This window comes from Anolis carolinensis, chromosome 4 (genome assembly GCF_035594765.1).
Source record: "Anolis carolinensis isolate JA03-04 chromosome 4, rAnoCar3.1.pri, whole genome shotgun sequence".
Classification (NCBI taxonomy): Eukaryota; Metazoa; Chordata; class Lepidosauria; order Squamata; family Dactyloidae; genus Anolis; species Anolis carolinensis.
Window position 1 is genome coordinate 26,984,349 of NC_085844.1, and position 119,673 is coordinate 27,104,021.

At 38.9% G+C, this 119,673-nt stretch overlaps 2 protein-coding genes across 7 annotated transcripts; one reads left to right on the forward strand and one right to left on the reverse strand.

Moving 5' to 3' along the window:
- Window positions 1-9,311: 9,311 nt before the first annotated feature.
- Window positions 9,312-18,613, reverse strand: odf1 (outer dense fiber of sperm tails 1). The gene is made up of 2 exons (XM_003219454.3): window positions 18,197-18,613; window positions 9,312-9,770 (listed from the first exon to the last, which is right to left on the reverse strand). Exons 1-2 carry the CDS (start codon window positions 18,490-18,492, stop codon window positions 9,449-9,451), a joined length of 618 nt encoding a protein of 205 aa, XP_003219502.1. The 5' UTR covers window positions 18,493-18,613; the 3' UTR covers window positions 9,312-9,448.
- Window positions 18,614-25,036: 6,423 nt separating this feature from the next.
- Window positions 25,037-116,711, forward strand: ubr5 (ubiquitin protein ligase E3 component n-recognin 5). 6 transcript variants are annotated; one of them, XM_062980121.1, is made up of 59 exons: window positions 25,037-25,371; window positions 46,648-46,692; window positions 47,478-47,559; window positions 47,719-47,795; window positions 48,548-48,667; window positions 49,591-49,780; window positions 50,754-50,913; window positions 55,851-56,000; window positions 58,302-58,513; window positions 61,165-61,281; window positions 61,791-61,901; window positions 62,937-63,091; window positions 64,196-64,313; window positions 65,522-65,706; window positions 66,709-66,818; window positions 67,485-67,597; window positions 68,567-68,710; window positions 69,648-69,759; window positions 69,910-70,064; window positions 70,948-71,145; window positions 71,814-72,024; window positions 72,668-72,794; window positions 73,454-73,605; window positions 74,961-75,056; window positions 76,019-76,142; window positions 76,867-76,964; window positions 77,744-77,892; window positions 78,622-78,713; window positions 79,226-79,372; window positions 79,481-79,599; window positions 79,693-79,819; window positions 79,934-80,063; window positions 80,257-80,417; window positions 81,445-81,684; window positions 82,776-82,899; window positions 83,744-83,855; window positions 86,563-86,694; window positions 87,150-87,407; window positions 87,800-88,068; window positions 89,397-89,608; window positions 89,844-90,074; window positions 90,559-90,632; window positions 91,467-91,639; window positions 92,005-92,118; window positions 93,036-93,253; window positions 94,370-94,490; window positions 94,570-94,668; window positions 95,905-96,148; window positions 96,892-97,006; window positions 97,547-97,691; window positions 98,148-98,278; window positions 98,612-98,672; window positions 100,101-100,276; window positions 103,186-103,270; window positions 104,357-104,512; window positions 104,687-104,800; window positions 112,660-112,804; window positions 113,360-113,445; window positions 114,126-116,711. In XM_062980121.1, the coding sequence occupies exons 1-59, from the start codon at window positions 25,310-25,312 to the stop codon at window positions 114,336-114,338; spliced, it is 8,397 nt and encodes a 2,798-aa protein (XP_062836191.1). In that variant the 5' UTR covers window positions 25,037-25,309; the 3' UTR covers window positions 114,339-116,711. The 6 variants fall into 6 exon arrangements, with proteins under 6 accessions (XP_062836191.1, XP_062836194.1, XP_062836193.1 ...); XM_062980124.1 differs by having other exon boundaries at window positions 97,556-97,691; XM_062980123.1 differs by having other exon boundaries at window positions 79,940-80,063.
- The last annotated feature ends 2,962 nt before the right edge of the window (window positions 116,712-119,673 follow it).

Consider the following 119,673-nt stretch of genomic DNA (forward strand, 5'->3'; position numbering starts at 1 on the left):
AGCCTACCATCATTTTCTGGATCTTTGCCCACTCATCTGTACACTACGATATTAGATATGATTTATAGACTTTCCCTGAAAGGGAGCAGGGACAAGAACAAGAAAAGATATCTGAGTAGTCTGCCACCTAATTTACACCTCTAAATGGAAGGCAATGTTCCCCAGTATGGTTTATCCAACTTTCTAGGATTTAGAGTTGGATGTCTGGTGGCTTCAAAGGGGTCTGTGAATAGGACAGAGGAAACTCCAGCTGTGTTTCTGTAGTGGTCCATTTTCCTTTATTCCTACAGTTGGTAAATAATGGAAGGAGAAATTATTTAAAATAACATTTCTACTTCAGATACATAGTGCATTCCAATTTCTCAGTTACTGCAGCAGAGTAGGGATAGAGTGACTATGACATTTCCTTATGGGGATAAATCCTGAAGGTATAAAGGCATAATGAATACAGTTTGCAAGCAGGCATCTAGTTGAACCAGGGATCATCATGGGGGAATCCCCGGGATGTTTTATATTTCCAGAAACTATGATGACATCAGCAGATGCATGCAAACATACACGTACACCCTCCACCCCTCCTGAGATTTACACAACAGTCATGAATTGCTATGGGCTATTTTTCTGAGCTTTATGAAAAGTTTGTTCTTAGTAAAGATGAACAGGACTAGAAAAAGTTTAAGATCAACCAGCCATATGCCCTTTTTTTAACTATAGAGATTGTCCTAAAGAGAGCCTGCTCTTCAAAATGTACTGTTCCACCATGCTTGGAAGTACAGTGGAGTCTCACTTATCCAACACTCGCTTATCCAGCGTTCTGGATTATCCAACGCATTTTTGTAGTCAATGTTTTCAAATACATCGTGATATTTTGGTGCTAAATTAGTAAATACAGTAATTACTACATAGCATTATTGCATATTGAACTACTTTTTCTGTCAAATTTGTTGTATAACATGATGTTTTGACGCTTAATTTGTAATGATAAAAGGTAAAGGTTTTCCCCTGACGTTAAGTCCAGTCATGTCTGACTCTGGGAGTTGGTGCTCATCTCCATTTCTAAGCCGAAGAGCCGGCGTTGTCCGTAGACACCTCCAAGGTTATGTGGCTGGCATGACTGCATGGAGCGCCGTTACCTTCCTGCCAGAGCGGTACCTATTGATCTACTCACATTTGCATGTTTTCGAACTGCTAGGTTGGCAGGAGCTGGAGCTAACAGCGGGTGCTCAAGCTGCTCCCGGGATTTGAACCTGGGATCTTTCGGTCTGCAAGTTCAACAGCTCAGTGCTTTAACGCACTTCACCACCGGGGCTCCTTTTGTAAAACATAACCTAATTTAATGTTTAATAGGCTTTTCCTTAATCCCTCCTTATTATCCAACATATTCGCTTATCCAACTTTCTGCCGGCCTGTTTATGTTAGATAAGTGAGACTCTACTGTAACTATAAATAATTGGGTTGCTGTGAGTTTCCTGGCTGTATGGCCATGTTCCAGAAGCATTCTCTCCTGATGTTTCACCCACATCTATGGCAGGCATCCTCAGAGGTTGTGAGGTCTGTTGGAAACTGGGCAAGTGGCGTTTATATATCTGGAATGTCCAGGGTGGGAGAAAGAACTCTTGTCTGCTTTAGACAAGTGTGAATGTTGAAGTGAAGAGCCAGATGGCACCCCCTATTTCATGTGCAAAAGCCAACTTGACCAACAGTTGAATCATGAGAGTTGTAGTTTAATGAGGCACCAGCACTATTTGGCAAAGAAGGTTAAGACCTTGTAAAACTACAACTTCTATAATTCCATTGCATTGAGCCTTAGCAGTTAAAGTGGTGTCAAACTGCACCAGTTCTACCCTTACTTCCATACCAGTCATGGGAGACCATTCTTGGCCTTGTTGTAAGACAGCAGTCTACTTTCTGAGGTGTGGGGCAAGCTGTCTGACATGTAGCAACATCCTCCAACGTCTCACTGTTGTCTCCCAGATTCTGCGGCCTGAGGGCAACTGCCTCACTTTGTCCAATGTTAGAGCCAGTTCTCCTTCCTGAGTGTCAGGCTAACCTTTCTTGCTCGGTTCATTTGATTGCACATAAACAGAGAAACGTGTCTGTCAGATACTCTGCATGGGATTTAACCCACCTTCACAAGACCCTTCAGGTCTCTAAACTATGCAAAACAGTTATAAGAGAAACATCTACACATCAAATTGTCTGCAATGTCATCCCAATAAAGGCATGGCAATCAGTGGAAATTCCTTAGCAGACAGACTCATAAATGAAACTGGAGACTAGCTGAAAGTGTATCCTTAAATGACCTCAGTCACAAGTTCTTCAGGCTTTATTTATAAGTGCCTCAGTATGCTTCAAGCATTCTCCTGTTGAGCATATTGCAATTTACTTATTAACATAGAGATAATTCATACTTTCCCCCACTGATTCCCCTCATCCTTCAGGCTTCTTCTACACTGCCATATAAAATCCAGATTATCTGCTTTGAACTGGATTATATGGCACTGTAGACTCATATAATCTAGTTCAAAACAGATAATGTGGATTATCTGATAATCTGGATTATATGACAGTGTAGAAGGGGCCTCAGACTAGTATCAGTGACAGTTTCATGTACAGTGTTGGCAGATTTTCAAAATAGCACTAAAGAACTGAGATGCAGGAAGTAATAATCAGGAAGTAACTTAATACATTCACGGTCTACTTAAATACTTAGAAGTATTATTTCAGTTAACCTATCCATGTATTTCTCTGTAAAATGAATACATTGTCCATATGTCTAGAATCACAGAGTTGGAAGAGACCACAAGGGCCATCCTGTCAAAGCCCCTGCCATGAAGGAACACTCAATCAAAGCACCACCAATAGATGGCCATCCAGTCTCTGTTTAAAAGCCTCCAGAGAAGGAGACTGCCATATTCCAAGGGAGAATATTTCACAGTTGGACATCTCTAACCGTCAGGAAGTTCTTTCTAAATAACCGGTATGTAATGCACATATGGGGTCCCCAGTGGCACAGTGTGTTAAAGCGCTGAGCTGCTGAACTTGCGGACCAAAAGGTTGCAGGTTCGAATCCGGGGAATGGAATGAGCGCCCGGTATTAGCCCCAGCTTCTGCCAACCTAGCAGTTTGAAAACATGCAAATGTGAGTAGATCAATAGGTACCGCTCTGGCGGGAAGGTAACGGTGGTCCATGCAGTCATGCCAGCCACATGATCTTGGGGGTGTCTACTGACAAAACTGGCTCTTCGGTTTAGAAATGGAGATGAGCACCAACCCCCAGAGTCGGATACAACTGGACTTAACGTCAGGGGAAACCTTTACCTTAATGCACATATGCGAAGGGATGAGCTGGGCAAAACTGGTTGCTGCCAAAGAATCACAGCCCAAGGAATGTCAAGGCAAGGGTTAAGAAAACTGAGTCTTGCTGGACAGAAAAGAGATACGGGAAAGATGACATAGAGATAGGGAAATGCTGTGATAGAGACAGGACAGTCAGCCAAGGGAAGAACTGAATAGGGTTTGGTGTGCTGTAAATTATTAAATAGTTCAGGGATTAATGTTTGATGTACAGACAGTCCCCAAGTTACAAACAAGTTTGGTCACAGATATATAAACTCTACTTGCCTAGTATCAAACAGACTTCACAACTTCTGAGGATACCTGCCATAGATGTGGATGAAAAACATCAGGACAGAATTTGTATGAAAGTTGGAATAGGTATATTTTAAAATGTAACTCCAGACCTATCTATCTATCTATCTATCTATCTATCTATCTATCTATCTATCTATCTATCTATCTATCTATCTATCTATCTAGTCTAGGGAAGGGTTAACACCCCTGTGGTGTTTGTTTTGCTGTTTATACCCCGTTAGGAAGATTTCACCTCATTTCTCTCTTTGTGATAATTGGATTTTGAAAAAATGTGGCTTATTGTGGAAACAAGTATTGGTGATAGAGCTTCAGTGGAGACACCTTTTCCCTATGATAACTCTTCCAGGAGTGGATTTCCCTTTCAAGAAGTAGATTTCTTTCACTTCCTGTTGTCTCACCCCTGTTCTTAACTGTGTGTCATTTGTAAGTCAGATGTTTATAACTCAGGACTGCCTATATTAATAGACTTCTGTTGTGTTTACAACTGTGTCTGTTCCTGTTAAGCTTTGACAGCGGTTTTGGCTACTTTTACCGCAGTGAAGCTACTGGACAATGTACCTGATGGTCCATACAAGCAGGGCTGTAGCCGGGGGGGGGGGGGGGGTGTTAGGGGTTCAATCCCCCCCTGAAAATGTTCAGGTTTTTTTTAACTGGTTTACTCATGAATTTTAACTGGTTAACCAAATCCCCACTAGTATCCACTGAAGTTTATCTGTCTTGAGTGTCCACTGAAGTTTATCGATGAAGACCGATTTCTAAATTATTTTATGTTATCGAATTACTCTTCATTATTCAATAAAAAATGTTTCACCCCCCCCCCCAAATTTTTCTGGCTATGGCCCTGTATACAAGGGTTTCCTATATGGAGAGTTTTTGAGGGGAAACGGGGGCAAAGTGACACTTATCGGCCCTAAAAGTGCTGAAAATAACAACAAAAACAAGTTTTCTGGCTTTGAAATAAAGGGCATCCCTTATAATAAGAGAGAAGAGACCATTTATTTTCCTATGTGTGGCTAGGAAAAATAAAATGTAATTGTGTGTGTATATATACGTGTGTGTGCAAATATATATGTGAAAATAATTTTATTATTCTTGTTGTAAATTCAACATTAGAATATATAGAAAATTGCACACAGTTATTTTTACTGGGCTTATTTTCAGAAGGGTCACCTAGGGAAAATCAATATCTAGTGCCAACCTTAGCCTAATACGGGAAGGGAGCAAAGATTAATTCAGGACATGCTTATGGCAGCCTGTGAAATTTCACCTGCCAGTAGATATAAATAGATACACAGTAGGTTGAATTCGATACAAAGATATGCCACCTAGTGGTAAAAACAATGCTTATTCCAATCTACCTTTTCCTTTAGTGAAGCCTTTCTTTTCCTTTAGTGAAGCCTGGAAAGAGCCTGCAGAGTAGAGGAACAACAGGAGTTCAATAGACTCTGCACTCATGTTCCCACTTGTTAGAAGGCTGCTAAACCTACCGACCTTGTGAGAGATTTGGCCCCAGTATTATGATATATTACCTGCAAATGATTCTTAAGCAAAGTCACAGATATAGAAAAGAATCAGTTGCTGTTGTTGTTTATTTGTTCAGTCACTTCCGACTCTTTGTGACCTCATGGACCAGCCCACGCCAGAGCTTCCTGTTGGCTGTCGCCACCCCCGTTTCTTCAAGGTCAAGCCAATCACTTCAAGGATACCATCTGTCCATTGTGCCCTTGGCCGGCCCCTCTTCCTTTTTCCTTCCATTTTCCCCAGCATCATGATCTTTTCCAAGCTTTCCTGTCTTCTCATTATGTGGCCAAAGTACTTCATCTTTGCCTCTAATATCCTTCCCTCCAGAGAGCAGTTGGGCATTATTTCCTGGAGGATGGACTGGTTGGATCTTCTTGCACCATGTGAAAGTATGTGGAAATGTATCAGGCCACACAGATACAATGCCCAGAAATACAACTCTGGTTAGCCAAGATTAAATAAAATTCCTTTAGTGGGCATAGGCGTGAGTCTCAGGCCCCATCTACACTGCCATATAGCACAGTTTGAAACTGCATGATATGGTCACTGTAGACTCATATAATGCAGTTCAGTGCAGTTCAATTGCATTATCTGAGTCTAAACTGATCATATAAATTGGTAAAGACCTACGATGCGTGATGTGAAGGTTCTGTCTTGGCTGGATGTGGACTGGAGAATCTGCTCAACCGAGACTATGGTTCAGGAAGGCCACCAATGTTTTCTCGCTTAGTCTGCTTGATCTGTAATCGGTGAATTTCTGTCTAAATTTGGGCCATTCTTCGTTCAGGTTGGATAAGCAACTGAAGCAGTTATGCTTCTTACTTTTGGCTTTGCTTTGGTTCTAAACATATGAGAATCTTTGGCCATTTTGTTTCTTCTCTACAAAGTGGGCACTGGCTGCAAGCCATCTCTCCCAAATAGAAAATGTAGGAGTCTCCCTGTATCCCAGAAAAATTCAATGGGATCCCAAGTAACATGTCTTTCAGGCCCTATTCTACCTGCTGGAAGTCATATCTGCACACATGGTAGCTTACATATTTTACATAATTTTCTATTTGAGTGTGTAGGCACTCTCAAGAGATTTTCATTTCTATTTCAAAGCCTGTCTTCTTGGAAGCCTTCAGTGCAGCCTTTCCATGGAAATTCAGTGCCACATTTCTCCAGTTCCTACTATATGACCCTGTATTTAAACTGGAGGTGCCAAAACGTATTTTTACAACTCTTAGCTACAGATTATTATGATTATAATTATTATGATTATTTATACCCCTCTTTTTCTCTTTACAAGAAGACACAGTTTACCCGCAAATGCTTAGCTAAAAACAAATTAGTAGTATTTCCTCTACTAATGGAAGTAGTTACAAACGATTTCATATTAATTTATTTTTTCCAGATACGAAGATAAACTATATACACATGTATGTCTAGAAAATTTAGTAAAAAATTGTCCCCCCCACACCCTAAACTTATGCATACCTAATGTAAGTCCTGTACTTTAACTCTTATCAAAAAAGGAAGAAACATCTCTGAGTCGAGTGGCAAAAGCCAAGAGCTTCATCTGATGCAGGAGAACCCCAAATAAACACTTACTTCTTGTACTTTTCCCACCACAATGCCAGTTCTTGTCTTTTTAGGAAAATAGTGGTAGTGGCCTTTTCCACCTCCACAGAATGACCCTCGACTTATCTGTGGGTTGCAGCAAAATCCACAATTTTGCTTCCCAACTAAATACATGACTAATTCATGAGGTTAATTTATACATCCGTATACAGGCAGTCCCTGAGTTACAAACATCTGACTTAGAAATGACTCATCGTTAAGAATGGGGCTGAGACAATAGAAAGTGAGCTCAATCTACTCCTCGGAAGGGAAATTCACTCCTGAAAGAGTTATTACAGGGGAAAAGGTATCTCCACTGAAGCTTTCTCACCATTCCTTGTTTCCACAACAAGCCATATTCTTCCAAATCCAATTATCACAGGGACAGAAAGGGAGGTGAAATCTTTTGAACAGGGTGTTGTATCCCAGCCTGCACCTGAGCTGTCAGGTGAGCCTGAGGTTGGGCCTGTTCAGCCTGTGATTGTGCCTGCACCTGACCAGTCAGATGAATCTGGGTTGGGGCCTAGGATTCCCATGCAGCCAGAGTTGGATGAAGCTGCTGTTCCTGGACAGTCAGAGTTTGTTCCTGAGGATTCTGGGAGCAAGAATACAATGGTTTCAAGCAGGCAGCTTGAACCAAATTCCTTGAGTGAGTCAAGGTCGAACTATCCCTTGGCAGATGGGCATTCCAGTTGTGATAAGAATAATGAGGTTGACGGAAGCAGAGCAATATGTTAGCAGAGACAAGAAAGGGAGGGTCTGAGAAGGAACAGACGGTTGCTAATAAGAATAGGTTTTGAGTAAACTTCCCACGGAAAGAAGCCTTGATTTCAGCTTTATGAGGAACTGCTTCTGAGAGAGATTTTCAGAGGTGGTAACTTTGCTAATCGAGAGTGTTGTTCCTGTTCATGGACTCATGTTTCATACTTCACAGAATCCTGTTTCATGTTCCTGTGGACTTTCATGCCAAGTTCATGTAGCCTTGTATCTTTAGTTTTGTTCCAGTTCTTGTCCTTGCTTTTGGGGAATTTTGGATTATCCAGTCATTGTTCCTGAAAGTTTTGCAGTTTGGATCCCTTGTTCCAGTCAAAGATCCTGTTATTGGTTCCAGGTTTGTTCCTGTTCCTTGGACTAATTTTGATACCTCGTTGAAGTTTATTCTTGTATTTGATTGTCATGGACCCTTGCTTCAAGACTCTCAAGTATCTTGTACCTGGTGGACTAAAACCTTGTTTTATTGACTTTGAAATTTGCTTTGCTTTTGCTTACATATTCTTCAATAAACAACTTGCTTTGCTTATAGTCTGGGGCTACAGCATGCTCTTGGGGTGTCTCTGCAGTCTAGGGGTGTAACACAGGGGCACAGACAGAAAAACAAACACCACAGGGGTGTTAACCCTTCCCTATGCTATCGAAAGCACACACACACACGGCTGCAATTATACTGAAAAATGCACCTGTTCCAACATATAACTACAACTTAAGAACAAACCTACATAACCTATTTTGCTTGTAACTTGGGGACTGCCTATATATAGTTTTTATGTTATGATTAACAATGAGTGCAAATATCATTCCTTTTTCAGCTTAACAGTAAGTTTTTTTGTTTCCTTGGTAATCAAATGTAGCTTCTTTGACTGGAAGAGGAAGAATAACAGATGGTTCAAGCCTTAGTTTATTCTGCTGCCTTGTGCTTTGTTGCAAGTGTTGAGGCACCAACAAGGTGAGACTTTTGTTTTTATCACCAGTGACTTGGTGCTGGGTTTCCTTTGGAAATATTATCAGGATTGGCATGTTTTGGGAAGAGACTCATCACAGGGGCAGCTCAGTTAGTCCAGCCCCAGCTGTTTGCACTCAACCATCAGCCTCCCTAGATAAGGCAGACAGCAACTGGTCTACAGCTGCTAGAAACAACTCACTTGGTGTGAGACATCAAAACCAGCTCAGAGAGGGTTCTGTTCTTGTATCAAGACTACTCTTCGCGCACACACACACTCCATTGGTTTTTATTTTCCAGGTCCTGACTGATACCCTGGGTCTTGATCTTTGGACTGCTAATCAATCACATGGCTTCTCAGTTGTATGATACTTGTAGCATTTGTATATTTTCTTTTAAAAGTAACTATCTCGGTTAGTTTTTGAGAAATTGTAAACTTAAACAATATTTTAGAATTGCAATTAGTACAATGGTTACCTACTTCTTTTGTGACCTCAGAATGATAACAGTATATCAATATATTTCAAAGCAAAAGTGAGCAAGTGTTGGGGTGAGAAGGTTGCATTGGGATGTTGAAGTAGGCTGTACCCCTCCAGACACCCCAACCCAGAAAACATAAATCCCACAGGATTTTTGCTCCAACATCCTCCTTTTGGGGGCGTTGGAAGGGCCTCAAAGAGCACAAAATGGGTTTCTCACTCTCTCCTGTTTTAAATAGCTCTAGCAGCAGCTACAAGCTGTAAGTTATCTTTAAAAGAAACTAGCTAAATAAATAGATACAACTAAAAATAAATACATAAATTGCAGACAAACCAGCAGATATGCAGCACTGTCATTGTTGGAAGAAGGTTAACACGGTTGCTAACACATGTCTAAAGGGCAGTGTTGAAAGAAGTGCCACAGGGGCCTTGGGAACACACCGATGGTGGCCTCCATCGTCTGAACAGCTACCAAAGCTTAACAATCCAGCAGACTCTGGAGGCAAGGAGGCATGGAGCCAGGAGTTTCTATCCTCACAAGGCTCCTGGGCCCAATGGTGTACGAGATTTCGTTCTCAGTCACCCCTGGTGGCAAGCAGATCTCCTTGGTGATCGTGGAGTAGTTGTATTCCTTCCCTCGCGGGGTCTTAAATTCTTCTTCATGTTCCGCTGAAACTTTAACCTTCCCATCTTGCACTTTCACTGTGATATCATCCGGATCAAACCCCTTAACATCCATTAAAGCTAAAAGCTTTGGGCGATTACATGTTGACAGCATCTTAGTTACCCTTCTTCGAATCCTGCAATGTTTAGAAAAGAAAAGAGGATACCAGTATAAGGTTTCAGTCCGAATCTCACCTACGGGATGCATAGCGATAGTCAAGTCAGATGATTAAGGACCTCATCACATTAAGGTCAGTAAGCCATGCGATACCAGGGGGATTAATCATGGATTGTGGCAAATCCAGGGGGGTTGGGTGAGGTGTGGGGAACCTGTCATTCTGCATTGCTGGCATCGTTTCTTACCTCATCTGTGTTCCCAGTGCTGCCTCTTACAAAAATTCAACCTCAGTCCAGGCACAAAGCCCTGTCAGATGTAGATCTACATCATGTGATGGGATTCAGCGGTCTTTGTGCCTGAAGTTAGGTTGAATTTTCATAGGACATGGGCAATTTTGCAAGTGTGAAGAGGTTGTAAATGGAATGATGTTATGCTGAACTGTGAAGGCAAATTGCTTTTATTCAGTCATTCATCCTATTTAATTTCCACCCAGCATAACTAGAAGGGTGGCCAGTAAGTGACAAAGGCCCCCTCTATATTGCCGTATAATATGGTTTCTGAATCCAAATTATCTGCTTTGAACTAGATTATATCGCCATGTAGGCTCATATAATCCAGTCCAAAGCAGATAATCTGGATTCCGAAACTGGATTATATGGCAGTGTAGATCCAGTCAAAGTAGGTATAGCAGTGATTCTCAATTTCTTGCATTCCAGATGTTTTGGATTTCAACTCCCAGAAACCTCAGTTGCCTTGGCCAATGCTCAGGGATTCTGGGAGCTCAAGTTCACATCCCTTGGAAGACCAGTGTTTGGGAAACACCAAGCTATTGCTACCCTCAACAGAACAATAATGCGGAAAAACTGTGTTCTGAATTGGTTGTGGGACTGCCTGCACTAATGAAAGCACCTGCCTTTGAGGTTCTTAAACTATTTTAATTAAAAGTATTTGCCAAGGCACCTAACAACAAAGTGCATATAAAATAGCAATAATTAATGCATTGAAACACATAAAATAGAACACAGCAACTGAAATTATTGGATTCACTTTAAATCCACTTTAGGGAGGGGCCTTTAAATAGCTCAGCCAGACAGGTCCTGGGGTTCACCAAACTACAAACCCCATTATTCTGTAGGAGGCAGAAACCGGATTTAAAGTGGATTCATGCTCTAGTGTGATGAGGCATTATATGTTTGAGGGGGAAGTAGAATGCAAAGTACCTTTTCCCAAACAAAAGGTAATATTACTCTGAGACCTTGAGGAGGGGAACAATATGTATGTATGTGTGTATGCATGCATGTGTGTGACATTTTGTTTGCTATGTTGTCATACATATAGACACACATTGTTATTCTAGCCTCATCCAAACATTTTGCTCTATAGCAGGTGGATGCTGCTTTGGATGAGCATTATGTGCAAAGAACAGAAGAGAGGGAGGGAGAAGCAGGAAAAGGAAACCTGCAGTTTGCAGCCTTGTGATGCAGAGGTATCGTTTTTGAAAGGAAGCTGCAGAGTGAGAGAGAAAAAAAAGCAGACACACACAGAGTCAGAGAGACCAAAGATGGGACACAGAGGCACACAGAGATGGAATCACACCAGACTAGAGACACATGGAAGAACAAAGAGAGCACAAGGAAGAGGAAAAAGACAAAAAGAAGCAGAGAAACAAAAGAGTGTCATAACTGGAGAGTGGAAAGTGACTTACTGCACTACTTTAACATAGTTAGAAGGTGTCTTTGGCAGCCTAAAACAGGAGCCCCACATCTGTTGAAAAGGATAGCCTAAATATTGCTTGCAAACTGGTTTGAGATGAGTTTGAAATGATGTTGTGGAACTGGGAGTGTTTCCATTTGTTGTTAGGAAACTTCTAATGTGCACCTCAACCCTCATGTGATGATGTCCAATGTGAATGGGGATGGACTAGATAGCCCTTGCGGAACCCTCCACATTTATGATTCTGGTGTTGCATGGATGCTGTGTGTTTGTTTATTAATTTCTACCATGCCTTTCTCTCAGCATGAGATCCAAAGCAGCTTACAAGATGCAAAAGAAAACTTTAATCGGAGCTGTTTTTTACAAATTTCAAAAACGCACACAATTAAATCTCAATTTTGTTAAAAAGGGACATTATTTAAAATGGTTTAAATACATTTGAAACATAACTGTATGGAAATGAACCTCACAGGATTTTCTTAGCAAGATCTGTTCAGAGGAGATTTGTCTTTTCCTCTAAGGCTGGGAAAGAGTTTAACATAATATCAGCTAGTGGAGTTTCCATGAACGAGCACGGATTCAAACCCTAAGTGAACTTAAGTTATTTCTACAAGGGGTAGAATTTCTCTGCAATATTAATGATTCCAAACAGGATGCCCCTGCACATCATGAGAACCATTACAGACAACAAAACAAACACCACAGGGACATTAACCCTTCCCTATACTAGCCAAAGCTAATATATATGTATATTTGGCTGGAGTTACACTTACAACCTTATCACATGGACCTTGAGAAGCACGGGGGATTGTCTGTCTAGAGAGGGGAGTTGTCCCTTTCGATCCCCAATAGTGCTGTTTCAAGTTCTGCCTTCCCATCACACTTGTTTTCCTCTTCAATTTTTCCCGTTTTCCCCTCATTGTTGCCCGCATTCGAACCATCACATAGAGACTCCTCAGGGAAAACTTCAGTATACTACAGACCTCATCCCATTTGAGGGAGAAAGCAGAGGAATTTCAAACCCTTTTGCCATGATAAGTCTTCCTTCTCTTCATTGGACCAGTGTAATTTAAAACCCTTTGCAATCATCCCATCTTGCAAGGCTGTGCTTCCCTTCATTAGACCAATGTAATTATAAACCACTTTGGCGGGATCCCCTCCTGCTAGGTTTTCCTTCCCTCCATTAAACCAGTGTTATATTAAAAAGCTAGCAAGAGCACAATTTTGAGCCTAGATTGCTATTAAGGAGAAAATGTAGTGAAAGTAAAGTGGTGAGGAACGCCCATTCCTCCATGTCACTGAAACTATTCAACATGGGCAAATTTGTCAGATCTCATCACATGTGTTTTATGGCGTTAGCTATGATTTTAGCATATGCCAGGGGTTCAGAACATGATTGCTTGCCTGTGTTCTGAACTCCCTCCTTTCAGCACACTTCACCTCCATTTCAAGGATGAAGGAAAATGTAGTCTTGGGCCTTTTGAGTCAGAGTTTGGTACTTGCACAATTAAATTTGTGTGCCAGATCTGGCCATAGTAGTACATGCTTTAGTGACATCTCAACTGGACTACTGCAATGCGCTCTACTGGGTTTGCCTTTAAAGAATGCTTGGAAGCTTCAACTGGCCCAGAGGTCAGCAGCCAGGTTACTAATGGGAGCACCGTAAAGGGAGAAAACAAACCCCATATTATGGCAACTCCACTGGCTTCCAGTTTGCTACCAGAAAAATTTAAAGTGCTGGCTGTTACCTTTAAAGCTCTAAACGGTTTGGGTCCAGACTAACTGACCAATCACCTCTCCTCATATGAGCCTGCTCAGACAGATTGAAAAGTAGCATTACAATCTACGGTGGTATGTATTTGAAGATTCAAAACAAAATCAGGGCAGAATACTGAATTTGATGCACCCAAGTACTTACATGGACTCCTGTCAGCCATGCCTAAAAAGTAAATATGATCCCGCTCCTTGAAAGTGTGCTGTCATGTTCTCAGAGCACAGATATGAACTCACATGCATCCTGAATCTACGTGTCTGTATGGAATCCTTTGACCGTGATAGTCGTGTCTAAAAACAAATTGGGGTCCACCTATACATTTACCACCCCATCACACTGGGGCACATTGTCCCATTGCAGAACTTTGGGGATAGCGTTTGCTAAGCGCCATCGCATGACACTTGGCAGGCCTCGTCCCATTGATGCTCAAAGTGCAGAGGAAGCATCACAAGACACTTCCTAAGCCACAATGAAAGGTAAGGTGTGTTTTGGGTAGCTCCAATAGAGCTACCCACATTTTTTTGCTATTGTGCGTTGCTGCTCTTTCCTGCATCTGTGCCTTGTCTCATTGTCCCCACCTGATGGGGAAGGAGGGAGGGCACGTGAGGCGCCACGAGGGGGGTGGGGTGTCTGATGAGGTCCTTAAACTGCATCTGTGAAATGGTTGAGCATTGGATTACAACTCTGGAGACCAGGGTTTGAATTCTTATTGAGTCTCGCAAACCCAGTTGGTGACCTTGGATAAGCCATATACTCTCAGCCTCAGAGGAAGGCAAAGGCTTCTAAACAAATATTGCTAAGAAAACCCCATGATATATTCGCTTCGGAATTGCCATTAGCCAGAAAGGCACATAAAAACAACATATCATGGTAGAGCTTCATAAATGACAAACAATACATATAAAACAACAACAATTAGCTAATAGAGTGCAGGTATTTCAAGATGGAGGAATGATGAGCAAACTTGCAAAGCTGAAAAAGTCTGGGAATGAGAAATTCAAGGTTCAGAAATTGCAAAGAAGAGAATGAGGGAAATGTTATGTTTTAACGCTTTTTTCCAATGCTGTTTTCAACTTGTGTTTTAAATTTTTTGCTTTAATTGCATTTTTATTAGTGCATTAACCATTTTAAAAATGTATTATGCTTTTAAATTGTTGTACATTGGCTTGGATCCCATGTTGGGAGAAAAGTGAGATATAAAATAAATAGACAAATATTTTGAAATTAGGGGTAGTGTAGTACTTACCTGAAGCTATATGCATATATATATATATATACACACACAGCAAGAGGGGACTGTCAACATGTGGAGAAAATACTCCCCCCAAAAAACCTATTTTGTGGTGGGGTGTGGGGGAATTACCTCTTTTATGTCCCATTAAAGTTCCCTTGAGATAATTGTACTTGTGGTTGGAGCAGCGTGCAAAATGAAGACAGGCAAAAAAGTGAGCTCTGAACCACAGAAAGAGAATACGTTTGATGGGGTTCTCTTAATAGGACATCAGATTTTGGAGGAGGCGTAAGGGAGGGTGACTTTGGCAGAGTTCTAGGTTTCAGTGATTTTTTGCTTGAAAGGCGTAAGGCAAATGCAGTGATTCAGAAGCAAGAAGCAGGCATTTTCTCAGGTCTTTGCAAAAGATGGAAGCTTCCAGAAAGATCCTTGATACAGAATGCATATTGATGTAAGCTACAATATTCAAGCATTCCCTTCTTCCAGTATGCCTTTCCTTGAATGTAGGTTCTCTCTTTATATGGTTTCAAGTGGGGAGAAGATACTGCAGGGATTTCCCCTCAAAAACAAACCTCTAAACTAAAGCATGTCCATGTGGTTTAAACAGGTGCTGGAACACGAGAGAAGCCTCCCACAAGGATGGTAAAACATCAAACATTTGGGCAACGTCCTTGCAGATGACCAATTCTCTCACACCAGAAGTGTCTTGCAGTTTCTCAAGTTGCTCCTGACACACACACAGACACACACACACAAAAACAAAAAAAGGTGCTTATTCCACAAGATTCAGGAAACCAAAGGAGAATTTGGAAATGCTCTACAACCAGCAAGGGAGCACATTACATGACCAGGCATACATAAAATGACAATGGGAAGAATACACAAAAGAACCATATAAAAGAGATGAAGAGGTGACAGTTTCGTTCAAGAAACAGCTGTATGAAGATTAACTCCAGTTTAATAAAATGAAGTAGAACCTTTCTCTCTCAGCTTGATCTACCTCAAAGGTTGTTGTGAGGATTAAGAACAGAGGAGAAAGATTATACATATTGTCTTGAACCCAGTGAAGAAAAAATTAGATATAAATGTAACAAAAAGTTAATTTGGCATCCTTGGCAATCCATTATTTGGATTATCTCCACCTTTAAGCAAGGCATACAGGCTCTTTGTTAGAAAGAGAACAGAAGGAAAGAGAAACATGGTAGTTTTTATGTTAATTTTACATGGTGCATTACTTAAAAAACAAAAAAATTGTAGCATTACATAGTGATTAGAAGTAGTGTGTCTTCAAAGAAGAAATTCCAAAAGCTCTTACCTATCATAATGTCTTTCAAATGTTCCTTTTCTTTCCTCAGTGCTTATTTTTACTGAGCACATTTGGACAGAAACAAATATGTGTCAAAACAGCTTTGACAACTGTTCAGCCGTAGCATAGACTGCCTTGGAAAAAAACTCCTTTGGAGGCCTTTAAGCAGAGGTTAGATTTTCAGCTCTAGTGAATGTTTTTTTTCTTTTTCTTTTTTTAAATGCAATCATCGTTATAGCTCTTGGGAATGTTTTAACTATGAGTTTCTGTACTGGTAAAGGATTGGACTAGGCAGCCCTTGAGATCTCTTCCAACTTTTACGATTCTGTTATCATACCTCCCCATCAGAAAAGCAAAAATGCAGCTATACCTTTATTCCCCTATTTCTTAGTCACTCATTTAAATAAATAAATTTAAATAAATAAATTGGAAAGCTGCACCATATGTTAACATTATTATATCTTTTCTCCCCTGAATTATATGGCTAAAATCCTGCATTGAGAGATGTACCTCTGACACGTAGCTTACTCTTGGCCATCTCCCCTCAAAACACTCCTTTTAATTGACGCAGTCTCCCTGCAAAATAGACATTTCCATGTAGTTGGGAAAGGATGGGACCAGCAGAGATGCATCCAAGTAATTGAATGTGTTGAAACAGATATACACAGGGACCTCCTGGGGAGGTCCTGTCAGATTGTCTTTGCAGTATGCCTAGCTACAGGAAAACTGTTGAATGCCTTTCTGCAGATCTCTCTGCTCTCCAACAACAGAGACACAGCTATGTTGAGGTGCCATGTTACTTAAATGGTGGGTTTGGGGCAGGGAAAGGATTTGGGTCATTCATTGCATGGCTGGTAAAGAATTCCAACCTCTGCAATGACAAAAGTGGGTTATAGTAGTGTATGCTGGATGTATGTTATCATAACTCACTAACAGGATGACACCCAATATTGGAAAATTGGGTGTGTAGGCTTAAATCCATTTTTGTCCAGATTAGAGTAAACTGATTGAATTGACAGGTTGATAGTTTGCTTATGTTTCCATTAGTTCAAAACCACTTTTGGTTGAATGTTAGGGAAAAGGTGGGATAGAAAAAAATCCAATTTTCTAGGTGTTGCAGGGTGTTTTCTAGAGGAAAGGACTGCCAAAACTACATCTGGATGTTTCTTTCCAAAGGAACCCCTATGAAATGCATGGGGTTGGTATAAGTCAGCAAGTGACTTGAAGGCACATGCCCACAAACAGTGAAGGGCCAAAAAATTGTCAGAAACAGACACTCAAAAGAATGGAATGTGTAGTTATGGAAATGACAACTGGCAAAGACAAGGAACTATATCATGAGAACATGTGCTTCGTTAAACCAACCTGGAAGAGTCCTCAACATCATCAAGGTGGGTGCCTGGTGGACTTTCACAGAGAGTCTTCTAAAACCAAGGTGCCACCAAGGAGGTCTTTTTCTATAGCTACTCACTGGATCTCAGATGGCAAAGCAAAGGCTGCTAACTGAAAAGGTGGAAACGTTATTTCCAGCTCTTTTCTCCCTGCAGAACATCTTAAAAGTTGTATTGGAACAGAAGAATGCAAGAAAGATGAAATGGAATGCCAGGAAAAAATAAACTTGTCCACTTAATAGTAAATGAAACGGCAACATTTCCTAAGCTAAGCACAGAATGTAAGCAATCAAAGGGTGTTAGCAAAGCACCCTCAAGAAGTTTAGTGACTGACACACTCTACATAGGAATTTTGTAAAATTGAATTTTCTACCACCTACTCTGTGTGTGAAAGTATGATGTGGGACTGATTGTTGCTCATCATCTTTTTAAAAAAACAAATTGTGGCATATAATATTATTTCTCATATCCCACCAGTAGTAAACATTGCAGGAACTGAAATCCTATTGTATCTTAGAGCTGTGTCAAAGACAGGAAAAAATAATCAAAATTTCCTCGTGTTGTTCTTTTAGAGCAGTGGCAATGGGAGTCCAGCTCCCACAATCTGCAGTCAGAATTATTGGAATTGTGATCCAACAGTAACTAGCATGCTATGGGTTTGCTACCATAGTCTTAGTGTACAAGGACAAGCACGGTCTTTGAATAAGGAGAAAAAAAACCCACATAACAATGAGAGGGAAAATAAACTCCACATTAGCTCATCCACAACTACATTTGTTTTAGGAATAGTATACTGGTCAGTTTGAAATGGGCCTGGAGACCAAGAAGAAATAGAGATTTTTTGAGTCTTCTTCACTACTGTGGGACTTCAGAAAAGAACATTTCCTGCCATAATAGCTTTTGTCAATTAAGATAAATTATATTTGCTGTATCAAGGAGGAAAAGCATCCTTTGCTATCATGCTCCTTTTACTGGCTTAATGATATAACCCAATTAATGATGCAAGTGACAAACAGGCTCTCATGCTTACCTGGCTAGTTCTTGCTCAGCTTCTATTTTAGCCCTAATTGCCTTGCGCTCCAAAGAAGTGAGGCACACGGGTCGGCAGGGCCGACAGCATAGTATGTCACAAAGGCAGAACGGGTATGGATGGAGAAGACAGCAACATTGTGGATGGAGATTTATATCACAGAGGCAGCTGCACTGTGTATCACAGCATCGATGGCAGCAGTGCATGTCTATCAGTTTTATGCGCCTCTTTATTTCTCTATCTGTTCGCCTTAAATCTCGCCTCACAGCTTCCAAAGCGTGACAAAGGGTAGCCATCAGGAAGCACTAAACCATATTAGCGTACGAGTACAGCCTTTGAAAAAAGGGCACTCGTCAGGAAAAAAATTGCTCTGGCAAGCCCTGGCCAGAAGTTTGCATGACTGAGAAAGCTCCTGGTGTTATTACCTCTTTTATGGCATGCTGTTTTATGACATCATGACTTTGTAGCTCTGTCACAATCTGGCAATTTCCACGGAAACAGTAAGCAGAGGCTAAATAGGAGAGTCACTAAGGAGAACAGGCACATTATTTCATACACAAAGAAAACTGAAAGTTCTAAGTTGTTGATCTCTGTTAAAAGTCATGACTAGTTAACATAGTCATAACACAGTTGACATTAAACATCTTAATGGATAGTTCATACTGTGTCCTCTTAGAAAGGAATAAATACAAAGTGGGTTTTTTGAAGGTATTTTTGTAGGAATCAAAGATTGATTTCGGTGAAATAGTATAAAGTAGCTGTACAAGTGCACTACTGTTTGGTAGGATTAATATATCAGCTCTATGCCAAGTGAGACACAGAGATGAAATGAGCCCTAACACTGAGCATGATGGCAAACAGACTGCAAACAATAACTTTCGCCAAAGACTCCCCAAGTCCCATCATTATTTTCAGCCCAACCTACTCACAGACTGATTGAGATGGATACAAGTTTATTCTAAGCACCAGCATGTTATAGAACTTCAGAGTTACACAGACAGCAATGAAGTGTGCATGAGCAATAACTAATACTTAAGTATTAGATCTCAGCCGAGGTCTATGTGACCAGTACAAAACGTATTTGTTTGTCGCTTAAGAGGATGTTCTCGGGGTATCCTTAACCTCTGGTTGTTGGCCTTGAGCACGTAATACTGCAGTTGCAGCTTTTCTAGCATAACAGAAATGACAGAACACATTACATAATAGACTATGAGGAGATGTCAGCCTTTGTCAAGATAGTGTCTCTCAGGCTCATTAAAACATATCTTGTTTTATCACACACTATTTATCGCACGCTATTTAAACACAGACACAAAAACATTTAAGCCAAGAAGGAAAGCTGGTACTGATATCTTAAGAAGCCAAGTTGAATCAAATATGTTTTTATTAAATCATAAAAGTCAGGTCAGGAACCATTTTATACTAAGGACATGAATTTCCTTATGTTTATTTCTGGATAATGCATTTCCTTGGTAGAGAGTAGAAATAACTCTTTAAACATTTTTTGAAACTGTGCTAATTCAACATATCACATTACAATTTTTTTTTTGCAACCACTGGCTTCTAATGCCTGTAATTTTCCAGATATTTTCGGTTGGACTCCATGGAACTAACTTATCTGTACATTTTTGTTTGAATAAAAAGGTCTTTGCTGGTGGAAGTTCAACAATCAATTAAAACTCATTAAAATGTACATGTTAAAGTGGCAACATACTTTCCTGTAAGAAACACAAGAACAGTCATTGACCTGTAAATCACTGATTAGGTGATCTTGTATGCTAAGATTGCCAGCGTCAGTTAGTATTGAATAGGAGGCTGTCAATGAATACCAGCCAGGTGTTTTTGGCTATATTTCAGAGGAAGGAACTGGCAAAATCACCTGAATATTCATTGTCTATGGAAACCCTATAAAATTCATAGGGTTGCTAAAAGCCACCAGGCAACTTGAAGGCACTTAGACATACAAGTGATAGTTATCTCTGAGAGGGCATACATTAAACTGCCACCACAAGGCAATTATCTAGCGTAACAACAATTCAGTCAATTGAAATCTCTTTGAAGATTTTTCTCACCAAGAAAAGAAACTAGGCCAGATTCTCTAGGCAAGCACATTCATCTTGAAAACAACCTTCCTTAGGCTGGTGACCTCAAGAAATATTGGACTACAATTTCCATTAACCTCAACAGCCACCATGCTCATCAGGCTTTGTATCTTCAAGAGAAACAGCCTCAACAAAAAAGGTGTGAGGAGGGAAAAACATACTGAAGTAGTGCCTGAAAACTGGTCATTCTTTCAGATCTTTTAAGACTGATGGAATAAGTTAGTTTTCTGCTGATCCAGAGATTAGAATGTGAACCAGTGGGTTGTAATAACCATTCAACGGTGGAATAGACCGTCTCAGAGGGTGGTGGACTCTCCTCTTTTGGAGGTTTATAAACAGAGGTTGGGTGGGCATCTTTCAGGATGCATTAGCTGTTTAGTTTGACAGAGATGCACTAGGCCACCCTTGTAAAACCTTCTAATTTAACGATTCTATGACTGATGTTTTATAGACTCAATGAGTCCTACTGAACTCCTGCTTTTTATTTATTAATTTCTACCATGCCTTTCTCCCAGAACGGTATCCAAAGCAACTTACAAAATACACAAGGAACCTTTAGTTAAAAATGTGTTTCACAAAAATAAAAAGGTGCTGTGGGTGAGATTGGGGGGGAATATGAGTTTTAAATGCCATTTTAGTATATCTGCTGTATTTTAATTTTGTTTTTACCACACTGCTATTTTACTGCTTTTAATTTTTGTATTGCACCTTTGAAACTTGCCTAGTGTGGAGTGTTAGCTGTCTTGAGTCCCCATGGGGAGAAAGGCAGGGTATAAATAAAGTTAACAACAATTAAATCAGTTCTATTAAAAAGGGCCATAATACAGATTTAAACTCATTTAACTAAATGGATTGTTGTTGTATGCCTTCAAGTTGTTTCTGAGTTACGACGACCTAAAGGTGGACCTGTCATGGGATTTTCTTACCAAGATTTGTTCAGAGGTTTGTCTTGGCCTTCTTCTGTGGCTGAGAGTGTGTGACCTACTCAAGATCACCCAGTGGGGTTTCCATGGTCCAATGCTTAAAGCTATTATACCATGCTGGCTTTTTAATTGAAAAGATACAAATAAAAACACAGTACGCCACTTTCCAACATATACTGCTTTATAGTTGGAAGTCAGAGGGCTAACTAAATAGACATATCTCAATCCTGCTAGTGAAAAGAGGGGAGGGAAGTGACTAGCTGGACCTCTTATGAAAGGGAGTTTCAAGTCCCTGAAAAGGCTTTCTCTTGCGTACACTTGTGATCAAGGTAGACTTGTGATGGTGATGGCTAGCACATGATGGTAATGTATTTTCAGATAGTCTCTGCTGATTCCTTACTGTGGATGGGTAAGTAGGTATGTCTTACCACTCAGCCCTTATGGAGAATATTTCTATTTTTAAAAAAGAAGGCTCATTATTCTTTTATTAGCCGGTAGGTGGTAGCAGAGGGCAGCAAGAAGTAATATGAGACCTGGTATCTGAAGGAATGCAACAACAACTTAGGCGGGAGACCTTCAATGAATACCAGCAACTGTAGGCTATATTTCAGAGGGAAGATCAGGGCAAAACCACTTCGGAGTATTCCTTTTCCAAGAAATCTTATGAAATTAATGGATGTCACCATAAGTTGAAAGGTAACTTGAAACCCACCCCCAAACACATAGAAGCATAGGGGGAACACCACATAATTGAGACATCCTTGTTACCCTATCATCAATAGCCCTGATCATGTATTGCTGACTCAGGTTTGGGGTTTCCCTGTTTGAAGCTATCCAACTAAAATGTGGACTTTTCTCATTTTCTACTGCCTTCTATCTTAGCATTATTGAATTTTCTAATGAGTCATGACTTTTTACGATATGACATACAACAGCCTCCATTTAGCCATCCTGGCTTCTAAGGATAGTTAAGGCCTGATTTGCATTACGACCCATTTATTTGTCTTTTTAGAAATCCAAGGTATCTGTAGACCTCTTCTCTAGCACCAAATGAGTTTATTTTCTCCCTATCTGTTTTCTTCACTAACCGGTTTTCACGACGATATATAGAAATGGAAAATGTGATGGCATGGGCTGATTTTCTAACTACCTCTCAAAGTCTATTGTATTCAGGAAAATCTTGAACTATCTCAATGCCTTCATCATCTACTTTAAAGTTATGTAAATAATTGTGGTCATTATCTTTGTTTTCTTAATGCTCAATTGTAAACCTGCCTTTGCATTTTCCTCTTGGCTTTCTTCAGAAATAGTTCCAAGTCTTTACTATATTCTAACAGTAGTATGGTGTCATCTGCATATCTGAAATTGTTGATGTCCCTTCCTCCAATTTTCATATCTTCTTCCTTAAGAGTCTTAATTCTGCTTTATATATGATATGCTCAGAATATAAGTTAACCAGACAGGATGATAATATGCAGCATTGACTGAAGCCCTTGCCAATTGGAAACCATTCTAATTCATTATGGGCAATATGATTTAGAAGATGAGGTTCATAATAAGGCTTTTGTGATTTGCTTTGGCACTATCACTTTCTATGCTCCATGTGCCACTCTTCAGGATTCCATTATTGACCATGGAGTAGTGATATGGGTGCTGTACTGGGACTAGAGGAAAACAAGGTCCACATAACTGCCCAGCCATAAAATCTGGGTGATCTTGGGCAAGTCATGCTCTCTCAGCCTCAGAAAAGACAATGACAACCCCTCTGAACAAATCTTGCAGAGAAAACCCTATGATAGATTAACCTTGAGGTCACCATACATTAAACATGACTTGAAGGCACATAACCTAGAAGTGCAAAGGAAATTTGCCTTTAGGCACTGAGAGCAAGTATTGTATAATGGTTTCAGCAGTGGACTACTAGAATCATAGAATTAGAAGAGACCATATGGGCTATTTAATCTAACCCACTGCCATGCAGGAAAATCAAAGCACTCCCCAACAGATGGCCATCCAGCCTCTGTTTAAGTCTATAAGGAAGTAGCTTCCACCACACTCCGAGGCAGAGTTCCACTGCTGCACAGCTTAGTCAGGAAGTTCTTCCTGACCCATTGCTCCAAGTCCTAGTTTCCAGGGCAGCAGAAACAAGCCTGCTCCCTCTTCCTTATGACATCCTTTCACATATTTATACATGGCTATCATATTTCCTCTCAATATTCTCTTCTGTAGGCTAAACATACCCAGCCTTTTCTGCCACTCCTCATAAGGCTTGGACTCCAGACCTTTGACCATTTTAGTTGTCCTCCTCTGGACATCTTCCAGCCTGTCAATCTCTCTCAAATTGTGGTGCCCAGATTTGGATACAGTATTCCAGGCGTGGTCTGACCAAAGCAGAATAGAGAGGCGCCATGACTTTGATCATTCTAGACATTACACTTCTTTTAATGCAGCCCAAAATCCCTTTGGCTATTATTGCCTGATGATCAGCTTGTTGTCTACTAAGACACATACTCTGTTGAGGTAGGTGTCACACATCCTGTATCAGTGGATTTCAGTTTTTCTGCCTAAGTGTAATATCCTACATATTTTTCTGTAATAATAAATCTTTATTTGCATCCCGTTTTTCTCCCAAAAAAGGGACTCAAAGTGGCCATAAAGCAGTTCAAATAGCTGAGTCCCCTCGGGGAGATAGGACGGGTTATAAAGTTGTTATTATTATTTATTGGCCATAGGAATCTCCTGGGTGACCTTGTGCAAGTCACTCAGCCGAAGACAAAACGCTTGTGAGAAAATCTTGTGAGGAAGTCTTGTGATAAGATTGCCTTTCAATTACCATAGGCTGGAAAGGCCTTGAAAACAAACAATAGGCATTGAGAAAAAAAATGGGAGGAAAAATCCACACACACACACATCCCTTGGATTTAACTGAAACAGTGGTACAAGGCAGTGGTTATCATCCTGGGGTCCCCTAATGTTTTTGGCCTACAACTCCCAGAAATCCCAGCCAGTTTACCAGCTGTTAGGATTTCTGGGAGTTGAAGGCCAAAAACATCTGGGGACCCCAGGCTGAGAACCACTGCATTAAGGACTTAGGCCCACTGAACAGGGACGATGGCACCTTTCATATGCTTCACAACACAAACGCGCACATACATGGAACTGTTCTCTGTTAAAATTCAAAGACACCATAAAAAAACAGTCATCCAGAATCCAGTCGTAGTCTAGAATGAACAATACTACTTCGGGCTGCAAACGGAATAAATAATAATAGAGGGGCTGGGGGAAGCAAAAAATTCAAATATTCAGAAAATAGGGTACGAAAGAAGCAGTCGCCTCACAGAAGGCCTCAAAAACGTTGGAAAATGGCGTCCTTCACTCTGCTCAGTCAAAGGCAAACTGCAGAGCGTCGAAACCTCATCTGAAAGGCCGGCTCTTATCCTCATTTCTGCTTCTATTTCCCAACGTGTTTCTCTTTCGTCCTAGCAACGCAGAGGGCGAAGGCATAAAAGGAGGCGCCTCCCCAGAGTGGGCGGCCTCTCAAACAAACGGAGGGAAGGAAAGCCAGAAGGAAAGACGCCCGCCCCCCCCTCCGTCGCCTCTCTCCCTCCCTCCCTCTGTCGCCTCCCGCGCCCCACACTTAGGCGGCGCGCGCACCTCCGACGGAAAACATTCCCCTGGCTGACGCCATCGCGCCGAGTCCGACCAATCCCGGCCGGGTTCACATCGCAGGGGCCGCCTCGCCAGTGAGAACCGAGGCGCCATTGGCTGCCGCGCGCGCGAGCTCGCGAGGGAGACGTAACCCCGCCCATTCCTCTTTCCCCGGCGCAAGGAGGGAAGTTAAGATGGCGGCGCTTGTGAGAGTCGGGTGCTGAGCAGCGGCCCTTTCCCCCCGCTGCTCTCTCTCTCTCGTGTGTTTCTCTCTCCTCGAGTGCGAGCGAGGCCCCGAGGGAGGCTCTGAAGGAGCCACCAAGCCCCCTCTCTCTCGCCCACCCGCCCACATTCCCCAACAGAACCCATTTCCTCCTCCTTGTGCGCCCGGCCCGCCTCCCTCGAGTCAAGGAGGAGGAGCGAGAGAGACGGAGAGGAACATGACCTCGATCCACTTCGTGGTGCACCCGCTCCCGGGCACCGAGGACCAGCTGAATGACCGGTGAGGAAACAGAGGCCTGTTCGCCTCCCCGCTTATAACCTCGCGAAGGGGGGGGGGGAGGAAGGGGAGGGGCCTCGCCGTGCGCTTGGGCGGAGGGAGGAAGCCCCCCTCCTCGCTATGTAAAACAGGCATGGGCCAATTTGAGCCCTCGAGGTGTTTTGGACTTCAACTCTCACCATTCCTAACAGCCTCGGGCCCTTTCGCTTAAGCGGCTGAGGGGCAAAAGGAAAGGGCCCGAGGCTGTTAGGATTGGTCGGAGTTGAAGTCCAAAACACCTCGAGGGCCGAAGTTGGCCCATGCCTGCTATATAAGGTGCGACAGGGAAGTAATCGACTTGCTCCCCCCCCAAAAAAACAAACAAACAAACAAACAAACAAAAAACTGGGAACTTGCATCAGGGTAGTTGCGCGCCTGTAAAATGCTACACCTGCTTAATTGTACTTATATACACATTCCCTTCAGGCAGGAAGCAGTCAGGCTTTGAAGCTGCAAGGCCATTCAGTGCTAATCAAGGTGGCTAATTGCAACATTCAAATTTGCCTCCAACAGACGAGAGTTCTTTCTCGCACCCTGGACATTATTCCACAGATATATTAACCCCACCTGCTTAGTTTCCAACAGACCTCACAGCCCCTTGAGGATGCCTGCCATAGATGTGAGCGAAACATTGGAACATTGTTATCTAGCCTGTAAAACTCACAGCAATCCTATATACTCATACATACAGACAAACTCATTAAATGTTCAATTAGCTGGAACTCTCAAGCAACCGGTAAAGAAATCCTACCAGTTTTCTTTATATGTAAGTCCTCAATCGTACTGAGGACCTACATATAAAGCAGGTCCTCAGTTAATTGAAACACTCATACATAAAACGTTCAGTGAACCGGAACTCTCAAGCAACCGGTAAAGAAATCCTATAAAATAATACCCACACACATCAATGTTTGATGTTTGATGTTTTGTTTTATGTCTGATATAACAGGTTGCATTTTTAATTTAATTTTAGTTGTTAAGTCATAATTTTGTTTTTATATGTTGGGTTGTTAATTTTTGTTATTATGGGTGTATTGTTGTGTTCAGGCATTGAATGTTTGCCTTTTATCTTTGGAATCATCCCTGAGTCCCTCTGGGGCGATAGGGCGGAATATAAATAAAGGTTTATTATATTGTTGTTATTATTATTATTATTATTATTATACATAGGTATAAAGTAGGTACATTAAATGCTCAGTTAACTAGAACTCTCAAGCAACTGGTACAGAAATCCTACAAAATAATACCCTTACACGTATAAAGTAGGCTCTCACTTAAACTGAAACTATTAAGGAACTGGTAAAGAAATCCTACAAAATAATAATAATAATAATAATAATAATAATAATAATAATAATAATAAAACTTTATAACCCGCTGCCATCTCCCAGAGCGACTCAGGATGGCTTACAAAGCACTCAATGGTGTAACACACAAAATACAAAAATTGCAGGAACAATAACATAAAACAATAACCGCCAACATAAATATCTCAATTCACAAAACCCCCTGGTTAAAATCAGTAAAATACAGCAATAGCTGTAGGTATAAAACAACATTAGTCAGTTTCACTCATGTAAAGTGCTTGGTGAAATCTGTGTGTCCTCATATATTCATTAGGGGCATCTTAATATGGTTGAAGGCTTGTCGAAGCAACCATGTCTTCAGTTGTATGTGGAAGGCTTGGAGAGTGGCGGCTAGCCTGATCTCCCTTCGGAGGGCATTTCAAAGACGGGGCCGTCACCGAGAAGGTCCTCTCGTCCCCAACAACTGCCCTTGGGGCGGAGGTGGGGCCAAGAGGAGGGCCTCCACGGAAGATCTTAGCCCCTGTACCAGTTCATAGAAAGAGATACGGTCTCAAAGATATGCTGGACGCGAAGCATTTAGGGCTTTATAAGTAATAACCTGCACTTTGAATTGTGACTGGAAACTCATTGGCAGCCAGTGGAGCTTAATAATACCTTAATAAATAAAAATACGCTCAGTTAACTGGAACTTGCAAGCAACCAGTAAAGAAATCAGGGTTGTTGTATGTATTTCGGGCAATAAAGAAATCCTCTGAAATAATACCTTAAACATATATAAAGGAGGCTCTCAGTTAACTCAAACTCTCAAGCAACAGTAAAGAAATCCTATGAAATAATACTTTACACACATATAAAGTAGGCCGTCAGTTAACTGAAATGATCTTACACAAAATGCTGAGTTAACCGGAACTCTCAAGTAACCCTACGAAATAATACCTTACACACATATAAAGTAGACTATCAGTTAACTGAAACACTCAAGTAACCAGTAAAGAAATCCTACAAAATAATACCTTAATAAATAAAAATTAAATTGAAATCTTTTTTAAATCACACTGTAAAAACTGTGTTGCATTATGTTACTTATGTCTCTATTTGCCTTTTTAAAATGGCTGCATTTCAATATTGATATCAAGCCAAAACAGTGTTTACAGTATGGTAATAGTAAGGGGTATGGATCAATTTTTAATAGTAACTCTCAAGCCATCAGGAACTACTTAGGGAAAAAATTTTAAAAATCTATTTTGTATTAAATTTTATAGTGTAATGTAATGTATACATTTTGTAATAAGTATTTTCCCTATATATGGCGACTTTTGGGACACATTGTACATTTATCCAGCACCTACCAATCCCCATGGATACCAATTAACTGTATACTGTGTATATGCTTGTGTGTGTGTGTGTCTATCTATATATATATCAACAGAGAGTTGGAAGAGACCCCAAGGGACATCCAATACAACCCCCTTCTGCCATTCAAGAATACACAATCAAAGCACTCCCCACAGATGGCTATCTAGATTCTCCTTAAAAACCTCCAGAGAAGGAGACTCTATCACACTCTGAGACAGCTTATTCCACTGCCACCAGCTCTAACTGTCAGAAATGTCTATAATGTTTAGATGGGATCTCTTTTCCTGTAGTTTGAACCCACTGCTCTGTATTCCTAGTTTCTGGAGTGCCGGAAAATAAGCTTGTCCCTTTCTCAATATGACATCCTTTCAAATATCTAAACATGGCTATTTTGGCCTTTTTTTCTCCAAGCTGAACATACTCAGCTCCTTAAGCCTTTCCTCGCAGGACTTGGCTTCCAAACCTTTGATTATTTTGGGAACCCACCACTGGACACATTATAGCTTGTCAACATCCTTCTTGAATTGCAGTCACAGTGTCCCAGGTGAGGTATGCACGCACATACACATTATATATTGTAATAAGTGGCACATAAGGAGTGCAATCTTATGTACGTACTGATGCTCCCCAATGTGTACACACTTTAAAGTTTATAATTTCAGATTTTTAAAAATTGTAACACCCCCCCCCCCCATGTATATACCTTTTAACAGTTTATGATTCTGGTATATTTTTTCCATCCCCTCCATGTATACACACCCTTAAACGGACTGGTGATTCCAATGGTAGAGAAATGTCAGATTGTAAGGGAAACTTTAAGGGAGGCTTGCAACTCAGTGCAAGGAAAGGATTGCTGTGCAGGATGACAGTTTAGATATAAAATTGGTATTCAAGATGGAATTTGTAACTTTGATTAAATCTTTATTATAATCTTTTAAACAGAGGATGGGGGCCATTTGTCAGGAGTGCTTAGATTGTGTGTTCCTGGATAACGGATTGGACCAGATGAGTCTTGTGGTCTCTTCCAACTCCGGTTCAATATAAATGTATTTATTTAGTCTTCAAATAATCAACATAGCGATTAGATGTTCAATGCTATATACATCTTTTAAGGGGATGCATTTTATTTAGGCACACTATTAACTCAGCCCTTCTAATTAAACATGAAAGGCTTTTTTCTGGACACATGCCAGTTGGTCCCTAAAAGTGCAAAGGGTGGAGGTGAACTTTGACCTTTTGATTCTTCAAATAAAACTGTTGCTTAGATAGCAGCTTTGAGATATCCCATGCACTATTAAAAAGTGTTGGTATAGCTATCTCTCACGAAACAGCCTGTTTCTTGTTTCTATATGTGTACTGAAAACCAGATGTTGGATTTTTTAAAACAATAGCTGACATTTTATTTTCTGAAATATTACAAGGGGCTTTCTAAATAATAAATATACACAGCTGATTTCTTCATGTTATCTGGAAGAAGTTGCTAATCATGACTGGAAATGGGAAGAACAAAACAGGAGTAATACAATTTGAAATCCAATAATTTTATGGCAGGCGGTGCAAATACAAACTAGTAGTGGTAAAATAGCACTTTTTTGTTTTCCCTGGTATTTCCTGGGGAGTAATTCATGGTAGAAATAGTTTTGATTGCAGTGGGATTGGTGACCTTGCAATATCTGATTGGAAGTATAATGCAAGCACAATTGAAAGCTTAAATTGCTGACTGGTTTAAACTTCATTGTATATTCATTTTTTTCTAGTACAACCCCTAAAGAATTTTCTTTCAGTTAACCTTTTAGATATAGCTTCCTCGTCTATATATATAAAAGAGTGATGGCATCAGGGCAGTGGACAAAACAACAAAACTACAGGCCCCCCAACCTCGAAATTTGACAACACAACCCATCATCCACGCCTCTAGGTTGATACAACAAAAAGAAAAGAAAAATAAAGTCCTAATTAGAGGGAGAGCAATAATTGTTTTTATCCAATTGCTGCCAGTTTAGAGGGCTAATCTCTGCCCACTTCGTTGCCTAGCAACCAAGGGACAGCCAGGTTTCAGTTAGGGGACAGGCAAATTTAGGCCTCACTTAGGCTTCTTCCACAGATTATCTAATTTGCACTGGAATATATGGTAGTGTAGACTCAAGGTCCTTCCACACAGCTATATAACCCATTTATAATCTTATATTATCTGCTTTGCACTGGATTATCTTGACTCCACACTGCCATATAATCCACTTCAGTGTGCATTTTATACAACTGTGAAGAAAGGGCCTCATATAATCCAGTTCTGAGCAGATAATATAAGATTAGAAATATACAGTAGACTCTCACTTATCCAACATAAACAGGCCGGCAGGATAAGTAAATATATTGGATAATAAGAAGGGATTCAGGAAAAGCTGATTAAACATCAAATTAGGTAATCGTTATACAAATTAAGCACCAAAACATCATATTATACAACAAATTTGACAAAAAAGGTAGTTCCATGCGCAGTAATGCTATGTAGTAATTACAGTAGAGTCTCACTTATCCAACACTCGCTTATCCAAGGTTCTGGATTATCCAACGCATTTTTGTAGTCAATGTTTTCAATATATCGTGATATTTTGGTGCTAAATTCATAAATACAGTAATTACTACATAGCATTACTGCGTATTGAACTACTTTTTCTGCCAAATTTGTTGTCTAACATGATGTTTTGGTGTTTCATTTGTAAAATCATAACCTAATTTGATATTTAATAGGCTTTTCCTTAACGCCTCCTTATTATCCAACATATTCGGTTATCCAACATTTTGCCAGCCCACTTATGTTGGATAAGTGAGACTCTACTGTACTGTATTTACAAATTTACCAGTAAAATATCACAATGAATTTGAAACACTGACTACAAAAACATTGATTATGAAAAGGCAGACTGTGTTGGATAATCCAGAACATTGTATAAGCGAATGTTGGATAAGTGAGATTCTACTTTGATATGAAATAATTTCTAGGATAGAATAATGCAGAACAATATAATCTCTAAAACCAGGACAGTAATAAAGAAATAAATAAATAAAGAAAGTAAATAAAGCAAGGAAATTGGAAATTCCACAAAGGAAACAATCAGGGCCAGCTAACACCTCCCAAGAAAGGATTCTTCCAGAAAGGAAGCTGAGAAGGCAGTGAAGCACTATGTATTACCAAAGTCATTATTATTACTATCATTACTATCCTTACTATTATTATTATTATTATTATTATTATTATTATTATTGTGTTGCGGTCAACCGTGAAAATGAATACAATCTGGCTCCAAGTATTCAAAAACACTAAAATCAGAATATAAAAAAATTAATGTGGTATAATAAAACAGAACAATACAATCTCTAAAATCAGAACACTAAATAAAAAACAACACTCTGAAAATAGGGGAATTCCACACAGAAAACAATCAGGGCCAGCTAACACCTCCCAACAAAGGATTCCCATCATCAAAGTCTGGCCAATCCTCTGTTTTCTCAGGGCCACAGACAGTAGAAGCATATAAAATATCGCAAACAACACCACTCTGAAAACAAGGTAATTCCAGACAGGAAACAATCAGGGCCAGCTAACACCTCCCAACAAACAAATCACTCAGGGAGGAAACAGCTAGGCTTTAAATCTGCAAGGCCATTACATCCTAATCATTTTTCCTAATTGCAGCATTCATACTTGCCTCCAACAGACAAAAAAAAACAAAACAATCAGAAATATTGTATATTCACAACCTTTAGGAAATAATGTCCCCTGATGGCACAGCATGTTAAAGCGCTGAGCTGCTGAACTTCTGGACCGAAAGGCTGCAGGTTTGAATTGGGGTAACTGACAGAGCCCCCACTGTTAGCCCCAGCTTCTGCCAACCCAGAAGTTCAAAAACATGTAAATGTGAGTGCATCAATAGGTACTGCTCCGGTGGGAAGGTAACGCCGCTCCATGCAATCATCCCACATGACCTTGGAGGAGTCTACGGACAACGACGGCTCTTCGGCTTAGAAATGGAGATGAGCACCAACCCCCAGAATCATACATGACTGGGCTTAATGTCAGAGGAAAACGTTTACCCTTTACCTTAACTACCACCAATTCCTCAATACTTTATTTCCCATACCACCATTCTTCGCCACAGCAACGCGTGGCCGGGCACAGCTAGTTGTTAAATAAATATCTACAGAGATATCTTGTTAAATTAATTTGGATCTTCTCCTTAATAGGGCACAAGCCTGTCTTGGAATTGTGAGATGTAATCATATACATATTTATTCAAAGGTAAGGCCCCACATGCTTAGTGGGCCCTACTCCCAGATGGATTTATCTAATTTGTCGTTGAAAGAGAGCATGAAAAGCTTAATAGTGGAAGAGTAATGGTATAATGATGATTGTGAGGACTGCATCTCATCCAATTCTTTTTACTTCCTTAAGTCTAGACTAGAAAGAAGAAATTATTTGATGGGTGTGGTTTCTTTCTCTTGAATGACCTGGTGACACATTTTACACTGCAGAAAGTGTCATGTGCTGAGAAGAGGGCTTGCTTTGAGATGGCAGCAGAATCAGGCATGGTGTTTCTAAAATAGTGCTGCAAAATGGTGACAATAACACACTAATAGTGTGAGACAGATACATGAACATTTTCCAGTAGAGAAGGGAGTATATCCTACATGTTGGGTTTTGCTTCCCAGTTGCTCTTTATAGGCAGGAAAAAGGAAAAGATCTCCTGATTTTACCATCTGTGTGTGTGAGGGGAGAGCAGCCTTTTAGAGGTCAGTCTTTTCCCTACTGTCTTCTGGTTTCCAGGCCTTCAGGCTAGGGCCCTTCCAGATTTCAATTTACCATACATTTCATTCTTTCTCTGATCTCTTTTGGTTTTGCTCCCCTTTCTTCTCTAATTTGTGATCAAACAACAGCAGCACCCTAATAGTGTGAGTTGAATACATGAGCATTTTGATGTATTTCTGTGACAGCAATAGATTAAAAAATCCTTTAAAATAAGTTCTACAAGTTTTTGGTGGGATTCTCCTCCCATTAAGCATTGCTGATTTTGCTGCAATATTTCCTCTTCTCGATTGAGGGGCTGTTTATTCTTTTGTGTGATATATTAATATACATCTTGAGAATCTCTTAATCAGAAATGCTTGGGACCAGAAGTCATTTGATTTTTTTGGAATACAGTGTTACTACTTTGCAGTTCGTTTTTGCAGATTTGCTGTTTTGTGGTTTTTCAATAAACTAAAAGAATGTTATAAACCATAAAATTTTACAATTTACAGCCTAAGGAAAGGGAGGAAGGAGAAGCCGAAGGGAGAGAAAAGGAGCCCAAGCAGCAACGGGAGGAGAAGGAGGCTATTTATTAACACATGATTGGTTGATAAAGACTTAAAATAGTGTATAACTACTAAAATAATGTATAAATATATAGCGTCCCTACTTCGTGGATTTTCACTTATTGCGGGTGGTCCTAGAACCTAACCCCTGCGATAAGTGAGAGAACACTGTATCTGTATTTGACTACATGTATATAATGAGATTTTAGAGATGGGATCTAAGTTTAAACACAAAATTCAATTATTTTCATATACATCTTTATACACATTGCCTGAACATAATTTTATACAGAATATTTTAATAGTTTTGTGTATCAGACAGCAATTCATGAAGACAATTTTCTTATGCCAGTGAATTATTATAAATGTATGTGAAGATGGCAGATATTTTTGTGTTTCATGGGGTCTTCCTTATCGTTCATACCTATAAACATTCAGGATATCGTGCATGGTTCTCTCTGTGCTCTGTTTTATTTTCACAGCACCCCAAGAGGTACATTACACTTAGGGGAATGATTGACACAAATCCACATAGTCATTTTCATGAATGGGTGGGGTTTGAACTTAATCTTACACTTAAACAGCTGTGCCATTTAACAACCTGGACCTATAAAATGTTCTAATTAATTAATGATTAAAATCTCACTATTGCAAAACCAGCTTATTTTTCAGTACCTATTGCAGTATCCTTAAGAAAGAATTTGCTATCAGAGGCAGATGAGTATGTTAATTTTGCTCTGAATCATAAAAGTGTTTAATATTACATACCTCTTTGAGTCAAAGACCTGTCTGTGACTTGAGATCATTATGATTTAAGAGAGGAAAATTTAGACTTTATTTCAAAAAAGTTTTTTTTCCTGGAGCCTTTGAGAGCTTTTGAAAAGATTCAGCGTCTGTGACTTGCTGAGACTTTGACAAGATTCCATTTTTGTTTCATGAAAGAGAGAGCAGAAAATAGAATGAAGAATAATTGGCAGTTCATCCCTTGTTTGTATTGGTGAACCTCCATTTTCTTCTTAAATAGCTTTTGTATACTTCTGTAATATGTTTTGAGATGCTGCCAGGTGCATTAGTTATTTGCTGACTTGTTTGATCAGCAGGCGGTAGGATATGGCTGTTAATTTGGTTATTCTGCAGAAGATAAGGATTGTGCTTTATCAGATTGGACTGGTGTACTATCTTTGTTCATGAAATATACCATATGTTATCTTATCATAGTATGGCTGTAGCATTATGCCTGGCCCTATCAGTTGTAGCCAAGATTAATGTGTGGTGGGGCAGGGAAATGCAGTGTTGTAATGTGAGATGATACTTCATGTCATGTGGGAATGATGTCTTACTTGATACAGGAAGCTAGTTTGGTAACAGCCTACCATTTCCCCTGCTGCAGGGCTGGGAGAGGTGGAAGTGTAGCCTTCAACCCCCCCTCCCCTTTTTGGCAGCATTTAGTGCTTTCCCCATTTTTAAAAAGATATGTAGTTTACAGCTGAACTTTGATGGCAGTCTAATAACACTTTGTAGTTTGTGGGGGAAGAAACTAAATTCCTTATATTCAATATCAGGTCCTTTTTGGTTCAGTATCAATATTTAGTATATTCAGTGTCACAATAATTAAAGTCAGTTAATCTATGTACATTTTTCATCTTTATTTTTGCATGAGTATAAAATTCACAATAATGAAGTATGATTCAACGACATAGCTGTATTGGTCTGGATTTGTATGCAAAAGGATATGAGACTAACTGAGAAAGATGTTTATAGCATAGGCTTTTGTAGATTGCGTATACTTCATGAGATGCATGGAATGAAGTACCTGTGGACAGATATTTCTGCCCTTGAATGAGCAGGTTATGTGTATGTATAGCAATATAAATGCAAAACCTGTGGGTATGATGATAAGTCAACAGGTTTCGTTTGAATGATGGTCATTTATGGACAGGTGTGGGAGGGTCAATACTGCCTAAGGCCAAGATGACTAGCTGCCCATATGAATGGTGGAGTGAGTTACTGGAATATAGTATGTTCCTGGTTGGGAAGCAGAAAGGAGACATGATAATATGGGCAAGAGAACCCTCATGAGGTTGGAGTATTAAATAGTGTTCTAGTATGGAATGCTTGGAAATTTTCTGGAGCAGATTTTCAAGCATTTGGTGTGAGAAGATAGGAGAGAAGTGGAAATTACTACTAGATATGAAAAACTTTTTTACTCTATACCAGCATTACAATCCTTTTCATCTCAAGCTATTTGATGTGGGGAGGACTGGCAGTGTTTTTCCAGTGTGTGAGAGACATGTACCATATTTGTATTAATTGGCTATAATTTTAAAAGTCAAAGATAAGAATGAGGGAAGAAGAATTTTTCTGCAGAGGAAATTTCAGAGGCCAGAGCGAAGAAGGGGCAGTCAGGAAGACAGTTCCACCTCGTCTCCTGTTCCATCAGTTGGAGGCCTTTCTCCCCAGCAATATGCTATGCTGATAATATAGTGTTATATAATTGACATATATATTATATTGTATATAATATACAATATAGTGTACAATAATATAAAATATATAATGTTCTATATTGTATGTGCATATGATGTTGATGATATTGTTGTAATGTGATGCAATGTGGTGTTAATAATACAATTTGGTAGTATTAATTGTATGTTGCATGTTGCATATGGTGTTGCTGGTGGTGTGGTGAGGTATGGTGATGTGTAGTGCTGGTGTTTTGCTGTGCTGGTACTATGACTTATTGTATGTACATATTTGCAAGCCGCTCTGAGTCCCCTTCGGGGTGAGAAGGGCAGGATATAAATGTAGTAAATAAATAAATAAATTCCACAAAGACAGTGCTGCTGTAAACCTACTCGTCTTGGGGTGGTGAGGCATATAAGAAGGTTTTAACTGAAGTCCTGGATTAAGGAAAGGGTCATAAAGGAAGATGTGGTTTTTGGGTGTGGTCCTGGTCCCAAGTCATTCAGCACTTATAGAACAAAGAAATCAAAATAAGCTTCAAGCCAGTGTAATTTGCTGAAGATCTCATATATATATATATATATATATATATATATATAGATAGATAGATAGATAGATAGATAGATAGAGATATATATATATATATATATATATATATATATATAGATATAGATATAGATATATATAGATATATAGATATATAGAGTCTTTGTAGTATTTATGAGGCAACAATCAACCATAGCTGACAGATTACACTAGCTGCATCTTCTGAACATTTTTCAAGGATACTCACATGCAGAGTGATGAAGGTAAATAAAGGCATGGATTACGGTAGGCAAATCTGCCATCTTCATAAACATATATAGCTAGCCGCCAACCAAAAATGAGCTACGGTACTCCAGGCCACAATAGTACATGGATCTCCAAGATCAGAGTCAGGCCCAAGACCTGACAGCTCATCTAGAACATGTTCCAATCCCACACCTTCATTTGACTGAAAAGAACTTCCAATTTCTCATTGCACACAGAAATTTTTTTAGAACATCCACATCTTTGATACCACAGAGAGAGAATGAAGACAGATTATCATGAGCACCACCAGCATTATGGATGGTCTTCTTTAATAGTTTCATGTAGATGTTCTTAAAATGTAGGACAATATTGAGCAATGAAAACCCCCATAAACTAACATCTGTGTGACCACTATTTTGGTCATGTGTGTTGGAAATGACAACCTTCTTCAAGCCTCCTCTAGTAATGTTTATGATCCTGTTGCTTATTTTTTCCTGTATGTATGTTCTGGCATGCAGCTTCCTTTACTCTATGGCTTCTGAGAAATTATAAAAGGGGCTGCAGACCGCATGTGCACTCTGCTCTCTCTCCTTTTGACTATGTGACTTGTTGATAGCTGTTTTGTTACAAGAGAGATGCCCTGGCCAACTGGCACAGGGAACCACCTGAAAGATATTTGGAACTGGACTAATACGTTTTGTATCTGTGTATGCTGAACATATGAAGGTTGTGAGTATACCAAATATGTTTTTTTTTAAATCAAAGTCTACTTCATTTTTGTTTCTTGAGTGCATTATATAAAAAGTTGTTTTATGGAAGAATATATATTTTTGGGTACTGAACAACATTTCTTAAGCTCTGCCATTTTTATGCACTGGCAAATCTCTGTTTTCCTAACAGTTCAAAGATAACAGGTTATTCAGTCTAACAACTGAAACCATTGCCTTGCCTAATTATATCTGGTTGTATACCACAAGAGAAGATTCTGCTCTAAAAGGGTTTTTGGCTCTTTTCTGAAAAGTCATGCGTTTTGAAAAAATTATGAGCTCCAAAAGGTGTTTTTCCAAAAAGTTATGAATGCCATTTTCCAAAAAATGTGCAGCTAAAAAAGAGTGAAACTATGCCGAAGTCCAGCCATTAAGTTCTGTATCAACAAGATGATGCTATGAGTAATAACAGATGTTCTAGTTTGTAAAATATAAATACAACCAACCAAATTTAATTATAATATAAACGGAAGGAAGAATGAAAGTAATCTCTTAGCACTGCAGCATTATTTATTTCATTGCAATTCTCTTCGATTGTTTTTTCTGTGTAGTGCCTTATAACAGGTGAGTATAAGGACCTGTCTTTTTTGTAAGGGTTGTTACCTCTCAAGGATCCACTTATGAACAAAGAAAGGGGAACGGCAAGAAGGACATTCATTTTGAATCTTCAGTGTAGATTGGTTTATTATATGCTGAAGTTTTTACTGTCCCCAAGAGCAATATTTTCCTGTCTTGATTGTACTTGGCATTTATATATAAAAGGGCTGAATAGGAGGAACTGGAAAAGGGAATCTGAACAGTAGGAATATCTTTCACAGATATGTTTTTTTATTTGAGTCCTGGAATTGCATGTTTAAGAAATCCTAGAAGAAATGCTAGTGGAATTGTATAAGTGACATTAAACTGCTTAATTGCACAGTGTAGATGCCCTCTTAGTTTAAGTTGATTTCACTGAGTCTCTTAGATCAACACACAAATCTGTACTCAACCCAGCATTCGCTATATAGTGGAAGAGGGGATCTATCCAGTATACTCATGTATAATTCTAGAAATTTTAGTAAAACAATCAACTGCAAAAATATGATTTGACTTACCCATAGGTCACTTTAAATACTGTACCTAAATACTTATCAAAAAAGGATCAATCTATAAATCGAGTGACAAGGGACAAGAATTTAGTCCATCCTGGGAGAACCTTAAAAAAGCACTCACTCCCTGTGATCTCTCTGCCTTGGTGCTTTTTCTGGCCTTTATGAATATGTTGGTGGAGAGATGGTGGTGCCGGTCCAAGATGGCTGGCACCCTAAGCCAATATTGGCTTTTCCCCCTCTTGATGGAATGACCCTTGACTGATCCGCAGGTCATATCAACATCCATAATTTTGGTCCCCAAACCTGCTCTCAATTTAGACACGAGCCCGACTTACACATGAGTATATCTTGTACATTTGCATGAGTGTATTGTTTCCTTTCTGAATACCTGCTATTTCAGCTAAAATAACATCTTTCAACTGGCTATGTATTTTAAGAAAGAGTCTCATAAGGAAGCAGTTGTTCATTATCTTGCCTACTTTCACAAGTACTTGTCGAAAAAGCTAGGAAGTGAGACCTGGCAATTGAATGTTTATTCTTGACTTAATTTTGTAGTTTGGTGTTTGTAAAGATGAAAAGGATTTCTTGAAGTGTTTGACTTTCTGGTTTGTGAAATATAAATGCACCCAGTAAAAGCATGTTATGAAGACATGATTGGCCAAAATAAAAATCTATTGTAAGTGCAATAGTCATATATGAAGGGATTATTAAAGGCCTAAAAGATCCCTGTTTTATTCAGGCATCATACCAGACTGTTAAATAAAAGGGATGGGGGACTTCTTGTATTTTTCTGACATATCCTCATCTGGCTCACCCTTTAGAGTAGGAGTCCTCAAAATTTTTAAGTAGAAGGCCAGTTCACAGTCCCTCAGGCTGTTGGGGGCCCAGACTATCTATATATATAATAAAAGTGAATGTTTGTATGTTTGTGCCAGCATTTTGATTGGTCGGGCGATGTATGTGCCAGCGTTTTGATTGGCCCGCTGGAATATGGGCCAGCTTTCTGATTGGCCCGCTGGAATATGGGCCAGCTTTCTGATTGGCCGCCACTTTCACAGGCCACTGGGACCCCTGAGGCAAAATCTACTACCAGCAGGCTTCGTTCGGCCTACTTCTCTCCTCAGAACGATGTTAGCTTTAGTACAGTTAACAGCCTTCGGCCTACACTTTTGTAATCCAAAACACCACTGCCACTACCAGGAAGGCTGGAACTGGACCAAACTTGACACACATAACACGTAGGACCCATGAACCCACTGACAATGGATCTGGACCACATAGACCCAACATGGCCAACTGTGCATACTGATAATAAAAAACTTTGGGTGCTAGGAATTACAGTTCACTCACACATTCACAGCATTCTGAATCCAACTAATGATGGAAAATAATTACGTTTTAATGCTTCCTTTTAAACAGTGGTTGTGGGTATGTTTATGAAAACTTCTACCCCCTCACCTCACCCCCTTCAGCGCTTCTACTGACATGTCTCGGCCCTTGCAGGCTGCTAGGCCCTGCTAGGCCCCAAAACAGGGGGCCATCTTCAATATTGTTCCAAAGAAGCCAGCTTTTCCCTGGCTCATTGGGACACTGTACTATTCACAGCACACTAAAGAGAAAATAATGAAATAATAATGATCTTTTTAATCTTTCCTTTTAAGGATGGTTTACTCCCCCCCCCCTCAGTTTTTACTGAGGCAAAAAACTACCACAAAGAGGCTTCGGCCTACTAACTCTAACAGGCTTTACACATACCGTCCCATGACCTACTATACATCCGGGCACTGTTTGGAGTGGGATGGACCATGGATGATGGACTTGCAGATGGGAGTTGTAGGTCACCGGCCCCCACTGAACCCCGCTATGTGTTATTTATACTACTATTGCTTGATGTTATTTTTATGTTTTATTTATATGCTGGATGTTACCACGTGGCTTAATGACCTTGCAAGCCACTTTGGGTCCATTGCAGAAAGGCGGGGGAGAAATATCAGAATTAAATAAATACATAAATAAATGTTTCAGTCGTATGTATGGTTGGAATGACCTTCTGTCGGGGGGGCTTGGATGGTATCTTCCTTTGTGGCAGACAGGGCTGGACTGGATGACCTTCAGTGACCCCTTTCAACTCTAGGGAGTCTATCTGTCTCCCAATCGTATTTATGACTGGATGGCCATCTGTCAGGAGGGCTTGGATGGTGTCTTCCTTTACAGCAGAAGGGGCTGGACTGGATGACCTTCAGAGACCCCTTTTAAATTTAGGAGTCTATCTGTCTCGCAATCATATTTATGACTGGATGACCATCTGTCAGGAGGGCTTGGATGGTGTCTTCCTTTGTGGCAGACAGGACTGGACTGGATGACCTTCAGAGATCCCTTTCAACTCTAGGAGTCTATCTGTCTCCCAATCGTATTTATGACTGGATGGCCATCTGTCAGGAGGGCTTGGATGGTGTTTTCCTTTACAGCAGAAGGGGCTGGACTGGATGACCTTCAGAGACCCCTTTTAAATTTAGGAGTCTATCTGTCTCCCAATCATATTTATGACTGGATGGCCATCTGTCAGGAGGGCTTGGATGGTGTCTTCCTTTCTGGCAGAAGGGGCTGGACTGGATGACCTTCAGAGACCCCTTTCAAATCTCCCAATCATATTTATGACTGGATGACCATCTGTCAGGAGGGCTTGGATGGTGTCTTCCTCTATGGCAGAAGGGGGTTCGACTAGATGGCCTTTGGGCGCTCCTTCTAATTCTAGGATTCTATGAAAGCCTTTAAACCAGGCACGGGCCAACTTGGGCCCTCCAGGTGTTTTGGACTCCAACTCCCACAATTCCAGACAGCCTACCCCATGATGTACTTTATCTCCTGGTGCTGTTTGCGGGATGATGGACCATGGGTGATGGGATATGTAGTACCTTCATCCAATTCACCTCCCACAGGCCATTGTGATTCCCATCAATGACGAATCTGTACCAAACTTGATACACAGGTGCAATGTGGCCCCCTTTACACCCTGGTCCGGTTTGGCGCAGGGTGGGCCATGGATGATGGGATTTGCAGTACCCTCACCCGATTCACCTCCCACAGACCACTGTGATACCCATGAAAGATGAAACTGTACAATACTTGACACACAAGTGCAATGTGGCCAACTTTAAGTCCTCTTGCCGTTTGAGGGAACAACTGACCAGGGAAGATGGGATTTACAGTACCTTCACTCACTTCCCCAGACCACTGCGACCCCCACCAATGTCTGATCAAGACCAAACTTGACACATTGAGTCCCCATGACCTACTTTACATCCTGGTGCTGTTTGGAGGGGGATGGACCATGGACTTACATATGGGAGTTGTAGTTCACCCATACCAACTGAAGCCAACTGACACTGGATCGAGACTAAACTTGGAACAAAGGCAAACAATTCGGTTCTCAAATAACCCGGGCACCGCCGGGCCCCCAAGCTAGTAGTTTATAAAAAACATGAATGAATTCCTACGTACATTGCACAGATCTTATTTGTAGTTCAAAAAATTTGAAAAAACAATACAATATTTAAAACGAAGAACAATTTTAACCAACATAAACTTAGCAGTATTTCAGTGTGAAGTGTGGGCCTAATTTTGGCTGATGAGATAGTCAAGTTAGGATTGTTGTTGTTGTGTGCCTTCAAGCCTAAAGTTTAGGGCAGGGGGCGAGTAAATGACCTTGGAGAGCTGCATTTGGTCTTCAGGCCTTAATTTGGGGATTGCTGCTTTAGAGCTAGCATGGTGTAGTGCAGTGATGGCCAAACTATGACACGCGTGTCAGCACTGACACGCCTAGCCATTTTTCTTGACACGCTGCAGCATGCAGATTGGATTGGATGACTGTGTCTTTTGTGGCCAAATTTGGTGTGATTTCGTCAAGTGGTTTTGTTGTTTACTCCATAGGAATTATGCACATTACACTTATATATATACAATAGAGTCTCACTTATCCAACACTCGCTTATCCAACATTCTGTATTATCCAACGCATTTTTGTAGTCAATGTTTTCAATATATCGTGATATTTTGGTGCTAAATTCGTAAATACAGTAATTACTACATAGCATTACTGCGTATTGAACTACTTTTTCTGTCAAATTTGTTGTATAACATGATGTTTTGGTGCTTAATTTGTAAAATCATAAACTAATTTGATGTTTAATAGGCTTTTCCTTAATGCCTCCTTATTATCCAACGTATTCGCTTGTCCAACGTTCTGCCGGCCCGTTTATGTTGGATAAGTGAGACTCCATTCTATTATTGTAGTATATTATCATATTATTACTATTATATTATTATTATATTATTCATTATTCGTGACTACATTGAAACTAGAATAGAGAAAAATCAGCGTGGAAACTGCAAGAGGTACCATAGATTGTTGTACATGGAAATAATGGTAGTTAATAGTTTTGATTTATTAAATACAGTTATATATTACAATTATATATTTTTGTTATTTAAACTATACATATTACGAAATTATTGTTTTTTTCTCGAAGTGACACACCACCCAAATCATGCTAGGTTTTTTGGTGAATTCTGACACACCAAGCGCAAAAGGTTGCCCATTATTGGTGTAGTGGTTCAGTTCACTACTTATCCATGGAAGTTCATGGGGGGAACCCATTCTCATCCTTAGAGGTAGGCAGAGACAAGTCTCATCTGAATAAACCTTGCCAATAAAACTGATAGGGTTGCTGTTAATTGAAGTTGACTTGAAAGCACATAATAAAATAAAACTCACTCTTTGTCATGTATGCAATTAATGCTTGGAGTTTTATTTATTGAGAGAATGGCATTGAAAGGGCTGGACACAGAAATAGGAACTACATACAAGCTGTTTTTCAATTTTCGTCCCTGACGGTCCATCCATAACAACTTCTGCCAAATCCTGAAATGAGTCTTAATTTCAGGAAGAGCCTGAGTTGATTTCCATTCTGTTTACATAGCATAATCCTTTTGACAGGACACTTGAACAGTAGTCATTTTCAGAAGGCCGTATACACATTCCTTTTTGTGTTTTATCTGTAGAATGCTTCAGCTGATAATGTAGTAGATATAATCAGTCTAGAAGGATAATTAAAATGGATTTAATAAATCTCTAAAATCAAAGTTGCAATTGCTTTTTCCATGCTGCTCTTTATTTAAGAAGCACACATCTGTGAATGGAGTTTTTCATGCACACGAAAATTAATATATTAACAGTTTCTATTGCCTTTCTGCCCTTTAAAATTGGAAGAATGCAAGGGAAGATATGCAACTAAGTTTTCATAACTTAGAATATTTAACAGGGAATTTAAATATTATAAATGATTTCCAAGTTAAACTTGAAGGCATACTATGGCCAGATCTGACTTCTTCAGATAATATACTGATGAATGTAATATAAGTTAAAACATGCTGATCTGATATAAAATTGATTTTGGTGTAGTGAAAATTTTTATATTTTAAATTTTTTCACAAAGCACTTTCTACTACTTCATCGTAACATTGGTTTTTATTTCAGAAGATAAGAGCATTTGAAATGTGAATTATACATAATTAAATTTTATCTAGTGGTCATGTGAACCTTTTTTGTCATGTTTTCTCTGTGTTTAAGCTTCTGTTTTACTCATTGTAGGATATGATACAATTCAGTACAATTGTTGTATGAAAGGGACATTCTTATAGCATATTAAAATGATTTTGGCACGGAGGCTCCCTTTTCTTCAGTGACTCCTGTTTTCTTATAAATGAAGTTTCTTACAAACCCAATATTGCTACTTTTTTCTAACAAAATTTCAAATGATATCTTTATGCATAAGCAAGGTCCATTAAATGTAGCTATTTCTGTCTCGGTGTATATTGAGGTTTGCATTTCTGAATCATATTAATAAATGTTACTAATTATCAAAACCTTGGATATTCTGAGGCAGTAAAAATCATTTTGTATTTTTTTTATGTTCAACCCCCAGGGATCCAAGCCTCAAGGGATTTCCTATTCCAATTTTTCTTCAGCCCTGTCAAACGCAGTTTATGACCAGTTATTGTTCACCTGTCCTCCAGGTTTCAAGAGCAGCTTGAATTCATATGGATGCAGCCCCTATCCATGCGTTATACATGTTACACAAGGGCATCCCTATTATCTGATATTATTGATTATATGTAAATATGTTGCTAGATTTTATATCAATAGGATATATGCTGACTAACTGGTTGTTTCTGTGGAATTGATGTTGGATCCCTCACTTAATTTAACGTTCAAATTTCATTTGTCCAACAGCATTGCATTCAGGCTGTAATATCTGTTTGTATAGCATTTGTAGGGTGATAACCTTCACATTTGCAATTATGGACATGAAAGAACTGTCCTAATATATGTTCACACTATACAGGCAGACATTAGGGACAGAATTACATAACATGCATGGTATTGAGGAGGCAGGACTACAATGCAAACAAGGTTCAGATGTTGAGTTTTTCTACATTTGTAACATTCAAGGCTTGCTGTGCTATTCAAAGTAGTGATCTGCAAGCTATTGGCTGCTGGTCCATAATGTATCTCCAGGAAAGGATGAAACACTGATGTGTTGGGCAACTATTATGCCAGTATATGGCAGAATGGAGGAAAAAAACCCTGGTCCACTGCCATCAGACAGCTTCATAAGCACTCGTTTAAAAGATTTAGCCCAGGAGTGCAATAGAACATATTTTTCAGATTAGACTGTCTAGTGAAACTTTTGTGCACCCAACTATATCATAAGACCTCCCCCCTTCTTTTTCCCAAGTACAGTAGCCTCATGTCATAGGCTGAATTACCAAAAGATTTCTCTTTGTTTCAGCAGTCTGTGTACCATCAGGTAGTATATTCAAGCTGCCAGTACTGATTCTTGAGACTTCTGCTTGAAAAAATAGGACTGATGATACAAAAATCTCTCAGGCATGTGCACATTCTTCAGTGGGAAGGACAGAAGCTTTCACTGCAGAATTGGATATGAGGGAGTTCTGATAAAATCAGGATAGGAAATGGGAGAATATGGACTTCAGGTTGATGGGCTACCCTTGTTCCAGCATAGGAAGGATGAAGGAATAGTATATTTACTGAAGATGTGGATAACATGTCACTCTCCATTTATTGTTAGACTGTATCTGTACACTGCTGGGTATGCTGTGTAGATCGGATGAAGTTTCAAAGTCAGGTGGATCACAAGTTGCACATCCAATGAATGGGTTCATCTTCCTTGATGCCAGTGTAGTTCTTATCATCAAGTATGGAGTTCATGAATATGTTTGGTTAAAAGTATGATTTAGAGTTACTTAAGAAAGTAATATCAATGAAAGCATCAGGTTTTCATGGGTCAACCCTTGATGTCTTATGTTTAGTGCAAAATAGGAAAGAAGATGAGCCACATAAGAAGATACTTTCTCCTTGTCCCTTGCTTATTTTATTTATACTCTGGAAGTGGCCTTTAGAAAAAAAGCAACATTTAAATGTTTGAATATTAATTTCAGAATATGGTTTTATTATCTGTTAAAATAAAGCAACTGTAACTGTTCACTTGTTACTTTTTCTATTTACTTAAATAATTTTCCTCTGAGCAATCTATTTTTAAAGTAATTAATTTTAATCAAACAGCAATTACTATTTATAACTTGCAGTGTTTTCTGGCTTCTGCAGCCCTGTTCTATTAATGTTCAGGATTCTGAGGTTTCAGTAGATAACTTACTTACTTAGGTGATCCCTCATTGTCCGAGTATGATGGCTTTGCAAATTTAGTATATTTCTTAGAAGACGCCTATAGTGAGTTTTTTTTTTAATGTGTGGAGGTTGATGCACAGCCGATGAACACACAGACTTCACAGAGTGAGCGTCCCAACCAGTGGCATGGTTAACATGACGACGATGGCTTCTCAATCTGTTGCAGCCTTCTTCCGCCTTCACAGCTGTTGTAACATGTACCATATTATCTTCTGCCCGATCTGCCCTTGAGATCCTGAAGACCTCAGTAGATAGATCTATAGACTATAACATAAATTCTGACAAGAAATATGTTGCTTGATGTATGCTTTTCAATGCTAATTCATATTTTGTTTTCTTTTTAGATTAAGAGAAGTTTCAGAGAAGCTCAACAAATACAACTTGAATAGGTGAGGTGGAATTTGAAGGTGTTACATGAAGGAAAAATAATCTGATATAAAGGGAAAATGATGTGAGGGAAGGTTAGCATGACATCATTAATGTACCCGAAGAAGGGGATTTTAAAACTCATTTTAGAATAAATAAGTCTGTTGGTTTCAAAAGTGCTGTGAGATGCTGTCTTTTTTGGGAAATCCTTGCGGGTTGCAATTTTTTTTTACTGTTCTGAATCACTTAGGTAGGCAGATGTGGGAAGGAGGTGCACATGTCCCCTCTCATGCACCATGTGGATATGGTTTTCTGTTTAGCATTTCACTGGTGTCTGAATTAACTAACAGGTTAAAGGTAGAATGTCTCATGGCTAACCTTTTTTGTATGGAAAACAACAGCAACACTTAAATCCATCATACTTTGATTTCCACTTTAAATGGTAAGGCTAGAGCAACTTGGAAGAGTAATACCGTAGCAAAGCACTGATTATAGATAAGTTGCCAGTAAAAACAGTAGTTGGGGAGCACAGTTTTAGAACTAAGGATTTGATTACAGAGGCATAAATTTGGGAATGTGCAGTAGAAATGCAATATATTTGAGAATATGTAATTGAAATGCAATATAAGGTTATTTGATTCTTCAGTTTTGTTCATTTTCTAAATTTAATGACTGTTATTTTAGCTAATTACCTTTTAGTCTTTTTGAGATGTTATACCCATATCCATTTTACATTCCACATGCCAAGTTTATTTCTCAGAATAAAGAGTCTTTAGAAATATTACTTATGCCCACTTTCTGTTTTCAGCCATCCTCCTTTGAATGTATTGGAACAGGCTACTATTAAGCAGTGTGTGGTGGGACCAAATCATGCTGCGTTTCTTCTTGAGGTAAATTGCTCAATATATTTTCAGACAATAATATTATGGTCATATAGTTAAGTCTAGTTTGTCTCGATTAGACAGTTTTAATGAACTGCAGAAATGTTATTTTCTTGTAATTTAAGTTTAGTATGTTTTAAATAAAATTGTTCTCCTTTCCAAATCTAGGATGGTAGAGTCTGCAGAATTGGCTTTTTGGTTCAGCCAGACAGATTGGAATTGGGTAAACCTGATAATAATGATGGGTAAGAGCCACTTTTGTTTTTTCCTGCAACATGTACTTGATCTCTTAAGCTAATATTTATGGGAATTTTTTCTGCTTTTGAATTGTTAACAGAATGGAAAATGAGCTTGATAGTTGGGAATTTTTGTTGTTATATGCGTGTGTCTCAGCTTGGTAAGCTGGTGAAGCTCTAGGAAGTTTACCCAAGAATTAAGACCAATCCGTGATCTATTTCATATCAGATATATAGAACTGAACTTAAATGATTGAACAGTTTTAACATAATGGCAATAGCAACACAATCTCAAATATCCTGTATGATCAAATTTGAAATTATATTTCTTTTATAATGTTTTCTGGATCCATATTTTTTATTTGGCTCAATTTTTTCCCTTAAGGACTGCTATCAGTTTAGTTCAAAAATGGGTTTAAATTAAGTATCATTTGACAGTGACTCACAATTAGTTTATATTCCAGTTCATATTCATTCATTTAAACATACACTTCACAGTTTCTCCATGACTGCTGATACAAGGGTTAATTTTTTGTCACGAATCAGATGTGGTAGGCATGCTTTGCATGATTTTTAATATGTGTTTTCCCAGTGTAAGGGCATCATATCTTGCAGCTAAATTCTGAAGATTCCCCAAGGGTGTTGCTTAAGCTGGTGTGTTACCAGAATAAGTCCCTGAGAATTTAAACCTGGGATTCCAGGCTTTGTTCATAACCCATTTGGGAGTGTACTGTGACTGATCTACCATCTTTTGCTTTCAGTTCAAAGTTGAACAGTGGCTCAGGGGCAGGAAGGACATCCAGGCCAGGCAGAACTAGTGAATCCCCATGGTTTCTGTCTGGTTCTGAAACTCTGGGCAGACTGGCAGGCAACACCCTTGGGTAAGTTTTGGTAGGGTCGAGGCTATAGCCTGTTTGTACCATACTTGGTTATGTGTCAGTACACATAACGTCTCCAGCATGACTGAAGACCACTGAATCACTGCTCCATGGTTTAGTTTAGCTTTGGGCAAAAATGCCAAACAGAATCTTTTGTTTGGTTAATGAAACATAGAGTTTGAAACAATCAGTGTTTACTTCAATCGTGATATAGAACATGCTGCTGTTATGGATAATCTAGACTATTTTTTCTGGACAGTGTTAATTTTTTAGGGGAACATGGCTGACTTAAAATGTCATAATCTGACATTTTTCATAATAGGGCACTAGCATTAAAAGAACAAGGAAAATATATATATAATGTTATGGCCAGTGTTACAAAATTGTTACCTGTCCCTATGGAATAAGTCAGCATGGTTTGAAAGTAAACCATAATGATTAAAATTGTTTCATATTTATAATGTACTATTTTCTGTTGTGCTGATCTGGAATGTTTGACAACTGTAAATTTAAGTTTATTAGCTACAATATTTGAATTGCCTTCTTGGGCTTTATAAAGAGTACACTGTTAATTTAAAATAGGGAATTAAAGCAAATTACTGCTTCATTGAGATCCCAAAATATTTTATACTTCTATTAATCAAACATGGTATGAAAAAAATATGGTTTTACTAATTTCACAGGAAGGATGAATATTTCAGAAGCAATTCATAATTTTGGCCAATATGTTTTCTTTTAATAAAAGCATGTTTGCAAAACAGTTGTGCAAAAATAATAAAAAATAAATAAATGGAATTGTACCAAATGTACCAATTCCAAACTAACAAATAGTTTCCACTTATTAGTATGCCATGCATGTCTTTCAAAATGATTCCTTAAAATAGTCCAGATGCATTGATCTGTTGATTTTTTAAAAAATTCTCCAGAAGCCGATGGAGCTCAGGTGTTGGAGGGAGTGGAGGTGGATCCTCGGGTAGATCATCAGCAGGCGCTAGAGATTCTCGAAGGCAAACGAGAGTTATTCGAACGGGACGTGATAGAGGATCGGGACTCTTGGGTAGTCAGCCTCAGCCAGTGATTCCAGCATCGGTTATTCCAGAAGAATTGATTTCACAGGTATCAGCCCTTTTTGTATAGATCCTGGGTTTCTATAGATTATTGGTAATTGTTCTGAGATTACATGCTGGTTCCAATAATGCTTGTAGATAAATGAGTTTAGACACTGCTGACTTGCATGTTCATACTATTTTAATAGTACATCACCTCTCTAAAGTGATACATTTCCTTGGTGATATTACAGGTTCTTATAATTAATTTTAATCTTATTCTAAATGAACCTGGTGACTGCTGTGAATTCTTTGTAAATTCAGGTTCATGCTTTTATATCAGATATAATTTAATTTAATTCCAGGTTATTTGTTTTGTCTAATCTCATTTTACATGTGGGTTTAATTTGATATGTGTGAGTCTAGTGTGGTATACGTCAGTTTAATTTGGGTTCTGGGTGGTCTATTAGTGTATTTGTTGGAATCCGTTCTGAGACCCTTCGGGGAGATAAGTCGGAATATAAATAGTTATTTATTATTTATTTCTCCTCTTCCTCTTCTTTTCACCCAACGCTTGAGATACTGTAGTATCACAACATGGTTTGGGCATTTTTTGCTAACAGATCTCTTTTACTAATACATAAAATATTCATTTGGTTGTGTATCTTTCTTGTAAATTGCTATCAACTTCACTCCTAAATTTTATTGCTGCCAGGATATATTTGTGCCATATGTCACTTCTGATGTAGCCATTAGCCAAGAAGGCTAGATAAAAGAGGAGAACAATAGTAATTAGAAGTGATTTTAATTTATTAATGTATATTTACCCTGCCTTATCGAAGAAGTTCTCTATATAGGATAAACTATTACTGCCACTACATTAGTTCTATTTAAATTACTACAAGTTGCTAAAATATCAACATTAAAGACAACAGATATAAAACACATGTTAGAAGATAAAATACTGTTGGACTGCTAGATCTGATGGCTGCTGCAATAATGCTGGTAATACTCAGCATCTTTTAAAACTCTCTTTTGCATAGGCACAAGTTGTTTTACAAGGAAAATCGAGAAGTGTCATTATAAGAGAGCTCCAGCGGACAAATCTGGATGTTAATCTTGCAGTGAACAACTTGCTGAGCCGTGATGATGAAGATGGAGATGATGGAGATGATACAGCCAGTGAATCATATCTTCCTGGAGGTTTGTGTGGAGCAGTGTCTCCTGCTTCCTTCTGAAAAATGACTTTGTCAAAGTGCAATAAGCTTACAGTTTGCAATACTGGCAAAGAGGTTAACCACGTGTTCTCTGCTTTATACTGTATTGAAATACAAGGTATCATTGCAATTGTGGTATCAGTAAAGAAAGAAGGCAGTTGGGAAGGTAAAATCAGTATTAACTTTAATTGGAGTGTACTTTTATTGTTTCCAGTTAGTTCAAATGCAGCATACTCAGCAGATTTATGTGACATAAGTTTTCTATCCCATAGAAGCACATGCTGTAAATGATCTAAACTTGCACCATTGTATATGACCTAAGTAGACTATAGGCTGGCATCCTGTTCAGTATTGATGATTTCATAAACTAGACTAAAACTTTGTAAATTTTCTTATTCACATTTACACTCATGGCACACAACATTGCTACAACCACCAATACCTCCCAAGACAGTCTTCAAAGCCAGGCACCTTCATCCACTCCCCAACTCTACAGAACTTCAGTTGATTTGGCTCCCTAGTTCTTACATTGGGTTTGACGGGTTAGATTGGAGGATGGATCATTGTAGCCATGTCTCCCATGCACAATTTTGGGCTATAATTTTTAAATTTGCTCATATAAAGACCTCTTATTATGAAGAGCATCAGTTGAAAAGGTTACAAGAAAGCCATGTTAGATAAATTTTACTATTAAAATATTTCTTCACACTTAAATATGCTCCTTTTTGGGACGCAGTTTCCGATCTCTTTTAGAAGCAAAATTTGGTAAAACTAAGCATACATGTAGACAGTCACAAATTTCTTTATCCTGTTTTTGTCTTCAGCTATTATGTTGTGAAGCAGAAGTGGTTACCTTTTTTACTTTAAGGTCGCATTGTGAAGTTTTATAGTTGAAAGGCTAAAACAGTTTGTGTTGTTATGACAAGCTGTATTAAGTTTTGAACCAGAACTTATAGCCATTCCCTAGTGTAGTCAGTTGTGAGAGAATAATACAGTATTTCCCAAGTCTCTGTCTGGGAAAGGAATGAATCTGGATGCCTTTCCTGGGTTCCTGCATACTTCTAGCCACAGGTCCTGGTTCTACAAGTTGATTCTGAGCAATGTAAGGAATACCTTGCCGCTTGTAATAAATGGATAGTCTCATCAGGAGATGTACATTAAAATTTTTAAACTGCTTCCCTTTTGATCAAGGGAGTGTTTTTGTTTGCTACATATTTTTAATGTTTTTATTTAATTTTCCAAGAGATACCAGGGTATAAGTGTATTCATAGAATCCTATCCCATGCTTCCCACCCTGTTAACCTTCTCTTGCTATTCTGCTTGCTTTCATAATACAAAACTGCAGCTGTTTCCACACCCCAATCAACTATGCTTCATCTATACATAGATGGTTCATTGACAGTAACAATAACATTCCGGATGTATTATTTTTCTGAAAGAAGTGGCTCCATTAGGTTGTGCCTCCACAACATTCTTTTTGTCTAGAAATGCTGTAAAAATCAAAACGGGAAAAATACATCTTCTGTATTTTATCAGCTCTCATCTCCCCCCCCCCCCCCAAACTAATGTTCGTCAAGGTGTCTTTTACAGTGAAATTGTGGGAAAACTTTGCAGTTGAGGTCTGTGACTATCTGCTGAGGAAACTCAGTATTGGGAATGATGATTCACAGACAGATAGACATCGTGGTGCATAATTAAGAATTAGTATTTCAAGATTTAAGAAGAACCATCATCACCTTACTCCTTAACAAAAGTGCTTATGATCACTTTCTCTTGCTTTTAAAGTCTTTAGTTCATTAATTATGAATTGGGAAGTGTATTTAAATAAAATAGAATAGCTTAAGATAATTCAGATAGTGATATTTTTGACAGTTCTTTTGTGATGGAAAGGTACGATATGATCCTTTTTATGTGGGCTTGATAAGAACCTTAGGTCTGATACTGAGATTCGTGATGGTTGCTGTAAGTGCACACTGAATCACAGTCCTCTTCATCACAAGGCAACTGCCAAAGTTGTTTCTTGTTAAAAAGTATTAATTTGAAATGGCTGCAAGGATGCATGAAATAAATCAGTATTAAGAGGACAAAGGCTTGCAGACCTTTGCTGGAGTTCAGCATTTCACTCAGTTTACTTGGAATTTGGGTTCAGCCTAGGCTTAGTTGTACTTATAGTTGTTCCACAGAAATGTAATACCATTTATTCCTGTGAGCATGTTCCAATTATTGCTACTTTTGGGTCTACTTCCATGTCTGGGAAGCCTTTGAGTTATGATTGCGCCACTCTCAGAGTCATTTCAGGATTTTAATAAGTTTTGCTAGGGTGATTAGAATCTACATTATGCTCCTGAAATAAGAAATTTTAGTTATTCAAATAAGTCTTTCGGAACAGCATTATTTGGCTATTGAATCTTGTATTTAATCACACAATGAATGCCAGCAAGTGTGGGCACTTTAAGACTAGCAAGTAGGTGTTACAGAATATTTAATAACATACTGCTTATACTTTTCAATGTTATGTCCTCACATACTTCATTCTAATAGGACATTGTTGTAGCTCTGCTTTTCAGTTTTTATTGGGGTTACCAAATTTTGCCTTTTAGATAGAAGGAACATCTGCTTAAGGCTGTGAACAGCACTGGAGGGATTGATCAGTTGGAGATGTCTCTTAAATACGTCAGTCTTTCTTTGGCTTTGCTTTTGTAAAATTCAGAAGAAAAAGTTATAGCATGCTTTAAGTGATATTTCATCTCATTAATTTTGGTTTTGCTCAGTTACCTATATAGATCTGTATGTAAAGTAAAGTAGGAAAGCATTTATAGGTCAGGGTGAAAGGTTTCACACAGTTGGTTTAAGGATTCCAAGACAAACATAAATAATCACGATTTGAACGACAGTATTAACATTTTCAGATAGTGGAACATGAATAAAGGTATGATAGTCTTCCCTTGATACATATTGGTGATTTTTACTGCTGTGCTGTCAAATGAATGTTCATTGTCAAGCTGTTGCTATTTTGTTGCATTTTGGTTAGCTTGAATTGGTACATGTTTAGTAGAGGTGTTGTAAAGGTAATTCATGATTTCCGTTAGTCCCCTTGGGTGATCTGATATAGACTGACAATTAAGATGATTATTACTGCATGTTCAGTCTACAGTTGCAAGATGAGCAAGATCCGCTTTCAGTGAGTTTAAATTTATGTGGAGTTTAAAAGCTATGACATATTCTTCTGAATTATGGTCATCTTGAGTAAAGAGCCTCTATTTTTAAACTGTCTCTTTAGTTCCTCCAAGATGGACTGATTCATAAAAAAATCAGTTCAGATTATTGTTGTGCCAGTTTTATGAGGAGAAGGGGATTGAACCTCACAGAAGTAGGAGTTTTGTGTGTTTTTCAGGGTATAAATTTACTCAGAGTTGGTTTTTGGAAAGTGGAAGGCAATGCAGCAGAGACTAAGTGAACGAATGAGATAAATGCAGATGCTGGACTTGCATATGGTTAAAAGTAGAGTTGAGGAGGAGTTTAATCAAATTCAGGATGTCTGGAGCCTTTCTCTTTGTGAAATTGCATGCACCTCATCTACTTTTATGAAGTGAATGAGGATCTCTAGTAATTTTTTTAGCATCAAGTAAATTAACATTTTACTTAGAATTGTATCTAGGATTTTGATTATTGCTCTAAAAGCAGTTCTTTGCACAAGTAATAGTTAACAGTAATTCAGAATGTGTTTTAACACTTAAAGAGACTGCCATGTGTGGAGAAGCTGAAAATAATTGGCGTGGAAGTTCTGATCCACTGGAATTTAGTTCTTTGGATGGACGCTGAAAGGATTGCATAAACCAGTTTGTTTTTCCTAGGAGCTGGTTCTCTAGAATGGTTAAATATATTAATGAAGGGCCTGGGAAAGAGGATACTGTATAAGCAATTTTGTGTGTGCTTCTCAAAATGGCTTCTGAAAATGAGAGCTGTAGTCTCACTGGGGTTACTTAAAACAGAAATGTTAGATTGTCATTGCTTGATTGCTATGCATCATGTTTCTTTAAGATGGAAAACAAGTCAGAAGAGGAATTGTGTAGGTGTTTTAAAAGGAAATTTGAGGGTTTAAGAATCTTGTTAAGTGAGGAGGAAGTTGAATTGTGTGTTCGAGCTTATTACATGCTGCACAGTTAGTTGTTAGTATGCAGTTCTAATAAAATTAGAAGTAGGGTGTGATTTTGTATAGGAATAATATATTTTATAGAAGTATGTGCTTTCAGGGCACAGCATTTCCTACTCTTTATGTAAAATAAATATGATAAGAATGTAAAGGGAAAAAATGTCAGAGGAATGGAAATAGTTTTTATGCCCACCATTTAGGAAGGATCTTCATTTTGAGAAACACATTCAGAAGTATGCCATATAAGCAATTCAGTTACTTTGAAATGGAAAATGTAGTCACATATAATGTTTTCTTTGAGGGCCATGTTTTATTCATTGACTGCAGCTCTCTGTAGATTCTATTTAGAACGATATATTTCAGATTATGCAGCTGTTGTCTTAGTAATAGGTAAACTGAGAGATTTCATTCTTCTAGAACTATTGAGTCTTATTATTTTTTTATATATAGAATATATAAAAATACAATAACTGCTTCCAGCTTGGTTCACATGTATGTCTTTTGGATTAGATTAAACTGTCAGTGACTTGAAACAGCAAGCTGCTTAAGCAGTTGATATAGACATAGATAATGTTGGTTTCTTATATTAGTCCATTTTGCTTGATGGCAAATGTGAACAGTAGACAGTACATTCATGTATTAGGGAATCTGAAGAATAGAATATCAGTTTTTGGTGGTGGATTTTTCTTTTCTTTTCTTTTGGTACTGGTCTTTCTAGATGATTTTCAAGTAGCTGATAATTCACCTCAGATCCTTGTCTCCTCTTATAGAGGATCTTATGTCTCTTCTGGATGCTGACATACATTCTGCTCACCCAAGTGTCATTATTGATGCTGATGCTATGTTTTCAGAAGATATTAGTTACTTTGGTTATCCATCCTTTCGGCGCTCATCACTTTCCAGGCTAAGTTCGTCCCGAGGTAATTTTGCACCTTTTTTCCCTTTGTAAATAAGTAGCATTGCTGTGCAGTACACTAGTTATAGCACATGCTGGTGACTTTTTTTGCTTTAGATTTGTATATACAACTATTTCTCTTTTAATTATTGATATTTACGAACATCTACAATAACCTAAATTTTTTTTATGATGTCCTTGTACATATGTTTGAAATGTGTGAGAGGTGAAATGTGCACGCAGCTTTTATAGTTATCTCCCTAAAGACCTCTAAAAACATGGTTACTCATGAAAGACTAATATAAAAACTCAGTTTTCCTCTCTCATAACAATCCTGAAGGAGAGTTCATGTACTTAGATAGTATGCAAGTAAGAAGTGGAGTTTTAATAATAGGACCCAGGGTCATTTATGCCTTCCTTGATTCGGACGCATAATTTCGTAGTGCAGTTAAAAGTGCTAGATCTGTTCCAGTAGATTCATTGAAAGCTTTCCCACTGTTTATTATGCAACACTCTTAAGACTAAATAGTTTCTTTGTAATTTACAGAATTAAGGGCACTAAATGAAGAATTGAATAATTTATTACAATCAACAGATCAGATAACACTAAATGAAGAGAATTGGGATTGATCTGCATTTTGAAAAGGCTTGCTGTCCTCAGCTAGTCATCCTTATTTGTATTAGGCTAGCAATAACCCATACAGCATCATGTTCTAAGCATGATTTTAAAAGTTTATGAAATATAATACTGCATCAGGTGTCTGCTTATTCCTTCACAGTCTCTTAAAAATAACTGTTTTATCTCGTAGGTATCTGAAGTGTTTTACTCTGTCATAAATCTTCACTAAATACCATTCTTTCAATTTTAAGTTTTTCTATTAGATATTGAAATGTCTTTTTATAAGTTTATCACAAGATTTAGTGAAGGGTCAATATTGATATATGTGCATATTAATAAACATAACTTATCCCCCCACACTGTATGCTAGATACATCAAATCAAGCGCTACCACATTATTTTTGAGATTCTGTAGATCCAACAGAGCAGAGCAGACAGCTGTTGCCTTTCAGATGTTGTTGGGCTGCAGTTCCCATAACTCTTTACCATTGGCTCTGGGTGTAATGGGAATTGTAGTCCAACAACAATTGGAATGCTGTGGAGTCCCTATCTGTACTGTCGAAGATTATAAGTAAGGATTTTGTTGACATGTTCCAATTTGGTTGCGGCATCATCTCCACAAGTTTGATTCAGGCCTGGGTTCACTGGCAGTGATTTGGAAGAACATAGGATAGAAAATGAAAAGTTGTCAAGAACTGAGTTGTGGAAAAAAATGAGGAAAAACACCAAGGTGGAGATTAATTCTTAGAGTGTTTTTTTAAAAAAGAAGAAAATAAAATGACAGATACCAGAATGAAAAAGGGGGAATTTAACAACGTAGTTAAAATGTAGTCTACATATGTCCAAATACATATTCTTTGACTTCTCTTAAATCATCCCTTTTTTCTTTCAAAGTTTATTTTGGTGTTGAGATGGAAAAAACATCCTTAATTTTCCACATTTATTTAGTTTTTGGATATTCAGTTTGATTTTTTGGCTATTAAATTTTAGTTATATGAAACAACCTGGAAGTCTTGGCTTTAGACAATTTGCAGGCCAGTTTGGGGGACGAGGGTGGAAACATCAGTAAGGAACAGTTTCTTTCAAAAATATTTTTAAAGAATTTATCTGACTTCAGTTTTTTTTCTGTTAATTATCTTTATTGTATACCTAATAAATCAAAACTAGTCTTATGTGTTTATCTGAATTAAGGGGTTGGATTATCAAATTTCACTGAGTTGAAGACTGCTTTTTAACTTTTTTGTGGTGGTGATGGTTGGGGAAATGTTGAGACTCTCTAATAAACACTCTTTTTTGGCTACCTGAAAAGTCTCAAAGAGACATTGCCTTACTAGGTGACTTTTTTGTTTTGTTTTGTTGTGTTGATACATCACCCACAATATACTCTTTGCATATGGTACTGTACAAATCTTAAATTGCCTTTTATCTCATGCTAAGTCAATATATATATTTAATTTTAATTAATTTTGGGGTAGCTTGGAGCTCCCTCGACTTTGAACTTTTATTTCTAGTCTCATTCTTACATTTCAACTTATTTTGACATTAAAGTACATATGCTTGAAAGGGTTAATATTTTGTGTGTTGCATGTCATTTTTATCTTTACACTTTTATAATTAGGTTTTAACTGCTGTTAGTTGCATCCTGAAGGGTCTTTACTAGAGAGTGGCTTACTTTTATCCCACTGGTGTGACCCAATTGCATACCAGTTCTCCTTCTTCCCTTAGAGAGAGACTCTGAGCTGTTGCGTGAACGTGAGTCCGTTTTACGTTTGCGTGAACGAAGGTGGCTTGATGGGGCCTCGTTTGATAATGAAAGAGGCTCTACAAGCAAAGAAGGGGAGCCAAACCTTGACAAGAAGAACACACCTGTCCAAAGCCCAGTCTCTTTAGGAGAGGACTTGCAATGGTGGCCAGAAAAGGTATTCAGTCTAATATATGAAGCGTATTATCTGTAAATGTGCAACTTCTGCTGCTGGTCAAATATGTAATTTCTACACTTGTGATTTCTGGTCTGACGAAAATCAAGCATTAACTCATTAACTTGAAGTAAGTCTTGTTGATCGTAATTGGAAGAGGATGCTGAAGACTTCAGAGGCATTCTTCCTTAAGTAGCTTATATTTCAGCATCATTTGTACAGTAGAGTCTCAGTTATCCGACCTCCGCTTATTTGACACTCTGTATTGTCGGACGGGCTGATGCAGCAGGCCTGTCCATGCGCTGGGAGCTCACTGGGAGGTAAAGGTCTGTGCCGGCCGCGTCTCACCCCTCCCAGCAGGTGCTCAACACTTGGAGAGGCCTGCTGCGCGTTACTGAGAAACCGCTGTTTTTCTAAGCAGCAACGCGCAGTGGGCCTCTCCAAGTGCCAGGCGTCCGCTGCGAACACAGACTTTTCCCTTCTGACAAGCACCCGGCGCTTGGAGAGTCCTAGAAAAACAGCTGTTTCTCAATAACACAGCGGGCCTCTCCACCCATGTGCAGAGGCTCCGGCTGCACTCATTTGAGGACGCTTGATGCTTGGGCCACGGCCTTTCTCTGGGCACTGCCATGGGATGCAAGGGGGGAGCGTGAGTGCGGGAGGGAGACAGGCAAGCTCCCATCCCCTTTCCCTTCTCTTCCTCGTCTTTCTTCACCTCCTCTCGCTTCATGGGTCGGATCTTCCTGCAGCAAGTCTCCCCCCCCCCCCCCGGCTTATAAAGGCGCCCTTTCACCTCGAGGACATCCTTTGCCACTGATTCCCACAGGTAACGGACCCCTCAACCCCCCCCTTTTTTTTTTCTCTCTCTCTTCTCCCTCTGCTTTTATTGGAGCCAGGCTTCTCCATATTTTATCCCCAGTGCATGCAAAATAAACAACAGAGTATCTCTTGGCATGTACAAAGTGCTTGGCTGTGGTGACCAGGAGTGTGTCTAAATTCCAGGATTAATGCTCCCTGGTCTCCAGATCCATAGCCCAATACTCAGATCACTGGCACATCTAATAGTTGCTCATTGCTACCTAGAGAAACAGCTGTTTAATAATGCCTCCTTATTATTCAACATTTTCACTTATACAACGTTCTGCCAGCCCATTTATGTTGGATAAGTGAGACTCTACTGTATTTTGTTGGAAAACAGATTTTTCATCAGGTATCCTATTTTTAGATCTGAAATAATTTTGATCTGCCTTTCTGAACACATTTCAGATTTTTCTCATATGCTTCTATCCCTCCCTATTTTAAGCATACAATGTACCATCATTCTTGCTTCAGATATTCTGGAGTACTTGCAATAAAGTCTCACTCCAGGAAGAAGGGAGGTGTAATAAAAGCTGAAACACTGTTGAAATATGAGAAAAAGCAATGTTCTGCAGGGATTCAAACAGGAGTCTTTCTTGATCCTACTGGACATGCCAGTTTGAACCCTGGGCCTTTTAGATGTAGGATATGCATTCTGCTACTGAGCAAAATCCCATGTAGATTGGAATAAATCTCCCCTGCTCATGCAGAAGCCCAACACGTGTTTTTTCTATCCCAATATATACCTGGCCCTGGAATGTTAAGCTCTAGACTTGCTTCCTCAGGGGACTTCTCATATCTCCTGGATTTGTCTTCATCTGTATTCTGTATAGACAAAAATCACCAGTTAAGCTTTCTGACTGACTTCTTTCTTGATGAACGAAGGGTTTAATGAAGTTTATGAAGGCTAGCTATGACATTAGTTGTGATCTTTCTGATTAGGGAAAGAATTATGTGCTTGACGTGAGAGAGAACTGATCACACATTTATGTCTGAAATGCAGTCTAGTCTTATTGATTGACAAAATACCTCACATTTGGAGCACAGTGTCTTACATATTGTGGAAAGGTTAAACGTTTAACTGCATGATACAAAATGCTATCAGAAGACTATGAGGTTGAATACAAAGGTAACTCAGCCTAGGTATTTAGTTCAGATGTAATCTTGTTATGTTAGCCTTTGCTCTCTGTTCCTTTCTTTTTCAATGTTAACATAAAACCTTGGTGCACTAACTTACAATAATATCATGACTTGCCTGTTTTTTCATTGTTCCTTCAAAAGTGTAAATTTCAGTATACAGTATGTTGAAAATAAAAAAAATGATGCCTTGTACAAAAAGTCCTGAGAAGGAATAGTAGAACAACCTAATCTAAAACCTAAGAGATTTCAGACCAGAAAAAAAAAATATTATTACCAGATTAGGAATAAACCATGGCTTTAAATCACAGTTTGTAGTTTGTTTGAAAAATTGGTTTGTTTTGGCCTTGGCAACTGTTAAGTTCCTGTTTCAGTTACTTGCCACTTTGTTATTATTTGTTGTTTTGATTAATTGATTTTTATATGTCTTCACAGTAAATGGGAATCCAGCTTTAATAGGAGTTAATTTATGATTGATAAATTTAACAGAGTTCACATGTAGCGAGTTTATTTTATTTCATTTACACTGCTAGCTGGAATAGATGGATTGTTGAGAAACTGTCAGTGGTTTTTTTTAACCATGTAATGAATATATAATTGATCTGAGGATTTCAAGTTGCAAAGTTAAGGTTTTAAACATGCTTTCTTTGCATTTATAGGATGGAATGAAATTTATTTCTATTGGTGCTTTGTATTCTGAACTAGTAGCAGTGAGCAGTAAAGGGGAACTCTATCAGTGGAAGTGGAGTGAATCTGAACCATACCGGAACGCACAGGTATGCAGAATTTTGCAGTAAATTTGAAATAATCTTCATAGAGAAAGCTTCCAGTTTGACCAGCCTTATGTTCATTATGCTCTTCAGGCTTGATGCTGACTTTTAAAAACCTGTGGTAACTTTCCTTTTTACAGCAGCCCACCTGTTTTAACCTAGGGTCACTGCTGTGGGTGGCAAAGGAAAATCCAGAGAAGTTTGCCTTAAGTTGCTCCCTGAAACATCTTTTTCCCTCTGTTCTCTCAGTACTAGTGCAATGTGAGAGCCATCCTAGCTGAACAGGGAGCAGACTGCCGATTGTAATGAGGCTCTTCCTACTAAGCTTCTTAGACCTAACTTGTAATAGTCTGCTTTACGTCAATGTCAGTAACTCACTTATGTGGCAAAAGTAACTGTTGTTCTTAGGATGGCAGAGAATTTGGTTGCCAGTGATGGAAGTGGGAGAGATGCTAGATTTAATTTCTTGACAATCATAAGACTAAAACACCATCAAATTCCTTTTCTTTTCAAAGAATCCTTCAATTCATCATCCACGAGCAGGGTCTTTGGGATTAACTAATGAGAAGATAGTCCTCCTTTCTGCTAATAGCATCAGAGCAACGGTTGCGACAGAAAACAATAAGGTAGGAAACACTGAGAATAAACAGGGCGATGTGGCAATCTCCTGTTGCCATGTCTTGAGAGAAAGGTTGGGCTTTGAGAAATTATTTGCAGAGATTAGTTTTTAAAATAAACCTTTTGCTGAATTATCTTTACAACACATTATGAAAGAAGTGGCTCCATAAAATAGTGGGTGGGCTGTTTGACTTTTATATAGCTCATTTTATAATGCTTAAATTTGTATTGCTTCACCTTATGTATAAGTTCACCTTATGTGATGGCAAATTTCCTGTCTTTAAATAAAAAGGTTGCTCATAAATTCTGTAAGTTTCCTAAAATGTATTTTTAAAGTGAAGTGATCTGATCACTAAATAAAGATGATCATCACTGTCTAAAACAACTTGTGCTCTCTTGTGGATGATCAACGTGTTCACCTATAAAACCTCTTAATCATTATTCTGAAGTGATCAGATTCCTGTCTAAGAAGGAATAATAATAATAATAATAATAATAATAATAATAATAATAATAATAATAATAATAATAATAAAAAAACTTTATTTATACCCCGCCACCATCTCCCTGCTGGGACTCAGGGCGGATTACATGGGGCAACGGCCCAAACAACATAAGGACAAAATATAAACAACATAGTACAAATCACAATATAAAAAAGATAAAACATTAATATAATATATCAATTAAAACAACAATACAGGATAATAAATTACATTTAAAACACATAAATGGTAAATGGAATGCACTTGTGAATATTTTTATTCAGTGGAGGTACTGTAAATGTTGAGCTAGTCCTATGTATAAAATGTAGGAGGAGGGCCATTGCATGTGTAGAACCCATGCCAGGAAAAATCAGAGCAGAATTCATAACACAATCCATGAATTTTACTATAATTTATCCTATTATCACTTTTTTTGTTTCCAACTAGTAAAACCAGTCATGGCTCTAACTTTGCAAGATCTGAGCAGGGTTGTTAATAACAGGCTCTTTCGGACAAACACAAGTTCAAGTTACTGAAAGCATGTTCTTTTATTTTTAGGTAGCTACCTGGGTAGATGAAACTCTGAGTTCTGTTGCCTCTAAACTAGAACATACAGCACAGACTTATTCTGAGCTTCAAGGAGAGCGCATAGTTTCACTGCATTGTTGTGCCCTTTATACATGTGCCCAGTTGGAAAATAACTTATACTGGTGGTAAGTACATATTGCAATATATTTGTAATTTTAAGAGCCCATTTTTTCACTCTTTAGCATCTTTAGAGGAGATTGTGACATATTAAAATACACTCCATCATTTTGTCAGCTTGATAGATTTTTGTAACTTCTCTTAATGGATTAGATTTTAACTTTTAGGATTATTAACACAGGTCTTACTGCGTAAAGTACAGAAATTGTTTCCCGGAAAGAGGAAACTTGTTATTATGCTTAAAACATTGAATTGTGTGGAATGGTTGGATTTTTAAAAAGGATTTTGCAGTAAACCTTCACAGTACAGTAGAGTCTCACCTATCCAACATAAACGGGCCGGCAGAACATTGGATAAGCAAATACGTTGGATAATAAGGAGGGATTAAGGAAAAGCCTATTAAACATCAAATTAGGTTATGATTTTACAAATTAAGCACCAAAACATCATGCTTTACAACAAATTTGATAGAAAAAGTAGTTCAATACGAAATAATGCTATGTAGTAATTATTGTATTTAGGAATATCCAGAAGGCTTGGGGCTTGTTACTTTAGTTGACAGTTGTGAATCTTGTACAGATGGTTTTGAATCAGTCTGGCCTTATCTTGACAAGTAGTAGGTTGTTATTTCTGTACTGCATTTCCTGGGGGTTTTCCTAATGAAAACATGCTAAGAAGCTGGCATGTAATGGAAAACTTCAAACAACATTCATTTATTTACATTGCTTTGTGATTAGACCAGTATAATGCTTTCCAATGTTCAGGTACCTAAGGTGTGTACTAGGAACAAGAGCCTGAGACTTGTATGTTCAGGAAAACATAGTATGTTCATAGAGCAGTTCTGTAATTTCAAAATGAAACCTGGGATTGCCTATTTAAATATTTCCACATTTCAAAAAACATGCTGAAGTGGGTTGCGCTCTTATATGTGAGACTTCATAGAACTAAGCAAGTAGAAAACAAAGTTGTGTACAGTATTTGTAACTGTGGTTGTTTTAGTGGCTGTTCTGTTGACATACCCTATATATCCTCATATATATAAGTCTATAAATTGTAGCCAGAATATCAAAAGATCTTATCAACGCATGGTAAAATTGTATTTTTCCTCTTAGGGGTGTAGTTCCTTTCAGCCAAAGGAAGAAGATGCTTGAAAAGGCCAGAGCCAAAAATAAGAAGCCTAAGTCTAGTGCTGGTATCTCTTCAATGCCAAATATCACTGTTGGTACTCAGGTACGTGGAGATCTAACTGTGGGGCATTCAAAGCTTTTTAAGGAAATAAATTCTTTATGACAGTGTTTCGGGTTTTTTAATCCTGTGTGGCAAAGACTAGCACAGTATTTTTGCCTCTTGGCTACATTTTTATCTTTTTAAGTACCTATATAATTAAGCATAATTTCTTGCAGGCATGGGCAAACTTTTTTGCCTTGGGGCCGCATTGTGGGCCTGGCCAGGGGAGCCGGGCTGGGCAGCCAGGCACATGCTGGGTGGGACAGGCCTGGGAGGGAGAGAGCTGGGATAGGGAGGGACCAGGAGAGGGTGGGGCAGGGCCTGGGTCATCTTCAGGTTGTCCTCCTGGCATAAGTGCAGGGATGCTCACCCCATCCTTATGCCAGGAGGAAAACGAGACATGTGGTGATTGCCCTGATCCTCTTCCCCAATAGTCTTCCCTCGATCTTCGGGCTGTTTTCTCAGCATTATGCCGGGAGGAAGGTGAGATAGGTGACGTTCAAGAGCACTCCGGAGGGCTCTCAATTGCTGCGTGCCTTCCTCGAGCCGTCCTGGCATAGGTACAGGGTCACGTGCACCATCCTTATGCAGGGAGGAGGGCAAGACCTGGGATTGCTGAGAGTGCTCCAGAGGACTCAGCCACTGCGTGCCTTCCTCCCTCGTCCTTTCTGCATAAGGATATGGCGAGCATCCTTATGCCAAGAGGACAGAGAAAATGAGGAAGGCCTGAGGTAGATGCCCTGGGGCCATATCCGGGCCCCGGGCCTTAGTTTGCCCATGCCTGATTTGTTGTTTTTGTATACTGCCCTGTACAAATGAGAGTTTAAAATGTTGTAATAAATGAATGCATATGCCAGCAGATTGTGCTCTAAGATAGGGACTGCCAGTTGCCTAGATTGAGATGACCGCCTAGACTTTGTACTGTGCTTTGTTCTGCTAAAATCACGTTGGCTTCTTTCTTGGTTTGTCAAGTTTTGAATGGATTTTTTTTGCAATTGCTGTTTGCCTTAACTTTTTGCTTACCTCGAAGCTAGATGTTGTATGTTATGGAACAGTGTTATAAAAGTGTTCTTCAGCTAATATTATGTATATTATGTATGCAGTTGCTGATGGATCTAATCAAAATGTATTATTCTGGAGAATGTTTTTATTTTTTAGGTTTGATGTTTCTTTTTATGTAAAACATTGATTGCCTCCCTTCTATACTGTAGGTATGTTTAAGGAATAATCCTCTCTACCATGCTGGAGCAGTTGCTTTTTCAATTAGTGCTGGAATTCCTAAAGTTGGTGTTTTAATGGAATCGGTTTGGAATATGAATGACAGCTGTAGGTTTCAGCTCCGATCACCAGAAAGTTTAAAGAATATGGAGAAAGCTAATAAAACAACAGAAGCAAAGTGAGTATTCTTCAGAGTTGCAAAGCACATTTCAAACAATGGATTGGGACAGGAGGGAATATTGAAATGATGCTAAATGGTGAATGTTTGCTCTCAAAAACCAAAATATTTTAAAATTAAATGGAATTCCTCTGTAGTGTAATAAGGATTTGCTGCATATGTTTCTTTGGCAAATGGATCTCTTAAGCCTTTTAGCATGTAACTGCAGTTGTAATACATGGCAGTTTTTTTTGCACTACAGTAGAGTCTCACTTATCCAAGTCTGCTTATCCAAGGTTCTGGATTGTCCAAGCCATTTTTGTAGTCAATGTTTTCAATATATTGTGATATTTTGGTGCTAAATTTGTAAATACAGTAATTATTACATAGCATTATTGCGTATTGAACTACGTTTTCTGTCAAATTTGTTGTCTAACATGATGTTTTGGTGCTTCATTTGTAAAATCATAACCTAATTGAATGTTTAATAGGCTTTTCCTTAATCCCTCCTTTTTATCCAAGATACTCGCTTATCCAAGCTTCTGCCGGCCCGTTTAACTTGGATAAGTGAGACTCTACTGTATTTCTAAATGTTGGCCAAGCGTACTCTTGGAATATATTTTTATCTTTTCTGACCCAAACTAATGACAGTATTTTGAGGCTGAATATGACATTTTATTTTGTATACTGATGGTAGATCAAATGTGATTTGCAGAAGTTTGTGTCCTTTGAAAGAAATAGCAAGAAACTTTGAAGAATTATTTAAACTTTTGACTAGCCATTGCACTGTCCGCAGAAACAACATTATATATTTTTAACTTCTACATGCTTTCTGGTATCAGCTTTTTTGGCTGACTTTAACATCATGACAGGCTAAATATTAAGCCAGCAGAACATTAAAAATAGTGCTGACATGGTAAGAAACGAAAATCATAATAACTTCTGAATTAAAACATGGATGTTAGAATTGAGGGGCTATGTAAGTTATTTAATGTATTTAATTGTTTTTATACAAAATTCTAGGCCGGAAAGCAAACAGGAACCCGTGAAAACTGAAATGGGTCCACCACCTTCTCCAGCTTCTACCTGTAGTGATGCCTCTTCAATAGCAAGCAGTGCATCAATGCCATACAGTAAGTTCTTCAAAGGGAAAATTAAATTTGTATTACAAAACCACAATGAGAATACGTGTGCCAGCTGTATTAAGTACCTATATATAATTACTGAAATCCGTCTTAAATATGAGGAGAGCATTACATACATTACTAACCAAAATTCAATTTTGAGTGAAATGTGTACTCTTTTCTGTTTCACTTTATCTTGATCTATGGTGTTGACAAATCTCTTCTAATGCAGCATTTTTACTTTAGCTACTTTTGAGTATAATAATAAACTACAATTACTGAGAGTTCAAACATCGTTCATGAACTTCTTGCTCACATATCTTGGCTCTTCCAAGTAACTAGGGTGACTGAACTAACAAGAAACCTTGAGCTTCCTGTTACAGCCATATCTAAATGTCATGCCCAAATTGCATAGCTTAAACTATGTAACTTCTGGAGTTAGAAATTAACTTCAAACTGTGACTTCAGATTTGTTAAAAGACTGACGAAAGAGAAATGGAGATTCAGGTGTAACAGGAGAATTGCTGTACCTATTCCCATTGATGGGAAGATGTATTTTGTAGTGTTTCATGGAAGAAGTTTTATTACACGTGCTTATTTAGGTACAGGAAATAGACAATTTATAGAAATGTCACCCAAACAATTTTAATGTTTGCTACTTCATTTCTTTCTAAGAACGGCGGCGATCTACACCAGCTCCAAAGGAAGAGGAGAAAGTGAATGAAGAGCAATGGTCTCTTAGGGAAGTTGTGTTTGTAGAAGATGTTAAAAATGTTCCTGTTGGCAAGGTTGGTATAAAATACGTTATTTTTTTCAAAAATTACTTTATATCCTTTTTGAAAATATCGTGAAGTGATTTTACAGTAAATGTGGCTATAGTGCTTTACGTAGCTCATCCGGAAATGGTCTAATGTACTAATATGCTACCACTTGTTTTGTGTGGACTTTCTTTTCAGCATGTTGCTTTCTTTAAGCTGTGTTAAAAATATTTGACAATAACATTAAAACAACCAGAGAAGGAAATTGCAAGTATTGCAAGTCTAAAACTGTTTCTTTAAAAGAGGACTTGATGAATTGATCGTGTTTTTTCAAAGAGATTAATGTTGTCAGGGCTTTCTAGTATGATTTCTTACCCTAGTAGCTTTACAGAGCTTTGGTACTTTGGTAAGTGTGCTCACATGTATAGTGAATAATGCTGCAAAAAGTTATAGACTGCCTTTTCAGTAAGCCATTTAATTTCAGCACATTAAAATAGAGATGTTGAAGTTCATTGCACTATTTTTTTTTAGCTCCACAAGAGTTTTAAATTACAGATGACATATAAAAAATGGAAGAAAGAATTAGCAGTAGCATACACTTATAGCTACTTCCAATTTGTTTTTGTTATTTTGGAAAGAAAATTGCCAGCTCTCTGAATTGCTAGGGGCCTTTTTTGGAATTTGTGGCTAGTTTGTGGATCACTTTGACAATGGTTGAAGCATTTTAAGATCTTCTAAGAAATACATTGGGTTTGTATGAACATCCCAGAATTTGGAGTGTTACACTGTATACTGAACATCATTCTTGGGATGGTACAAGGAACAATTCTACACTATTGGGTTCTTCCTGTGTGGCATCTGACTGGCAGGAGTCTATGTTCTTTTTCTGCTTGGAGCAGTTGCCAGTTGAGTAGAATTAAAAATATAATAAACACGTGCCATGATCTTTGTGTTCTATTTCAGCTCAGAGGGTTTTGTTTATTTATGTTCTTTTTGCAGGTGCTGAAAGTAGATGGGGCCTATGTTGCAGTAAAATTTCCAGGGACATCAACTAATGCAAATTGTACAAGCAGCTCTGGTTTAGATCCTGATCCCTCTTCCCTTCTCCAGGATTGCCGATTGCTCAGAATAGATGAACTCCAGGTAGGTATATTAATAGCACAATCATAGCAATTTATACAGTAGAGTCTCACTTATCCAACATAAACGGGCCGGCAGAAGCTTGGATAAGCGAATATCTTGGATTATAAGGACTGATCAAGGAAAAGCCTATTAAACATCAAATTAGGTTATGATTTTACAAATTAAGCACCAAAACTTCATGTTATACAACAAATTTGACAGAAAAAGTAGTTCAATATACAGTAATGTTATGTTGTAATTACTGTATTTACAAATTTAGCACCAAAATATCACGATATATTGGAAACATTGACTACAAAAATGGCTTGGATTATCCAGAGGCTTGAATAAGCGAGGCTTGGATAAGTGAGACTCTACTGTATTTACAAATTTAGCTCCAAAATATCACAATGCATTGAAAACATTGACTACAAAAATACGTTGGATAACCCGGGACGTTGGATAAGTGAGTGTTGGATAAGTGAGACTCTACTGTATTGTTAGTTGATCTCTTTTGAGGCCTGAACTTATAGTGTGTTCATATGTTGATCATCCCATACCAAAAACGGCATCCTTTCACTCTTGTTACCTCCTGGGTCCATCCATGAAATCACCTGGCAAGTATATTCAGAACAGGCAAAAGGACATAACCTAACATAAAATTGATTTACATTCATAACTGTAGCATGCAATGATTGTCATAGCTGCCATTCAAACTAGTAGATTCAGAGTTTGAAAACATTATTTCATGGTCTCTTTTAACTCTAAGACTTCCGTTTCCAGTCCAAGAAGTAAATTCCAAGATCTGAAGAGATGATGTCAGCCAGTGACAGCTAAGAGGAACCTTAGTGTTCAGAGATCTTTCCGTATCTTGTTTAGATACAGGAGACAAAGAAATTGTGACTTGTTTTCATCTTGATGTCATATGTTTAACCAAAGTTATTATTTATTGTTACAGGTGGTAAAAACTGGTGGAACACCAAAAGTTCCAGATTGTTTTCAGCGGACTCCTAAAAAGTTATGTATTCCTGAAAAAACAGAAATCCTAGCAGTAAATGTAGATTCAAAAGGTACGGTCGATTTTTCTTTTGGTTTAGTTTCTCTCCTGCTTCTTTTTGAAATTATTTAGACACTTGTTGAGGGATGCATATTAAAAAGAGTACAATATTAATCTGATGAAATAAAGTCTATTGATCTACATCCTTTTTGCACACTTTCAGGAGTCCATGCGGTCTTGAAGACTGGAAACTGGGTTAGATATTGCATCTTTGATCTTGCAACAGGAAAAGCTGAACAGGAAAATAATTTCCCCACTAGCAGTATTGCATTCCTTGGACAGAATGAGAGAAGCGTTGCCATTTTTACTGCAGGACAGGTTTGTGCCTTTCAGCGTGCTGCATCTTAACCCCCCCCCCCCGGTTAATTTATTTATTTATTTATTTATTTACAGCATTTCTAACCCACCTTTCTCACCCGAGGGGAATCAAGGCGGCTCACAAAAACTGGCAAAATTCAATGCCAATAACAAAATTCAATAAAATCAAACATAATACATTTTAAACAGTTAAACATTACTTGGTAAAAACAGTATACAAAACTTAAAAACATATAAAATACCTAGATCTATTCATCCAGGAACCTTGCACGTAAACCTTAATTTGATTATAGCCTTAACATTTCATGAAGTTTTTTTTTCAAACAGGGTAGTAAATTAATATGTTTTCATCATTAATAATATGACATTTGATACTACTGATCCATAAATGGGTGGCGAGAATGGGAAAGAAAAGAAGAGAAAATAGATTGGATAATATGAGGAGATATGAAGCATAAAGACAGTGTCTCCCCACACGATAGTCTCTTACATTTTTCAATAGCTCTTACAATCAGGAAATTATTCCTAATGTTTAATGGAAATGTTCTTTCTTTCATTTGGATGCTTTGTTTTGAGTTCTTTTCTTAGGAGCAGCAGAGTATCACTGCTACCTAGTTGCCTCTTCCACATAACAGACCTTCAGATAGTTAAAGATGGCCATCATCTCTCAGCTTTTTCTTTGTCAGGCTAAATGTACCCAACTCCCTCAACTGTTACCCAATTTGGTTTCTGATCCCTTGAAAAATATACTGAAGCATACAATGGAGCAGATAGAGAAGAATAATCCTGAACAAGATATGTGCATGTGCTGTGTGATATAATTACAAAAAAGAATGTGAAAAACATCTGATATGAATTGTATACATAATGATTTTTTATGTAGGAATCACCAATCATTCTTAGAGATGGGAATGGAACTATATATCCGATGGCAAAAGATTGCATGGGTGGAATAAGGGATCCTGACTGGCTTGACCTTCCTCCTATTAGCAGCCTGGGAATGGGAGTTCATTCCTTAACAAATCTTCCTGCTAATTCAACCATCAAAAAGAAAGCTGCTATCATCATAATGGCTGTGGAGGTAACTTATATTTATGTTTCTTCATTAGACATTTCAGCTTCCATTTTTAAATTATTCATTTCAGATTTGATCAGTGTATCTAACCAAAATACTTTCAGACTTGGAAGTTATGTATTTATAATGTGGCATGTAAATGTTTACCCCTATAGCTACAAATTATAGTTATGCAGTTAATTTGGGGTTTACTTCCGATAGCATGTCTATTTTTCCTGTTAAAAATGTCTGTGTTCTTTGATTTGGCAAACTTAGTGGTCATTCAGTAAATGCTATATATTTTTGATCTTTATTGGTGGATAAAACTAGTCTTTGGTCTTTGCTATTGGTCTTATATTATTATCTCATTTCTATTTTAAGTGGATTGATGGACCACAGTTTTATAAAAGTAATTTAAGTAATCTTGCACATGTATGTAGTCTCTTTTTTCTGGAGGATCGAATTGTATACCCCATCTCCTTTAAATGGGATTGGAGAGGTTTGTAGGAAACATTTTCTGAAACTGTTATTTTTTTATCATTTAAGCAAGTTGGCAAGTTACATAACTGGTTTCTGGCAGGTTGCACAATTTTACTGACAGGATATTCAGGAAAGCATTGTGTTCAAACAAAGTGTATAGAACCAAGAAATCTTACTTGCTTCTATTTCATTTTCCTTAATATTTCCGAGTACAGAAGCAAACCTTAATGCAGCATATTCTTCGATGTGACTATGAGGCCTGCAGACAGTATCTGATGAACCTTGAGCAAGCAGTTGTGTTGGATCAGAATCCGCAAGTGCTGCAAACCTTCCTTGGCCACAGATGTGATGGAAATCGCAATATTCTGCATGCTTGTGTTTCTGTGTGCTTTCCAACCAGTAATAAAGAAACTAAAGAAGAAGAGGGTGAGTTCTTTAATATCATCCAGAAGCTAGGAAGTAAAGCAAAAGTTGTTTAAAACTGTTTTGAGACAGCTTTTTATACATTCATGCACATGTGAGGATAGTATAGAAAGTGATGAGAGTCTTTATAAGGAATGAGTATATTATATTGGAAGACCAGCATAGAGGGAAGAAAATAGAGAGAAAGAGAGAAAAACTAATAACATGAGTTTTTATATTCCTTGTTTGACCAGAGGTAGGAGTAACAATGGTAATAAGCCTAAGCATCCACCAATTAGAGATGCATTGTTGATTTGTTTTGAGTACCCTCATATTTGGGAATGTATCTTGGCACCTATTCTTTTGGGACTCATTTCAACATCGGCAATTTCCTTTAGTATCCTATGAAACGTCTTTGTAGTGTACTTTGTAAAATCCATCTTAATAACTTGAAGAACACTTAGATCATGATCCAAATGCTGTTCTGTGTATCATTATTACGACTTATTAAATCAGTACCTGCCACTTAGAAATATAGAGGCTCTTAAAGTACAGATATGAAGTATAAGGTTGAGACAATAGAGCCTAAACAGAAAAAATGATTTTTTTTAGCTTATAACATCGATTCGTAAGAAAACAGAAACCAATTTTCTTCTTTATGCTTCAGAAGCAGAGCGCTCAGAAAGGAATACATTTGCTGAAAGGTTATCTGCTGTTGAGGCTATTGCAAATGCTATTTCAGTGGTGTCAAGTAATGGTCCAGGAAATCGTGCAGGGTCCTCAAGCAGCAGAAGGTAAGCTAATAGGAGGAAATGTTTTTGTATTATAACATTAATGATTAGTTACACATTACCAGTACACCATATAGAACTAAAAGAGCTACTTCAAATGTTGCCATAAGATAGCTGAGTTTGCCATTTTTTTTAGAGTTCACGGTGTATGAAGTTCAGGTCTGCTTAAAAATGGTTTCATATATTCCAGACATCTGATTTATTTAGCATTCATGTACATCTAATTTGAAAAGCTATCCTTGGTTACACCTAAACTATTGATTTATTATTCAGGTAGTCTCGCTATATTTCTTCCCTTTGTATCTTCCTTCTGTATGGTGTAGAATTTTCCTCTGTGAGATGGTCTTCCTGTTTAGGTGTTTGTTCTTATTGGATACATTATTTCTCTGGTTCTCTAAACCATAATGTGTATTAATTTTGTTGTATTAATTTAAATCATAATGTGTATTAATTTTGTTGTATTAATTGTCTTGACTGTTGTCAACCTCTTTGATTAGTGTGGAGGCAAGCAAAGGATATTGGTCTCTGTATAAAAATATAATACATAGCCTGAAGTATGCTTGTTGTTGTTGTCGTTGTCGTCATCTTTGTTTATAATCCCTCAAAACCAAGACTCAGATTGAAACATTCAAAATGTCTCATGATTTTAATTTTACTCTTAGTTTGCGATTGAGAGAAATGATGAGAAGATCTTTGAGAGCAGCAGGTTTAGGAAGACATGAAGCTGGAGCTTCATCAAGTGATCATCAGGATCCAGTTTCTCCGCCAAGAGCTCCTCCAAGCTGGGTTCCTGAGCCCCCTGCAATGGATCCTGGTAAGCTTGCAAAAGGAGTAGTACAAATACAATATGTGAAGCAGTAAGCTAATTCAGTTCATTTTAGCTCTTACAAATTTTAGCTTTTAAAATTAGAATTGCAACTTATTGGGAAATGAGTGTTCTTTCAAAATGATCACATGCTGTTTGTTGTAACTTTAGCCATGGTTTAGCTCAGGGGTCCCCAAACTACGGCCTGGGGGCCACATGCAGCCCATCAAAGCCATTTACCTGGCCCCTGGAGCAGCAGCTCCCTCCTGTGTGTGCGGTGAGGAGGAGGGAAAGGCGCGCACCTTTCCTGCTGCCACTGAGGAAGGTGCGAATGGGGTGGGGGAGGAGGGAAAGGTGTGCGCTTTTCCCACCTACTCTCTCTCCCGGTGCTCACCTTCCAAACTTTTGCTTGTTTATATTAATATTTTAATTATTATTTAATTAATAATTAATTAATTATTAAGGGGTGCTTTGCTAGTGCTTTTGGTGCACAAAGGCAGAAGGGGGTTGGACTAAATGGCCCAAGGGGTCTCTTCCAACCCTATTATTATTATTATTATTATTATTATTATTATTATTATTATTATTATGTTATTATTATGGTTATTAACATTGAGGCTGGGTGGCCATCTGTCAGGGGTGTTTGCTTGTGCTTTTGGTGCACAAAGGCAGAAGGGGAGTGGACTAAATGGCCCAAGGGGTCTCTTTCTACCCTCTTTATTATTATTAATTATTATTATGGTTATTATGGTTATTAACATTGAGGCTGGGTGGCCATCTGTCAGGGGTGTTTTCATGTGCTATTGGTGGACAAAGGCAGAAGGGGAGTGGACTAAATGGCCCAAGGGGTCTCTTCCAACCCTCTTTATTATTATTATGGTTATTATGGTTATTATTATGGTTATTAACATTGAGGCTGGGTGGCCATCTGTCAGGGGTGTTTTCATGTGCTTTTGGTGGACAAAGGCCAGAAGGGGAGTGGACTAAATGGCCCAAGGGGTCTCTTCCGACCCTCTTTATTATTTTTATTATGGTTATGATTATTTTTATTATCATGATTATTAACATTGAGGCTGTATTTGTTCCCGTTTTGTTTTTTTTTACTTCAAAAGAAGATCTGTGCAGTGTGCATAAGAATTCGTTCATAGGTTTTTTTTAAAACTATAGCCCGGCCCTCCAACAATCTGAGGGACCGTAAACTGGCCCCCTGTTTAAAAAGTTTGGGGACCCCTGGTTTAGCTGAATAGCATTTGGTTGGAAATAAAATATAAGAATGCAGTTTGTTTATTTAGCATGGACTGCACATGTTGCCAGGGATGTATCTTATGTATTGATTTACATACTGATTTTCTTCTTAATAAAAGATGGTGACATTGATTTTATCCTGGCTCCTGCTGTGGGATCTCTTACCACAGCAACAACTGGCACTGGCCAAGGGCCCAGCACCTCCACCATTCCAGGTGAGACAACACACTTTGTGTGCTTCTATATGTTGTCTTCCCTCTGTACTTCATACCATAATCTCACAGTGTAACTTCCCATCAGTATTTTTGTTTGTATGGTATAACTCTCATGTCTGCTGGGGATTCCTGGATTTCACATGGATATGTGAAACTGGATAATAGAAAACCCTATTTTTTTCAGTGGGACAAACAATGGAAGTATCAAGAAAAGGGTTTGACGTTTGCAGGAATCCCTAACTGAATGAGTGAATCTGTGGATAAGTGAAACAGACATGTTAGTCCTGCAGATAAGGGGCTCGTACTGCATACCCTAACTGGGGGCCCCTGGTGGCTCAGTGTGTTAAAGTGCTGAGCTGCTGAACTTGCAGACCAAAAGGTCCCAGATTCAAATCCCGGGAACGGAATGAGCACCCGCTGTTAGCCCAGCTCCTGCCAACCTAGCAGTTCGAAAACATGCAAATGTGAGTAGATCAATAGGTACCGCTCCAGCGGAAAGGTAACGGCGCTCCATGTAGTCATGCCGGCCACATGACCTGGAGATGTCAATGGACAACGCCGGCTCTTCGGCTTAGAAATGGAGATGAGCACCAACCCACAGAGTCGGTCACGACTGGACTTAACCTTTAAGGGAAACCTTTACTTTTACCTTTACTGCATATGAAGGGAACTTGCAATATTATTTTTTCTGTTAGAAGATACATAAGCATATAGTTTACCTGTACCACTTTATGTTTTTAAATATGCTGTTTGCTATCTCTGCTAGGTTAAGTATGTGAAATTTACAATACTGTATATACACAAAGAGTATAATTAGAACATTACATTTCAGATATACTTCAATTGCTAGAGAATCATAAAATATAGTTCTCCTCTTCCTTGGATTTGTTTTTTTTTTTTTTGTTAAAGTGTGTTGCTCCTATAGATAGTTGTCCTTCACAAATGCTTATCTTCCTTTTTAGGTCCTTCTACAGAACCATCTGTGGTGGAATCAAAGGACAGGAAGGCAAATGCTCACTTCATATTGAAACTCCTATGTGACAGTGTCGTTTTGCAGCCTTATCTTCGGGAGTTGCTGTCAGCCAAGTAAGCATCTCACATAATGTTTTCACCCTCTTGGGAAGCAGATAGAGAGAGAGATAATGTGCCTTTTTGGTTTGTCCAACTCAGAGATGAAGATGAAGGGCAATATCAGCATTATCTTTGCTTCATTGAGAAGATTATAGGTGGAGCCTAGTTATGCCCATAGAGGGCCCTTGTTTCCAAATACTGTCTTGTTTGTTGTAAACCTGAATAAGAGTTGTGTATTATGAACAATTCAAATACTTAAAATTAAATCCTCCTGCACCAGCTGGAATTTATTCACAAATATGATTAGAGAAGTTCCAGATAGTGCTTCCCCTAGGGAGTCATTGATGTCAGGGAATGGCCTTACCCTCACATGCCATTCACTGTTTTATAGAGGTGAAGTAAGTCTACCCCACTTTGTCACACTGGCTCCTCTGTCCTTATGCAGAGGAACTTTAGTAGGTGAAATAAGAATTACTGCTGCATACATATCCATTCTAGGTCTTCACTTACATTCCCATTAAATTGCATTTTGTCTTCCAGCAAGTACCAGGCTTTTAACAAAGCCTTTATATTTCCCTATTTCATTTTGTGCTTGCAAAAAGCTTTCCCTCATTTTTTTTTGTTTATTTTAATGTCGGTTTTAAAATAGAGGTAATTTTTGAATAAGATTCTTCCGCTAAATCTGAGAGATTTCTATTTGGACTCCACTGAAAATGATATTGATACTTGTTGATTTTAGGGATGCCAGAGGTATGACGCCATTTATGTCCGCTGTTAGTGGCAGAGCATATCCTGCTGCAATAACCATTTTAGAAACTGCACAAAAAGTTGCCAAAGGTATGTGATGTTGGTTGTTAGTATTTACTATGCATAATTAATATTTGGGAATTTTATCTTCCCAAACGTTTAGGTGAGAGGAAACTATAAAAAATTTAAAACAGTCTGGTTTTCTTGCTGATTCAAAAATTGCATTTTGACTTCTCTTTATTGCAGTGAATGATTTATTAGAAGCAATTGCCTGTGATCATTTTCGAGTTCTTGTGGGAAGTTGTGCTTTGATATCTTCTGGATTTCTGTTTTGTTCTTCAAGATATCACAGTAATTGCGAACAGTTATTGAAGGAATGTTGTATAAGACCTATCTCTTCCAGCAGGCCTACCCATCCAGTTTTTAAGCATGAATTTTAAATTTGTGTCCTTAGTTTAATCTCAGTTTTGTGTATTTTAATATGTATTTTATAGAAATACATTTTAATATGTATCGTTTATAGAAATACAATTTAATATGTGTATTTGTGGATTTTTAAAACAAAGTTTATGTGTTTTAATTATTCTATAACTCACCTTGAGCCATGAAGAGAGGTGGGTAAAAAATAAAATTATTATTATTGTTATTATTATCAAGGAGTTAATTCCAAGAAGATGGCAATAAATATTTTTCTGGGTAGAATGTCATGTAATACAACCAATATAATTTAAAGCAAATTTCTAATCTCAAGGATTATGATAATGCTGAAATACCGTCTTAGTGTTTTGTGATACACGTTTCTTGAGTTTTCTGTATTCTCTTCAATTTGAAACATTGTTTTGAATTCTCCCTTTTTTAAAAAAAAATAGCCGAAGCAACATCTAGTGAGAAAGAAGAAGATGTGTTTATGGGAATGGTCTGTCCAGCTGGCACCAATCCAGATGATTCTCCTTTGTATGTTTTATGTTGCAATGATACCTGTAGCTTTACATGGACTGGTGCAGAGCATATCAATCAGGTAATTTTTGAACCTTACCCATTGCTTAACTTTATTATAGGGTTAAGACTATTATTATTATCTGGATCATTTTGTTTTCTTCTTCAATTTGCTTGGTTCCCATCATTTTCCACTTCTTTTTCAATTGTTTATGATGCAGCCTAGTCACTTGGTGTTTCTCTTACAATCTTACAAAGGCACAATTCCTCAATCCACTATAGAGTGATTTATCATTGTAGATATACCATCAACTCCATAACAAATATACAATCAAGTCCATAACAAAAGCTCCTACATATGAAAAGGGCTTCCTCCATTGAAGATAATGTCAGTGATAGCTCTTGCGTGTAGGTGTAGGTGTGGGGAATGCATTTGTATGGTTGTGAGTAGTAAGGCCTGTGTTCTTCATGGACAAAAATTATGATATGGAATAGCTCTGGAATTTTTAGTTGTGTTGGTTCTGGAGAAATAGGTTCAGTGGAAACTTAATCGCACATTTTTATATAATGTTAGAACTGGAGTACGTCTGTTTGTAGTGCATGCAAATGATAAAGCAACATCGGAATCCTTAATGCAGTTTCTGATATTAATATGCTTTTCCAGTTCCTTGCTTTTGAAGCTTTTATTTCAATTCTCCATTCTATAAAATATAAAAAGAAAGTGAACTGCCCAACCTGTAACAATTGGCTGTTAGAAATATCATTTTGGGATTTTGTTATTTCTAAAATGCTGAATTTCATCCCTTTTTAGGATATATTTGAATGCCGAACATGTGGCCTGTTGGAATCCCTGTGCTGTTGCACAGAGTGTGCCAGAGTGTGCCATAAAGGTCATGATTGCAAGTATGTGTATTTCTATTCCAAATTGATCTCTCAATAGGCTGTTGTGTAATGTAAGCAGTTATTTTTTTTTAATTCTGCTTGAAAGTAATGCATCTTCCTTTTTCTTAAGTACTCTTGACAATTATATGAATGTTTAGTGAGTAGGCAGATGGCAGAGGAAGTTGATGTTGCAAATGTTAGGCCCTGCTCCCTGTTTTTAAAGATAGGGAAAGGAAATGTAAACAGTTTGACAGCTTTCTCATCAGTTTACATTGCTGCTGATAAGTGGTAGAGAGTAGAAAGAGCGAGTTTACTTTGGACTAATGATTGGAAGAGATGCTGCAAAGTCATAATTCTTTTTACACTAGTAAGGGCTTTTTAAAAAAGTGACCTGGAAAGTGATATTTAGATAAATGTATCTTGATAGGAAGGATGAGCAGATTTTTAAATTAGCATGTTGGCTCTGAACCTTGATTCTAAAATTATGTAGATGTGTGTAGCATATATTTGAGTTATAATTATTCTATTTTCAGGCTTAAACGCACATCTCCTACAGCATACTGTGATTGCTGGGAAAAATGCAAATGCAAAACCTTAATTGCTGGACAAAAATCAGCTCGCCTTGATCTTCTTTTTCGACTGCTTACTACCACAAACCTTGTCACCTTGCCAAATAGCAGGTAGGTTTCTCTTCACTACAAATGACTCCCCCCCCCCCCCCCCCCCGGAAAATTTGAGTGTAGTTCCCTCATCATACCTCTTTCTGTACATGTGTGTTTTCTCAACAGGGGAGAGCATCTTCTGTTGTTCTTAGTGCAGACAGTTGCACGGCAAACAGTAGAACACTGCCAATATCGACCACCACGAATTAGGGAAGATCGTAATCGTAAAACTGCAAACCCTGAAGGTAGGACATTTTTTTTCCTATTGGCAAGATTTTTTTAACAGTACAACCCTTTTTGCAATAGCTACTCATGTGGTTTTCCTTTATATACTTTAGATTCGGATATGCCTGATCATGATTTGGAACCTCCACGATTTGCACAGCTTGCCTTGGAACGTGTATTGCAAGACTGGAATGCACTGAAATCTATGATCATGTTTGGTTCTCAGGAGAACAAAGACCCGTGTGTATTTTACTACCTTTGTTTCCGTTACAGTTAAAAACTGACTTTTGTCCCATAGATTTACAACTTACACTATATTTCCTCTTCTATTTCTTCCTTCCACTTTTTTCCAAGTCTTAGTGCAAGCAGTAGGATTGGTCATCTTTTGCCAGAAGAACAAGTGTATCTTAATCAACAAAGTGGTACAATTCGGCTGGACTGTTTTACACACTGTCTGATCGTGAAGTGTACAGCAGACATATTGGTAAGGCACACTTTGCATTTAATGCCTAGATAACAGGCTGTTCAGATCTGATTTGCCAATAAAATTGTATTTTTAACTGATTTGGAGATAAAAGTAATGGCATGTTTATTGTACTTTTACGTGAATAATTTTGCTTAAAGAATTTTTCTAATCATCTAACAATATGAGTGCTCTAAAAATTTGTTTTCTACAGCTCTTAGATACTTTGCTGGGAACTCTTGTAAAAGAATTGCAAAACAAATACACACCAGGTCGCAGAGAAGAAGCAATTTCTGTCACAATGAGATTTTTGCGCTCCGTGGCAAGAGTTTTTGTCATTCTTAGTGTGGAAATGGCTTCTTCGAAAAAGAAAAAGTAAGCTTGTGTTTTTCTTTCGGAAGCCAGGGAAGGAATAATGAAGAACATAGAGATTTCATCTTATGTTGTAAATAAATTAGTAGTATATTTTTCTGCCAATAAACTTTGTGCCAGTTCAGGATAATGATACAAAAACATCTGCTGCAAGTAATAATTAGAAAGCTTCAGGCTCTGTTTCTGGGTTCAGTCACTTCAGCCAAAAGGGTTTTGGAGGCTGTCTTCTGTCCATTGTGCTGTGAATTTGACACTTGACACAGTTTCTCTGCAGCAGGACACAGGTTTCTATCCAAGATAAAGTCTATATTCTGCCTTTCCCACCCCATGGTACTTCCTTCATTCTGTCCTCACTGAACACACCCCTTAGAAAAGCAAAGGCACAGGCTAGATGTAAGAAAAGTATTTAAAATATGTATCAGGAATACCAAAGGCATTCAGAAAATCAGCGGCCTTCTTTATATCCTTTCTTCTCACTACATTGGGAATAAAAGTATCTTCTGCTATACTAACCAGATAGATCAAAATGTGCCTCTTTTAGCATTGGAGACAGCATACTCAACTAGATCAGCTTTTATGACTGATGCCTTTTCTATTAATGCAGCTCTAGAGGAAATCTGAAGAGCTGCCACATAGTCAGCTTCATCCATATCCAGTAAATATTGTAGGCTAGATATGATTACAGCAGTAAGAAAGTTTAATTTTAATGGCAGGAGGATGTTGGATTGAGTGAAGGAATCAATGTGAGAATATAAGGGAACTAAGAAAAGACTTTAGTGGGGAAATGGAGCAGTCTAGGTGGAAGATAGAAGTGCATTTGTGGGGAGGGGGGAGGCCAAGAGAAAGGACTACATTTTATATTATTTGCAAAGAAGTCACAGGGCTTGGTTCTGGACTGAATATGGAAACAGAGAATTACATTTAAGTTCTGTGCTGGCAAAGGGCTTGAAAGCGTTCCTGAAAATACATTTTCCTCTATTCTTTCATACAAACATTAATTTGCATATTTTCTATTCCCTCTCTTTTCCAGTAACTTTATTCCACAGCCAATTGGGAAATGTAAACGTGTATTCCAAGCTTTGCTACCTTATGCTGTGGAAGAATTGTGCAATGTAGCAGAATCGCTCATTATTCCAGTCAGAATGGGCATCGCACGCCCGACAGCACCTTTCACATTGGCAAGCACTAGCATAGATGCAATGCAAGGGAGCGAAGAACTGTTCTCGGTTGAACCATTGCCTCCACGGCCATCGTCAGATCAGTCCAGCAGGTAATTGTACTATGTGGTTTATTTTTATAATTATTCTTTAAAAATATTATTGTACACAGTATTTGGCAGAGTATTGTGTTTTCTCTTTTGGAAATAGGTTCATCTTGGAGTAATAAACACCATTGCTGTACTTCTATACAAACAAGCATTTAAGACTTGTCTCATTTTTGACGCACTAAGGAGTCTCAGCATGCTCAGAATGATAATGTTCAGAATGATAATAGAGCAATCATGTAGTTTTAAAAGGATAGTAAAATATATTGCAGAATCTACTAGTGCTAGTACCGCAAGATAATAATTATCTTGTAATATATTTATATATTTGGGGCAGGGAGGTTATGTACTTATGGAAAATTTTCTGGCTGTTACATTGGAAATATGGGGCCCTTTGAATGATATTGGACTGCAACTTCCATCACCCCATATCATTGACTGTAACTTGTTTCAACATACTGCATTTTTGTTGTGCCTGTCATTTAATTGTTTTATTCAGGCATGGCTTATTAAAGCTTTTCAAAAAGAGAGTATATTTGTATATGATTTTAACTGTTTTAGACTTTCCCATTGTTTTAATTTGGTGATCTGCTTAATATGTTTTCCCCTACTTCAATTGTTTTTAATTGTTTTATATTTTTATATTGTTTTAAGTGTTGTAATTGGATTTTATTCATTGCTATGTTTTAAATGTGTGTAGGCATTGAATTGTTGCCAGTTGTGTACGCTGCCCTGAGTCCCTTTGGGTGAGAAGGGCGGGATATAAATGTTGTAAATAAATAAATAATAATAAATAATTGTTGACATCGTTTTAATCCTTTGCCACCTTGAGATCTTGTGTTAAGAGAAGAACAGAAAATATTTTAATGAATAAAATGAGTAAATATAATGTTGTGAGCCGCCTTGGATCACACTATTGGGGAAAAAGGCAGGATGATATAAATAAAGTTAAATAAAATAATGTGTGCTGATGAGGGCTTATGAGAATTGCACGAAACAATAACTATAGGGCCACACATTCTCTCAAACTGGTGCTCTTTATTATTTATTTATTTATTTTTACTGAATTTCATCTTTCCCCTCTGTTTCTCTCATAGTTCCAGTCAGTCTCAGTCTTCCTATATCATTAGAAACCCACAGCAAAGGCGGATCAGTCAGTCTCAGCCTGTTCGTGGCAGGGATGAGGAACAAGATGACATTGTGTCAGCAGATGTGGAAGAGGTTAGTATCCCAATCCTTTTAAATAGATCGGGTGTATTTATTTTAAAGTAGGTAGCTTTTGGAAATTAAAGTCATTTGATATTAGAATACATAGAACACAGCCTGTGGTGTTACAGCTGTATTGCAGTGAACATGCAAACCAACTAATGGACAAACAGCATGTTGTAGTAGTTTGAGTGTTGGACTAGGACTTTGTGAGACTGGAGTTTGAATCCCTGCTGAGACATCGAAACTACTGGGTGACTTTGGGAAGTCATATTCTCTCAGTGTAGAGAAGACTTATGAACAAAATCCTATGATAAGGTTGCCATAAGTTGGGGGCAAATTGAAGACAAGAAACAACATAGGATACCAAAGCATATTCAGCTTTGTTGTTACAAACGACGTAAAAAAGCCATTTTAATGTGTTGTCGAAGGTATGGATCCATACCTCACAACCTCTGAGTATGCCTGCCATAGATGTGGGCGAAACGTCAGGAGAGAATACTTCTGGAACATGGCCACACAGCCCGAAAGACATACAACAACCCAAAGCCATTTTAGTTTGTGACAGCAAAATGTTTTCAATTGTTTAATATGTTTACAGAGCATGTAAACTGTTGTACATCAGCCAGATCAGTACATCAGTTATGATGTAGTTGGATATAAGTATTTCAGTAATTTGATAGCTAGATGTCTTTGAAAAGTGTATAACATCACCTGATCTTTCATATTGACAAAGCGTTCTTTAACATTTAAAATAGAAGTTGCAAGGCTAATGCATTCATTGAATTTAGTTCATTTGTGCAGCATAGGCCCTTAACAGTTATAAAATGATACGTGGTGTAAACATTTCTTATCACAGGTTGAAGTAGTTGAGGGGGTGGCTGGAGAGGAGGACCATCATGATGAACAAGAAGAACATGGCGAGGAAAATGCTGAAGCAGAAGGACAGCACGATGAGCATGATGAAGATGGTATATCTGAGCATGTTTAATGGCCTATTGCACCTACAATGAATGGAAGCCACTCTTGCTTAAGTGAAATTCCATTCACATAGTGGGAATGTCTCAGTTTATCTTTCTTCTTTTAGTGTCCTCTGAAAAATTTTCTAGTCCTTCAGAGCCGATATTGTGGGTGTGTGGGGAGCAGCAGGAGAGATCAGTCTTTATTCTGCTGATAAAATTAGCTTCATTAATAGAAAAACTGAATTGGATTTTCACCCTCAGTCAAAACACGTAAAGCAGTTTTGTATAGATTATTGAAAAGTAAGATATTCATTTTGTGAGTCTTATTTTTAAGCAAATACACATAGGACTACAGCCTAAGTTGGATTCACTTTTGTCCCTTTCATGGCTAACGTTCCACATTGTTTTCAGTGAGAACCTAATTTGATCTCAATCCAACTGAGATTTTATTGTGCACAAAGATCCATAGAACAGTTTTGCCTTGTATTAATTACCGGAATGCCATATTGCTATGTGCAAAGCAATAATTGTATGTTAGTATATAGTATAAGAAGTCTTCACTCATTGCTATATAAAACAAGAAGTTGGAAATAACACGTGCCTTTCCACAGTGGTGGTAAGCAGTGGAATTAATTAAAATGGAAAATAGCTTTTCAGATAATATGAATTACTAGCTGTGCCTGGCCACGTGTTGCTGTGAAGTATGGTGGTATGGGAAATAAAGTATTGAGGAAGTTAAGGTAAAGGGTAAAGGTTTTCCCCTGACATTAAGTTCAGTCATGTCTGACTCTGGGGGTTGGTGCTCATCTCCATTTCTATGTCGAAGAGCTGGCATTGTCCGTAGACTCCTCCAAGGTAATGTGGCATGACTGCATGGAGATTACTTTCCTGCTGGAGCAGTACCTATTCATCTACTCTCATTTGCATGTTTTTGAAGTTTAGGGTTGGGAGAAGCTGGGGCCAACAGTGGGAGCTCTCTCTGCTCCCCCAATTCAAATCTGCAACCTTTCGGTTCAGAAGTTCAGCAGCTCAGCAGCTCAGCGCTTTAACACGCTGCGCCATCAGGGGATATTATTTCCTAAAGGTTGTGAATATACAATATTTGGGATTTTTTTTCTGTTGTAGGCAAGTATGAATGCTGGAATTTGGGAAAATGATTAGCATGTAATGGCTTTGCAGCTTTAAAGCCTGGCTGTTTCCTCCCTGAGTGAATTTTTTGTTGGGAGGTCTTCGCTGACCCTGATTGTTTCCTGTTTGGAATTCCCTTGTTTTCAGAGTGGTGTTGTTTGCGATATTTTATGTGCTTCTGCTGTCTGTGGCCCTCAGAAAACAGAGGATTGCCAGACTTTGGTGATGGGAATACTTTGTGGGGAGGTGTTAGCTGGCCCTGATTGTTTCCTGTGTGGAATTCCCCTGTTTTCAGAGTGTTGTTCTTTATTTAGTGTTCTGATTTTAGAGATTGTATTGTTCTGTTTTATTATACCACAGTAATTTTTATGTATTCTGATTTTAGTGTTTTTGAATACTTGGAGCCAGATTGTATTCATTTTCACGGTTCACAGCAACATAATAATAATGATAATAATAATAATGACTTTGGTAATACACACTGCTTCACTCCCTTCTCAGCTTCCTTTCTGGAAGAATCCTTTCTTGAGAGGTGTTAGCTGGCCCTGATTGTTTCCTTTGTGGAATTCCCAATTTCCCTGCTTTCTGAGTGTTGCTCTTTATTTACTGTCCCGGTGTTAGAGATTATATTGTTCTGTATTATTCTCCCACAGTAATTATTTCACATTACAGTAGAATCTCAGTTATCCAATATTCGCTTATCCAATGTTCTGGATTATCCAACGCAGTCTGCCTTTTAGTAGTCGATGTTTTTGTAGTCAGTGTTTTTAATTCATTGTGATATTTTGGTGGTAAATTTGTAAATACAGTAATTACTACATAGCATTACTGCACATGGAACTACTTTTTCTGTCAAATTTGTTGTATAACATGATGTTTTGGTGCTTAATTTGTATAATAATTACCTAATTTGATGTTTAATCGGCTTTTCCTGAATCCCTTCTTATTATCCAACATATTCACTTATCCAACATTCTGCTGGCCTGTTTATGTTGGATAAGTGAGACTCTACTGTATATTTATAATCTTATATTATTTGTTTAGAACTGGATTATATGAGGCCCCTTCTAAACAGCTGTATAAAATGCACACTGAAGTGGATTATATGGCAGTGTGGAGTCCAGATAATCCAGTTCAAAGCAGATAATATAAGATTATAAATGGGTTATATAGCTGTGTGAAAGGGCCTTGAGTCTACACTGCCATATAATCCAGTTAAAATCTGATAATCTGTATTTTATAGGCAGTGTGGAAGAGGTCTAAGTGAGGCCTAATTCTGCTTGTCCCCTGGGTGAGTGGGTTGTTAGGAGACCAAGTGGGCGGAGCTTAGCCTTCTAACTGGCAGCAATTGGATAAAAACAATTATTCCTCTCCCTCTAATCAGGACTTTATTTTTCTTTTCTTTTTGTTGTATCAACCTAGAGGCATGGATGAGGGGTTGTGTTGTCAATTTTCAAGGTTGTGGGGTGTTTAGTTTTGTTGTTTTGTCGGTCGCCGGAATTCCATCACTCTTTTATATATATAGAATTCCTTTAATGTAACCTACTGTATTAACAAAGTTCCATCAATATAATATGTGTCCAATTAGGTAGTGATATGGAGTTGGATCTACTAGCAGCAGCAGAAACTGAGAGTGATAGTGAGAGCAACCACAGCAATCAGGACAATGCTAGTGGGCGCAGAAGTGTCGTCACAGCAGCTACAGCAGGATCAGAAGCAGGTAATATACTTTTTATTTACATTCAGTCATGATTTCATTACATTTTTTCATCATTAGATTGACTTAGTCTAAAAACAATCTGAGCAGAAATTGGTTGAGTGTCAAGGAGGTTGATTTTTATTATAATTATGCTTATTTATACCCAGCTTTTTCTCTCCCGAAGATGGGGTAACCTTAGAAGGCTCTGTGTTTTGGGCTGTATGAACAGTCCTTTTCCATCATACAAATGCAAAACTTAAATGAATAAACCATATAGCGCTGACAATATGGAAAAAATAGCTTATTGTAGAAGAACAGATTATCCAGGGATCTGGTTTCCTGGTCCACTAAGGGTGATTCCACTGAAGTCAATAACACTACATCATTTTAAACAGTTAATGAGTTATCCCCTAATGGATCCATTTCTAAACAAAAAATTAAAGGCACCAATCCTCATGATTATATTTATTCCGCAGGCGCTAGCAGTGTTCCTGCATTTTTCTCTGAGGATGATTCTCAGTCAAATGACACCAGCGATTCTGATAGTAGTAGCAGCCAAAGTGATGATATTGAGCAGGAGACGTTTATGCTAGATGAGCCTCTGGAGCGAACAACAAGCAGCTCTCATGCAAATGGTGCTGCCCAGGCGCCCCGCTCAATGCAGTGGGCTGTGCGCAACACCCAGAATCAGAGGACAACTAGCACTGCGCCATCCAGTACCTCTGCTCCAGCAGGTATTTTCAAAGTTTGTTTTAATTTATACACTGCTATGTTTGTCTTCTCTGATTTATTAGTTAAGGGGTTTATGTAGGTAAAAATGTGTCCAGGAGCCTACCTATATGGAAGCACTTGCATGACTCTTTTATCAGTGTTATTGAGAAGTTGCTGTGTCGAATGTACTGGTTATGTATAATATTTTATGTTCATTTGTTGTTGAGTGTTGTACCCTGTCTTGATCCATCAGAAGAGATGGGTTATAAATAAAATCGATGGTAATGATGGTGATAGTGATAATGTAAGAGTTATGGACTGAATAGGATGAAATATCACTGTCTTCTTTGGGATAAATACTCTAGCTGACTTTCATTCACTTGTTGATCGCTGTGTCTTTTCTTTCTCGCTTCAGCAAGTTCAGCAGGCTTGATTTACATTGATCCATCCAACCTGCGTCGGAGTGGTACCATCAGCACAAGTGCAGCTGCGGCTGCTGCTGCTCTCGAGGCCAGCAATGCTAGCAGCTATTTAACATCAGCAAGCAGCTTGGCAAGGGCATACAGCATTGTGATCCGACAGATATCAGATTTAATGGGCCTGATCCCCAAGTACAATCACTTGGTATACTCTCAGATCCCAGCTGCAGTGAAGCTAACATACCAGGATGCAGTAAATCTCCAGGTAGGAGGCAACAGAAATATTCTGTTTTCCATGTTAATATTTTAAGGGCAGATTTACTTACAATCTTTGAACATTTAGTACTTCTAATTGCTTTAGTACTTCAAAATATATATTCTTGATCATTACCTTTTGTTCCTTTCATCTTTGCCCTGTAAACACTTTTCTCTCGTTTGGTGAATGGTATTCCTTCTCGGCATAGCAGCTAAAGATCAAGAACCAGACATTTTGTAAAAGGGAATTGCTGGTGTACTTATTGAAGTACTCTCTAGTTCCTAGATGAAGACAATTTTCTATGTTGAGACCCTCATTCATTCCATCAGTGGTTGGGTCCAGAATCCAAGAGTCATGGCACAACATCCATTCATGGACAGCCCTATTTGCTAGCCTGGTGGCTATATGTCTAAATATCCATGCAAACCTGTGTCTATTCTCCCTTGTAACAGTGAAAGAGGCTGGAAACAGGTTGGCATTTAAGACAAAGTATCTGCTGCCCCTCTCGGTCACTAGTTCTGTCTTTTGCTCTCCCGTGATAGACCAGGCTTCACCATGGGCATGATTTCTGTCTGAGAACCAGTAGATACGCTGGTCTAATGAGGCAAAAACTGAGGAATGGGGTGGCCTAGAGATACTGAGTGTAGGAAAATTGAGAGAGACCAAAGATTGAATGTTCATGTATGTATCTGTGAAGCTGTGTTGACTTTAGAGAAGACAAAGGTTTGCCCATTATCAATGTCAAGCTGTCAGATCTATAGCTGGGCTAGACTGAAGGAAACAAAAGCATTATTGTAGAAAATGTGTCATTGATAAGTGTCGACCAGAGGAGCTTGACAGAAAGCCTCGGTAAATTTTCATTGGAGGAGAAAGGCTTCAGCCCCTTGTAAATTCCAGAATTATGTAAGCCTGTCCCACTTCTAAGATTTTAGGGAGGTTTGCTCATATCCCTGAAAGGAAACCATGCTTCCCACTATCACTCTGCACCATGAGTTGGTAAAAAAGTTTGAATAGGGTTCTTTCTATCTTAACAATATCTGTTCACATTACTTCCTCTCCTGCCACATAATTTAAAAAACTACTTTTCTACCTATATATATATGGGTAGAAAGTATTTTTATATATATATAATAAGCAGTACAATGTTTCACTCACATTATGATGCAGGGAAATCTGCAAACAAAGAAGATAAATTGTTTAAACTAAGCAGAGAAAAACTATAAAAATATGAATGAATTAGAATTGGGTCAAGTTCTTATGACATGAAATAAATTGTGTGTTTTTGTGTCTGTGTGCTTGTAGACGATGGACAATCATATTTTTTTTGGTTGTTTCAGAACTATGTTGAAGAAAAACTTATTCCTACGTGGAATTGGATGGTGAGTATTATGGACTCCACTGAAGCCCAGCTCCGTTATGGGTCTGCGCTTGCATCGGCTGGAGACCCAGGGCACCCAAACCATCCCTTGCATGCATCACAGAACTCAACCCGAAGGGAAAGGATGACGGCACGCGAGGAAGCTAGCCTAAGGACTTTGGAGGGGAGAAGGTATGAAGGAGTGTCTTAATGATTGTATCTTGCATTCCAGCGCATTACTTCCACTACACCCTGACTACATAAATAACAATTCCAGTCCAAGACATTATGGCAACAATCCAACTTCACTGCTAATATGTCTTGCATAGTATCACCCTCTAGTGCAGAGCTATAAATGTTGCATTTTTGGCTCAGCATCTGTAGTGTGTATTTTTTATTTATTTGTTGTTGTTTTTTATGATTGCAGGCGTGCTACATTGCTCAGTGCTCGACAGGGCATGATGTCTGCAAGGGGGGACTTCTTGAACTATGCCCTCTCCTTGATGCGTTCACACAATGATGAGCATTCTGATGTTCTCCCAGTTCTCGATGTCTGCTCATTGAAACATGTAGCATATGTTTTTCAAGCTCTCATCTATTGGATTAAAGCAATGAACCAACAGACTACATTGGACACACCTCAGTTAGAGCGGAAAAGGTATATGTAATGGAAATCTATATAGCTGTTGATCTGAGAGCACAGTGGTAGTATTTTTATCTCCTTTCACTGATATAATTTAAAACTGAAGCGTATCTGTGTTCCAGATTTTTGTTCTGAAGATAATGCATATCTGGTACAAACTAAAATCAAGGACTTAATGATTATGAGAATAGATGAAACATGGTGACAATGCTTGCTTTGTTTACTTTTCAGAAAATACAAAACAAACTATAAGACTGATTTGTTACAAGGTGAAGCACCTCTATCTTAATTTCATCAGACTGCTATGATTGCCCACGAGCATGATCCTATTTGTAGCACTGTATTATAAAATATACATACATTGTATGTAGTATAGGGAGGCTATGATGACTGTTTAATATCAGAGCATGGAAAAAGCCAGTGAAATCTTTTGAATTATTTCTTTAGTTATAGTTTTATTTTTCTGCATCTAAAATGATCTACCATTCACTTTCTTAAGGACTCGAGAACTTCTGGAACTTGGCCTTGACAATGAGGATTCAGAACATGAAAATGATGATGACACAAATCAAAGTTAGTATGTGTATAATTGAGGGGGATTAGATCACTTGGAGACATCTTGTTGATAAGTGTATTTTTGGAATAAAAACACTCCCTGTCCACTTTAGCACACTCAGCCCAACTCTTGCAATGTTAAATATTCTATTTCTTGTTGTATTATGTCTGGCTTCTCCTGATTCATGTTTTTCATATTCCATCTTTCTAAAATTGTGTTGTGCAACCTCAGACTTCCCTTTCACTTCTGAGCATATCAGTAGCTAAACGATTGCGTCATTAGCCTCTTCTGTTCCCCATAGTTTGTTAATGTCCTGGGAGTTTCATCTTCTGGCATTGTCTTTGTTTCATTTTGGATTGTCTCAAAAATGTTTGGCACATTTAGTCTGCCTCCTTAGCAAAAGCTTGTCTGACATGGGAAAACCTGCCAGCAGCAAAGTCTTTTGCCCCACAGGTACGTGCAATCCCACCACCTTGGAAGGATTGTGTGCACTGTAAACCTGAAGGCAAATTAACATTTTGTGATATATTCTGAGTACCTTTGTTGCTGAGGAGTGGGGTATAAATTCTCTAGATAAAAATAGTGCCATGGTGGATTTACACGTCATGCCAGAATATATTTGAAATGAGGCACTTTTTACTTAATCAGCGAGATTATGTAAAAACAAATGGTCCCAAAGTAACCATGGTGACTTGGAGACAAGATTTACTAATAATTTTTAACAGTTTCTAATATTTTTGGATAAAAATAGAAAACTCAGTTTTCTGTTGATTTTAATGATACTATACTTTGCCCAAACCTTTTCTTCTCTGCATTTCACCCCCACCCTTATCAACTTGTCTCATTCTTAGGCACTACACTCAATGACAAGGATGATGATTCCCTCCCAGCAGAGACAGGCCAAAATCACCCATTCTTCCGACGATCAGACTCCATGACGTTTCTCGGCTGTATCCCTCCCAATCCTTTTGAAGTTCCTCTAGCAGAAGCCATTCCCTTGGCAGACCAGCCACATTTGTTACAGGTAACTTGTAAGATTTTAAAATTCCCTTAAACTTAGAAGGTTCAGTTCTGTTTATTGCTAATGTGTGCAGTGGAGGACTCAGTCCTTCATCAATTAAGTATGTTTTCATTGTTGAGAAATTGTTCTCATTAAGCAGAATCATGGAAAGCTAATTTGCAAAGATGGCAAATGCTGGTTGTCATCTATCTTACAGCCTACATCTGTGTCGAGGAGTTGGAACCGTTGTTCTCCATTGAACAACATTGGTTACATTTGGTGGAAGAAATCTTTATATTAACAGCCATTGTGGAATGTGATCACTGTTATTCTATCTGCATGAATATTAATTTGGGTGGGATTACGCCTAGATAATTGTTGTTTTTCAGCCAAATGCTAGAAAAGAAGATCTGTTTGGACGTCCAAGTCAAGGTCTATATTCATCCTCTGCCAATAGCGGGAAGTGCTTAATGGAAGTGACCATGGATAGAAACTGTCTTGAGGTATGAATTTCTTAGATTACATGTTACAGACCCATAACCTTCCTTTCATTGCTTTTCTTCCTTCCAAAAGGAAGTAAGATGTAATTATTACTGTAGTCTCTATCCCTTTTTGTCTAATGCTTTGCCTTCTGGATACTTTATTCTGGCATTAAGGACCATGAGATCACCATGATATTTATTCTAGACTCTGGAAGGTATTGCATAAAGCAGAGAACTGTCTTCTCCCACTTGTATTTGGCTAAAGAGCAAGTTGCTTGGTTGTCTCTTGAGTTCAAATGTCTAAAAGAGGTTTAAAAACGTTTATTGAAATTTTTTAAAAATAGTGCTGTTTTGAAAAATGTTCTTTTGAAACTTTTCCTTTGCATTTGCAGTACAATTTGCAGCTAGTAAAATGATATCAAAAGAAAGACAAGTCTTTTCAAACAGTAGATCTGGCAGGTTCCAAGCTGACATGTTGGAATTTCTCTTCTCTCTTGGGTTACTTGGCTCAAGTTAAACACATATATATATAATACAGTGCTATTTCTTTTGAAATATTGATAAATAAAATTGTCAACAACCATTATCTTTGGATTTCTTTAGGACAAATCAGATAATTCAAACAATCTGGTTTAACAATTGTTGTTGTTGTTGTTGTTATGTTTATTTAGCTTAGTGGTTCTCAACCTGTGGGTCCCCAGGTGTTTTGGTCTACAACTCCCAGAAATCCCAGCCAGTTTTACCAGCTGTTAGGATTTCTGGGAGCTGAAGGCCAAAACATCTGGGGACCCACATGTTGAGAACCACTGATTTAGCTAATGTTAGAGATTGATTCTCAAGATTACATAGCATCATATTACAGATAGAATTAGCACAGTTACCTTGAAGATACCCTGATCATGTATCTACAGTATTATTTTATTATGTTTTTCACTTAGGTTCTTCCAACCAAAATGTCATATGCAGCCAATTTAAAAAACGTTATGAGCATGCAGAATCGGCAGAAAAAGGAAGAAGAACAAAATGTGCCTTCAGAGGAATCTGAGAGTTCAAAGCCAGGCCCATCAGCTCATGATCTTGCGGCACAGTTAAAAAGCAGTTTATTGGCAGAGATTGGGCTAACAGAGAGTGAAGGTCCACCGCTAACATCTTTCAGGTATTGGAGGTTATTCAAATGACTCATGAGTTGAATTAGATCCTTATCCTCGTTTTATGCATCCTGAGGAATGGGTTTGATTGCTACCTTTATTCCCAGGCACTAAATGAAGGAGATGTGTTCAAGATTGTGTGGAAGATACTTCTTCTCTGGAGTTCTCTTAGAAAGTGGCTACTCTGTCCGTAGTTGCTTACTTGTTTCCCTCATACTTGCTAAACCCACATTTTCGAAGGGGCAAAAAATCCTATTTCTTTAATAATTGGTTATGATTTTTTTCCAATTAGCATCCTTTGCTGATCCACTAGTATAGTTGCATGGTTGAGGTTTCCTTGCTTTCTGAGCAGTTGATACCCATGTTTATCTGGCACATATAAAGAGAAACTAGTACTTTTAGCGTTGGAGATGCAGAGGAATGGAAAGGACTGACTTCTTGCCCACTTTTTTTTAGTTTCCCTCCTTGAACGTCTGTTGTTCCTTCTCGCAGCTTACCTAAATAGAAAGGGCAGAAATGGAGAGAATGAAAGAAGGAAGAGGGAAGTTTTGGATTATGTGGGAAGGCATTAAAAAGCTAAAAGACACAAATGATACATTCAAGAAAAGTGAGGGAATTGGAGAGTTGATGCTTGGATGTTTGCGGAAACAAGAAAGAAAAAATGCATGGAGAATAGGGGTGTGAACGAAGGGGAGAAGAATGGCTTTGGGTGAATGAATACCCTGACATTTCAAAATAAAATGTTGATGCTCATGCTTTGAATGAACAAGCAAAAGTCACAGGTAAAAGGGGAAGTAAGGTAGAGCAGAAGTGGTTGAGTTACAAGTAGGACACTTTTATCTCAGGTTTGGCAACTAACATGTTTTGGAGATGTTGCCACATGCATTTGGCAGCTGAATTTTGGTGACAAGGGTAAAAACTATATTTGATGTGAGTGTGTGTATGTCTATAAAGTATAATTGAATTTTCTGTTTAATTACTGTGTTTGAATTTATATTGTTCTAATGCAGTGATACCATATCTTGAAGTCTCTTGTTGGAAGCATCTGATTGTCCATGTTAGCATGTTTAATATATAAAATAATTTCATGTACACCTTCATTGATTGATATTTTTGTCTGACAGGCCACAGTGTAGTTTCATGGGAATGGTTATTTCTCATGACATGCTTCTTGGACGTTGGCGACTCTCCCTAGAACTATTTGGAAGGGTGTTTATGGAAGATGTAGGAGCCGAACCTGGATCGGTATGCATTTTTTAAATTGAAAGCTGCTTTTTTGTACTGTAACCTTTTCCTGTAACTAATATATAATTTCAATTTTTAGATCTTGACTGAATTAGGAGGGTTCGAAGTAAAGGAGTCTAAATTCCGCCGAGAGATGGAAAAATTAAGAAACCAGCAGTCTAGAGATTTAACATTAGAGGTAAAATTTAGTTTTGTCTTTCTAATATTAATTTGGTTCAGAAAATGAAGTGTAGTGAAATATCCTCTTTATAATATTACAGTGTTGTTTCTAAATGACTTTCAATAGAAATGTTGGTTCAGATGTCCCTGGTGCTTTTCAAGTCAGGAGACCCATAATCCAACCATTAGAAATATTGTTACAAATGAGACTGGCCAAGAAGGTAAATAGGGTGCTTGTAGCTGTTACTTTACGACTCTCATATTATTAGACTCTTATATTTTTAAGGTAACCCACCAGATCTAGAGGAGCTAGGACGTGGAGTTTCAGGGAGAAGAAATGAAAAAGTTGTCTTGGAAACAATTTTAAATATGTAGTAAATTTATTTGGGCATCCATGGAGATAGCACTAGAGGGCAAGGAATTATAATAGCCATTAATTATACACATTACAAGAAATAGACTAGCACAGCATTTCATCCTATATGCCCCTTGGCAAACCCAGACTCTTACAATATGAACTAGTTGGTGAATACTTTCAGATATGTGGACATTCTGAAATGAACATACTTGGAATCCTTAGGGGAAAGTATTATCTAGTTGTCGAAGGCTTTCATGGCCGGAATCACAGGGTTGTTGTGTGTTTTTCGGGATGTATGGCCATGTTCCAGAAGTATTCTCTCCTGATGTTTCGCCCACATCTATGGCAGGCATCCTCAGGAGATAATACTTATGGAACATGGCCATACAGCCCGAAAAACACATAACAACCCTACTATCTAGTTTTAAGTTTTTGGATATGGCGGTCCTTACCTTTCCTTTCAGTTTAAACATGATCTGGTATCCAATAATAGCATGGGGATCTTTCAATCTATATTTTAGCTATCTTACTGGGTAGAAGTGATGACTGTTTTCCTCATTATATAAAAAGATAGCTTGCTATGATTAATTTATAGTCATTCTTCCTTGTATGAAAATTGTCCCCTTTAGAGTTAGAACTTAAATTTTTCAAACATTTGCAACATTTGTATGTGTATCAGCAGACTCTTTTCTTCAGCATGACTTTTCTTTAGCATTTTATTCATCCTCTGTTCTTTCTCTATTATATATATTCTTGTATTTTATTCATGCAAGAATGTACTTTAGTATGAAATGCCTGAGGCTGAAGCTATGGAACATTTTGAAGTGGAATTCAAGTGTAGGATATTTTTTTAATAGCCTGTTTCATTGGAACTTAAAGTCTTATCCTATCTGCTAGGTTGATCGGGATAGAGATCTTCTAATTCAGCAAACAATGAGACAGCTGAACAATCACTTTGGGCGCAGATGTGCTACAACTCCAATGGCTGTCCATAGAGTAAAGGTCACATTTAAAGATGAACCAGGAGAAGGCAGTGGTGTAGCACGAAGTTTTTATACCGCTATTGCACAAGCTTTCTTATCAAATGAGAAACTGCCAAATCTAGATTGTATTCAGAATGCCAACAAGGGGACACATACAAGTAAGTATTCCATGTTCTGTATAACACCGAAAATAGAAAAGTCAGATAGAAGATAGGCAAGAAATTTTGCAGGACAGTTGGCATGCTTTCAGGCTTGTATTCGTATCTCTAAGAGGTACCAATCTGCATTTTAAACAGACAAATTGAGACTATTTTGATTTTGAGTTCATATTAACTGATAGCTACATCAATTCTTTGTCTAAATTTTGGAGTACCTCCTTAAATGGAGTGTGGGTGTTTGCACATCCATAATGCATTGAAGGATCTTTGCCAGAACCCTTCTATGATTTACTGTGGCAAAGCACATGTGCATAGGGCTTTAGTGGGCTTTGCAACCAAAGCTTGAGCAGTGAAAAGAGAAATAAAGAGGAGAGATATGAAGGAATAATGAGGGGAACAATAAGCATTTTTTTCCTCAGTAGCATGTACTTGGTTTTGATTACAGTGGTAAAAGTGCTTAAGGCAGCTTTTCTCAGTTTCGTGCTCCCCAGATGTTTTTTTTTTATTGCAATGCCTGGCTAGTCTTGCTGATTAGAGATAATGGAAGTTGTAATCCAAAACATCTGAAGAATAGCGGAGGGGTGCAGAGAAAGAGAAAATTGTAATAAGAATGATGGAGTGATTATTTCTAGTTTAAATATTTCTAACTATGATTACAAGCTCAGTTTGTCTTCTGGTCTCACAACTAAGGCTTGATAGCAAAAATACATTTTTGTCAGTCTAAAATGTGCCTGTTTATTTAGGTCTGATGCAAAGACTACGGAACAGAGGAGAGAGAGATCGGGAAAGAGAACGTGAGAGAGAAATGAGGAGAAACAGCAGTGGTTTGCGAACTGGTTCTCGAAGAGACAGGGATAGGTAAATAGTTTTCTTTATACCTCAATTCTTATCGGAAAATTATTTACATCAGTAAACTGCTTGTTATCATAGCAAATTTCATTTCTAGGCTGTCTGCTGTATCTTATTTGTGTGCAAGTCAGTTTCATGTATAAGTCAAGGCAGGTATTGGAGCCAAAATTAAGGATTTTAATGCGGTCTGTGGATAAGCAAAGGGTCATTCTATGAGGAGGGGAAAGTTTTTTTATAAGAGTTAAGGTGCAGTATTTACACTGATCTGTGGATAAAATTGAGCCAGGTTTTCTGGTCGATTTTTCTAGACTTATACTTGAGTAGATACAGTAGTTCTGGAAGGTAAAAAGTTGATTAGAACCATGGACTTAAAATGATTGCAAAACAACAAACAGAAGGCAGCAACTGAGATAGAAGAAAAAACCAGGGTAGGGTGGCCTGCTTAATACAAAGACCAACAAATATTTGACATTGGAAAGTAGCTCCGTGATATAGTTTACCTTACCTTTCTCAGAACAGACAATTTTTGATGAAGTATTATTTTTTAAGGGACTTTAGAAGGCAACTCTCCATTGACACAAGGCCTTTTCGACCTGCCTCAGAAGGGAATCCTAGTGATGACCCTGATCCTCTTCCAGCACATCGACAGGCCTTGGGTGAAAGGCTTTATCCTCGTGTACAAGCTATGCAACCTGTAAGTCCAACCTACTCAATTGTTTAATTTAGGGGAAATTGTTGTTTCTCAAATACACTGGTCAGCTGCATTAAGGCTGATAGATTTGGGGCTTTCGACATACTTTGTATGATTTTCTTATTACAGTTATGGAGCTTGTAGCGATAACAGTGGGGAGGGCTAAAGCAAGAGGGTCCCATTTTTAGAAAATGCTTCCATTGACCTGTGTTCCTACACACACACCACATCACATTAATTTATTGAGATTGCAGCCCTCCTTTCCCTGCATCACATGAACCTCCATGAAGTCTCCCCATCCTCTGGTGACAATTATCTCTTTATATAGAGGGAGAGGGAGAGGGAGAGAGAGAGAGAGAGATGGTAGTGGATCTCTGTGTGTAGCCTCTGCGAGGCAAGTAAGTCTCCACAAATCTTGTTTCTCCATACTAAAATAAGATACTAATTCTTTGTTTCCAGGCATTTGCAAGCAAAATCACAGGCATGCTACTGGAATTGTCTCCTGCTCAGCTGCTTCTGTTGTTAGCTAGTGAAGACTCACTCCGTGCAAGAGTGGATGAGGCTATGGAACTTATCATTGCACATGGAAGGTGATTTATATTCATACTAAACTGATGGAGAAGCTAAAGTTGCCAGGATATGTTCTGAAAGCACAGCTTTGCCAAAGTAGCTATGGGGCTGAGGAATTTCCAATTTAACAGAGGAGCACCTGAAGATCTTATGTGTGCTGCTTTCAATTCCATGGATGATAATACAGGATATAAGTATAGCATTGACGGTTAGATTCAGATACCAGGATTAGAGTGTGTGTGCACTGTGATTTCCACAAATTCTTCCATCTTTCCTCAGGAGCAACAAATTCCCCCAAAATCATTCTAATTATATTTCTTTCTGATACTTATTTTCTGTTATTTCTCTCAAAGGGAGAACGGGGCCGATAGCATCTTAGACCTTGGTTTGTTGGATTCCTCAGATAAAGTACAAGTAAGACATCCATTTTAACTGTGTCTTAATTACCTTACTACTAAAGATGCATGCGTGGAAAGCTGGATTCAAGAAGATTTCTTCAGTTAAGCATAAGTGTAGTCAAATCCTAGCCTGCAAATCTCACCCAACTTCAAGGACTAAAGAACTAGAAAAAGTAAAACATCCTTTAGGGAGAGAACATAGAAAGCTGACACATAAAACATCCCAATGGAAAGAGTATAGCAGCTTGACAACCTGAATCAGAACACTTATGTAATAATTTTTTTTTCCTGTTCCTGGTTTGGAAGTGTTATTTCCTATTTGATTGTGCAGTACTTACTTTGAAAGTAGTTGTTATACTCCAGAAACTTTGTTTTTGTGACTGCCACAAATTATGTTGAATTGGTTGAAACTCTATGAGATATTCATTGAAAAGCTATAGCAAAATGTGCTGCAGGATGTCCCACAAAAACAAAGTTTTTGCAGTTTAATAAACCTTTTCCATGTTTTTATGATAGAACCAATTAGGGAATGACATTTATAACCCAGGAACAAAAATTGTGTTACATAGTAAAATGTCTGTTAAGGTGGACAAGTACATAATGTGTTACATGATACTATGTAAATCCTTATAAAGGTCATATAAAATGTTTAAAAGCAATTTAGAACTTGTGAAGAAAACCCTCAGTTTCCTATATTACACTTTGAAAAGCATCATGTTTGAATCATGGTTTTCATTGTGATTTTTGTGGTTGTGATAGCTAACAATAAGTAATAAGTAAGTAACTTTATTTTTCTATCCCGTCACCATCTCCCCGCAGGGACTTGGGGCGGCTAACATGGGGCAAAGGCCCAAAAACAATAAACAAAGTACAACAAATAAAAACATATTGCAATGAGTAAAAACAATAAAACTGACATTGTGCAAAAACAATACATTAACTATAAAAACTCATTTAGAGCATAAAATAAGTAAAAATAAAATAAAATAAGATGGACCAGCAGGTTAGTGGAGGGGGATAGCGTAGAGGGGCCATTTAGACTAAAGTGCAATAATGTACCGGTAGTTATAAAATACTTCAGGGCAAAAGGACAATGTGAAAGCAATTCTCGGCAGTTGGGGTGAAGACGGACGTCCAATTAAGTATAGGGAAAGGGAACAGTGCGAAAAATAATATATTAAGTTTAAGTTTAGGTCATGGGGACTAAAACGTACTCTCTCTCAGTGTAGGCTGGTGTACTAGTTTAATGTACCTACAAGATTCCAGACTGTAGATGTAACTCTCTTTTTCAGAAACAGTTGCTTAACTGCTACCATCTGAACATTGGTTTAACTGTGGGTTGTTTTGTGTGTGTCTGCTTGAGTATTTCTATATAGTTCAGCAGTGAAGATTTTTGAACTTAAAAGGTGTCTCATTTTTGTGCTATTATTTGTGTTCTTTAAAGGAAAATAGAAAACGGCATGGTTCCAGTCGCAGCGTTGTGGATATGGAGTTAGATGACACAGATGATGGTGATGATAATGCACCACTGTTCTATCAACCTGGGAAGCGTGGTTTTTATACACCAAGGCCTGGCAAGAACACAGAAGCCAGGCTAAATTGTTTCAGAAATATTGGCAGGTAAAATGTTATCTGAATTTCTACAGCATTTTGTGAAAAATCATGACATATACTCCAAATTATGTAAGCAAAAGTAACAGTGAGAATAAGATTCAATCTTGAAAATTAAATACCATACTTACAGTGGCCCCAACCACGGTTTATATTTATTTATATTTATTTATCTATTTTTAATATCCCTCCTTTCCCTCAGGCTTGCTTTATAAGGTAGCTTCCTAATATAATAAGGATCCAATAAAACCACAAAATATAAAGATTAAATACAAATTAAATGAATTATACTTTTAAAACTATTTAGAAACGTCACATTATAAGCATAAAATATTACAACCCTGTGCGCATCCATTGTGAAAATCTGATTGTTAAGAGCCAGTCTGTTGCTGAAGGCCTATTTGAAAAAGCCCTTGCCTTCTGGTAGAAGAACAGCAGGGGGGGAGTGTTAACTTAACCTCCATTGGAAGGTAGCAAGAACTGCTTTCAAGGATCAAACATGCCTCTGAAAGTGGGGATCAAGGGAAGGACTTCCTGCAGATCTCAAAACCTAGGCAGGCTTATATGGAGAATATAGTCTTTCAGTTATCCAGAGCCAAATTGTCCCCCGAAACAGAACAGTTACTAGTGCTGCCGTAGTAACAGAGAAGTTACTATCAGACCCAGTGAACATTCTGAGCAGCCGAATTTTGGAGTATCTTTCATTTCTTAAAAAGCACCTTCATTCAGAGCTTATCGTAGTAATCTTTACAGGATATAACTAAAGCATGTGTTACCGTGGCCATATCAGATATCTCTATGGAGAGTGACAGCTGGTGCACTAGCTTCAGTTGCCAAAAGACATTCCTGATTACTGCTGAAACAAGGAAATCTGCGTTTACAGTTGTATTTAGGAATATATCCAAGCTGAATCCTACATCTGCAGAATGAGCACAATCACATCCAGTACAGGTTGATTTTCTTGATTTTCTTTTAACTGAACATGAATGCCCCTTATCTTATGTGTATTCTGTCTATTGACCCAGGTTCTGGTTCCTTGAATTTAGATGAAAAAGTGAACTACAGTGCTGTGACCATGGGCAACAGTCTGTAGTGATAGGCAGTAGGGCGTGCCAGCTGCAGTACAAACAATCGCATCAACCATGAAACGGTCAAGACCATGAATCCCGAATACGGTGTTGTGAACATGTGGGGGGTAGCAAGCCCCAATTCTGTTAACAAGCTCTTCGAGCAATTTTACGTAAATATTAAACAGCACACTGGGCCAGACATAGCCCCAAAGGGATATCACAGGGCAATAATTAACAGGAATATCTGAGCCTGATCTTTAGAATCAGTGTCTCCTGAAAAAAATGAAGTTGCTGCAGGATAGTGAGCTTCTCCAGATCAAGGCAGCCCAGAAGAATACCATGATTGGTGATAAATAAAGCCACTGAGAGATCCAGGAGGGCCAATAGGGATATATTCCTGGTACAGTAGAGTCTCGCTTATCCAACCTTCACTTATCCAACATTCTGTATTATCCAACGCAGTATGCCTTTTAGTAGTCAAGTGTTTTTGTAGTCAATGTTTTCAAGATACTGCGATGTTTTGGTGCTAAATTTGTAAATAAAATAATTACTACATAACGTTACCGTGTATTGAACTACCTTTTCTGTCAAATTTGTTGTATAACATGATGTTTTGGTGCTTAATTTGTAAAATCATAACATAATTTGATGTTTAATAGGCTTTTCCCTAATCCTTCCTTATTATCCAACATTTTCTCTTATCCAACGTTCTGCCGGCCCGTTTATGTTGGATAAGCAAAACTCTTATCTAGTTCCCTGATTAGGTTGTCTGTCAAGAACTTCATCCCATAATCAGGTCACAATCTAGACAGAAATAGATTTAGATATTCACTGTCTTCCAGGAACCCCTGCATTTCCCCTGGAGGTGAAGGACCCCCCACAAGACATTGCTCCAAAATGGATATGGTACTTGCCTGTAGAGACAATGAGACATTCCCCAAGAGCCATCAGAAACAATTCTTGGGCAGATTATCTTAATTAACCTCCCATTTCTGCAGAGGCTAATTTTAGTGAATTTGTCCATTGAACTTGTACAGTAGTGTCTCACTTATCCAAGACTCGCTCATCCAAGGTTCTGGATTATCCAAGGCATTTTTGTAGTCAATGTTTTCAATATATCATGATATTTTGCTGCTAAATTCATAAATACAGTCATTACAACATAACATTATTCCGTATTGAACTACTTTTTCTGTCAAATTTGTTGTATAACATGTTTTGGTGCTTAATTTGTGAAATCATAACCTAATTTGATGTTTAATAGGCTTTTCCTTAATCCCTCCTTATTATCCAAGATATTCGCTTATTCAAGGTTCTGCCGGCCCGTTTAACTTGGATAAGTGAGACTCTACTGTATATGGTTCCTCCATATATCCTCGTTACTGCCAGGAACAGAAATCCAGGTCCAAAGTGTTTCATTTGGAACATAGTCATCATTGTTGAGGATAGCGTGAAGTTTTGACTTAATAGATCTTGAAGCTTTAGCTTGAATATTTATCATGAAGTCTTCCTCAACAATAATACTAGCGCCACCTGAGACCAGTTTGATTAGTTTAGGAAGAGAGACATTTGAGTGTTTGGTGGGGGCAGTATGCCAACAGAATTCTTAATCTGTCCTGGATACCCACATTCTGGTAAAATACTCTTGTCAAAATTGGCAGGTGAGAAATGGCAGCTAGGAGGGGGAATGGTATTACTATAAAATGACTGCAACTCCACTTTCCCACCAGTCCCACCTATTTCTGCACAGAGAACTAAATGGTGTTGATGTCTCACTTTTTATGTTTTAATTTTGCTCTCTTTGAGCTTTTTTTCTTTTAGAAGATTAACTTCAATACTGATTTTCAGAATTCTAGGGTTGTGTTTGCTGCAGAATGAACTTTGTCCCATCACATTAAATCGGCATGTAATCAAAGTTCTTCTTGGTAGAAAGGTAAGTGCATATGCATATCCTAATAGTCATAGAAGTTCAATTTGCATGGATTAAAATTGTGATTTTCAGTTCAAAAATTGAGGATCAATTAAATTGCTCAAAAGCCATCCTGCCATTTATTTAAGGCAACAGTTCCCTTTCTCCTCAGTCAGGTCTCTTTCGACCAGAAATTGGAAGACCATTGCAGAATTCCTTTATATGCTTCTCAGTTGGAGCAATGAAAGTTGATTGTTCGTTGCTCCATTCAGCCTACGAATTTGGCTGATGTGATGATTTGGGACTAACAGCACAAATAGCTTTTGCTGATACTGTCTGTAAGTGGATCATAGAAAAGATTCAGGAGGTTCCTCCTTGTCAGAGCTTTAATAGGAGATGATGGTTCTGAAACATAGGGTGAGACACAGAAAGGCATTTTTAAATTCTTAATTAGAGTATTTGATAATAACTTCAAAATGCTGGAGTATGGATGGAGGGAGTACCAATATTTTTTCTATACCGTAAAAAATCCCTATAATGTCAACATGAAGTGTAATTGGCCAGTTCATTAGCTGAAAATCTTAAAACAAATTTGTTTTAAGGCTATTTAGACTATTCAGTGAAACAAGCTCTGAACTCACACACTATTTTCTTTTCTGTTATGCACTTGAGTTTCATCTTTAGCTCCAAGCCTAGTTTGCCATATCTAAATGAAATAAGCTTAAAGGCAAACAAACAGTGGAGGCACAAGATGGTGGCTGACACAATCTACATCCCTTCATCTGTGTGTTACTCAATCATCTAAATTTAGCTGCTGTTGGCAACCTCACTTCAAAACAAGTTTCAGAATGACAGTACAAATAATTAGACCATCCTCAACTGTGATTTGGCATGAATTTGAACAGACTCACAGGCTTAGATCAGATGTAAAAATCATCCTATGCCTATGTACTCTATTCTCTTTCTGATGTTGCAGCTGATAGTGTAACATATTTGATTCACAGTTTTCTGGTTTGGATGTGACCATAAACAAAGCTAGAGGCATGCAGATCATGTATGGGCTGACAATAAAAGTAAAAGCAGCCTTTCATTGGTATACTTTGTTTTCAGGTTAACTGGCACGATTTTGCTTTTTTTGATCCGGTCATGTACGAGAGTTTGCGGCAACTTATCCTCGCTTCCCAAAGTACAGATGCTGATGCTGTTTTTGCAGCGATGGACTTAGCATTTGCAATAGACCTATGCAAAGAGGAAGGTGGAGGACAGGTAAGCAAAAGTGTACCCAGTTTAATGTTACTAATTCAGTAACCCTATTTGCTGTTAATTTTAAAAAGGAATTAATATCAGTAATTGAAATTGCACACTTCATAAACTTGTTTATATTAAGTTAAAATTGTAAATCTCTCATCAATTGAAATTATGTTGCATTATTTTTTCCAGGTTGAGCTTATTTCCAATGGTGTAAATATACCAGTCACTCCTCAGAATGTTTATGAATACGTCCGAAAATATGCAGAACATAGAATGTTGGTAGTTGCAGAACAGCCACTACATGTAAGTGACATGAATTTATTTTGAACTTTTTAGTGTTGAAAGGCATTGATTTGTAACAGTGTTTATTCATTACATAACTAATAAAGATATTAAGTTTAGAAAAAAAATTCAATGATATCTCCCAGGTTCTTGGGGCAGAAAATAATTGACACAAATGTTCTATCACTTGAGATTCTGTCTTGTGTGCTTTCAAGTCATGTGACCCTGAGGTATCATGGGGTTTTCTTGGCAATATTTGTTCATAGTTAGTTTGTCTTTGCCTTCCTTGGAGACTAAGGCCTCTTCTACACTGCCATATAATCCAGATTATCAAATTAGATAATCCTCACTATCTGCTTTGTACTGGACTATATGAGTCTACACTGCCATATAATTCAGTTCAAAGCAGATAATCTGGATTTTATAAGGTAGTGTAGAAGGGGCCTAAGAGTATGACTTGCTCAAGGTCACACAGTGGGTTTTCATGGCCAAAGCAAGGATTTGAACCTTGGACTCGAGTCCATTGCTCAGAATGCTTCATCATGCCGGCTCTTCTGTCATGAGGACAGGTGGGTAAGAAATAAAATGATGATGATGATGATGATGATTATTATTAACTGTGTACTAAATCTGATGTTGCTAATTAAATATATGTAGGAAAAGCCATATCAGGAGAATTGTTACTGCCTAGAACAAAAATTCTAGCAGAAGAGAGAAATGTGTGTGCGCGTGCGCGTGTGGGTGTATTTAGGAAAATTATTATTTTGCATTCTATATCTCATTTTTTAAAATTTTAAAAAGCACCTCACACTCAATGACATTTTTATAGGACACCCACACTGGCAAGATATATATGGAGAACTTGTGTGCATAAATCCCCGCCTTTAGTTAATCAGTGCTCTTGATAGAGCTGTTCTAGAATATTTGTTAAGGGAAAAATGGAGTCATTCAGGACTTGGGCCAGCATATACTCTCTGCCCCAGATCACATTATCATGTATTCTTAATGGTATCAATTCTCTCACCCCAGAAGCAACTCCGGTTGCTCCTGACACAAAAAAAATGGTATCAATGATCTCTTAGGCCTTGGGATCATTGTTGATTTGGGGGAAGAAACTGAATAACCATTGTGTCATCCTTTTGGAATTGGTGAGGATGGATCAATGTCTCATTTCAAGAGGGCAATTAGAAGAGACATGGTTTTAATTCTTCCTTACAACTAACAGCTGTTCAAACTGTCTTTTCACAGTTCTTCATGCTTGGATATTGCATTGCCATTGATTTTGACTGTCTTAAACAGCAAGGCCAAAGTCTGGTATTTGCCTAGTTTGTGCTCCTCATCTGGTATCTGATGTTGCATTTCTTCGTCATGTAGTCTGTGAAATCGCACATATGGGTTAATTATCGCGCATGCGCAGCTTTTCGGAATATTCTAGAACTTAAAATGAAACAAATTGGCGGAGGCCCCGCCCAGTACTCCCCAGTAGTATAAATGCCCGAGGGCGGGGACTGCGCCCCAGTTCCTTTTTCCGCGCTCCAGCAGCAGCTTTAGGAATTTTTTCTAGTGCTACCGCCATATTTTAACGGTCCTAACGGTTTTTGACTCGGCCTACTGACTATCCCTACGGACTCCCTACTCTGAATAACGTTACCGACTCGGACTGCCTGACTACTCCTTGCCTCTCTAATACCTACCTGACCGGACCGCTCTTGACTACCCCTGGACGACTCCCTCCAGATCGCCATCAGGCCAGTTTCATTCTCTGAGATGGCAACGACCTTCTTTAAGAAATGCGGAGCCTGTGGGGGTAAACTCCCTGACTCTGACGGCCATTCGATGTGCCTCCTCTGCTTGGGGGAAAACCATCTACCCCAATCATGTAAAATTTGCTTATCTTTTACTCCACAAGCCCGGAGAAATAGGGAGTCCCGGCTCAAGGCATTGCTGTACGAACGAGCCTTAGCCCCCGATGTAGCCCGCACCGCTAAGCGCCCGGCCTCAGATCTGGCTACTTCTCCTTCGGAGGCAGCCGAAGGACGCCCCTCGCCTAGTTTAATGCCTCCGCCTCTCTCCCAAGAAGGCAATATGGAAACTGAGCCGGCAGCCCCTAAGAGGGCAAAACCATCCAAGCAAGCCGCCGCTAAGCAGAGAGAGAGCCACAAAAAACCTAAAAAGAAGGGGCAACTTGTTGGCACCAAGCCCTCAAGCCCCCGGGATTTACTCCAGCAGGAGGTGCCGCTCGATCACCCCTCCCCCCGGGAGGTATCGCAAAGCCCGCCAACGCTGACTCAGGCTTCTCCAGCAGCAGCGGAACCTGAAATCCCACTGGGATCAGGGGCGGAGGCCCCCTCTCTGACCCCTGAGGTGGGCCCGCCAACGGGAGCAGAGCGAGAAAGCCCTCCGACTTTGGGCCCGATTCAAACCCCTGTAGTCGCTGTGCCAACGCCTGGAGAAGGCATGGAGCACAGATCCCGGGGCCGCCCGCGTGAGAGAGGTTCCCAGCATGCCTCTCAACACCGACGCCGCTCACCTTCGATCTCCTCATGGTCATCCCGGTCCCGGAGCCCATCGGCCGCCTCAGGCTATTTTACAAACCCGGGATCCCCAAGCCGCGGCCACCCGCTGTATTTTTACGATTATGGGCATTACAAGTATGCCCCTCCTCCTCCTCCCGGCTTCGGCTTCTGCCGCCATTTTGATTGCTGCAGGGGGGCGGGACCGTACAGAGGCCACGCCCCTGATCCTGTGCCACAGGACCCCGCCCCTTCAAGCCTGCCCCTCCCTCGCTCAGCAGCGTCGACGCAACAGAAACAAACCCAGGCGGCGATCTCGAGCTCGACAGCTCAATCTCTGTGCCTGGGAGACAAGCCCTATTCCTCCTCGGTACCGAAGCAGGCCCCAGTGACTCCGGCTTCCGCGGATGCGGCAAACGTCGATCCCGGGGAGGCCGAGGACCTCTCAGATGGAGAAGAACCGGCCTCCCCTGCAGAGCTCCCATTGGAACCGGAGCCCTCTTCTCCTGAGGAGTCAAAGGGCCTTTCAGCCTTGCTAATTAGAATGGCCAGAGCTCTAAAACTATCCATTCCACAGCCTGTGAAGGTGGTGGAGGACCCCATGTTTCCGTCCTCCCAGCAGAAAGACCCCCCCTCTACAACTCTACCATCGCTCCCCTTTCTGCTTCAGCTAAGTAAAGCATCCGGTGTGGCCCCAGCTGCAGTACCAGCCACACCCAGGAGAGCGGAGAACATTTACAAAATTGACTTATCATCAGCCCCATGGCTGGCAGGGCAACCTAAACCGAACTCTATTGTTGTCAATGTGAGTCAACCCAAGCCCTCCCAAAGGGCTCAAGTAACACCCTCAGATAAAGAGGGAAAAAAGTTAGAGGGCATGGGTAAGAAAATATACTCCTCCGCCTGTCTGTCTACAAGAATGGCCCACTATGCAGCTTACATGGCAGGATATCAAATTTACCTATGGGACAAAATGGCTGCCTATATTGACCTGCTCCCAGCAGAGGAGCAAACCCTCGCGCGTGCCTTCCACCAGGAAGCCTCCTCTCTAAGCACATTCCAGAAGGAGCTCGCAAAACACACTGCAGATTCCGCGGGTAAACTTTTGGCAGCTGCAGTAGCCCTCCGTCGCCACGCATGGCTGAGGGCGTCGGGCCTCTCCCAATCAGCGCGCAATGTTATAGAAGACTTACCTATGGATGAAGCGGGTTTGTTTAACCCAGAAACAGATTCCCAATTAGAACACACTCAGAAGATGCGGCAAACCGCTCATAAGTACGGTTTCTCTCCTTACCTTTCACAGTATCACAGACCGTATTGGCCATCACGCTTTCAATATAACCGGCGTAGAACCAGCTCACCGCCGTTTAGAGGACGCCAGCGCCCTCAACCACGCCCGGCTGCATCCAGGAAGCCTCCAACCCCCTACAGAGGGCAACAACGAGGGGGAGGTAAACAAGGAGACCGCCAGAGGCGTCGCTTCTAGCTTACCCGCTAGAAGCACTTCACCATGTTCTTCGAGTTCCTTAGTTTTAGAAGTTTCAAACAGTTCAAGAGCAAGTTCCTTAGCTCCTGCAGTTGACTGTTCCTCGGTAGGCTCCGTTGGGCCTAGTTTTCCTCTTGAGTTTTATTCATCCCAAGTTACTGCTTCTCATCCCCTACCCCCGGGGGCATTTCGGGACCGCCTCTTCCCCTTCATCCAAGCATGGAGAAGAATAACAACCGACCGATGGGTGCTCAATGTTATTGAGAGGGGCTACGCCATTGAATTCCAGTCACTCCCCCCAGTGGGGCATATTCGAATTACTAAACCTTCTAGCCCGTTACGTGAGGAAATAGACACCCTCATGGGTAAAGGGGCCATCTCCAGACTCCACCCATCTGAAGCATCAAACTGTTTCTTCTCCAGATACTTCTTGATTCCAAAGAGGGACGGAGGACTACGGCCCATATTAGATCTCAGGGAAGTTAACCACTACATAAAACCACAAAAATTCAGGATGGTGACCCTGGCCAATATCCTCCCTCTACTGAGACCTGGAGCCTGGTTTGTCACCATCGACCTTAAGGACGCATATTTTCATTTCTCTGTCACAGAAAACCATCGGAGATTTCTCAGTTTTGCAGTAGGAAAGAAACTTTTTTCCTTTAATGTCCTTCCCTTCGGACTCTCCACAGCCCCCCGTGTGTTCACTAAGTGTATAGCTGTCGTGGCAGCATACCTTAGACGCAAGGGCGTAACAATATTTCCGTATCTAGACGACTGGTTGCTAACCTCGGTGTCTAGAACACGACTGGAGGCTGACGTCTTCCTCACCCTCTCTCTCCTCCAGGATCTGGGCCTTGTGGTGAACACCGAGAAGTCCATGCTAACGCCGTCCCGCTGCGTCCAATTCATTGGGGCTTACATAGACTCTTCCAAGGAAAAAGCCTTCCTTCCGGAGGACCGCTTCCAGACAATCCGGTCTACCATCACCGGCATTTCTATCCGAGGCGTCGCTTCCGCATGGGAAATCCAATCCCTCCTTGGCCACATGGCATCCACCACTGTTGTCACCCAATTCGCGAGGCTACGGATGCATCCATTGCAATTTTGGCTCCTCCAAAACTTCAATCCCCTGGTAGACAACCAGAACATGCTACTACACCTCCCGGCCAAAATTCTCCGTTCCCTCCAATGGTGGACGAAAAGAGGAAATGTCTGCTCGGGAATGCCATTCCGACAGCCCCAGCCCTCCCGTCACCTGACGACGGACGCATCCCTGCACGGATGGGGAGCCCACCTCCAAGATCTGACCGTCCACGGCAAGTGGTCCCACAGGGAGAAGAACCACCACATCAATTTCCTCGAATTGCTAGCAGTACAAAAAGCTCTACGAGCTTTCGAACCCCTCATCAGGGGAAGAGTTGTCCAACTATTGACAGACAACACCACGGTGAAGTGCTATGTCAACAAACAGGGAGGAACACACTCCCGGAATCTCCTTCACCTGACGTTCCAGATTTGGGAATGGTGTATCCGCAGACACACCATCCTCACCGCCATTCATCTCCCGGGAGAGGAGAACGTCCTGGCCGATGCCCTCAGCAGGACACCAACATCCAATCACGAATGGCAACTCCATCGGGAAGAATTCGAACGCCTGGTCCGTCGGTGGGGCCGACCCGCAGTAGACCTCTTCGCATCACCAACAAACGCTCAGTGCGACATGTTCTGTGCCAGACTTCGCCCCGGAGCAGTCCCAGGCTGCATGGGGGATGCGTTCATGATCACATGGAGTCAAGGTCTCCTCTACGCGTTTCCCCCAATCCCGATGATACCCAAGACTGTATCGAAAATTGTAACAGACAACGCAAACTGTATGCTGATCACACCATGGTGGCCACGCCAGCATTGGTTCACAGCAGCCCTCCAAGCCTCGGGAGAGGAATACATGCACCTGTCCAGCAGAGCAGATCTTCTCTCCATCCAAAACGGTCAGATACGTCATCCAGACTTACCTTCGCTGAAGTTAACAGCATGGAGAATTCATCCTTCCCGCACGTTTCGTCAGCAGTTAAGGCCATAATTGACGCGGCTCAGAAACTCTCAACAAAGAAGTCTTACCTTTATAAATGGTCCCGTTTTACCAAGTTCACCAGGCCACAGGGGTTAGATCCATACACGGCTCCCACACCAGTAATCCTCGACTTTCTGGTCAACCTATCAGGTGCAGGACTCTCGCTCTCATCTCTGAAATCCTACCTAGCAGCGATTTCCTGGTATAGAAGAAAAAAGGGATCCCCCTCATGCTTTCTTGACCCCATGATTCGGCTATTCCTCAAAGGCTACACAAACTTACATCCTCCTTCGACCCCACCCTGCCCGGCCTGGAGCTTGGAACTCGTGCTGTCACAACTATCCAAGGCTCCATTCGAACCCATGGCGTCGTGTGATCTCTCTCACCTCTCGTGGAAGACAGCCTTCTTAGTGGCCATAACATCGGCGAGGCGCGTAAGTGAGATCTGCGCGTTAAGGGCAGACCCGCCCTATATACGCTTTCACAAGGAGAAAGTTATCCTGCGACCAGATATCAAGTTTCTTCCCAAAGTGGTCTCCCGATTCCACCTCTCCCAGGACATCTCTCTACCCGCCTTCTTCCAGCACCCAACATCGCCCCTGGAGGCAGCCCTGCACTCATTAGATGTCCGGAGAGCCCTAGCCTTCTATACCGACAGAACAGCCCCCTTGAGAAAGTCAGTGAAACTGTTCGTTAAATACCGGAAGGATGTAATGGGTCTCCCGGTATCGACCCAACGGATGTCTTCATGGATTGTTTCGACGATCAGGTTGGCTTACCAACTAGCTGGCAAAGACCCTCCATCACAGATCTCGGCGCACTCCACCAGAGCTGTCTCTACGTCCCAGGCATTTCTCAGGGGCATCCCAATAGATGACATCTGCCGGGCAGCAACCTGGTCCACACCACTGACCTTTGCTGCTCACTACAAGTTGGATGCCGTTGCACGGAAGGACGCAGCTTTCGGCAGAGCCGTACTCGCTTCCTGTGTGGCATGATCCCGCCTCCAAAGGTTAGTAGCTTGCTATTCACCCATATGTGCGATTTCACAGACTACATGACGAAGAAAGACGAGTTGCTTACCTGTAACTGTGTTTCTTCGAATGTTAGTCTGTGAAATTCGCACATCCCCGCCCGTCCTCCCCGCGGTTTCATACCTGGATCTTGTGGCTGCTGCTGGCGGCCACGGAACTGGGGCGCAGTCCCCGCCCTCGGGCATTTATACTACTGGGGAGTACTGGGCGGGGCCTCCGCCAATTTGTTTCATTTTAAGTTCTAGAATATTCCGAAAAGCTGCGCATGCGCGATAATTAACCCATATGTGCGAATTTCACAGACTAACATTCGAAGAAACACAGTTACAGGTAAGCAACTCGTCTCTCTTGATTGTCTTAGGGACAATTCCTAGAACCTTTCTTTATTTTAGAGGCCTAGCAGAACTAGCAGTATAATCCCTTGATCCCTTTGTCTATATCTATATCTGAAATGGAATGATAAGGGAATTGTTTAGTTACTCTGTTAATAAGATCCTTGGAGGACCTTGGCAGCCTAGGCTTAAGTGACAAGCCCGGGTATTTGGAATCTCCTTCTAAAGCCCCAGTGAGGAATTTCCACGATATGTCTTGAGATACACAACAGAGATTTCTCTTGGGATGCTCACCAGAATGTAACAGAATATCCAGCATGGTATACAGAATTGTTTACAAGGGCTAGAAATTGTTCAGACTGTGGTACCAATACTCTTCACTTGTTTAATAACCAGCACAACATGTTTGGGTGATATTGACCTTATTGTGGTTTTTTTCAGGCAATGAGGAAAGGTCTGCTGGATGTTCTTCCAAAGAATTCATTAGAAGACTTGACAGCAGAAGATTTCAGGCTTTTAGTAAATGGTTGTGGTGAAGTAAATGTGCAAATGCTAATCAGCTTTACTTCTTTCAATGATGAATCAGGTATGAAAGGCCTTGTTTATATGAGTTACAATAATAATGTTCTTGTTCCTCTATTTTCCCCAATAAACACTTCTTCTCTCCAGATGTACTCCAGAGGGTTCCCTAGCTCTTCAGAGAAGGTTGCAGAGAAGAGGGGGGATCATTTCTATTGATTGATAGATGTAGTTGGATACAGTCTGTAGGCTGTCTGTTGTATTTATCTTTTGACTGTTTGGTTAAGTCTTCAAACAGCTAAAATCAAAGTTCAGATTCATTTAAGAGTGCCTCACGTTTGGTATCCTTTAAGATATAACATACAGAGATTTGATGTTTTTAAACAAAGTGAGATCTGACCACTTAGCAAAAACTGTAATTTAATGTTCAAGATTGTTTTTACTATTTATCTACTCAAAGTAGTCCAATTAACCCCCCTTTTCAGATCTTTTATTGACATTTGAACACAAAAGCTATTAGGTTTTGTACAATGAAAAAAATTCCATTAATTAAACACGCTGATAAAGAAACTAAATATGATGGAACATCTTCTCTTGTATTCATTCATTTCTTTTTTAACAGGAGAAAATGCTGAGAAGCTTTTACAGTTTAAACGCTGGTTTTGGTCCATAGTTGAGAAGATGAGTATGACTGAAAGGCAAGATCTAGTAAGTATTTCTTTTTATTATTTATTTTTACGAGTTTGCGTCATTTTTATCCCGCCTTTCTCACCAGAGAGGACTCAAGGCGGCTTACAAATCTGGCAAATTTTTGTCAGAGTTAATGTATTTCTTGTTAAGCATTCGATTCTTTTGCATCTATGACAATGGGGTCATTTCCCAGGTTAGCTATGTGTTATAATGTGAGCATTGTAGATTGTAAATTTAAACAATAGATTATTAGATTTAAACAATAGAATAATAGAATCATAGAGTTGGAAGAGACCTCGTGGGCCATCCAGTCCAACCCCCTGCCAAGAAGCAGGAAAACCGCATTCAAAGCATTTGAATAAATTTGCATTTGGTGAGATCCCAGCACTCTTTGGCAAAGGATAGAGACCTTGTAAAACTATTTATTTATTTACTATACTTTTACTCCACCCTTCTTACCCCGGAGGGGACTCAGGGCAGCTTACAACTATAGCTCCTAGGATTCCATAGCATTAAGTCATGGCAGTTAAAGTGGTGTCAAACTGCATTAATTCAAGTCTGTGGAGCAGCAGAAAACAAGCCTGCTCCATCTTCAATATATTATCCTTTTACATATTTAAACACAGCTATCATGTCACCTCTTAGCCTATGTTGTTCATTTAAGATGGGTAAGCGGTTTCTCTTCATCTGTTCCATAGGTTTACTTCTGGACCTCCAGCCCATCCTTGCCTGCAAGTGAAGAGGGATTTCAGCCCATGCCATCCATTACAATCAGGCCACCAGATGACCAGCACCTTCCTACAGCGAACACATGTATTTCTCGCCTTTATGTTCCACTTTATTCTTCTAAGCAGATTCTCAAACAGAAATTGCTACTCGCCATTAAGACCAAAAATTTTGGTTTTGTGTAGAGTATAATATGTGCATTGCTGTGTAATTATTAGTAGCTAGTTTTTTGTAGATTTTTCCATTTGTCTATAAAAGTTTATGAAAGTCAATGCTGTCATACTCCCCCTGCTGGTAGTGCAATGACTAAATGCAACATTCCTGTATTAAGTTTGCAGCTCAAGAGGCAAAGAAGAACTAGCAGTGTCGGACTGTAACCATTTGCTAGTTGTTTACTTCTTGGCCAGATCCCAGCCAAAGATGACAGCAGAACAAAATACACTGTGATGTAGCTTTTTGTGGAGGGGGAAAAACATGTAAAATGTTCTTTAAAAATTTCACTGCTGCCTTTGTGGAAGGCATTTCAGCAAAGGTTCTTGTTACAGAGGGAATAGGGAATTACAAAATAAAAGATGAAGTATGTTCTGTGTTTTATTTTAACCTTTTTTAAAAAAGAAGATGAAATAGTGTTTAATTTTGTGGTTGGCTGCAGTTGTGCATCATGTATATTGAACTTGCCAGTTAGACCTAAGGGTTGAAATCGTTCACGTTTGCTTAAAAAAACCACTGCCGTTGCAAATCTGTTTGCATTGGACTCTGGCACACTAATTACCACCACTAATGTTTTGCATGTAATCTGTATAACTTAGTGAGGAATTTTTTTTGTACATAAGAAGGAAGCCAATGTACAGTATTTAATCGTTCACAATCAACATTTTTGTATCCCTCTTTCCTTGAGCAGTCAGTCAGGAGGTTGTTCCATCTCCAAGTCAAACCTGGACACTTTCTGCAGTGTCTGAAGCTGTTTTAAAAATTCAGCCTAGGCACTACCTGGTAACTGTAAAATGTTTATAAGATCATGATTATTTGAAGGTACATTTTGGAGAAAAAATTTATGTTCGTGAGCAGCTTAACTACTTTTGTATCTAGTCTTTTTTAAGTATCTTGTTACAGTTTTTAATAAATTACAGACAAAGTACAAAGTCATACTGAAGAAACATTAGTTTTTATTTATGTAGCTTGTATATTATTTTTTAGTTATCACCGCACACCGCAATTGTACACAGATCATTCTAAATTTCATAGGTGGATAAAAACCCTCCTCTTTTCATTCAAACCAGAAGCAGTTCAGCCCACATTTTACAGTTAGCAGAGAGCTGTTAGTTGCCTGGGCCCAGCAAAAACCTGCTTGTTTTCAACCAACTGTGGATAGAGGACAGTGTACTTTGTTCCATCAGCACACAAAAAAATTGCCAAAACGAATTGTGCTCTAATGAATAGAGTGCTTGTTTGCGAGGGGAATGCAGGAGGTTGGTTCTTTATCTTAGAGTGTCCTCCTAATTTCAGTATGTTAGAGTCCCATTTTGTTGAACACCAAAGTGTATGAAATGGGAGTGCATTTTTATGTTCTCTGTTGGCCATCTCACCGTAGTGCTTAATCAGGAAATCTTCAGCGATGACTAGTTATCCTACACTTTTCCCAAGTCCTTTGGGTTTTGGCAATGAGGGAAATAGCACACGACTGAGAACTTGCCTGAATTTCTCCAAAGTGGGCATTGCCTCCCATACCCTCTTTGCCAACAAACTTTTGAGCCTCTTTCTGCCTTACCTTCAAAATAGAATGTCCCACTTCTGTAGGACATCCTAGATCCCTGGCACTTGTTGGAGAGCTCTCTGGAATGCAACTTGGATTTACATGTAGTAAAGACTCTGAAAATGCTTCTCTTAAAATTGCCTGTGCCAGTCTTGTATAGTTTTAAAAAATGTAGGTGCTTTCTAAAAACTAGGATTTTTTTCTGCATGTTTTGATGAAATATTTGCCCCCCATGACAGCCCTTCTAGGGATAAGAATGATGTTCTTCTCATGATGTATTCAATGGATGTTGAATTTTCGATTCTTTTTCCTGAATCTGCTACTTGATTATGGCAAGTTTCTTGATGTCTCTGAGCCTCTTACTCACATTCTGTAAAATAATGATCACTACCTACCTCACAGAGGTGTTGAGGCTTAATAATGTTAATCTTTGCCAGCACCCTCTTATGAAAGGCTGTGTACATTGTAAAGTTTTGTTTTATATATATAACCTGTGTATATATAGCATATCCATATGTTATATGTATAATTCTGTATATAACATAGCTGTTTTACAACAATCACAGCTGGATAAATGACACGGTTATTAAACCCTACATAGCAGCTGACTAATATATACACCCATTTATATACATATATATACACACATATGTAGACATTTTGCTGATACTCTAATTGAAGGGGAAAGTTACAATGATTTATGCTGTCATTGACTCAAGATGTATTATATAAATAGCTTTTTCTTTGTATATTTGAACACTATCAAGCTTTTAATAAGAAATGTTTATTAAAATTGTACACCGCATTACTGTCTGACTTAAGCTAGTTTCTTTTAAAATACGTGATAGACTAAAAAGAAAACAGGAGAGCTTTAATAATGTGTTGAACTTTTATCTATTGCTCCAAAGGCGAGTGTAGAGGGGGGTTGCTTTAAATTCTGTTTTTAAATTATAAGTGCAGGTTTTACAGCTCACCCTGAAACTCAACTGGATTAGAAAAAAAAAACTGATTTTTGTGTTTAAATCTCTTTTTCAGACATATAAGATGCATAAATGCTTTGGCTTGCAAAACTACATATCATAACCACATCAAGTCCTCTTTTACTTTTTGATCCATGGATCCTTAGTCTTACAATATGAGGTGGTTATCTGGGGATATGTGGGTGGTAGAAGACCTCTGTTGATTATGAGGCCCAATTAATAAGAATTGTGAAAAAAGATGCATAGCTAAAGTGGGTTGTAGGTTGCGTTTCATTTCTGTGCAGACACACCTTTTTCAAATCCTCTCCCCAGTTCATAATGGGTAGCAAATGTTAATTGGATCCTCAAACAAACAAGCATACATACACTGTAATTTTCTGGATGTATAAAAAAATATTTAAATTAAATATGTGTGACCAATTAAAGGGGCATGTTTATTGTCACCAAGCACTACATAGGGTTGCTGTGAGTTTTCCAGGCTGTATGGCCATGTTCCAAAAACATTCTCTCCTGACGTTTCGCTCACGTCTATGGCAGGCATCCTCAGAGGTTGTGAGGTCTGTTGGAAACTAGGCAAATGGGTTTATATGTCCTTTATGTCCAGGGTGGGACATTCCAGCACTAGATAGTTAAAATTTACTGACATTTTACATATACTTTTTCTGACTGTCAAGATTATATAGGTGCTATTTATTTAGATCTTTTTATTTGAATCCTGCTGAGGAAAAAGTAGAGACTATTTTTGGTGCACTGTTCCTATCATATCCTTGAAGTGAAGCAGTCTGAGGAGAGATACAATCAGGATAATAAAAACATATTTAGATCTAACCCAGCAGTATTAATTTATATCTTTTAGTTTGCATTAAAACCACATAACACCCACAACTTGTCTATTGCAACCGAACATAATACAAATTATGCTTTCAGTAGCATTAAAATATTACAATTTAGCTTATATAGCATAAAAATCAGGAAAATTCAACAAGTCGTTCCATATGTTTGAGTTCAAAGATGACCACTTGGAAGTACCACAGTTACAGGTAAGCAAGCTACTTATTTCTGGCAATTATTATTCTTAGCCATTGCCAGGTTTTTCATTCCCCCTCAATCTTATTTATTTTCAGTTTCCTTTTCAGAATGCCCCAGGAGGCTTTGGGTTTTCCATAAACCATAGAAGAGCGTGTTAACTTCTCTAGATGGTTACAGCTCAAAAATAAAGATTGATTCTCAATTTCTGACGTAATAGCCAACCAGGGTTTGTAAATATTTAACAAAATACAATCAAAGCAGACTGAAAACATAACAATTAAAAAGCAAATAGGATTAACCAGTTATAAAAAAAAACATACAGGAATTTTTCATTTAATTAAGCAGTGTTAATATATGTTAGCCGCTTTAAGTCTCATTACTGGGAGATAAACATGAATAAAATAAATTAGTTATGTATCTAAAACATATACCATCACCAGGTAATATTTATAAGAAGGAGCCCCCAGTAGTACAATGGGTTAAACCCATGTGCTGGTAGAACTGCTGACCGAAAGGTCGGTTTGAATCCGGGAAGCGGGGTGAGCTCCCATCTTGTCAGCTCTAGCTTCCTGTGTGGGAACATGAGAAGCCTCTCACAGAATGGTAAAACAATCCGGGCATCCCCTGGACAATGTCCTTGCAGACAGCCAATTCTCTCACAAAAAAACCAAAAACGAATCATCGTAATCAATTCTTTCTTAGGGTGTCTGTCTGAATATGCTAACATTTCAGTTTTGTTAAGCCAAAATTCCTTGATTCAAAGGATTTTTGGTGAGCAAAAGATTGAGGCTTTGAAATACATCCATCTACTTGACGATAATAATACAGCTTTAACAGTTTACAATGCGGGCCAGCCATGAAAAATACAATTTCAATACTGTGGTACTTTGGAGTGCTGAATTTGAAAAACACAATAAACATGCCATGCCATGGTTAGCTCTTTCACAAACGCCATTACTAATTTTAATACTCCTTTCATTGTCACATAATACAACATAAAAATGTCAAAACATGTAAAAACTACACAATGGAGAAAAAACAGGTCAGTTTCGAATTCAGAATTCCACATTCCTATAAAACCAGCATATATATTTGTGCAAAGTTCATATGACTCCTAGTTTTGCAGGACTATGAAATATAATACCTTATGAAGTTGCAAGTACCTTTAAATGGCGTTGGTTTTGTCATTTCTGTCAAGATGAAAAAATAGAATCCTGTGGCACTTTAATGAGTTAATAATACTAACATGAGTTAGGCAAACTTTCCTGGAGTGGAGCCCACTTCATTGTTGATATTATAAACCTCAGGATTGTAGCTATTTACAGTGTCTTTTGGGGTGCTGAATTTGAAAAAATATGTAGCTTGTGAATAATTTTATATACAATGTTTTAAAAAACAATGGGGTTTGAAAGAGCGTGTATCCCTGTGAAAATTGAACCATCGGAAACAGAGGTGACAGTCTCTCAGCCACCCCTATGGATCATTCTGGAGCATTTATGCCTGATTTATGCATTCGGCCCTCCAGGTGTTTGGACTACAACTCCCACAATTCCTAACAGCCTATCGGCTGTTAGGAATTGTGGGAGTTGTAGTCCAAAACACCTCGAGGGCCAAAGTTTGTCTATGCCTGATTTATGCATTCTGGATTTGACACCACTTTAACTGCAGTGGCTCAAGGCAATGGAATTTTGGGAGTTGTACTTTGTAAAACATAGCATTAAGTCATTAGTATCAAACTGCACTAATTCCATAGTGCAC

Bases quoted from the DNA above. Each gene is read 5' to 3' on its own strand.
- odf1 (XM_003219454.3), bottom strand. From the start codon at position 18,492: ATGGCTACCCTTTGTCACGCTTTGGAAGCTGTGAGGCGAGATTTAAGG. The intron at 9,771-18,196 runs GTAAGCATGAGA...TAAACATTGCAG, and splicing joins GCTGAGCAAGAACTAGCCAG to GATTCGAAGAAGGGTAACTA.
- ubr5 (XM_062980121.1), top strand. From the start codon at position 25,310: ATGACCTCGATCCACTTCGTGGTGCACCCGCTCCCGGGCACCGAGGAC. The intron at 79,820-79,933 runs GTGTGTATTTTA...CTTTTTTCCAAG, and splicing joins TCTCAGGAGAACAAAGACCC to TCTTAGTGCAAGCAGTAGGA. The intron at 113,446-114,125 runs GTAAGTATTTCT...TCTGTTCCATAG, and splicing joins TGACTGAAAGGCAAGATCTA to GTTTACTTCTGGACCTCCAG.